This window comes from Carassius carassius, chromosome 25, assembly GCF_963082965.1.
Source record: "Carassius carassius chromosome 25, fCarCar2.1, whole genome shotgun sequence".
In the NCBI taxonomy this organism is placed as follows: domain Eukaryota; kingdom Metazoa; phylum Chordata; class Actinopteri; order Cypriniformes; family Cyprinidae; genus Carassius; species Carassius carassius.
Window position 1 is genome coordinate 19,104,652 of NC_081779.1, and position 121,896 is coordinate 19,226,547.

The 121,896-nt window shown below is 38.1% G+C and overlaps 3 protein-coding genes and 1 pseudogene across 7 annotated transcripts; 1 reads left to right on the plus strand and 3 right to left on the minus strand.

Moving 5' to 3' along the window:
* Window positions 1-28,620: 28,620 nt before the first annotated feature.
* LOC132104735 (protein LRATD2-like) lies at window positions 28,621-30,172 on the minus strand. Its single transcript, XM_059510287.1, has one exon. The coding sequence runs from the start codon at window positions 29,668-29,670 to the stop codon at window positions 28,864-28,866; it is 807 nt and encodes a 268-aa protein (XP_059366270.1). The 5' UTR covers window positions 29,671-30,172; the 3' UTR covers window positions 28,621-28,863.
* Window positions 30,173-31,943: 1,771 nt separating this feature from the next.
* On the minus strand, window positions 31,944-55,053 carry LOC132104338 (protein FAM91A1-like). Its single transcript, XM_059509749.1, has 24 exons — window positions 54,737-55,053; window positions 53,743-53,827; window positions 53,390-53,541; window positions 52,307-52,364; window positions 45,969-46,036; window positions 45,631-45,744; window positions 45,154-45,244; window positions 44,347-44,409; window positions 44,026-44,132; window positions 43,876-43,914; window positions 41,042-41,154; window positions 39,946-40,055; window positions 39,676-39,785; window positions 39,227-39,313; window positions 38,782-38,911; window positions 37,860-38,008; window positions 37,380-37,514; window positions 36,743-36,856; window positions 36,569-36,641; window positions 36,308-36,445; window positions 35,873-35,980; window positions 35,575-35,698; window positions 33,802-33,871; window positions 31,944-33,457 (listed from the first exon to the last, which is right to left on the minus strand). Exons 1-24 carry the CDS (start codon window positions 54,806-54,808, stop codon window positions 33,254-33,256), a joined length of 2,514 nt encoding a protein of 837 aa, XP_059365732.1. The 5' UTR covers window positions 54,809-55,053; the 3' UTR covers window positions 31,944-33,253.
* Window positions 55,054-64,382: 9,329 nt separating this feature from the next.
* Window positions 64,383-67,530, plus strand: LOC132104883 (kelch-like protein 38; annotated as a pseudogene).
* A 5,325-nt stretch (window positions 67,531-72,855) lies between these two features.
* On the minus strand, window positions 72,856-119,726 carry LOC132104339 (protein spire homolog 1-like). Of its 5 annotated transcripts, XM_059509750.1 has the most exons (19): window positions 119,217-119,726; window positions 115,428-115,459; window positions 92,829-93,062; window positions 89,707-89,832; window positions 84,782-84,853; window positions 84,493-84,657; window positions 83,854-83,940; window positions 83,580-83,709; window positions 81,131-81,172; window positions 79,117-79,164; window positions 78,438-78,607; window positions 78,239-78,332; window positions 78,001-78,143; window positions 76,894-76,911; window positions 76,100-76,237; window positions 75,859-75,929; window positions 75,735-75,762; window positions 75,206-75,360; window positions 72,856-74,122 (listed from the first exon to the last, which is right to left on the minus strand). In XM_059509750.1, the coding sequence occupies exons 1-19, from the start codon at window positions 119,527-119,529 to the stop codon at window positions 73,873-73,875; spliced, it is 2,316 nt and encodes a 771-aa protein (XP_059365733.1). In that variant the 5' UTR covers window positions 119,530-119,726; the 3' UTR covers window positions 72,856-73,872. The 5 variants fall into 5 exon arrangements, with proteins under 5 accessions (XP_059365733.1, XP_059365735.1, XP_059365734.1 ...); XM_059509752.1 differs by lacking the exon at window positions 81,131-81,172; XM_059509751.1 differs by lacking the exon at window positions 76,894-76,911 and having other exon boundaries at window positions 119,217-119,725.
* Between the last annotated feature and the right edge of the window lie 2,170 nt (window positions 119,727-121,896).

The window sequence follows — 121,896 nt, forward strand, 5'->3', positions numbered from 1 at the left end:
CACCATTTAAAAATTTTGTTTATAATATAGATACTTAATAAAAATATTAGACATACCTGTCTTTGAATCGTGGGTCTAAAAGAGTGGCAACTGCATACAAGGGCTCATTCTCAGTGGTTCTGAATCTTTTCTGGACAGCCTCAAGAAGGGTTGTTTTCATGGTTTTTATACCCGTGTCCCCCTCGTTCTCCCGAGCAAGCAGGCGTTTCAGCACTGTAACTGAGGGGATGACTTCAGCTGCAGAAGAGGTAGAGGAGCTAATCTGTCTGGTCAGTTCTTCAAATGGTGCCAGAACAATGATTATTTTCTCCAGTAAAGCCCACTGGTTAGCTGTAAGGGTCACTGGCAGGTCGTGGTCAGCTCCATATGCTGAAATTGACCGTTTCTGCTCCAGTAAACTCTCAACCATATAGTAGGTACTGTTCCACCTCGTTGCTATGTCTTGGTGCAGACGTTTGGTGGGCATTTGGAGATCTTTTTGAATATCTTCCAGGCGTGTAGTAGTCAGTGGCGAGTGTTTGAAATGCCCTACTAACTTCCTACCATTCGCCAGTGCATCACTCACACTTCTCTGTGACAGTAACCCTTCATGCACCACTAGCTGGAGAGTGTGGGCGAAGCATCCCAAACTCGGTACATCCATCTCGTCCATGGCTTTCTTCATGTTGCTAGCGTTGTCGCGCAAAACAACATGAACTTTGGACTTGGGGATTTTCCACTTTACTAGCATCCCCTCAATTGCTTTGGCAATTAATGTGCCAGTATGTGACCCTCGGAACTCGTTGGCGTGCAGCACCGCACTTCGAGGGGTAAATGTTGACTCTCTGTCCACCCAGTGTGATGTTAAACTTAGCAAAGACATGGGGCACACGTCGGAGCTCCAAATGTCCGTGGTAAAGCTGATTGCATGCACGTCTTTCAGCATACACGAAATGTGTTCCCTAACTGTCTCATATAATTTGGGTAGCGCAGTTTCTGAGATATATTTACGACCTGGCAAACAGTACCTTGGCTCCAAATGCTCAATTAAGCGGCGAAATCCCACATTTTCGACGACAGACAGGGGTTGGTCATCCAGGACAATAAACTCCAAAATTTTGTCTGTTATCTTTGTTGCTTTTTGGCTGTCTTTGGGGAATTTATCTCGTCGCTGGAAGGCAGCTTCCAGAGTTTGCTGCTGCAGTTCGTCCTTCTTTTTCCCCTTAGCTTTAAATTCGTCGTGCTCTTTAGCGTGACGCGTCTTCAAATGTTTAATTAAGTTGCTGGTGTTGAAATTTGCAACATTTGTGCCACCCCTCGAAATTGATTCCTTGCATATGTTGCATGTCGCCGTCTTACTGTTGGGAGCATCCACTGTAAAATACTGCCAAACCGCCGACATGATGCGCTAATGTTAGCTTCTTTTAAGGAGGTGTCACGTGATCAATTCTTCTTCGCCCCTCTAAAACAGCAGCTGCCGGTGGCTGCACGGCGCAACTGTTTTAAGAGCAGCGAAGAAGAACTGCGTTAGAGCTAACGGAGCTAACCAGTAAATAGATTCCTATTTCTAATAAATTGCGTGGTATCGGATCGGTGCCTGGACTCCAGTACTCGCCGATACCGATGCCAGCATTTTCGGCAGTATCGGACGCATTTCCGATACTGGTATCGGAATCGGAACAACTCTAGTTTTCTGGCCTTGACCCTTACACACAGAGATTGTTCCTAAATCTTTGGATGATATTATGCATTGTAGATGATGATAACTTCAAACTCTTTGCAATTTTTCTCTAAAAAAAACTCCTTTCTGATATTGCTCCACTATTTTATCGCCATAGCATTGGTTGAATTGGTGATCCTCTGCCCATCTTGACTTCTGAGAGACACTGCCACTCTGAGAGGCTCTTTTTATACCCAATTATGTTGTCAATTGACCTAATAAGTTGCAAATGGGTCCTCCAGTTGTTCTTTATATGTACATTTAACTTTTCCAGCATCTTATTGCTACCTGTCCTAACTTTTTTGGAATGTGTAGCTCTCATGAAGTCCAAAATGAGCCAATATTTGGCATGACATTTCAAAATGTCTCACTTTAAACATTTGATATGTTTTCTATATTGTTGTGGATAAAATATATGTTTATGAGATTTGTAAATTATTCCATTCCTTTTTTACTCACAATTTGTACTGTGTCCCAACTTTTTTGGATTTGGGTTTGTAAATTAAAAGTGAGAAAGTTCTTGAATGGAGGCCTTGTATGTTGTTGCCAAACAATTCCCTTTGTGCAGGTACATTTGTGAAAACTCTACAGCTGTCAAAAATCTATTTATTTTATCAATAGTAATATTGGTGTATGGATATTTAAAATATAAGATGTTTTGCATTTTTTACCTTCGCTAATTCATTTTAAATAATGCCTATTCAATGACTTTGGGTCAACCATTTCTGTCAGTAATGTTTGGGTTAAGATTACTGACAAGGTTTCTGTTCCAGCATTTGTTTAATGCATTCTGCTTGTAATCAAACTTGTGTCATTAGTGATCACAGAAAACATTTTTTAAAAGCTTTTTTTAAACCACATATTTTAAATATAGCCTATAATTTTGTAAGAAAAAAAGTCCAACCTTTTGTTTTTACATGCTTTAAACCCCCCACTCCCTGCTGTCATGTGGCAAATTCATTTCTAAACATGCAAGTGCTGCATGTCGTTTCCCAGTTAACATGAAATCATAAAAGCATTTAACAGAAGTATTTAATAATTTAAACTGCCTGTATGTGTGCAGTGTTTACATTTACATTTATGCATCTGGCAAATGCTTTCCTTCCAAAGCAATTTACAAAGGCCACAGGAGTGAGTCAGTGCATTGTTTTAATGATGTGAAATAAAAAGTTTTGTTACATCAGGGAGAATGCAAAACCTTAGATTAACTTCTCCACCCACTCAGAAGACCTCGCATTGCCTTTTTGTTGCTCATGTAAAATCTTTCAAAGGAACTAGAAGGACTTTTGCTTCAATTTTTTGTTGATATCATGCACTTACGTCCTAAAACTTGCAAAGTGCACAAGCCTACTCTATCGGTCCATTTAAGGTCTTTGGGGAGTTTTTTTTTTATTTTATGTTTGCTACCACATTCTTGTGGTTAATTACAAGGTGTAAGGTGGTTATGCACACCTCTCTCCACCCACCACCGAAACCATAAACTGTCATTCTGCTGCTGTGGATTGTGAACTAGAGTATGATGAAAGGCCATTTGCCCCATAAATGCATTAAAGAACATAATCGGAAACCATAGAATGTTTCATAAAGATGAACAAAACATTCAGAGGCTGCATTAAAAGCCATGACCTGTACAGATGTGCAACAGCATGAGATTCACATGTCAGCGGGTGAAGTAAAAGGAGGATAGTGGTAGCATGACCTCCTGGGCTACTTTAATTACAGTTCAGCCGTGTTGCTTTTCAGAGGCATAGACCATGGTTCTGATCATCTTCTTCTGATTATTAGACCTTTGTGAAGACTCTGTATGCTGTCAGGCTGTAATTATAAGAAGCTCAGATAGCTTTTTACATAGCAGTGCCTTACACAGAGTAGTTTCGGAGAATCTCCTGGCATAAGGGGGAAAAAAAAGAAAAAAAAAACATTGATGAGAACAGCACTAATTATTTTACTAAAGACAAAGAACATAAACATGTATTTATGAACATGAAAATAAACTTTTTTTACAGTAAGGTGCATTGATTATCAACATTAAAATTAATTTCAGTTACATGGAATGAATGTAAAATTGTGTTAAATGTCATGATGCAAGAGCATATTGCTTATAAACTGCACCATAAAAAGGACAGTGTGAAGTCTGTATGAAGAAATGGCATGAAATTGTGAGACGTATTAAAATTCACCAGCTCCAAAAATGCCAGAAATGAAAAGAAAATGTTTTTTGCTGAAAATGTACTCACCCTAAGGCCATCCAAAATGTAGATGAATTTGTTTCTTCATAGGAACATTTTAGTGAAATGTAGCATTACTGTATATCACTTACTCACCATTGGGTCCTCTGTAGTAGTGTCACCAGACTTAAAGTCCAAAACAGCTGATAAAACAGCAGATTACAATAATCCACGTCTCCAGTCCACCAGTTAAGATCTTGTGAAGTGAAAATCTGTGTGTTTTTAAGGAACAGATAGGTTTCAAACACAGTCTGTAATCTATAACAACCCTTCCTCCGTGAAAAAGCCATCCTCTGTTGTCTGCTTACATCAAAGTCCACCAACATAATTGTTTAGAACTGTTTTCACTTCTCTCCTGATTTCAGATAAGATGACCTTTTCACTAGTAAAAGCAATGTTATGGATAGAGGACTAATATTTTAGACAGGAGCAATTGTTTGGAATTATAAATCATCTTAATGATGGATTTATTAAAAACATGCAGCTTTTCAATTCACAAAACATTAATTCATGGACTGGAGTCATGTGGATTACTTGAGGATTATTCTGATAATTTGAACACCTCTTTGGTTCTCATTGATGGAGCCCATTTCACTGCAGAGAATCCACTGGTGAAAAAGTGATGTGATGCTAAGGTTCTCCAGATCTGTTCTGATGAAGAAACTAACTCATCTACATTTTTGCCTGAGGGTCAGTACATTTTCATCAAATTTTCATTTTAGGATTATCTATTTCTTTAAAGTAAGCTATATTAGAAGTATTCAATATTAATCATGCACTATATAAGTCTTCTGAAACCACGCGATAGCTTTATGAGAGAATCTAAAATATGCATACATGAAAGAGATGTGAGAGATGTGGCAGAGGGTAAGCTATTCAGTGAACGGCAACTTTTAATGGTTCCTCCAGTGAGTATAGACCACTTTTGATTTATATATATATATATATATATATATATATATATATATATATATATATATATATATATATATAAATAATTTTGGGAACTTGACAGCCCCTGGTCCCCATTCATATTGTATGACAAAGAACAGCTTAGACTTACTGCCACATATAGGTCATATGGGTTTAGAAATACTTGACGGTAAATAATTACAGGATCTTCATATTTGAGTGAACCATCTCTTTAAGTATTGTGGAAAATTGTTCAGAAGTGGACCGGTCTCATTGAGTTGAATAAAATTGAATAAAAGGAGCTGTCCAGAGAATGGGAGAGTGGGAACTTCTTTATGTGAGTCATCCTTTCAGCCAAAAGCAGCTATAAAAAAGGCTTAACACAAGCAAATATACAGCCATGACGCAATGATATAAGTAAATCTTATTTCATTTTTCTCAGTTTTGTAAAGAAATGTCTCCGAAATCATCCAAACTTATGGAATATGAGAGTTTCTGTTGTTAGTTGTTTGTTATTTATATATCTATAGACGATGACAATCATTTGAGCCAATACGATTACCCTCTTATGTCTCACAACACCTTTCAACTGGACTACAGAACGCAGCAGGTGTTCACTGATGTCCAACAGTGTCCGAAGCTCTGTATCCCATAATTCCCTTCACCTGTGTGGACTGAAGGTCTTTCACCCTCTGGGTGAACAGGAGGCTTCAAATAGCTGCTGCAGAACATTGAGTGGATCACGCTCATCTCTGTCTCTAAGTTGGCATAAACTGAGAGGTGCTTCATACTCCCCATCTCCTCAGAGAGATATGCTCTAAGGGCAAAGATTGATATGGACTTTAAATCCAGGTTTTGCTCTGGAAATAAAGTATGGGCATTATATTATATATACTTGCATATCTTTTTGTGTCACTTATCAGTCCAAATACTCTCAGCACTGCATGTCTACACTGATGCTAAAAGTGATACATCTTGAACAGATGCCTTCATCATCACTCCTGACAGTAATATAAAAACAGTCTGTTCTTTCAACAAAGCTAAAAGGCTTTTTGAAGACCCCCAGCATCGTTCTGTTTCTTTGGACAAGAGTGCTTTGCTAGTTGATATTAGACTTAATATTATATGTCAAGCTTCATGGATTCCCCCACACAAGTTTCTTTTGACACATTACTGGCCACATGGAGGAGGCTGGGATGTGAAATTAATGTTCCGCTCTGATAGCCCTGACCCTGAGCTTGCTGTATTGAGTGCTGCAAATATTGTTGTACATAAAATGCATCCGAGACAATCACCGCTGGACACCAGTAAGGCGCTGTGAATGAATCATTCAGGCAACCCATGGGAAAGTGAACAGGAGCAGTGATCGGATCAGTCAGGCATTACGTGCAGAACCAACAGCGAATGAAATCAAATTTGCAGAGGTATATCCGAGGAATGTATGATTCTGCATTTGGTGTTTGTCACAGTGGCTCCTGGAGTTATCATCATGTGGCAGCTTTGACTAGAGGTATACTAAAAGAGTCACCGACTACGCCACCCGGGGGCCTCTTTCCGGGAAAAATGCCCTTTGGTTAACTAAGGCTCAGAGGTTCGTTGATCAGAGTCAGATATCAGACATGGATGTGTAGAAAAATAGTACAAAGCTTTATTTTCTCCATAAAACCATATTAAATTTTATTCAATACAACACCAATAAACATAATCTAAACACAAAATGATACGGACGCTCACTTCAGAATGGGGCACTGGCTCGCTTTAGCAGAACGGATATAGCGATCATACGTGCCCACTCACTGCACACTCACTGCACCCCTCACGGTGACCACAGCATTCAGGCCAAAGAACCCACCACCACAATCAGGAAGAGACGCTTATTTCTCTGCCACTGGCTGCCCCATTTCTGAAGAGAGAGAAAAAAAGGAAAATAACACGAAACACACACACAATATTTAAAACATTAAACAAAGCAGCTGGCCGTTTAAGGCACAATTTTAAAAGAGTTCACCACAATCAGTTTGGCGCATCAGATTAAGGTGTCGCGTCCGGCCACCCTACAATATTGGGCGGACAGAAATGGGCAAAACAGCAAACACTGGTATAATGAGCACCTGCCCTCAGATTATCCACACAAGAAACATACTCATAAATAAGCGTGGTTACAGTGAATATGTCACACCAAATGAATATATGAATAACACATTCAGCAAACACAAATCAAAGGGAAAGGATATATAGCCCACAAACAGTGAACTCACAAAAAAACACACTCTAAAGACAACAAAATGTAAAGGAGCTGGTGACAGTTAAGTGGCGGTTCTAGTACTTGGGCGCCACTGGAGGTTTATGGCTCAATTTATTTACTCACACACCGTCAATAATGTACCGTGCCAACGGCCCACAGGCAGTCCACGGCCCAGCTGATGGAGCGCGCGCTGAACGTAAACAAAGGACGAGACGCGGGGTTAAGCAGCAGCGCGTCACACACGAGCTGAAACCAGTCAATGAAGCGCGCTCGCCAGTTCAATGAGCGAGACCCACTCGGAACAGCCCCGCCTCACGTAATAATCAGTGTGATTATCACGGTGAAGAGTCTGACGGGAGTCAGAAAAAGTAGCAAACACAATGCAAACCGCAGAAGGGAAACATCCACCCGGCGTTTTAGATGAACCCAGAGGAAACCCACTGTAACGTCTTGCGCACGTTGGCCCGCACCTGGTAGTGAGATTCACACGGCACCCAACCAGCTTGGTATTAAGCACTCATTAAAATGGCGACATCACACGGAGTTCCTCCGTCCAACCTTTAACAGATAAAATCATGTAATCCCTGTGAGACAACCCCACAAACGAGCCATGCTAGTATAGTCGCTGACAACAGCTCTTACCCTACAGCATTCACGAGTCCCGCCGGAAACACTGTGTCTCACTCTGATGACGCAGAGAGAGAGAGAACGCATGCACATAGCGACACCCCTATATACACAGAGAACGTAATTAAAGGGCACTCCCCCTTCATATGGAGTAACCCCAACAGACAGTAAACAGTACTGCTACAGTCTATCCCCCCCTTTGTCATCGTCGTCCCGACGGTGAAACATCTAAAGGATATTACCCCACAAGATCCTAATTCCAAGGCCTAAACAAGACAGCGACGGTATTAACACCACACACCGGAGGGTCCGGAATTCCCACCCCTCCGGGCCCTACCGTTCGCGGTAAGTGATGGACATTGGAATGTTGCCCCGCCCCTACTCGTCTTGTACGGCGTGGAGCCATCACAGAAAGATCAGATGGTCCTGTGGAAAAGGGCCTTAGCACAGGCACTGGACCTATGCTGGCCTCCGCTATAGGCACTACCTCTAAATCAGTCGGATGAGAAGCGGTGTCAAGTTCTTCTGCTGGAAGCATACTTACGGTGGTCCTTTCACAAACCATCGAAGGTGCCCTAGATGCAACATAGGCCATATCTCCATCTTCCAGTTCTACTTGGGCCTCCAAGGACACCGATGACTCAACTGGGCTCTCGGGAAGATCGACCAATGGGGTCTCGCTCTGGACTCGAGGTTTCAATGCGGAACGATGGACATTTCGAACCAGACTCCGATCGCTTACCGGGGCCACTGTATACACCGAACCGCCAGCCTGAGGGGCTCTGACTACCTGGTACACAGTGGAACTCCACAGATCATGGATCTTGTGGCGACCCCTGACCCCATAATCCCGCAGGTAGACCAACTGGCCCTCGCTCAATAGTAGTTCCTTCACCCGTTGATCATGTCCTGCCTTACGGCGGCCTGCCACAACCTGCAGCCGTTCTCGAGCCCCCTCCATGGCAACATTTAGCCGTGCCTGGTGCTCCTCCATCCACCTGTGTACTCGGCCTGCCACAGGTTCTTGTATCTGGCCGAGCAAGAAATCAATAGGCAGCCTTGGTTCTTGCCCAAACATTAAAAAATGAGGGGATTCACCAGTGGCCTGGTGGGGAGTGGTATTATAACAAAACAACACTTGCGCCAGGCATGATGCCCAGTCCCTTTTCCTCCCGGTAGGCAAGGTTCGCAGCAGATTGTGCAGGGTCCGATTAAACCTCTCACACTGGCCGTTACCGGCTGGATGGTAGGGACTAGTGCGAGACCGACCCACGTTGTAGAGGCTGCACAACTGCTGGATCAAGTGGGACTCAAAATTGCGGCCCTGGTCGGAATGAATCCGGCCAGGGACCCCAAACTTAAAAAACCACTCCTCCACCAGGACCCGGGCCACAGTCGTGGCCTGCTGATCCCAAGTAGGAATCGCCACGGTAAATTTGCTGAAAACGTCGGTCATTATTAATACATTCTCCTGCCCGGCTTGAGATGGCTCCAACATTGTAAAATCAATGGCAACTATTTCATTTGGGCGGGAGGCCAATAAGTGACCCATGTAGCTTCGGGCGACTGGTGCCACATCTTTGGCTTGCTGACACCGTTCGCACCGCTGAATCCAGCGGGCTACATCAGTGGACATACCCGGCCAGTAGCACCGCTGCCGTGCCAGTTCAAGGGTGCGCTCAACGCCCTGATGTCCATGATGCTGGTGTAATGACATTAGAACCTCTGACTGCAAAGTCTCGGGAACTACTAACTGAAGCACCACTTCCCCTCCATCAGGGCGAAAAGCCTTACGATACAATAGGCCCTCATGCTGTACTAACCGATCCCATTGGCGAAGGAGCAAGGTCAAAGGCTTAGGGAAAGATCTCCGCTCTTGTGGCCCTGGGCATTGCCCTTGCTTCCAGAACCTTAAGGCTTCCCCTATAACAGGGTCTGTCTCCTGTAAGGCCATAAGGTCAAGTGCTGAACGACTCGGCAAAACCTGAATTGCACTCAGCGTGGTAGCCTGCACTGGTTCCAAACTCACGGCTCGCCTCAACAGCTCCGGCACAACCGACCCCAATGAAATCACCACTGCCAATCATCTGACCCGCCGAAGGCAGCCGGGACAGTGCATCAGCATTCTGGTTTGTTCTGCCGGCCCGGTACTGAATTTCAAAGTCAAATGCGGCCAATTCAGCTGCCCACCTCTGCTCCGTAGCACCCAGCTTAGCTGTAGCCAAATGACTCAACGGGTTATTATCGGTACGAACAACGCACTTATGCCCTAACAGGTATTCTCTGTATTTTTCGGCCATGGCCCACTTAAGGGCCAGAAACTCAAGCCTCATGGAGCTATATGTGGCGGTGTTTCGCTCAGCCGGCCGAAGGCCACGGCTAGCATAGGCAACTGGTCTAACCCTCCCATTGACCTCCTGCGACAACACCGCTCCGAGCCCTGCATAGCTGGCGTCAACTTCCAGTATGAATGGCTGCGTAAAATCCGCATACGCCAAGACTGGTGCTGTCGTAAGTTTGCGTTTCAAGGTCTGAAATGCCTCCTCGCACTGTGAAGACCACGCGACTGCCAAGTCCTGACTATGCTTACCTGACTTACCTCGAGTTAATTCGGCCACGATTTTGTGTAATGGGGCCGCTAATTTAGCGAACCCCTCTACAAAACGCCTATAGTAGCCGACAAAACCCAGGAAAGTTCGCAACTCTGAAACTGTGCTAGGACAAGGCCACTGAGCTACGGCCTCAACCTTACTTGGGTCTGTCGCCACTCCCTGGGCCGAAATTACATGCCCCAAATATCTTACCTTCTCACGGAAAAACGCGCATTTCTCAAGCTTTACTTTAAGGCCTTTGGCTCTTAAGCGATCCAGCACCATCCTTAGTCTTTGCAGATGTTGTTGCACAGACGAAGAAAACACGATGATATCGTCAAGGTATAACATGACAGATTGATGCCGCTGGTCGCCAAAGAGCCGCTCCATTAAGCGTTGGAACGTGCTGGGTGCGTTGCACAACCCAAAGGGCATCCGATTCCATTCGAATAGCCCAAAGGGCGTGCAAAAGGCGGTCTTTGGACGATCGGATTCAGAGACAGGGACCTGGTTATACCCACTGGCCAGATCTAAAGTGGAAAACCAGTGGGCCCCTGCCAATGAATCCAGGGTTTCCTCAATACGAGGCAACGGAAACGCATCCTTACGCGTTTTGGAATTGAGCTGACGGTAGTCTACGCACATGCGCAGGCTACCGTCCTTCTTCCTCACCAAAACAACTGGAGAGGCATATGGGCTGCAACTCTCCCGAATTACCTGGGAATTGAGCAACTGGCTAATGTGGGTCTTTACCACCTCGTATTCTGAAGGCGGGATACGTCTATAACGCTGTCGGACCGGAACATCATCAGTCAAGGGGATTTCGTGGGAGAGAAGATTAGTACAACCCAAGTCCCCTTCATGTATTGAGAACACGTTTTGGTACTCATGAAGGAGAACCCTAACCTGCTCCTGTTCCTCGACCGATAACCCCCCCAAATCAACCGAATCTAATGATTCTAATATTACGGAGGCGTCGCAAGAAGCCACCCGAGCCGTCACCGATGAGACCTCTGTCAGACCACTGGGTAGACCCACCAAATGTACCTCCCCTAACTTTCCTATAACGGTAGTAGGATAAAGCACTACATCGATGGTGCCGACATTAACAACGGGGACCAAGACAGTGCCACCATTTACCTGCACTAGAGAGGGTGAGGCCAACAATCCCGCAGGCAAACCGGTCTCTAAAGGCTCGAACAGCACGGCTTTGCCCGCAAGGGAGGGTGAACATGTTGCAGTCACAAACTTCAAAGTGCCGCCTGGAATGCGACACACACTACGCCCTCTCACCTTAGCGTTACTACTGCGATCGGAAGCTCGAGTAACTTGTTGACAATCCTGAAAGGCCCGCGTAATTTTTGAATCCTGAGCCACAAACGGTAACTCAAATAAAGTGGATCCATGCCGGCCGAAAAGCTCCCGGTAGCAGCGACCGAGCACATTCATTCCCAAAATGCCCGGAGTGTCAGTGCCACCACCGGGGGGATCCCGAACCACCAGCACACCACAATCAGGGACTGCACTACCACACAATTCGATGTCTAATTCGAGGTACCCGATATATGGAATTTCAAGCCCGTTAGCTGCACGGAGCTGCAGCCAGTGACACGACCGCAAGCGATCCGGGCCCCATGGCTCAAACCTCAACCGGAAACAAGTTTCCGTGATGGTTGACACCATGGAACCAGTATCTATCAAACAGGATACCTGAACACCCCCCATATTAACAATAAGGTATGGACAAGAGGAAACTAAGTGGGATGTCGACTCGTTGCCATTAAAAACATTAGAGCCACGTGCGCTACCTACCGAACTATGGCTCTGAAGCCCGGTAGGAACTAGTTTTCCGAAGAGTTAGGGCCGGGCAATGGCCCTGGTTGACTGGACAAAGGAGCAACCAGCGGGCGCAACGGGGGGCGAGGGGGAAAACGTTCCCTGTCGCACTCTCGTGCAAAATGACCTGGTTGTTGACACCTTCTACAGATCAATTGGGTTGAATTTGACGCACGACCACGCGAAAAGGAATTTTGGTTACGGGTCATAGTTTGGGTGAGGAGATTTATCTGCTGTTGCTGCTGACGCAGCATATCTCGCAGCTCACCTAGTTCGGACGAATAACCTCCCCGAACCGGATTAGGACCTCCCCGAACCGGACCTCCTTGAACCTCAAACTGAAACCCACCTAGTAAGGGGACCGACTGAGTTCGACCCCTGGCACCACCTGGCATTCCCTCCCTTTCCCAACGGATTGCTTCCCCCCGAACCTCTAACAACGTTACAGTGGGCTGCCGTCTAATCAATTGTTTCAGTTCTCGACGAAGTGCATTATCAGACACACACTCGACAAATTGATCTCTCACAACAATGTCGGCGTTAGAAATAGCGTTTGGCGACTGGCTTTTCACTTTCTCAAAAAGACTCAACAAAGCCAGGGAGAACTCTAACAACGTTTCTCCCTCATGCTGCCGCCGTGAAAAGAATGTTTCTTGCAGTGTGATGTATGACTCTGCACAACCGTATACTTCACGCAACGCAGAAATAATTTTCTCTGGATCGCCTCTATCAGTACTTGACCGATATTTAATTTCGTCTCGGGCTTCCCCTTCAAGATGATCGTACAGGAAAAAGGCCTGCTCGACGGATGTCATGTTACGAATGCGCATGCACGCTCTGGCTTCCTCAACCCACTCGTCAATACAAATACCAGACCTGCCATTAAAATTTGCACAGCGTCTGTCTCTCGGAATGAACACAAATCGTTCAACCATGCCAGCACCCGCATCAGCTGACCGAGGTGTAGAAGGCCGCGCCGTGCTAGTAGAAGCTGCACCAGGATCGGGCTGCTCAGCAGTCGCCCTCTCCTGCTGCAGTCTCTCATTATCTGCCCTTAATTGGGCTACTAAATCCCTCATCTCTTGCAATTCGTTTTCCATGTGTGCTGAAAAGGATCCTCACCCAATCAAAACCTCACTGCACTGTCACCAACGTTCTGTAAAATAACAAAAACAAACAAAAACACACTTCCAAGTCTGAATCTGAACAACTGAATCAACCCTGCCGACTATACGCCAAATGTGGCAGCTTTGACTAGAGGTATACTAAAAGAGTCACCGACTACGCCACCCGGGGGCCTCTTTCCGGGAAAAATGCCCTTTGGTTAACTAAGGCTCAGAGGTTCGTTGATCAGAGTCAGATATCAGACATGGATGTGTAGAAAAATAGTACAAAGCTTTATTTTCTCCATAAAACCATATTAAATTTTATTCAATACAACACCAATAAACATAATCTAAACACAAAATGATACGGACGCTCACTTCAGAATGGGGCACTGGCTCGCTTTAGCAGAACGGATATAGCGATCATACGTGCCCACTCACTGCACACTCACTGCACCCCTCACGGTGACCACAGCATTCAGGCCAAAGAACCCACCACCACAATCAGGAAGAGACGCTTATTTCTCTGCCACTGGCTGCCCCATTTCTGAAGAGAGAGAAAAAAAGGAAAATAACACGAAACACACACACAATATTTAAAACATTAAACAAAGCAGCTGGCCGTTTAAGGCACAATTTTAAAAGAGTTCACCACAATCAGTTTGGCGCATCAGATTAAGGTGTCGCGTCCGGCCACCCTACAATATTGGGCGGACAGAAATGGGCAAAACAGCAAACACTGGTATAATGAGCACCTGCCCTCAGATTATCCACACAAGAAACATACTCATAAATAAGCGTGGTTACAGTGAATATGTCACACCAAATGAATATATGAATAACACATTCAGCAAACACAAATCAAAGGGAAAGGATATATAGCCCACAAACAGTGAACTCACAAAAAAACACACTCTAAAGACAACAAAATGTAAAGGAGCTGGTGACAGTTAAGTGGCGGTTCTAGTACTTGGGCGCCACTGGAGGTTTATGGCTCAATTTATTTACTCACACACCGTCAATAATGTACCGTGCCAACGGCCCACAGGCAGTCCACGGCCCAGCTGATGGAGCGCGCGCTGAACGTAAACAAAGGACGAGACGCGGGGTTAAGCAGCAGCGCGTCACACACGAGCTGAAACCAGTCAATGAAGCGCGCTCGCCAGTTCAATGAGCGAGACCCACTCGGAACAGCCCCGCCTCACGTAATAATCAGTGTGATTATCACGGTGAAGAGTCTGACGGGAGTCAGAAAAAGTAGCAAACACAATGCAAACCGCAGAAGGGAAACATCCACCCGGCGTTTTAGATGAACCCAGAGGAAACCCACTGTAACGTCTTGCGCACGTTGGCCCGCACCTGGTAGTGAGATTCACACGGCACCCAACCAGCTTGGTATTAAGCACTCATTAAAATGGCGACATCACACGGAGTTCCTCCGTCCAACCTTTAACAGATAAAATCATGTAATCCCTGTGAGACAACCCCACAAACGAGCCATGCTAGTATAGTCGCTGACAACAGCTCTTACCCTACAGCATTCACGAGTCCCGCCGGAAACACGGTGTCTCACTCTGATGACGCAGAGAGAGAGAGAACGCATGCACATAGCGACACCCCTATATACACAGAGAACGTAATTAAAGGGCACTCCCCCTTCATATGGAGTAACCCCAACAGACAGTAAACAGTACTGCTACAGTCACAATACAGTCTGCTAGTGGCTCTGGAGTTTCTCTCTTTGTATTCAGAGAGTAACATGACAGCTATCAAAACACGTTCAGACAGGATAAACAGTGAAAGTAGCTTGTACATTGTTTGATGTTAGGCATGATATTAAATAACTTGTTTGCTAATGGAAATGAAACGTTCCCAGAATGTATTTGGACACAAATTAAATAATTTAATAAATAATTTTAAAACAGCTAGTTCTATTGTTTTTATCGCTCTGCTTGTTTTTGCGCAGTAACTCTTTCTGAAGGTTACATCATTACCCTAGTAAAAGGTCTTTATGAGGATCTTTCATTTAAAAAGATTGATTATTTAAGACATGAAACAAGCGATTGTCATTGAACCATTCATTTACAAAACATTCAGGAAGGAAACATCACTATTGTCTATTGCTCTAGTTCAGTAGATTGGAAACATTCCACAGTGATGATTACTATAACATAAAGCTTTTAATAATAATTCTATGAGAATAGACCATTTGGAGATACTGTATAAAACATTTTTACTCCACTGCAGTTGTGTGTGCACATCGTGGCAGTGGAGAAAAACAGGTGAGAGAGATAAAAAATACCTTCTTGTGTCTTACTGTCAGACTCAGAATGTGTTTGGGAGGAGCACGTTCAGATTATAAACCAATTTAGCACAGGTGAGAATGTTCAGATAATTAACTCAATTAGCGTAAGTAGCCTATAAATACCCACAACAGTTTTTCTGGCATCCCTCCTGCACCCCAACTCTTCGCTCCTAACTATTCTTATCCAGCGTGTGGATATGGTGATCTCTTGGTTCAGGCTAAATTCTGAGCTCTGCGCCCACCCCTCGGACAGCACACCAATGTATTGTTTTGTTTAGTTTCATTATAAGTGTAAACTTGTGCATAGTGTATAGTTGTTTGACTTATTTATATGCTTGTATAGCTAGATTTTGTGTGCTTGTTGCTGACTAGGCAGTACACTGGTTCATAATACACAAAATCATTCAACAAATACTGGTATTTAACATCAATGACATGATTTAAAAAATACTAAATTATATGCACCACGAGATTTGTATGCCTTAAGCTTTTCTTTTGTATAGATGCTTTGTTTTTCCACAAGGTATACAAAGATGTCCAGGTAATTTTGGTTGGACCCCACAGACCTGACTTCTACAGGCAAACTCCTAAATTCCAAATTGGAGAAGACATTCACTGTAAAAAAAAAAAACAACAAAAAAATGATTTAAGATTGATTTTGACATTTCTTAAATATAGCATGAATGAATTTAGATTATTCAATTAAATTTTGTTTCATTTTTTACTTTAATAACAAATAAGTCGTTTTCATATTTTGCTAGTTTTTGAGCAAACCTATGTAAATAAAGTCAAGTCAACTAGAAAAATTTATTTGTTTCAAGTTGAGACCCTCTCGTTGTTGGTAAGAGTCCATATTGAAATATTGACTCATGTTTAAAGGAAAAATAGAAAAGTTCATTAATTCTGTTTCCTCACATTTATCAGCTGCCACTGTAGATTTTACTAAGTTCAATTAAATTGTTTTGTTTGAATTTAAGAAATTTATTTAGTTTAACCACTGGCTTTAAAAAAATTAAGTAAAAAAAAAAAAATTGTCAGTGTTGGCTCAGCCCACAAAACATGTCATGGCTTTTAACCACCAAAATGCTCTATAGGAAAGTCCACCCCACAGCTTTAAGCGAAATACAGTGTGCAACCCACTTATAATAAACAACCTTATTGTCTGTTGGTGTGAACACTAATATAGTTATCATTCTTGCTGTGATCGTGCCTTTAGAGAGGTTAATTTGTCTTTGTTTAGAACTATTTTCATTGGAGGAAAAAAAAGACAAAGTAACTGTCAATATTCTAGTCTAAATATAGGTTGATCAATGAAAACATTTACGTTTATTCAAACGTTATCAAACGTTTATTGAACTGTAGGCCTGTAAAAGCAATATCACACTGTGCTGTTGGTTTGAACGTTCAGCAGGACTGTGATTACCTGTGACTGAAGCACAGCTGTGCTGATATACAGACAAACTGCATTCATGTGAGATTGCTTAGGCTTAATTGAAAAACCAAATTTAAAATGACAGATGCACACTGGAAAAAGCTCTCTCACTGACTGAAATAGCCTAACATTTGATTCAAGCACTTATTTTAACAGTGTTGAAACATGCAGACACCATCATTTATGCTGCTCCTCCATTCATTCTGTTACTGAAGTGAGTGTGAAACAAGAGACTTAAGAAACAAGCTGTGGAGGGAGAATATGCTCCAATTTATTGGAACCATGTAATTAAATGCAAAGCAGATTACACCGTGAATTCAAACATCAGTGAAGGCCTGATTAGAGCCTGGAGTAAGTGACTTGATTGTTCAAAATGCCACCACTATATTTATTGGTTTAAGATCTATTACAGTGGCCATAGTTTTTGAGATTTTCAGTGGCTTACATTTAAATGTTGTGTTTTTTGGACCATGACAGTCCCTAGTCACTGGCAATTGCTTTTGAACAACGTGAGAGAAAATTAATGTGAATGATCACAGGATTTTGTTTTCTTTTTTATAAGTGCAGTATTATATTTGACCATTGTCTTGTTTTGAAGCTCTTGAAGCTCTTCTGTTTTTTTGTTCCAATAAGCAATCCTACAGTAGTTCTTGTTGTTTGAAAGTGCTGTGATTGTCTTCAGGTCTATCATATTTACCATTACTATGAATAGAAGATGATGCATAAAAAGCATCATACGGGATGCTGCTCCTCTTTCCCACACACATCTCCTGCATTTTATGCTTTGAAACCCATTTGGTGGCCTCCATCAGCCTTGTTTAAATGTACTCACATTCACAGTCCTCTGGAGTTGAGCAGAACAAGTTTACTACCAATTACCTTCCTCAAGTCATTTACTTTTCTGACATACAACATTTAACTCACTCACCATTGGGTCCTCTTAGCAGTATAGGTGTAGTATTATGAATGATGGAGGTTTGGGTTGGAGGAGCTTTTATGAGAAGTGAGAGAGTTGTAATGATATAAAGTCCTCCACAGCACTTACTGTATCTGCATGATGTAGACCTCAAGATGATCTCTTCTCTTAAATCTATTAATTTATAACCAATTCCTGTATCAACACTCAGAAAAAAACACTGATTATTCCCAACACATTTAAGCTCTCTCACAAAGACATTATTCTGTTGTTCAAAAGTACTCAACTGATCAGAAAGTATCGTGCAAAGGTAGGGATGTGCAAAAATACATATATTTTCTTAATCGACACATCAGTGATTTTCCTGAATGACTAACTGACAAAGAGATCTTCAGAAAGGTTTGCATAATCAAGGAGCTACAGTAAACAGTCTGTTTTGGAAGGAAAATCCCATTCATTTTGTCCATATAAACTGATTTTAAAACTATTGTGTGTAAACCTTTCAGACTGACCTGTTATGAGATCCAAGATTATGAATCAATGGAATATGCTTCTCTTGAAGACATTAGTCAGCGTTATTTCAACTTCCATTTTTAAAAACCACATTTAATAACCAAATCCCAGGTGATCAACTTTTTTCGCTATGCTACCAAGTCTGCATTTAATTGCAAAAACAGTAATACAGTGATATATTATGATTTAAAATATTATATATAATATATGTAATATTCTAAAATGGAATTTCTTCTTGTGATGGTAAAGCTGATGTTTCAACAAAATAACTTTACCCCTTCAGTGTCTCCTGATCCTTCCGAAATCATTTTAATATGCTGATTTGCTGCTCAAGAAACAAATCTTCTCATTATCAATGGTGAAAACAGTTTCATATAGCTTCATATAGTTCAAAAGAACTGCATTTATTTGAAATGGAAATCTTTTATAACATTAAATATGTCTCTACTGTCACTTTTAAAAAAGTTAATATGTTCTTGTAATGTAAAAGTATTGATTTCTTAAAAAATTGTAATGACCTCAAACTTTTGAACAAAAGTGTATGACTCTAGGCTTGTCATTTGTTTGACTTTTACAGACTTTAGCAGGGGCCGACTGGCCATCTGGCATATCGGGCATTTCCCAGGTGGGCCAACGCACTTTGGTTCTGAAACAATGTGATGGCCCATCATGCAGGGACAGTGGCTCATTGTTTGGTCTTCTGTATTGACAGAGTAAACCCAATCACAATGCGCCATAGACTGAGCAATGAAGTATCTTGCTCTGCCTCCACCTAAATAAATATTGCTTCACCCCTGGAAATATGTGGAAATATTACGAAGTCTGTAAAAAGGACGTTAACAGAGGCCAGAGATGGGACACGATAAAAATGGATTTAAAGAGGACAGAACAGATGCGTCACTGTATTGCAGCTGTTCCATAAGTGCCACCTGCTGTCAGAGAGTGAAACTGCATTATTATCATAATTTTTTTTGCTTTAAATCTTGTAAATGTACATCCAATTTAAATAAAAAAAAAAAGTATCATACTATATGTATGTAGCATCTTTGTTTGGATTGTGATTGTGATTAAAATGCAGTGTTTGCCTCTAATTTCAAATGGATACAGATATTTGTTTGTTTGTTTGTTTAGGGTCAGTTCAACCTTTAATAGAGCAACAGTTAGTTCATACACTCTTTCATTCTTGTCTCTAACTTAAAGAAAAAAAAGCAATCTGTATTCTAATCAACCAATTGGCAAAATCATGATCAATGCATCTCTAGTTTTTATAAATAGCCTCTAACAGTCATAGCTGACTGACTAGAGCAAGTCAAAGTGAAAGTGATGTGACATACAGCTCTGCATTTTACCCATCCAAAGTGCACACACACACCGTGAACACACACCCAGAGCAGTGGGCAGCCATTTATGCTGCGGCACCCAGGGAGCAGTTGGGGGTTCATTGCCTTGCTCAAGGACACCTCAGTCGTAGTATTGAGGGTGGAGAGAGAGCACTGTACATACACTCCCCCCACCTACAATTCCTGCCAGCTTGAGACTCTAACTTGCAACCTTTGGATTACAAGTCCAGATCTCTAACCATTAAACCATGACTTCCCACAAATGAGTATGCTGGTTCACTTAAACTGGTATCCACAGTAGGTATACACACAAATAAACACATGCATGTGCATGTGTGTATCTTGAACCACAGTGTATGGGTGCTGTCCGACTGGACTGATTCTGAATGATGGGCCGTTTGGCCTCAAAATGCAAGGGCTGATTTTTTTGTCCCAGTCCAGCCCTGGCCTTTATGTTCTAATGTCATGTGTCAGTGCATTTAAAAATTATTAAATTAAGTATGGCTAAACAATTTAATTAATATTTGAATAAGATATTCTGACATTATCTCCACACATTATCCTAATTTTAGACTGTTATCTACATCATGAAATATTTAATGAAGCCGATCACAGTGCTGACAAAGGCACCTGATATGACTGATATGCTAATGTCTTGTATTTTCAGACATGCCATACTTGTCACATAAAAGGGAAAAATTTACATTTATCAAATTAGAATAAGGCACTGCGTCTATCAGCACCACATGCGGTGACTTTCTGTTGTGCGCCCAGTGTTATGATGCTGCCCGGCATCACAATGAGGCCCTGGAATTTCCATCGCTTTGACTGAGCCAGCAGGTACTCAACGCTAAGAGAGATCCAAACACACCCTTGTTGAGGTTATTATAATACATATCCAGAATGAAAATAAAACTCATGGAGTCTGGTTGATTGATAGGTGTGTTTGGCATTTTTATGTCACCTATGCTTTTATTAATTATCACCAGCTTTAGAAGTAATTTAATCCTTTAAATTCAGTGTCATTGCACTGTTTAAACAGCAGTTTTAAAGGACAAACTCTAAAACCTTTAAAAGCTTTTTTGAACATATTGGCACTCTTTCATACATATACAATATAGGACCGAATTCAATCTACCTTCATAAAAAATGGATTGATGTGTTTTTTTGAGAAAGGGGAACAACAATATTTCATGAGTCCAGCAGTGGTTTCTATGTTCCTCTGTGATAGCTTTTATGTTGGCGATCAAATAGGGTTCTCTTCTTGAGAAATAAGATACATAATCAAACAGGCTTTCCTCTTTCTAGAATGTTCAAAGCAGAACACAGATAGTGGGTAAAAGTTAATTTTACTATATAGGCTGACAAAATTGCTTCATGACATTTTTGTCTTTCATGCGGAAAAACAATGGTAATTAAATAAAATATAAAATAAGCACTAAATTAACTAGTTTATATTCAGCCACATTTTTGCATTTTATTGTTATATATTTAAAAAATAACAACAACAACTAGAATAATAATAATTAAATACAAGATAACATAAACACTAAATTAACTAAAGTTCAAATTCAGCCACTTTATTTGCATTTTATAATAATTATAATTAAATAAAGTTTTTAAATGAATCTATTAGGTGAACGAATTGTTCTCATTCTCATCCAATGACTCCATCCACTGAACAAGAGGCAGCTGACAAATGTGCAGAAATTACTGATGACCTTACAGAATGTAATGTAGACATTACTGAAAGTTACTCATAAAGACAGTCATTTGTTTCTTAAAGAACCCATATTTTTGAATAAATTGTTGAGTGAACGATATAAATGACTCACTCATAAAGAGAGTCACTTGTCACCATTTTTGGGATGAATCAAAATCCACACCACTACTTAGATTCCGTCTAGAAACATTATATTTCCTACTGAAAAAGTTGCACAATTTCACAATATTCAGGAATGCCACTGACGGTGTGGGGTCTCTTCTAAAACAGTTGCTTAAAAAAGTGTTTCAATTCAACTTTGAGACAAAGTTGGAGAAGTCTGTCAGAGCTACTAACCATGATACAACAAGACCGTCATACCAAACTGAGAACAAGGGTAGCTTTCAGAGAAATGACCAAGAGGCAGGTTACAACCCCCAGAAGAGCTGCGGGTCTTTTATGGCAGAAATAGTAAAACAGCTATCAACACACACTACAGCACTTTGCAAATCACGGCTAAGAAAGACACTTCTGAGACCAAAACATGAATCATGCCTGGAGTTTGAGAATATTTGACACCTTTTAAAGAAAAAAATGTGAGCTGATTAAATTAAATCGCGCTCTTGGGCCAGAGAGTGAAGCACTGTATTTGGCACAAATAAATCACTGCACTTCAACAAATATTTATTTTGATTCATAAATTTGTTGGGGGGTTACAGATTGGAATTGATGAGGTGGTGAATACTTTGTCAAAACATTCTTGCACAAACTATCTTGCACGTCCCAAACATGTTTGGTTCATAAAATAAAACTCCAACCAAATATGACGCATGCTGAAACAGGCCTGAAACTACAGTATGCACTGCAGCTGCTTGCAACAGGAAGATTCATAAGTACAAGAAGTGAGAAAGCAAATTTACAGCAAGTAACTTCCTTCCTGCTTGTTATTGCAGTTTAAACGAAATCTGGTGTAGCCTTTCATATCTAGTGAAAGAGAAGCCTTTTATAGTGTGACTACTGCAGGTGTTAAAAAGATGGTTGAGGCTTAATATCAACCACTGAAATATTAGCATAATTTAAACATGGCTGAAAAAGGCATTTTGTAAAGCCCTGGGGATATCAGAGGTATATCATGAAAAGACACACTCTTAACTTGCATGGTAATTTGCAAGGAAACTGTGACTACATTTATAATATTAATTAAATGTTATTATGAAAGGCTACTGAACGCTTCAGACATTACAGCATAAATTGGATTTACATAATGAGTCAGGTATGAAGAGTATGATAATGAGATAATGAGAAGCAAGGGAAAGATTTTGCCGTGGTTAAATAAGCATGTTTGACAAACTTGATAAGCTATTTATGCACTGACAAATAGCTGCACAAGTTCACCTCAACCCAGGTCATCTGAAGCAAAGGTCTGCCAGAAATCATGCAGCTATGATAAGGACATAGGGTTTTTGTCACTGGTTAGAACATTTTAAAATTTACTTTCATTTCTAAAAATGTTAAAGATCTCGTTGAAACGTGAAAGTTCTCTCCAGTATCCATGGTCTATCATTATAATTGCATAGTCCAAACCAACAGAACTGTTTAATTAAGAGGTCGATGTGTGTTGCATAACACTGGAGGTTATCATGGGTTCCCTCAGGAATCTCTAATACTAAATCTATTCAGCATTTTTGTACAACAATCCAAAAACAGCTCTATGGCAGGAACTGCTAACTAGGCTATACACAGCTCAGCTGAAGAAACAGGGTACAGAGCAGGGTAGAGACACAAGAGCAGTGTCACTGAGGCAGATCAGATTCAAAACATCACTGACTAAGTGCTCATAAGGGGGCTGTTGTCTCAAGCTGGCTAGAGTGTTGGCTTTCCAGTGATTCACAAAGACTGTCTTGTAGCCTTTGTGGGCAACTATTACTCACTCACAGTATGACAGTTGTAATTACTTCCCTGTTTCCCAGCATCCCGTGTTTACTCAGAGTGACCCTGTGGCAGTGAGATTGGGCTCAAATCATAAAACACCCTTTCCTCCTGTAACAAAGCACGTCATATGTGGCATATCTCAAAGGCACGGCTCCTGTTCCGACAGATAAGTCACACTGAGTTTCTATGACATTGTGTTTTCGACCCTTCGGATTGTCCATGCATTTCAAGTCTGACCAGCTGATGTTTTTCCATGAGCAAAGTTTGAGGTCAGAGTCTAATATGGATGAAGCGTTTGCCTTGTGATCTCATGAATGAACGGCTATGAACAAATGCCAGTGGCATTTGTTAGGACCTTTATAATAGCGTCTCAAAGCAAAGATATAAATTACAACCCATGTGGCATTTTATGCCTTGGCCTGTTCTATATTTATTTAACCCATTGTTAGGAAACTGTTGTTATCAGCTTTTTTTCTACAGCCTCACATCATCAAATTCAGTTCACACACTGAGAGAAAACTGTATTGAAATTCACAAGTGGGAGGACAATTAGAGGGTAAGCCAACTTTGGTATTGCATTTGAAAGTCATGGAGAGTTAGCAGAGGCTCAGGATTAAAGCATTTGCTGAATTTTAAAACATAACGGCAAATGATTTCTATCAGATTTTTAAAACAAGCTCATATTTTTACCTGTAGCTTTCCAGCTCCAACATATTAAGTGACCTCTGGTAATAAAAAAAAAAACCTTTTCCTGAGTTCTTCATGATGGATTATTCCCGTCTCCTTAAACTCCCTTGCTAAAACTGTAGAAAGATCTACTGAATTCATTAAACCAAAACTTTTTCAATATAACCTAGGGTCACTTTGAGGCATCTACCCACTCATTAAACTTTGACCAGTGAGTCACTTTAAAGAGACTGTGATTGCAATGTAAAGTGATGAAACTATGAAGCCATGTGCATTTTAAGACCATTTTCATAGGTTTAATGTAAAATTATCAGTTCAAAACATATTAATTTGACTAGAAATACCAGAGACAGGAAATGTAAAGCATCATTTAGATATGAAACGGGCGCGAGTAAGAAGGTGGATACTAATATCTGAAATAAAATGAATGTTCAGTAACTTAAAGCAACTGTATCTACTGTACGTTTTCTTACCTGCAAGTATCAGTTTCAAAATCATTTTGATAGAACCCTGACTTCTAATAACGTGAATGTCTTCTGTTTCTTTCCCCTGCTTCATGCCAGACATCGGTTCTGAAAGTATGCACTTTAGTTAGCGGGTATGAAATTCCTCAGTGGCAGTATTAACATAAGGTGACATGCATCTGAAGCACGGAAGCCCCTGGCACATGCCACTGTCAGTGGCACATCTGGTGACACTTCTGGTTTTCACTGACATTTGTGACCTTTGTGTCACTTATGATGGATTGTGTCAGTGTCACTGACGTCACCGTATGTTGCAGCACCTCCAGTGACAGCGTAGCATACTTTTTACAAAATATTTAAATATTTTAATTATGTTGTTAATGTCAGGTACACTGACACAATCCATCGGCACATGTCACAAGTGTCAGTGCCACTCTCCAATGACAAAACTCAGTGAAAACCGGAATATGGCACTTGCTTCCATACATCAGATGCCATGTCACTTAATGTTAAAACTGCTTATTTTAATACTCTCAAAATTCAGCAAAAAACTGTGAATTGCTTTATGGTAACAACAAATGCTGTCATGCAGATGTACAGTGATCCACTGTAATCACGACAATGAATTTCACTCACGTAACTGCCGGAGGCTCACGAAAATACACAAAACTACATACAGATGCACCGATAGAGAATATATCTGCTGATATAATCAAAATTGAGATTTAACTTTTCAAGAAATATCTTTTTTAGGCTTAAAATCATAGTTAGGTGCTTCTACACCCTTGTTAATCAGCTATCATTTCCCACTGATTTTAGGAATAAATTCTGGGTAAGGTAAGGTTTAGGGGTAGGGATTGGGTTAAGTCTATATTTTTGGATCAGAAAATGTTGATCCAGGAACATGTCTTACTTGGCAAAATCACGGTGACCCGATACCAATAGACGATTATTCTGAATCAATAACCATGACGATTATTTAGAATGATATTTGCTGATACCGATACCTGATAGTTTGCTTTTGTTAAAGAAAAATATCTCTCCTAATCGATGCTGTGCATAATTACACTCAAATAAAAATGTAAATGTCTATTTACAACTCATTTGCACAGTCTTCATAAATACCTGTCTTCATGCCAGATGTATTCAAACATACATATGTTATTGTAAAGCTCCTCTTTGGTGTTGTTTTATAGCTAACTAATGAACTGTGAACAACAAATCTTAAGTGACATTCAGTTCACAATCTTTATTATTGACATCTTTCTGCGGTTGAAACACTGATTGAGCGATTACATTAGAGATGATACATTTTGGTAAGTGTGGAGGGCTTTTTTTCTGTATTATTTGCTTCACTGTACTAGAGTGTTCTTTAGACTGTCTCAGTTTGCTTCAGTATGCTTGAGTTTACGATGAGCTGAGAGATAACAGGAAATCTGTTTGATGTGTGTGTGTGTGTGTGTGTGTGTGTGTGTGTGTGTGTGTGTGTGTGTGTGTGTGTGTGTGTGTGTGTGTGTGTGTGTGTGTGTGTGTGTGCAGGACAAGTGTGAGACAGAGATGTTATTTTAGTTTCTTAGATGTCCTGGCTACTTAGAAATTGATTTTGGGATGGGACGAGCGTTACAAATAATGTTTGGTGTAGAGAAAAACTGCAGATCTGACAACCATGGCTTGAACTACGTGATTCATAGGGTCAAACATAATGTCGCTATTTTTAACTGTGAATGTTATCATGTTCATTTTGACAGAACTAACTTCAACAGAGAGATTTTCTTAACACACAGATTGAGTCTGACACGTTTTTCCACCGCTTTTTGATTGACAGTATATTATTGGCCCTTATCATGGACTGATTTTGAACAGCAGGCCGATGGCCATTGCCCAATAGTGAAATAAATTGCTTTTTTCGGCCAATAGCGATTTTTGGCCAATCGGTGAATCTCTACGAAATGCACCATACTGACCCCATTGAAGAGACGTGACGTCAGATATGTTCTCAGAGCATAATTGTATAGCCTAATGATAAAGCAAGAATAACTGAGAGAGAGGGTAAACAGATAGATTCAGTCACTGTTTACTTGTAATTGCATGTCTGCCAAAACATTTAGAAAGCAAGGTTCACATATGATGATTTATTTTGCAACTCATAGAGAGCCTGATTATACATTATAGAGAACAGCTTACAACTTGAGAGACAATCTATCTGAAAAAAATAGCACTCAACTTAAAATATTTAATAAATGAGTGTGAAATTATTTTGATTTCCAACAGAAGGAAAATTAACATAGTTTGTCATCATGTGATGTCAAATACCAACATACTGATAAATCTCATGAAGCCCCAAAATTAAGAAAAAAAAAAGATTTTTGCTAAAAGTAGCTAAATGAAGCCTACATTTGTCCATTGAGATGTTTTGCATTGTACCATTATTTTAAAGACAATTCAGCAAGTTTTACCACCCAGTTTTCATTACCATAATTCAGCCCGCTTACTTCTAAGCTACTGTTTCCATTATTTTCAATGTATTTTATTATATTGAAATAAATATAATTAAAGGTGGTAATACTAGCCTACTCTGATATATATATATTCACCACATTACTATGAGTCTGTATATTTTTGCATTACAGAAATGGTAATTGTGCTTAATTTTTGTGTGAAAAGAACTCATCACAATAAGTTACAATGCAAAACATCTTTACCAATAAACCGGTCGTGTGCTATAAAATGTCAATATGGACACTACAGCTGATCCATTTAACCATTACTATATTCACAATGCAGCTAGTCTAGAGCAACGGTTCCCAAACTTTTAGCAGCATGCACCCCTTTCTAGTGTTTGACACATAAAACACCCCCACCACCTTGCTCCAGTTAAAACACATTTTTAACTGATATAACTAAATGCAAACAGGGCTTTACAATGTAAAGCAAATACAAATGTTTTGCTCACCAGCCACTGTGGCAAGTGGTTTTCCAAAATTACTCAGCATTTTCACTGGCCACAGTTTTGTTATTGGGAAATTACATTTTATATGATTAAAGTTACTGCATACAAAAGTTTATATATTTTTTTTTTTTTGCCTTATATAAAGGGTATTTTTCCCTAACCTTATTAAATGCAAGTGTCGTCATTCATATCAAATTCTTACATTTTATAATTTCACTTAATATGATAAGACACTACAGGGCTGTTACCAAACAAATGAAATCAGTATTAACAAAAACGATCTTTCCACTGCAGAAGAAACAGAAGCAGCTGAACTGGCATTTAGATGCATTTATGCGGACAGTTTAAAGAGGCTGAAATACAGCGTGGATGCATTTACACTGCAAAATTACAACAGCATAAATAATATTATGAGCTTGGTGTTTTAAATCAGCTAGTTTATATATATATATATATATATATATATATATATATATGTGTGTGTGTATGTATGTTTAGAAGTATGAAATGTTAGAAAAAATGCAAAGATAAGCTACTTTTAAATATGAAAGGAAACAGCCATGTAAGTGATTGTTAATGAGTGGGTCATTGAGTCATTCATTCAGATGATTCGTTCAGATGGCTGATTTATTCAAGAATGAAGTAAGTGCCTCTCTTTATGAATGGACCACTGAATCATTGACTCAAATTATTAATTCAAAAACCCTGAATCATTCATTAAGACTGGAATACACTACACACGTTTTGCCCCGATTTTCTTCATATTTAAAAGTTTTTCGTTTTTTTTTTTTTTCAGTGAGATGGATGGTACCAATGTCTGCACAAAGATCATCAAAATCGTTCTCAAGCACCCAAATTTGGGAGCCGCTGGCCTAAAGTAGGCTATTTTGTTTTTATAAAGACGTTTTATAAAATGTAAAATATTAAGGACACGTTTATTGCTGAAACGTTTATATATATATATATATATATATATATATATATATATATATATATATAGGCTATATATAAATTATTATAATATATATATTTTTTTTTTGTTAAAAGAAAATGACAGAACTGGGACACATTCTGATTGATCAACTCTATGAAACAAGCTCTTCTACTATTTATTAATTAAATTCATTAAGTGACATCCTTCCGCTAAAAGATATAGTCCCTGACATGACAGAACATGGACCTAATAGTGATATGATGAAGAGCTTGTTTCATAGAGTTGATCAATCAGAATGTGTCCCAGTTCTGTCATTTTCTTTTAACAAAAAAAAAAAATATATAGTAATAATTTATTTTAATTTTGAAATTAAATGTTCTGGACGGGTTTCGCGAGAGTCACACATTATGCCGGGATACATTTCTCTCCGCTACCTGTTGCACGTCAGTGACCGTTCGCTTCACTTCCGTTATTGCTCAAATGATGCGCCAACTCCTGTAAAACTGCCGCTTTACCGATCTGATCGTTTCTCCTCTTTTCCATGATCAAATCCTCCAAGCTCTGAAACTCCAGCACATGAAACTGTTTGTCAGGCAAGAAGAGCTTTAATCTGTACGGCTGTTTTCCTATCCGTATCTCCCCTCCCATCTTAAACTCCCGTTTACCGAATTTGCACCAGGCGGAGAAACACTCCGAATTTCTCCAACTTAGCTCTCTGTCTTTGGCCCCCACCTGCTCCATCGCGTTCTGCACCACCATGTCAGGACTGAGGGGTTTGTATTTGTACAGCTCGTTTACGACCCTGCCCCTTCTGCCCTGACTAGCATCGGTCAGAAAACTGTTCTTGACCTCCGCCCGGTGCAGGTGCACCACCTGGAAGTCCCCCACGTACACAGCCCAGTGCGGGTACTGCCCGGCGGACACGAACTCCAGCACGTCCCCGGGCTTACATTTGTTCAATAAATTCTCCGGGCTGAACGTCTCCAGTTCCGTAGTGTTGCTACTTCTCTCATAAATGCACTCGTCTCGGTGGTAAACCGCGCAGTCCAGCTCGTAGTGCTTCTCTTCCTCCTTCTGCTCCGATCCATCGACATGCTGAGGATGATTATCGTCCAGTTCGTCGTCGTCGGTGGCGAAAATGTAGGAGACCCCGATCCGCGGGCCGTCTTCCTCCGTGTCGAGCCCGTTAGGGTCGGTCGTGGGAACTTCGGCGTAACTTAGGTGTGACAGTTTGTCAACCTGGTTGCCCATATATGCCAGTTCAGCAGCGGACAGATGGAGTGAAATTAGCTCCACCTGTTACGAGCAGAGAGAGATGGACATCTGGAAGTAGATTCACTGCGATGCTCAGTCTGCGCTGATAGTTGTTTACTAAAGCAACCGCTTGCATCACAGTTACAGACCAAAACAAAGCACTTTACATAAGAAGAGTTGTTATTGTTTGAGATAAGTAAGAGGTCACATCCAGTTTGTATATCCAATGATTCGTGTTGCTGCTCCAGGCGGTTAGTTAGCTAGTTACTAGTCTATATCACACCCGATGTTTCCAAGCAGAAAGTTCTTCAAAGCTTCTCTGACTTACTGATGGTAGGAATAAAATGTTGCTCCGTTATCCGAACACGACAACCCCGTTATTTGCGTGCTTATAGAAACGTAAAGCGCTTTTTTTCCCTCAAATTGTTCTCTGTTTTGAACTGCACCTGCTGCATGTTGCTTGGGTCCATCAGATATTATGAAAACTCACACAGACAGAGCTAAAGAAACCACAGCCACACTTACACACATGCTCCCTCATTTAAAGAGACATCGCTGGAAAAGCGCAGCACAAAATAAAGCAGCTTAGACAGACATCATCGGTAATTATTAATATGATAAAGTAGCTCACTCACGGCTGTCCTGTTAACAGACTGCAACGCTGCTCTGTCAGTCATATAGACTAAGAAGACCCAACGGAACTATAACCTAACTTCTGCATATAACTTATGCATTAATATTATTAATAATATTAATGATTACATATAAAGTACATTTTATTTACGAACAGGGTTGTCGCTATTATTTTTCCCTGATAAATCCCTTAATAGTAAACCGTAATATTTTAACAATCATGTCATTTGTGTTTTCTAACTTGGAATCGGAACAAGCCTTGCGAGATTGGCCAATCAATCACAGTCTAACTGGACAAACAGGTTTGCAAAATAGTCTGAATGCAGTTCATTCACTCGTACAATGAACAGTAGTTTCTCCAAATAGTAACGAAAAAAATAGTAGGCTTACACTAAAATATTTCAGAAGACCAAAAACAAAAAGTGCTGGATGTTCACCTACAGTCCATTGTGAGAAACATTACTTTAGAATGTCTTCTACTATTTGTCAGCAAATAAGTAAATCCAAAAAAGTTATTGTGACTTTCTATCTTCAAAATTCAGTTCTAATATTTCACAATGTTTAAATAAAAAAAAATAAAATAAAAAATTCATAATTGTGAAAATTGTAAAAGGTTGATCATGCTGGAATGGACTCGCATTCAGAAAGATTTTTGTTTAGTCACGCACAGCTCGAGCATTTAAAGACAGACAACATAACTCCAGAGCTTGATGTAAGCAAAGCATTTCAATCTTTTGGTCTGGATGCTAATGTAGTTATAGTTATCAATCTTGGTGGGAATTCATTGAGTGTACATTGTAAATGGCTCTGTGCTGTATTTAAAGTCAATTTATATCCATAACAGTTTCACAAAAGAGTATCAAAATATGGCGACACATTTTTGATGGTGGGGGGGGTGTTCACAAATGAGCTCTATCAATTTAATAATTCAGAATAAGAATTTATTAAGTCTTTTTAAACTGTAAAAAAAAACTATTGAACCTTTTTCCCAAAAAGTGACAAATTACATAAAGATATAGTTAATTACATAATACCAGTTTTGTTTTTCTGCATGCACTGCTTAAAAACATGAAACACTGAAAAGACAGAGAGAATGAAGTAAAAGGTTATAATCATTTCATACAAGTCTGTAGTGTAAAAGTTTCATAGGCTGCAGCACATCTACAATAAAAATAGATAGGGTAGCCACCCGCTGTCAAATTTCCTCCCATACACACATTTCTTGAAATATTGAGAGTTTCTGACTATAGTACTGACCTAGTTTTAAAGAGCAAGCCTCCAGATAAAACCAGTTTTAATTAAGCTCCAAGAAGATTAATTATAAAATTAATGACAAAAGTCTAACCACTACATACACCGGCCTCGCACATATTGTAGGATGGAAAATAAAGAACATATCAAAAATTTTTGTTGATAGGCATCATCAGATGTTTTCTTTTTTTTCTCTTTTCTTCTCCCGGCTTGTGCTTTTCCTATGATGCCATGCCCCATTTCAGGGCCTCACTGCCCCCTGGTGACACCCTAAATTTGAGTTGCTATAGTAATTAGTCATCGGGACCCATCCTGTCTGAAGCCAAGCTTCAACAATCTGAAGTTAACAGCTTTTTAAATGACAAACTGCATGCTAACACTGGTAATGGGTGTTTCTGTAACATATTTATTAGTACTTTCATATAGTTTTTACATATTCATTTGTTATGACATATATTTTGGTAAATGGAATTGCGTGTGGGGAAAATGTAACTTCTGTACCCATTTAATTACAAGAGCATGTTCACAGTCCCATCAAGTACACTAACAACAGACAGTTCTTAAAATGCAGGGTGACTTTATAAAACTATCGGTTATTTTATTTCTCTAACACTGTGACTGGGTCAGGCACGGAGCCGGTGTTGTTTTGGGTCGTATCGAAAGGAATGGAAAGGGGAAATAAAGAACAGCGCACAATACACACAACGACTCTACACACTCATCATGCAGCACCGAGATCTCTAATCGGTCTTCATATACCACTACCATAGGTTTGATTGGGAAAACACTGGCAGCACCCTCAGTAAAGGCGGAAGGGAAAAAGTCAGCCCACTGAGGGGGATTTTAATGCTGTATTACTGCATATTCGCACAATAAACTCTAAACCTATACTGATATTCAACACATTTAGGTACTGATGGATGACTGATGACCTTGCTGTCACTGCTTGAAGGTTTTTGGACTAAAGTAGATAGTTTGTTCAAGTGGAAAAATGTTCAAACTGGCCTAGTGGAATAAACGCATTTGGTGATACAGTAGTCTAATGGGCACAAAGCAAACAAGGCAGCCAAAAAAAATAAAATAATGGTAAAAATCTACATAAAACAAGTTGGTCTTTGGTCTCAGTGAAGCAGAAACACTCCTCTGCTAAGCAGAATTGAGACAGACAAGTTTTCCAGCTGGAATACGACTTAACCGAATAAACTGTAATCAAGTTCCAACAAAGGTCTCGATTTCCAAAAAAAAAAAGAAGAAACCTGAATGTCATCCACAGGCTTTGTGCAAAACGTAAACCTCAACTTCATGTTTTCAAACCCTGCTGATTCAGTCAAGTAGTTTTTGAGATTCTGTGCAGTGATATCATGCATAAGTCACAAAACATGATCATACGAGTAGGGCAAATTCATCCATCTCCAGGATTGGTCCTATGTTATCCAAGCAAAGTCTATATACACATTAAAAGGTCAATATAGGATAATTTGTAAATAGATTTTCTATTTTGTAGTTGGGTGAATGGGACGTGTGATTGAACCCATCAGGACTTTTAGAGTTACTCTGGATGCTCGCATCCAAACGTGACGGGAGGCGGCAGCAGCAGCACTTGATGGCTGTGTGTGATTGAGTGCCACAGGTAACATGGTTACTCATGACATAAAAGATCAGAAGTGAGTGGAGTATGGTGTGGATCTGAACAGGGTTATTTTGAGGGAGGTGTTTTATGTGGGCTGATCTTCTGTGGGGCACAGATATGCAGGGAGGGCGGCGCTCGGCCGCTCCATTCCTTCAGCTCGCCGTCCTTGAAGAACAGGTTGATTGCAGGTAGGGGGACGCCAGACTCTGCTGGGGGCTGACTCAGGGGACCCCAGACCCCACTGTCAGGGTCCGCGGGCTGTTTTCCATCCTGTGAGGGATGGTGAAAAATAGTCAACACGTATAAAAAACATCAGAGAGTGAAAAAATACCAGGGGTCTGAGACTTCTTGCCCAAATTTTATAGAGATTGCACTCTCATAGAACAATTTCTAGCTGATGATGGGGAACATTTAACAAAGAAAAAATTATATTCACTATAGAAATTTCCATGACTTTATAAGATTCCATTAAGTTCCTTTAGGAAATTGCAATTTTAAAGCTTGCTGATACTTCTTGGTTTTCCATGAATGTGTAATACATAAGACATTAGCACTGCTACTATGAACTAAATCAACATTACATTAGGAACAATTTAAAATTGGGGAAGATGTACCTGGAATGAATGAACAAAACTGAGAAGTTTTAATGACAGTTTTCGACTGGAATGTAGTAACTCTTGAAGACTGCAAAAGAAAAAGAGTGTGTTTTTATTATTTAGTATAGTTACATATATACTGTAATTAAGGCTGTCAAAACGAACATGATTAAATATGCGTAATGCAGCTTAAATATGCTACATTTTTCTTAATACTGTTAATGCATTTATTCAGTACGTCATTATGCAGGCAGACATTAAACAGAGGCTAGTCTTAGACTTTCACAGAGATGGGTGTGATTTCTCACACAGCCTATTTTAGTGTTATCTGTCACTGTAGTAGGGAAGATAATATTAAAAAAAAATTGCTAGCAATGATAATTAAATGTGCCAAAGGTGAAATATTTTTGTTCTGGAATACACATACAGAATTGGTTTCCTGTGTGTATGATTATTTATATATACAGTACAGGCCAAAAGTTTGGACACACCTTCTCATTCAAAGAGTTTTCTTTGTTTTCATGACTATGAAAATTGTAGAGTCACACTGAAGGCATCAAGGGCTATTTGACCAAGAAGGAGAGTGATGGGGTGCTGCGCCAGATGACCTGGCCTCCACAGTCACCGGACCTGAACCCAATCAAGATGGTTTAGGGGTGAGCTGGACCGCAGACAGAAGGCAAAAGGGCCAACAAGTGCTAAGCATCTCTCGGGGAACTCCTTCAAGACTGTTGGAAGACCATTTCAGGTGACTACCTCTTGAAGCTCATCAAGAGAATGCCAAGAGTGTGCAAAGCAGTAATCAAAGCAAAAGGTGGCTACTTTGAAGAACCTAGAATATGACATATTTTCAGTTGTTTCACACTTTTTTGTTATGTATATAATTCCATATATAATTCCACATGTGTTAATTCATAGTTTTGATGCCTTCAGTGTGAATCTACAATTTTCATAGTCATGAAAATAAAGAAAACTCTTTGAATGAGAAGGTGTGTCCAAACTTTTGGTCTGTACCAAACGGCTGACTCCACTGTGTGACCCTGTCTCTGTCTCTCTCTCTCTCTCTCTCTCTCTCTCTCTCTCTCTCTCTCTCTCTCTCTCTCTCAAACACTCACACACACAAGCAACGCGCAAAAGTCCACATTTGAACAGTCAATAGCAAATACTTAAACTAAAAAAAAAACATACTTATAATAGCTGATTTAGATGCGCCAGATTGTCATAACAAAGTCAGAATTACCTCCTCTCCTAGGTTCATGAAACAGTCATCCATAAAATGCTTTGCTGTTCTGTTGTAACTAATCTTAAATATTCCTAAATGCATCTACTTTCTGAAGGCCAAATAAAGAGCTTTTGCTTTCGCCTAGAAACACACAGCATCTCCCTGACATGACATGACATTTGGGTGGCATTATGCAAATATTTCCACGTAGACATGTGGGGGCGTGTTTGAACGAGCCGTTTTTGGGGGGCATGGCAGAGTCTTAATGGATTTGAGATTTTACAGATCTTCTTCATGCACCAAGAGCTTGTAACACTCCAAAGAGAAAGGAAAAATGTAAATTGCATCATATGAGCACTTTAATATATATAGTGTACAGAGGACAGGAAATTATGGGATAAAGAGGTGAGATTGCAAGAATAATGGGCTGGATTCAAATTTGCTTTGCTAGAAATGTTTGCTATGGTGCACATCGATGCTCAATATGCCAGCATATGTCTGCAAACACAGTATTTTTAACATTCTTATGCAAAGCAAAAAAGGGACATTTCTGATTTTCAGGTTGTCACCTGTCTTTGCTGCAGAGTTTGTGGGAGACGATCTTCTCACACACTTTGTGGTTTAACTCGGAGCTAAAAAGAGGCATCCCAAAGCAAAGCTCCAGAGGAACCCATTCATCCTCATTGGACGACCCTGTGAACAAACAAGATTTTCTGAGCACCTCATACTGACTCAGTCACATAACCAGATTGATTAGCAGCACTCACTAGTACTTTCAGCTTGGTCTAACACATTTCTAGCATGTTTAAATCTATTCCGCATGTTTTCTCCCTCAAAAACATCTGCTCTCAGTCAAAGAACACCTACCTTCTGTTCCCGGTTTCTTGCTGCCGTCTCCGTTATTCTCCTCCGTAACCAGCTCAAAAGATTCATTGCTTTCGTTGGGATCAAGCCCTCTGCCAAGCTCAGGGTCTCCTGTGAGGAAAGCACAGAGAGTGAATCTCATTGTTCCTTTGAGACCCTGAAGGTAGCGTTCAGGTTTTCACTCTGATAAGTGATTCAATCAAACATGTGGACTGCAATTAAAACATTAATTGAATTAGAGAACTGCTCTATTGAAACACGCTGGTGAGAGCTTGAACCGACTGCTCTCATTCTAATCTAATTGCAGCACTTATAGTGGCTAATACAGCCAAGATATAGCATGGAGTGGTAATGATCAGTATAGGCGCCGTCCTTATCAGGCCTTTTGGAGATTGGTTAAATGGACAGTGTGGATTGAGAAGAGGCTCTTAGCCACACCGTCGGTGTCACTGGGTCGTCTGCGATGTCTGTTGTTGTGGTTCAGCATGGTGATGTAGCCACACTGGTGCTCCAGATCCACTTTGTCCCGCAGGATCTTAAGGGCTTTGTGCGCACACATATTGGAATATGAGAACTCTGGGAGAGGCAACACAAATCAGAGAGTCCAGTTAGAACTAATGGGTCTTTCAGAGTGCTAAACACATCTACAGTGACCCTAAAAAACCCCGGGCTGATATACATATAGAACTATGACTTTACCTGCTTTAAGGTCTTCGTCATCAAATGGGAAGGGGACATAGACAGTCTCACCATGCCCATGCATTCCATGACCCTGAAAAGAGTGAGAGATTTTGGTAAATGTTTTGATAAAATTAGATTTGAGAACGTGTTAGATATGAGAACTCTTGGTTGTTCAGGGTCTCCCTCCATTACCTGAATGAGCACAGCAGAGTGGGTGAGGGCATCATTCAACATTGTTAGCACGTTGGATGTCGGGGCAACCCCGGGGTCATGACCCCATGATGTAATAAGCAGTCGGTCATAGGCCTGAATAACATATGGGATGATTATGTAAGCACTAAGCATTATTTGTAACTTTTGTTAATTTATGCAGAATTGTATTTCTATAAAAATATGCTTATAATGCATAAACTACATTTCAGAATTTTGAGGATGGTAAGTGTTTTTTTTTTGGGGGGGGGGTACTTTTATTCAGTAAAGATTTTAGCAACAGTGACAAGAAATACAATTATAAGGATGCTTGGAAAAAAAAGGTTAAGCACACAACTTTTGAATGGTAGTGTAATTTATATGTACTATTTCTTATAATTTAGTCTTTTTTATTTATTTTATTAATGTATGGGTAGGGCGAGAAAAATTACAGAAAAATTCAAACAGATTTAAAAAAAGAATTCAATATTTAATTTCAAGAAAATAGATGTATTTAAATATTTAAAGGAATATTTTTAACGTAATTAAAAATTGTATTAAAGAACAGATTTACAGAAAGAATTAAAGCACAATAAAATACAAACACAAATGAAATAAACATTTGAATGCTGAGATCAACCTGGAAGATTTCTGGCAGCTTCCGGAGCCTGGAGCCCTTGGACAGCAGTAGTGAAGGAGGGCCTTGACCAGTGACAGAGTACAGGTATAGTTTGAACCAGATGGAGCTCACCTCAGGAATGGCTGGACCAATGTGCTGGAAGAGACACATCAGACATATAATATAAAGCTACTCTAATAAACATGGCCAGCTTCCAACCAAACCTCCTAGTGACAAAACATGTAATGCAAAATGTGAAGTTATTCTAAATGCACACCATAATTTCTCCTTCTGGCCAAATGCTGACCTTATTTGTAAAAGACGTGTAGTTAGTGGATGCAACTTTTATAAAAAAGCCCTGAGGCAAAGAAAGACCTATTTAGCTTGAACGCTACTCTCAAGAGAACAATGATCTGACTGCTCACTGAGCGAGCACAGTTTCGTAAGTCCCAGCGATCATATATCCCTCTCTACGGGTCTGACTACAGTCTCCTGGGCTACCTGAGGTGTGCAGCTGCTGATTGGCCGGATCTCGTTGCTGAGAGGCGCCATGGAAACTAGCAGTTTGTAGTTCTTGTTCAACACACGGCTGCAGGTGGCAGGGTCCAATCCCAGCAGGCTTTCACAGCGGAGGAGGTCCAGAGGCAGGCCTGATGAGAAACACAAACCAGGACATGTGTCTACATGTAATTGAAGGAAAATTTGATTTAATAAAGATCACAGTGATACAGTTTAAATAAGGAAACTGATAGTGATGTGTATTACCCATTAGAATTGTTTCCACAAAAAATGAAGCAGCAAAAAAAGTGTTTTCAACACTGATAATAATAATTATGTTTCTTGAGTGGCAAATCAGCACATTAGAATGATTTTTGAAGGCTTATGTGACAAGATTAGAGTAAATATGCTGGAAATGTAGCTTTAGGTCACAGGAATAAATTGCATTTTTAAATATATTAAAATAAACTTCTTTCAAACATATTTAAAATTCCCTAATCATTCAAAAACTTTTGGCAATCTTTGTAATTTTTTATTATGTATTATTATATTTCACATGCTCAAAATAGTATATTTGCTTTTAATCTGAAATTACTAAATTATTTAACTAATTATTATTATTATTTTTAATGAATTTGAATTAAAATTAAGAAAGAGAAACCATTATAAACAAATTCAAAAACTAACAGAGTAAAGAATTATGGCAGAAATTTATGACATCCTTTTCGCATTGTTAAAAAGGCATACATGAACATTTTTAAATGTAGATGCAATGATGCAATTAAATTGTTGAACAGATTCACTGAGAAGGATTCAAAACTGATTCATAGAAATACAACTAATTGGTCAACAACAATATAATATTTAATAAGTAAGTTGATCTCCCACGTCTAGTATTGAAAAGCCCTCAGATACTGACACATACCTATATTTGGTACATCAGGGCCCTGATCAGGCGTGAGATCTTTGTTGTAGCGCAGAAAGAGTATTGTGTTCCTGAGGGTCAGCGCATGGTCAAAATATCTCTGAGCCTCTCCTTCAGCAGTGCTCTCAACCTTATAACATAAAAGCATCCTTATCAAGCTCAACACACAAAGACAGTCATTATGTCTGTGAATGAAAGAACATGTGCAAACAAGAAAAGAATAACTAAAGGTTGGAGAGATTATTAAGGGAGAAATGCAATAGTCTTTATGCTTTTGTGTGCACAAGAGATGTGAGAGCAGTGCTCAAAGTGAAAAATGTGTGTGTGTTATATAATCAGCCCCTGGCGGTGGCCCCTTTCTATTTCGATACAAGCACAGAAACGGAGATTGTCTGTCCACTGTGTGTCCCACAGCTTCTTTTGTGTCCTATAATAAGGGTATTACCTTCTCCAGTTCCATGAGAAAACTGTCCAGGGTCTCATCAGACAACTTCCCAACTTCAAACATAGTCACGGCGTGGCTCTTCAAGTTCTGAGATGAAAAAACAGCACATTAAATTCCAATACTTATAGATGTTATATGATGAGATCATATGAAGACAATCTTGGACAATCCTCCTCTATGTTCACTAAATCAGTAGTTCTCAACTAGTTTAGCTTCAGGGTACATATTTTGGGTTGCATTTAAACAATTTAGTTTTTACTATTTAAAACCGCAGACTTGGCAACCCTGTCTGTAACCTGTTTTCAGTCATAACCCACCAACTGTGAACCACTCCACTAAATATTATCAAGCAACTTTAAAATAAAAAAATTAAATAAGCCACATGCAGTGTATCAAATATGTGTTAGCTGTAAAGCAGAAATACTTAGATCTATGAATGAGACACTAACAGGGGACAGATTGCCCATCATGAGGAAGGCAGTGAGGGTGGAGTCAAACAGGAAAGCGATCCTCTTAGTCGGGGCGGCTGGAATACTTAGACTGCTCACACTTGCGGTGTCTGGAGGACAGGGAAAATCATAAAGTCAATTTAATTCACATTATTATGGTTTATGTACTGACTGGAGCCAGACTAATGTCACACTAGAGTAGAGTGAGTTAGTGTCTAATGGACGAGTGGAAAGATGTTTCTGACTTAATGAAAGCTGTTGTGCTCTCACCCTGGTCCTCCAGGCTGGTGGTGTCTGTATCAGTGGCTGAGGAACCTGCCTCCATCACTGGACTGCCACCCTCCCATGACAGCAGCATCTTCTGAGGGTCCATAGTGCCTCTGGCAAGTGTAAGAAAACACCAAGGTATAAAACACATGAAACACCCGACTAAAGAGACATTCACACAAACAGCAACTGCTGATTTGTTTTACAGGCTATACATTCCCATTCTGATAAGGGCTGCATATCGACATTGATTTCCTGATTATATTTGATTCTCAATCACAAGCTCTCAATTCCATTTTGATTTCAATTTGTTAGGGAATCATTTGGGAATATTGAAGTTACAATGTCAACAGCTACTTAATCGCCTAACATGAATTTTGACTAGCTCTACAGGTTCTCTTTTTTTCCTTTCACATTTCCAAATATTTTAGCCATTACAGATTGTTATAATAGATACAAAGATAATATGCCGCATTGGTATAGAGAAGGAGATTATATGATTTTTCCAGAATTTGAATGTCACTAAAACACAAAAAAAAAAATTCAAAGGTTTTCCTTTATGGGAAATTAATAAAGAATAATGCATAATAATTATAATAATACATTTTTTTATTAAAGGATTCATTCATTTGAATTATTACATTATCAAAAAATGGTTAACTTTTACTAAAATTAAAGAATTATCATGTTTAGCATGATATAAATAAATAAATAAATAAATAGCTAGGTGAACAGATGTGGGGTACTGCATGTGTTAGGTGTAAACAATCATCCATCACTAACCTGGCAACATCTGCTAGACGTGAGGTGGCACTTATTATATTATTTTATGGCAGACATGCTCATGCATCAACTACAAATGGTAAATGCCAATTAAAATGCCAATCCTAGGATTTTAAGAATCAATATTCAGTTCATTGGAAGTCGTATTTATGATCAGAATATGATATGGTATGATACCAATAACACAGATAAAATCTCTTTCTGTGTGAACAGCACAGAGTTTGAAATTTCTAGAACAGTAAGAGTTTTGTTTGTTTTTCAGACGTGAGCCAGAAGTAAAAGCCTATTCATCAGTGTCAGGTAGGCTTTCTCATACTTGAGTCTATTGACCGAAGGGGCACTCTTCCATGAGGGGTGCATCTGGTCCGGGCTGATCACCTGACCCTTTTTGATAGCGAACCCCAGGCGACAATACATGGACACCGCATTCTGGAAGACAACAGAGAAAAGTCCAATATTCTTTCAGCATTCATACACAATCCAGTGATGATTATTAACTACTATAATAGCATGTTAACACCATTAATTTACGAGGAATTCTTCCAGTCTCTGAATTATGTTTGGAAAGCATTCACACATATCTTCATCTATAATCCATAGCAATATCGAAAACAGCTTTATAATAATAAACATCATCACAGCATCAATGCCAAAACACAATTTCTGCCTGCCCTTTTCACCTGACAACAAGAAACATAAAATCTGTTGCATCTGTTGCATTCTGCAGCTAGGCCAATCAAGCTAAGGTTATGAATACACATTCCCTTAGTTTTAGTAGTAGTAGTAGTAGTAGCCCTTTATTGTCACTAGTCACAAGTACCAGCAAAATTAGCCATCAACCCGTCCATACATACACAACATACATACAATGGGGTAGACAGAACAGGAAGACAGGGAATTGAGGAAGAAATACAGCATAACATTAGGAAAGTGAGGAGAGAAAAAAAAACAACACCCATACTATGCTCCTTTTGGGAGTACAGTATGGGAACATGAAAAAACACCTCAGCAACAAAAGCACATACACCATAAACACACGACTTTGTAACTGGGGACGGAAATTGGGGGGGTCGAGGTAATCCAGTGCAGGCAGCAGTCGTCCTACCCTGCAGCTAGAAAGCGCTGGTCATGGACCCGCTTGACAGACTGGCAGTACAAAGCGGCGAAGGCGAGGGATGGGGGTTGGGGAGGTGAGTGCAGATCTGTATATGTGTAAGAGTTTGTGTATTTGTAGGCCTGGAGAGTTGCGATTCTCTCTAGATGCCTCAGTCCGCAGATTATACAGCGTCACAGCAAGTAGCCATGGAGCCTTGGTCAGGTCCTAGACAGAGTCAACAACAATCAGCAGGTGTCTTGTGGGAAACGGGTTGAGGAACGCAGAGCGTCTCGTTGCCATGCTTTCCAAGGGGAAAATTTGTTATCCAGCCAAGGCCAAGCTGGGAGTGGAGCCGAAAGAAGATAAGATACCAGTTGTTTTGGTCTAGTAGCCGCATTCCAATTTAATGGTCACTATGATTGTCTTTTTTGGTCCCCAAATCCTCCAATTTCCTTTCCAAAGCCGTGAGCTTCACCGTGATGTTATCCATATTGCAGTTAATAGTCTCAGTCTCAATGCTGACCACTCTGCCCACTGCTTCAATCATGACAGGCAGCCTTGTGAGGCTTTGGACAGCTGTTCCCGTCTTCTGAATTTTCCGATAACCCAGGGCAAATCCAATCTGCAGAAGACCTGTTATCATGGTTCCGAATAGGTAGATGTCTTCAATGTCCTCCACGGAAAGAGCCACACGACCCGTCAATTCGCCCACGCGTCCATCGTGTAGCCAGCTGCAAACGTTCCGGCAGGGCAGTCAGGTTCCCCCGAACCCAAGCTCCTCGTTGAGAAGATGGTGTCAATTGCGTTGAGAGACCAATTTATCAAATCCATGTTTCAGTTTAGGAAAGCAGTGCAGAGAGAGTCTCTCAAAGTAGACGAGACAAGAGACATGCGAAGCAGGCAAGGCAGGGGAGGAGAGGAAAGAAATGCGACCGCCTCCGTTGAGAGCTGAAGTATTAGTTTCCAAAGGTTATTCTGTACATGGCTATAAGCTCGACTCAGAATGGTTCTAGGTGAGGTGGAACAGAAAAGAAAATTGCGGTACTGTCACATATGAAGATAAAACTGTTAGCTCTTGAGAAAGATTGAATGGTACTGCAGAAAGGAGGTCAGGATTTGGGCTCCATACAGCCTGATACTATATTCCCTCATTGTACTATAAATGATAAAAAATATGTGAATACTGTATAAAAATTTGAATATCACTGCACAGTATTTTATATATGTGTTGATTAGAATTCTCACAGTTTACATATACATACATTATATATATATATATATATATATATATATATATATATATATATATATATCATAAACTATTCTTACATAAACTGACATACTGTTTGGCTTTATTAAAGATTTACAAAAAATTAGGAAATAAAAAGAGAAAAAAATTATTCACGTTTCATAAACAAGGACAGATATTAAAGCTTTTTCAATGAAGCTCTCTGTCTTCAGGCACATCCCTATCAAAAGGCACTATGGCTGTCACACATAAAAACTGACGTCAATGGCTCTATTCAAATATACTCTGTCATCATCATTCACTAAATGAATAAGTTTTCACTAATAGGATGACTGCAGGAAACATTTCATTCTGTTTGTCTTAGCAAAATGTCAAAGAGATAATGAAAATTAATACTACCTATCTTGTGTAAAGATAAATTCATTGGTAAAGATCGTGTCCTTTGAGTCACGTCAGTGTTGGCTTTTCTAATAAGGAGTTATGGATTTTCATGATGGATCTCATGAATAAGCTTGCTTTCCACTCTGTCAGATACTGAAATGGGGCTAAACAGCTACAAAGCAAATGTGTGAACACAATGGTTCAGTCCTCATTCACCTCAGTCTGCTTTAAACATTCAAAGAAGGACTCATTTCACACCCCATCAAAAAGCCAAAGGATTTGGAAAATTGCCTTTGCGGCGGCGGTAATTCCAGAACCGGTGCATCCTGGATTCACCGCCCTCTCAGTCAGCTATAAAGGCATCATTTCATATCAAACATTCCATGTAAATGGCCTTCCATTTTCATCCCTGCATGACACATACCTTCACCAGGCCCAAGTCGATCTCCAGTACATTAGCCAGCTGAAATGACAAACAGAAAAGTGGTATGACAGTCTCAAAGACAAGCAGAGTCACTGAAAAGAAACGAGACAGCATTTCAAGTGCACTGCAAAGTGAAAACTGAATATGCACCTCTGACACATTAGTCTGCTCATCGATGGACACAAAGATTTTGTAGAGTAGCGTTTCGAAATAATCACCCTGGACTCTGTTCATGACAAACCCCTCAAGCGGCGGCACTGAAAATAAAAACCAAGAAGAGGTTGTGTGTGTGTGAGCGTTGTACCCTAAATGTCTGCTATTCTACCAAATGGATTTGTGATCATCCTATCATATCTTTTTAATCAATGATTCTTCCAGCCACTATTATGTACATTCTGTGGCAATGGAAGAGCAAAATCCTTTTCCAAAGAGGTTATAAATAAAGCCTATTTGATAAACTGCAGTGCATACCTGATATACAGCTGTCATCTGATATGGGCACATCAAGATATATATAACCCCGGTTGTACAAACCTGAAAAAATTGAGAAGATAAATAGATAGAGAGTTCTTGTACTGAATGTACCACCTATAAAAGCACAGGGCTTCAGACTATGACTACCGGTAAATGGTGGCTTTTTCCAACCTCTTTTCTAGCATGTGCGACTTACATTTTTGTTAGAGGTCATACTGGTCTGACTTCAAAACCACTTTTGGACTGTGCTGCCATTATCTGCTGTGCATGTGAAACCAATCATCTGCACAGGCCAAGAGACAGCTCTGCGCAGACCAGTACAGACTAGATGTTACCATAGTGACTATTACAGGTTGGCTGAAATCTTACAAATTTTAGTAAATGTTATTATGTTTTTATTATTTTTATTATTATTATGTTATTAATATAACTATTTAATAAGTGGGGTTAAGGAATATAACTTTTACTATTTTATTTATTATTTATTATTATTATTATTAACTACGGTAGTTATAGTCTCACTGTCAAAATATTTAAAGTCTATCAAAATTAAGCCTATATAAAAAGTATCAATTAAATTAATTAATTAAATTAAATTCACAATTGTTAATGTTTTTGTTGCTCTTTCTGAAAGCCTGCTATCAGTATGTTCCACCATATACGGTCCTGAAATAGGATGACAATTAATTCTTCATTCCATCATAACATTAATGCTAAAATATGAGTACACTGTATTCATGCATAGAGCATGACATTATTTCAAGTGGTTTACTTAAAGACTGAAACTGTGTCAGTGACACTCACTCAAAACCACGTTGAACTCCATCGATCCAGCCACCTGAGGTCCAGAATCTATCATCTTATCAATGGCGGTCTTCTCCGACACAGAGCAGGCCTGAAATCAACCCAGCACAAAAGCACTAAAGGTCAGAGATATTTCAGTACAGTTACAAACCTTCAAATGAAAAACTAGAAGAGAATGTTGTCCTTTGACCGTTTCATGCAGGGAATATGAAGGAAAATGTAGCTGTTGAGAATAATTTGTTAGGTTTTTATGTTTTGTGCATCTTTTTATATTTAAAAATTGCGTAACTGTTAATGGTGTGTTGGAAAACACAGTTGCATCATAAAAGAAGTATTAAAATGGTTAATGTATTTTTATTCTCACTAACTACATTTCTTTAAAATAATATTACCGTATTTCCTTTTTTCCATTTCCAAAAGCCTAATGCAATTTTGTGAAAGAGAGTAAAGAAACATTGTTAAATTAATCTGCCTTACCCTGATGTCATCCTCGGTGATATATCCAGTCTGTACCACCCACCAGGGCTCTACTGTGATCTCCACAGGTTTTGCTGGCAGGAGATCCCGAGCCGTTTTCCTCCGGAAGAATTTCTAACCACAGACAGATGTTGCTTAGGCAACAGTGTGAGGTTATCACCATGTGTACAAAGCATTGCTCTCTATGGATTACATCTTTCATCTTCAAATGGAGCAATGAAACCATACAGATTTGAGAACCATCTACTGAACATCATGTTGAAATCCCAGAAGAGCTTTCATGGAAGTTAACCACAACATCCTAATTGATCTACAGCGTAAAACCAAGAGCGACTTACTTTGGAAGATCTGCACTGGTTCATTAGGTCAATGTACTGGTTCCTGCCAATCCCAAGCAGCCTCAGACCTGAAAGGTCAACAGTTAGATCAATTAACATGCTTATGGATGCCAAACTACCAAATACTTAATGTGTGGACACTAGGGATGCACCGAATATTCGGCCACCGAAAATTTTCGGCCGAAAATGGCCAAAAAGTGCATTTTCGGTTTTCGGCCGAAACACTTTTATTACCGAAACAACACGGCCGAAATGTTATGATGACGCAAACAGAAACCGCGACCTGCACGTGCACCTGCATAGCGCAGACCACGAGCTCCCCGCGTCATTCACTTCACACCAGTGGGTCTTAATAGAGAACATTCTCTCTATTCTTATTCCTTTATTCGCAGCACTAAAGCGTCTCCTAACAAAGAGATTGAGACGGACCACGAAGTGAAAACAAAGAAAAGTACAGTCTTATAGAGTCTGTTAGCACACGTCTCACTGAGATCTTTTCGGATCCTCCGCACTTCATCGCGAATGTGCTTGATCCGCGTTATAAAGACCATTACTTGGACGCGGAAATATGGCAGAGCACACGAGAAATGCTCCAGGCCGCGCTGGATGCGGAGAACCCGCGTGGAGACGGAGAAGCGCCAAGCGCAGGAGACTGAGATCAGAGCGCAAAAAAAAAGACTCGTCTCTGCATATATAATACACACACATATACATATACATGCATAATATCAGATTGTAGCCATATTTCTGCTAGATTTTTTGCTAGATTTCTGCTTTAATTTGATAAAAATGTTTATTTATGCCCTGGCCCTATTTAAATACACTCTCTCAAATATTTCTCAAATGTCAGGCAGATGACAAGCTCAACTGCTCAACAGCTAGATGGTTATCTGTCTGAAGTCCCCATCCCCAGAAGTGATAACAGTCTTGCCTACTGGAGAAGTAATGCACTTTCTAGTACTACAGAGAAAAATTTCAAATGCTCTTCACCTAAATGCACTTTTTATGAGAGAACAGTTAATTTTAAAACCTTTCTGCAGGCCAGTAGGCCTGTACATTATTATTTAATATACAGATGAGTGGGATTAAATTTTAGTTTGAATTTTATTTTATACTGTGCATTGTTGCAATGTGCTTAATAAATATTTGCATAATTTGTAATTATGCATTTTTATGTTTTTTTATAATTTATGTAATTGTAATTATCTTTGAAACTTTAATATTAATTTATGCAATTGCAATGTTTTAATTTTAGTAAAGTTAGTACACGGTCATAGCAATAAATGCAATGGTACTAATAATTGGGATAATTTCTTTCGGTGTTTCGGTTTCGGTTTTCGGCCTTGGTTTTCTTTTTTTCGGTTTTCGGTTTCGGCCAAGAATTTTCATTTCGGTGCATCCCTAGTTATACTGGGACATATAGACCATTTCAGTGAACGCTCTTTGCTCACTTTCTGCATATAATTTAAACCCAGTTTGATTAACCATTTTGTTTTCATGCTGCTAAGACCACTAATGTGAAGTGCTGATTTTCTTATGAGTAAAAAGCAACAAAATTGGTTCTTAGCTTGTTGGTAGCCAGAACATGACACGTCCATGTGTCTATTGCACATAAACATAAATAATCACTATTACAATATCAAGATTAATAAATTACAAATATTTTTGGTCATAATATTATAGCCCTACCCTACCCATATGAATTTATACAATTATTTATATTAATTTTTTTCATGGTTTATGTTGCTGAAATTTTTTCACATCTATCTACACTCCATATTGACAAAGCAAAAACCAGGTTTGTAACAACGTTGCAAATTCATTAAAAATAAAAAACTTAAATGATTAGATTGCATAAGTATTCATACCCTTTTCTGTGACAAATTTAGCTTGAAGATGTTACTACACTTTGAGTGGAGTTAGCTATGGCAAATTCATTATAATGGATGTGATTTGGAGGCATTTACAAAGCATTTAAAAGTTTCATGACAGATGCAGCTTCTGTTCCATCTTTGATGTAATAAGTTAAACTAATAAAAATTTGATTGGTAACAGTCTATCTGATTGATTGAAGTATTTGACACAAAAGACAACACAAATACATATGTTAATAATAAAAAATGCCCTTTTTGAAAGGTAAAAAATATTGGAAAAGTTTGTTTCAGAACCAGGTTTATACCCAGTAAAACTGTTTTAAAACAACATGTTGGTATTGACTGTAAAAAAGCTTAATTCTGCACACTTGCTTACAAATATAGCTCCACATTTTAACGTCACCATTTTTTTGTAATTTATTGTAATCACAAATTGTCCTTACTTTGTAATCATTATAATCACAGCATGTAAGACTCTATGAAATCTGCTTAATTTTTACCCAAATTCTGTTGTATTTTTCTAGTTTCTGTTTTAATTGTTATATTAACTGGTATTAATCAAATAGCATGTCTAATTAATTGAAATCATGAAATATTTAACAGCAATTTATTAAAAGTTTAAAGTGCCCCTATTATGCCATTTCCAATATTGCCTTTCATGCAGTGTGTAGTAAAGAAGTAAAGCTGAAAGTGCACGATAAATAAAATTATTGTCTACCAAAATAAAGAATCGACTCTCTACAGTCTAAACGAGTCGTTAGTAAATGAATCCCACTTCCATGATGGCTACACGTCACAGGATAATACATTTGCATAATGTTGGCCAGCCGCGTAAACAACTTTAACCCGCCCACAAACACGTCATTCTACTGACGATTGCTTCTCTAATCTCGAGGAGTTCAACGCGGTATTCTGCTGTTGGAAAATGGAACCGAATTCTGTTTATTTGGATCAGCCACTCCATTGAATCACAACCTGTTAGTATGATAAATATTAAATGTTTATATTTTCTATAGAGCATTTAAAATACAGAACTATTGAAATAGGCGTATTGTTTTCCACACCGCTGTATGTTGGTGATATTAAATGCATATTTTGAGAAAACTAAAGTGTTTTTTGACATGCATGTAATCCTATTGTAGGATATTACCAAAATAATATTAGGAACTGTAAAAATGGCATAATAGGGGCACTTTAACAAAAAATACATTTTTAAGGTCCTATGAAATTTTTTTTTTCTCAAATTCAGTTTTATTTTTATCACATTTTGTTTTCCATTAAATTTCTTGAAAAGCGTCTGCTAAATGCATAAATTTAAAATAAACTTTTTAATTTTCGATTTTTCGGCTAAATAAATTCTGGTAAATAATGTTTCTGGTGAATATTCCTTAAAAAATAATGGTTTAATAATAATTGTATCAGTAGCAGTAGTGCTATTATTACATTAAGTAAAATATTTCTGTCACAGTTTCTTCAAGTTACACCAAACTTTTATTTTGACAGTCTGCTGTGAAGACCTTTAAGTTTCTGTCTGTATATGATATGATATGATATGATATGATATGATATGATATGATATGATATGATATGATATGATATGATATGATTTGAAGTGAGCAGTTCCAGAGATTATGTTTATGTCTTCATGTGCTCATATATTGAGGCTGAAATCATAGGGACATTATTTTGACAGTCAGCTCTGAAAATAAATTACGCTTAATTGTAATGTGGAAATATGCATTTCCTGTAAAGCTGATTTGAAACAATATGTATTGGGAAAAATGGTGTAAAATAAATGTGAATAAATAATAAATAAATAAAAATGGAATTTTGAGCAGAATCATTATTTAAACTTAAAATTCAATGTGGCTTACATGCGTTTTCGACTACCTCTGAATTGTTTGATGATCACAAAACATTTTGGACCCAGTTTACACCTCTACTGAGTGCTGACTGCATATGCTTGTAATTGGTAGGACATAATGGTGTTTGGGGGAACTTCAGTGACTTTAATATATTCCTTTATGCACCAGATCCTGCCTTCCTGGGGCCTCAGCAGCCCGTCCCTCTCCATGCATAAAGGCACAGGGGTCTGGGATCATTAGAGAAGGCCAGGCCTGACTGCGGCGAGCCAGGCATGATGCCAAAGGCCGTGGGGTGAGCTGTGAAGAGCAGGAGTGCATCCTCACTTCAGACAAAGAGATTAGAGCAAGAGACCCATGCATAGCCTGCTGGCTACCTTCTGTCGACCCAACCCAAAGACCAAATTCTGTGAGATCTCTGAGCATGCAGACCCAGCTATTATGGGCCAATAACAAATTATTTATTTCATAAGAGTTTAATGATGTGCTATTATGTCAATTATTTTGTACACAGATGCTGTGGGGTACAAATATGTGTAGGACTGTACAGCCTTCTACACAATTTGCTTTAATATGTGCCTGCAATTCACATAAGACTGTTGATATCAACTCCCATAAGATACAACAGCACATTTCTTTCAGCTGAATAATGAAAAGACAAATGGGTAAATGTAAGGGGTTCATAAAATGCAATTATACTCTAAAATTCTGTATTTTTTTTTCCACTAAATAATATATGACTGTTTGTATTGTTTTCAGGTGCCTGTACACTATTATTATTTCTCCTTTGTGGTGACTTAAACAAATGAATAATCCAACTAGAAATACAAAATACATTATGTCACTCTGTCTATTTACACAGTATTTTATACTTGAACCACACAATATTGCTTTCAGTGCTTTGAAGGTTTTTTTCAGATATATTTGTATATTAAACAGTATTCTATTCAAAAACAATATTAAGCTATATTAACAAATGCTGTAAAAAAATTTTTTAGTTCATGACGTCTCATGGATTAACTAATGTTAAGAAATATATTTTTTTATATATTATTTCAATAATCATTATTTAGTAAATGCATTATTATACCTTTGAGCAGCATTAAACAGTACAAGTATCTTTTTGTGGTGTATATATGTCTAATTTGCAGTGTAAAGACAGCGCTCCCATATTTCTTCTGAAGAATTAGCAAGGTTTATTCATTAAAATATTTACATTCACTATTATTTAGAGTAATTCTGAGCCAATTCATTCTGGGTGGGCAATGCACAGTAGAGATGCGCGGTTGGCGGTTACAGCCGCAGACAAACCGCGGATCGGGCGGATGACGTGTCGAAAAATAATATTTTAATTAAATTCGGGCGGGTGGCGGGCTGTTGAATCAATCAAATTAAAAAGATATGTATACATTGTAAAATATTGTTATCTGACTATACCTACATCCAAAAAAATCGAGCACACTTTCAAATAGTCAAATTTTCATCAGACAGTAATATGGCTAGTCGATTCTATGCAGATCGACTGCTTGTTATTATCAGAGATGGCAACGCCGGCAAAGGAGGTACGTGACAAACTCAAAAAATGAGAATTAAAAACAAAGGAAATAGAAGATCAGAAAAAGTCTATTGGGGCATAGACTTGTCATACAGGCAATTTAGCCTGGTCAGACTTTATGTTCGTTCAAAGAGGGATGGCATATTTATTTTTCTAATTTAATTTTGTGGGGGTGACTGAGCCTATATAAGGCTTAGCTACGATATGCCGTTTTTTATTTATTTTTTTCAACTGTTTGCCAAAACATGCGACTATAGCCTATGCCTACATTAAGATATTTATTTTAATCATTTTTTACTGCCTGTTGTTTCTTTTGGCATATAAAATAGGCATTGTCTGATAGAGATATCAATAAAGGTTCATCTGTGTCGCAGAACTGGTGTTGTTTCCGATTTCTACAAGCTCAATAACATCCACAGCAAATAATAATAATAATAAATAAATAAATAATAGTCAAAAAACTGTGCCCATTAATTAGATGTGCAAGGCAAGCAAGTAAGTTTTAAGGGTTGTTATGGACAACTACAAATGTGAACATTATTAGCCTATAATGTAAATGACTTTACTTCGAGCTTTGTATCTATTTGCCAAAAAATAAAGTGAAATAGGCATTTAGTAGGCTATAGCAGCATGTTGAAATGATGTGCCAAAATGCGTTTTCTATTAGGCTACAATGAAAATATTGTACAGTACAGTGCGTTTAATTTAGGCTATTTATTTATTTTTGTCCCTGTGCGCCAATTGGAGACGGAGTTCACTGCTGATATTCTGAGAGCGTTCTAGTCTCGCGGCTGTCATCAGCAGCGCCTTGCATCGCCCAATCAGTGGATGGCGGGCGGGTGCGGTTTTGAAAATTGGTCAAAAACGTTGGTGCGGATGGATGGCGGACGGATGATGAGTTTTGTGATGCGGTTGCGGATGAAATAATAGCCCATCCGCGCATCTCTAATGCACAGCCGTCTCTAGTGGCTTATGGTCTCGTTATTGTACATGAGCAGCCAGTAACAAATAATGATTCCCAGCTCTGACAGAGAGAGAACAACTTACAGTCAGCAGCAGTGAAGTTGGGCAGGGAATCATAACTCTTCTCACTGTTCATGATGTCCTGAATGAAGGGGAAAGAGACTGGGTCATGCACTTCAAATGTAGTCCAATGAAACAATATTTTGACCTAAGAGTTATGATTCTGTCATCATTTACTCTTCCTCATGCCTTTCAAAACCCATATGACCTTCTTTCCTCGATGGAAAACAAAAAGAAATGTTTACAGCAGAATGTCCAAGCTGCTTTTTTCCACTGAATGGCACTGAATGATGACCATGGCTGATTTTTTTTTGTTGCATAAAACAATCAAAAAGCATCAAGAGACTTAATAATAAAGCTATTTAGATTACTCGTCTGATGCTTTATTGTGTTTTTAATATTTTATGGACAGCCTGGTAAAACACGTTTGGAATAACATGAGAGTGAGTAAATAATAATTGGGGAACTCTCCCTTTACATGATCTCAGAACATCCAAATATATATTACAAAATTTACTATGATTACTATGAATGCTGGTAAATGAATTTGCTTAAGTGACACCAGAAGTCACATGGATAGAAAGCAGACACTGTTGCTTTACAATAAAATATGATAAGCTAACACTCTGCATAAGTAATATACAGTAATCCTCATAAGCTCAAACAAAACACTTCCATCTAGATTACCTGTCTGAAGCATTACCGGAATGCAGAACTTAATGAGCATTAACAAAAGCAAAAATAACCTTGTAAACAGTTAATACTTCTCTATCGCCTCTATCATTAAAGGATGAAAAACACTTGCAAACTAGAACAGTAAAACACTGAACGCTTGGATGCCAGCCCATGTCTACCATATGCTGTGACTGTTTTCACAGTGTAGACAACATCATTTGGTAGTTTGAGGAAATTTAATTAGTAAATAATTAAGAGACGTGGGTGTGTTGCTTATATAGGCAATGCATGATTGAGTTAAGCATCATTTGCTGAGCCGTTACTTCATATTCTCCCCATTACTCTCTCTACACTATTAAAAGCTGCAAAAAAAAAATTAAAAAGAAAAAGCTGTTATGGTAAATGTTATTCAAATAGTTGACTTGACCGAACCTCCATGATGCTGATGTAGTAGGAGAAGGGTGTGACCCGCAGACCCTTGACCATGATGTCAGACAGGTGGTAGGGGTAGAGCATCAGATGCTCCCGGCTGTATTTCAACAGCTCTTCATAATACTTGCGTTCGTCCTTCTTCACATGCCTGACTGTTAGAGAAGAGGTTTTGACAGTGTTGTGGGACACTAAATCAGGGCAACAATGCTCATTATTTTAGTGTAATTACATCTGCTGACAGAAGCTACAATGGGCTTGTTGGTCCAGAGTGGAGTGAGAAACACAAATGGTTTGGAACAATGTCAGAATGAAAAATAGGATTTACGAAAGTGAAAAGCAATAGATTTTCTTACCTAGGTTATTGCGGAAGCGAAGCTGGTTTCGGATACTGTACAGAAGAACCTGCTTTTCATATTCACGCTGCGAGTTTCCCAGACTCTATGAATAAAGCAAAACACTGCTAAATCATTTCTTACAGAAATGAAGGAGCAAAAAATACATTTAATTCCTATGGATTTAGTTAAACAATGCACAATGCAATTTAAACACATAATGTTTGGCATTATGAGAATGTGAATTTGTTTAAACGATTTTAATGTAAAAGAAAAATCACATCAAGAGTCAAAAGTAATTTCCATAAAATTTTTTGTATACAATTGTACTAAATATTTACAAAGCCACAATTGTTGTACATCCCAATATTCTTATTGTGTTAACATTTGTCTAATTTGTTCCCCTTTTAACCCTTTGATGCATTCTATTCTATTTTATATTGCATATATTTCCATTTTTTATTAAAAAATCTAATAAATCAATTAATCCTAAATATTAATAAATCAACAATAATAAATTAACTATTACATAATATTATCCAATAAAAACTAAACATTATTTAAATATTATTGTTTAGTGTACTGTTGTAATGTATATATTATTTCAAAGCATTAAGAAACATTAAGATATTTTATTCCCACAAGCTTTAATAATTCACAAAGCAGAGGGTTACTGTCTCCAAAGGCATTTTAAAACAAACATCTGAAACTAAATTGACACTTTTTTATGATTAGCCTTTTATACCTATTGATGTGCAGCTATTATGCAGAGAAGTCTGATAACAGTAATGAAACTACAATAATGATGATGTGTGTGTGTTTGTGTGTGTGTGTGTGTGTGTGTGTGTGTGTGTGTGTGTGTGTGTGTGTGTGTGTGTGTGTGTGTGTGTGTGTTTACGGATAACTGAATGAATGAGATGACTGACAGTATATCTGCTGATGCTGTGAATTATTCTGCAGGTAGTGCAGGCAGTGATGGGAAGTCATGTCAGATGGTGTTTGTGTGTTACTGTACCTGTTTGACATTGGCTGGGAGTTTGTTCCACGGGTAATTCTGCCTGATGTGAAATTCTACGTCCGTGTTCATTGCTGGACTCGAGCTCCACGTCTATTCTAACAGATACTCACGGGCTTTTGGGTAAGTCCGAGATGACTATACCCTCCCGGTACTTATTTAGTAATAAGACACCGTCAGGCAATTAAATGTCTCCTTTATGAATGTTATTTTAGCCTTGACAGTGAATGTCCACTTCCTTGTATATTTACGCCAGCCTTCGTCACGCTTCTGGGTATGTACGTCACTTCCGCTCAGCGCGTGACGAAAGAGGATTAGTCTGAATGGTCTGAACTGAACCATAGACTGAACAGTAGTAATGGGAAGTCCGAATCATTTTCTCGTATCGGTTCTTTTAAACGGCTCGTTTCAATGAACAAGTTCGGAAAAACTGATTCAGCGGTTCTTTGCCTGATGGTTTTAATGTCGTTTAAGATTTAGCGCATAGCCTTTCCCGTCTTTTTAGATGTATTCTACGGAATCATAAAAAAAGATCCGACTCAAAATGAACAATTTATTCACGAATTGCTGCAGAACAAAACGCATTGCATTCATTTGTAGTAAGGCGGGTGTAAACAAAAGAAACCGTTATAACGTAAAATGAAACTCATATGCTAAATCTTTGCCCACATCTTATTATAAACCTATCATTAATTTTTTTTATGCAAATATCTTCGGTTTGTGTTAAGAAAAATGCATTAACCACACCTATGGTAGGAAAGCAGTGCAGCAGGCAAAGAAAACAGATGTGTGCATCAAAGGGAAGAGGTGACATTACAAAAGATGAGGCTCCCTTGCTGACAAATCAGACTCCATGCATTCTATGACTGTCATAAAATCTGCCCTGATGCATCTTGGTTTTTTCTATCTCTCTCCAGCTATCTATACATGACAGTAATTCATAGTTTCCCAGAATGTAGCTGATGGGTGAGCGTGATTTCACCAAGTAGGCTACAACATGTTCCTGGATCAACGTCATTGTTGATCCTTGTTGATCCTGGAACAACATTCCAATCAACCAATCAGAATTGAGATATAACTTTTCAGGAAATATCTGTTTTAGGCTTACAATCAGGGTTAGGTGCTTCTACACCCTTGTTAATCAGCTATCATTTCACACTGATTTTAGGAATAAAATATGGGTAGGGTTAGGTTTAGGGGTAGGGATTGGGTTAAGTCTATATTTTTGGACAATAATGTTGATCCAGGATCATCAGTAGATGTTGATCCCGGAACATGTCTTACTTGGCAAAATCAAGGCGACCGTAGCTGATGATAGGCAGTGTTGGGAGTTGTCGATCGCGAGTTACGTAATCAGATTACTTTTTTCAAGTAACTAGTAAAGTAACGCATTAGTTTTTAATTTACAATAGTATATCTGAGTTACTTTTTCAAATAAGTAATGCAAGTTACTTTTTTTCCAATTAATTGATTGACAGCTCTCCTGTCCCCATGTTGAGAGAAATGTTACTGTAATTCTAAATTAAATATGAATATGCATTAATTCATCTCACTCACTCAAAAATAAAACACAGATTCAGTATTCCTCAAAATGAATAAAAATAATGCAACTCAGAACATGACACAAACTTGCAGTAATTAAATGTTAAACAACACAAATATCCTTTATGTATTCAATCCCATTCTATAAACCAATGTCTTTGGTTCTGAGCTTCGATGATCCAGTTCAACCATACAAAAAATTTCTCTAGACAAACATTTGTGTGTCTTTTTTTATTGTTGAAGAAGAGTGTTGAATTTATTTTCTTCTGCATTCTACTGTACGGACATAAATTTATCTTCAGCCTGAGGCATTTTAATTTCACTTTTGGTGTGAAAAGGCTATACTGTATTTGCCAAAAATAGAACTTTTCAATTTAAAAAACAAACAAGCAAGCCCTGTCCAGATTTTAAAAGTACTGCGAAAGTAACCTAACGCATTACTTTAAATAAAAAGAATCTAAGTAACGTAATTAGTTTCTTTTTTATGGAGTAACGCAATATTGTAATGCATGACTTTGAAAAGTAACTTTTCCCAACACTGATGATAGGGCTATAAGGGGTAGCCCATTTGCACCAGTATCTAGTGTTCCCTTTCGATACTACACTCGTACTGTGTCGTAAGCCGTTAGGCTGAGACGCTATGGGGAGAAGTCCTTTTTCTCAGATTTCCGAAGCCTTTCTCAATCACACAGTGAAACTGCAGGATCATTGGTTCATAGAAACAAACCAATGGCGGTGCGGCGGTGCCACTCAAGCCTATGGTGGTCGAGCCCGCTCACCATATCCTATATAAGCGGCCATCTCACCCTGGCAAACTGATTAATTTTCCTTCTGCCCACCTGCTGCCATTGGATGGAAGTCTAAGGTGACCCTCCCTTCCAAACCATGAGCCCCAACAACGCTCGCGCTTTGCTAAGCGCTACCCACTGTCGAGGCAGCAGGGACCCCAGCCCAGGATAGTGCTGGACCCGGCACCTCAGAAGTCAGCCTGATGCACTGGTCAGGAAGAGGGGGAGACTAAGTCCTGCTGCGGCTGGACCACCCTCAAAATTGCCTCGTCTCACCTTCCTGTCACCCTGTTCTGTTTCGGGTGCCCAAAGCGATGTGTTTGTTGCCTGCACAGGGCCCAACAAAGCACCCTGGCAGCACGCCACCATTCTAGTGGATTCAATAAAACACAAACATACTCAAAGATAGAGCAAATTTCCTCTTCCACTATTTGCGAGCACCACAGTTCCTTACTCTTTGGAGGAGCCAACCATAGCTCTCAGACCTGTCACTAGTGGAGCCATGGCCGATCCCTTTGAGACAGGACCTCCTTTCTCAAGTGAACAGAATGATATGGCACTCCAGACCCCGAGCTGTGGGCTCTCCATGTATGGCATCTTAACGGGAGTTGGTGGACCTCCAAAAGAGCATCATGAATACCATATTACAGGCTAGAGCTCCATCGACAAGGCACCTCTATAGCCTTAAATGGTCGGTTTTCATCGCCTGGTGCACACCCAGGGGTGAAGATCCATTTACTTGTGACATATCTCAGATATTGTCTTTCCTCCAAGACTTACTGGATAGGGGCCGTACTCCCTCTACCCTTAAAGTCTATGTTTCGGCTATCGCAGCCTCTCATGCTCTTATAGCCTATAGTCTGTGGGTAAAAACAACCTGGTTGTTCATTTTCTGAAGGGGTCCAGAAGGCTGAACCCTCCTCGCCCCTTCACGATCCCCACATGGGACCTATCCACCCTTCGAACCGCTTCAGACTGCCTACTTGCATTCTCTGTTGCTGAAAACCGCTCAGCTAGTGGTGCTAGCAAGTAGGAGACTTACAGGTGCTCTCCGTGAGTCACTCCTGTCTTGAGTTCAGGCCTGTCGACTCCAAGGTCATCCTGAAGCCAAGGCACAGGTATGTCCCGAAGGTTCTCTCCACTCCATACAGAGACCAAATTGTTGTTCTTTCCATGCTTCCTCCTTCTCAGGATGATCAGGAGTTGAACTTACTCTGCCCTGTCAGGGCTTTAAGAGCCTACATTGATGTTCCGCCTCTTTTCGTCAGTCGGAACAGCTCTTTGTGTGCTTCAGAGGCTGCACTAAAGGTCATTCAGTCTCGAAGCTAAGGCTATCCAGATGGATAGTGGACGCGATAGCTCTCGCTTACTCATCCTCTGGGCTCCAATGTCCGATAGGAGTTAGAGCACACACCATAAGGGGCATGGCCTCCTCATGGGTGTGGTCTAGTGGCGTGTCTATTGAAGAAATTTGTGCGGCGCCCAGCTGGGCCTCGCCGTCCACATTTGTCAGGTTCTACAACCTGGATATTCCTGCGCTATAACCACCATCATGGTCGGTTTTTGCTTGTTGTCCAGCCTAGGACCCCGACTGCGTCCGGGTCCCTGGGTTAGCTTTGTCCCCTACACGATCTCAGGCCCCTTGGTGCCTGAACTGTAGAAGGTCAACAAGTTGACTTAGAACTTGATTTAAAGAACAAAATATTGAAAACTTTATAAAAATTCTTCAAAAAGCTTTACAAAACACTTAAAAAATATCCAATATTCTACAAGAACCACAAGAATGAGGGTTTTAAATACATTGACAACAGCCATTTAATAAGATCTAATAAACAAGAGCCAATGAAGAACCACCAGGATACGTCAAAATAAAATTGTAATTTCAATATAAAAAATATGAACCTAAACATGTTACACAAAATCAAGATAAAGAACTAAATGCTAAAAATACTGAATGGTGAATGTGAAACTAAAGTGGTAGGTAAATAGCAGCCTGCTTTGGTCTTTTCCTTATTTTCACAAGCAAGTGGCAAACCAAGGTACATTAAACCAGGCCTAACAGTTCAGCTGTTACTTACCATACTCAGTCATCAGCACTGCTTTTACCAGCTTCCTAGGTTACACAAGACTGCCAAGGGCTGTGCACAAGCCCTTGACCCCTTCCTATGTCCTCCAAATAAGCCGGTTCTGTCACTGCCAAAGTAAACACACAAAATGCATGGTGCTCGGCCTACCGGTGTGGGAACAAACAAGGGGAGGGTCACATGTGAGCACAAGGTGACAGCAGCTCTCCAGATTAACTGGAATGTATACAGCAAACTCATGACAATCCTCATGACAAACTTGAGACCACATCTCTTTCTCCATGTCACGTTTGACTGTGTTGTCTTTGAGAAAGAAATCGGGGAGAAATGTATTTGCATTTATTTTATAAATTCTGTCTGATTTGGTTCAGACTCATTGGAACTTGAGTGTATAAAGCAAACAGGTGAGTTCAAGAGCTACTTTAAAAATATAAGGAATATTAAATTAATGAAAGTATTTATTGTTCAGATTGTGAATTCTATTGTACAGATTGTGAATTCTTCTTATAGGTCCTGAATTGCCTGGGTATTGCAATGCAGGTCCTTAATACAAAAACCTGATTCCAAAAATGTTGGGACACTGTACAAATTATGGATAAAAACAGAATGCAATGATGTGGAAGTTTCAAATTTCAATATTTTATTCAGAATACAACATAGATGAAAATGTATCATTTTAAGGGGAAAATAAGTTGATTTTTAATTTCATGGCATCAACAACACATCTCAAAAAAGTTGGGACAAGGCCATGTTTACCACTGTGTGGCATCCCCTCTTCTTTTTATAACAGTCTGCAAACGTCTGGGGACTGAGGAGACAAGTTGCTCAAGTTTAGGAATAGGAATGTTGTCCCATTCTTGTCTAATACAGGCTTAGTTGCTCAACTGTCTTAGGTCTTCTTTGTCACATCTTCCTCTTTATGATGTGCCAAATGTTTTCTATGGGTGAAAGATCTGGACTGCAGGGTGGCCATTTCAGTGAGAAGGGTATTCCTGCACAACCGGAGGCTGCAGTTTCAGGACCGCAACTCTTGGACCGCAGCTTTAGGACCCTAGTTTTTTTGTGACAGCGTATGTATTCATAGACAGTAAAAGACCGTACTGGATCAACACCAATTAAAGATGGACGACGTGGACAGCAATCAGACGGTGAGTACCGATATTTAATTACGTTTTATTTTATAACGTTTAAACGGTGCGAAGTTTACATAGTGAGAACTGCTAACTATGAATTAATAACTAATTCCCACCAAATTAAGAATTTGTGAGCTAGTTTTATTAATTACTAAGATGTTAATTCGTGGCCATGATTTCATAAATCCTTGTTGAGTTTTAATGACGACGTATTATAAGTGAATCTAGCCTGCACATTAATTAAACTTATCAGATGAAAAGAGCATGGTTTTTGTAAGGTTTGTAAGATTTACCTGCAACTTAATGTATTAGTGTGAATACTGGCTTAAAGGTGCTATAATAAAATAAAACATTTTTTGTCACATCCAGCAAACATCTAGTCACTATCCGCTAGCTGCTTGTCCCCTGAACACACTATAAAAAAATGGGGTCTCTCTAGACACCACAGGCTCCACAAACAACAAGAAAAACAAACTGGGCTCACCTGCACCACAAAACATAACAAACTGTTCCAGCCAATAACCGACAAGAAAGATTTGGGGGTGGGGTTTGGGGGGTTAGTGCACGGATGAGGAGGAGGGAGGGTCTAGCTAGCCTCCGTTTTGTTTGACAACAATTTGAATGTCAACAAGAAGTTAGGACTCCTGGCATCGCTTAGAGCACCTTTAATAGTCGTTGTTTTACCATATTTATGTATAAAATATCTTTCATAATTAAACTGCACTGACTGCCTAGTTGCAGTATGTGTTAGCCTGTTGTTTTGCCATTGTTTTGCAATGATGAATGAGGCATTTGGCAATTTTAATAGCTTGTTACAATTTGGCCTAGTCTGCAGGTCTACTCCACATACAGTCCATTGATATCATGTGTTAGTTTCTGTCATGTTCTGACTGGCCAATATGAAGTGATTTTATGGATTTGGTTAGGCTCATTGTAGGACAGATGATTAAAAAAGGCACTAGGGATGTTGGTGATCCTCTGCCCATCTTGACTTATGAGAGACACTGCCACTCTGAGAGGCTCTTTTTATACCCAATCATGTTGCCAATTGACCTAATTGGTCCTCCAGCTGTTCCTCATATGTACATTTAACATTTCCAGCCTCTTATTGCTACCTGTCCCAACTTTTTTGGAATGTGTAGCTCTCATGAAATCCAAAATGAGCCAATATTTGGCATGACATTTCAAAATGTCTCACTTTCAACATTTGATATGTTATCTATATTCTATTGTGAATAAAATATACGTTTATTAGATTTGTAAATTATTCCATTCCATTTTTATTCAGAATTTGTACAGTGATCCAACTTTTTTGGAATCGGGTTTGTAGTCATATGCAAATATGACTACAAATATTATATTACATGTTATGATCTAGCATAATGACAGGGTCAAGATTATAGTAAAATTGCCATTTATTGAGTTTTTTTTATGGCAAGTCCCACTTTACTGTCATTTTCACAGCTGTATTGGCAACAGAGTAGAAGCTGTTGACGCTGTCTTTTTTAAACAAGTGACATTGAAATATGATATAGGTATATTAGGGGTGCAACAATAAGCAAAAATCACGGTTCGGTACGTACCTCGGTTTTAAAGTCACGGTTCGGTTCATTTTCGGTACAGTAAGGGAAAGAAATGCAAACATTAAACTGCAGGTTGTTTATTACTATAAACTTTTTTTTAACAATTTGTTTACAATTGTTTACAATACAATTTTAATAAAGTATATATAAAATAAAAAAAGAATAAGAAATAAAATACTGCTGCAAATTTCTCCACTAAATAAAATACTCTCAGTCTCAAACCAATATCATATAATAAAATATAATGAAAAATATAAATAAATAACTATGATTACAGTGCAGCATTACCAATCCCAGCTTGTAGGCCTGCTCATATTTTAAAAATATATATAACTTTTCCAAAGTGTAAAGTGCAGCATCAAGAGTTAAATTTTTTAGACCTGCTCAGATTTCGTTATTGCGTTGGACCGATCGGAATTAAGAGCAAAGGTCTGTTTAAATGCCGATGGGAGCTGCGTTTGAGTTACAATCATTTTTTTCCTAGTTGTAGTGATGTTCACACTCGCGTGATGCCTTTTGAAAACCTTAGGCCGGTGACACACTGGCATATTGCACCTGTCAAACATAGTCTATTTTGCCGTCAATACTGTTGACGGTATCCTTTATCAGTAGGCTTTATATTAATGCTCAACATGAAGTACACAAGCCCCGCCCCCCTGGGCGGGGCCCTGGGACTCACGAAGTGCCCTTGGTCAAACCCGCCCCCGGGGCGGGACACGAGGAGGGCCGGGTGGACAGGACCTAGGGAGAGGGACAGGGCGAGAGAGAGAGGGGGGAGAGAGAAGGAGAGAGAGAGTTAGTAGCTGGGGGTGCGCCGACCCCTGGGCACGCCACCATGTGGTCCTCCGCCACTCGGCCGTCTTTTTGGGAAGCCGAGCGATGAACTGCTCCAGCACCACCAGATCGACGACATGCTCCACGTCGCTTCCCTCGGCTAGTAGCCACTTGCGGCAGGAGGCCCGGAGCTGTTGGGCCATCGCGAAGGGCCGACCGGCCTCGCCCAAGTCCAGGGACCGGAAGCGCTGGCGATGTTGCTCTGGCGATCGGCCTACCTGCTGGATGATGGCCCTCTTCAGGTCGTTGAAGACCAGGAGGTTCGCCACCGGAAGTTGTTGGGCGGCCACCTGGGCCTCGCCGGAGAGCAGGGGAATGAGGCACACCGTCCACTGCTCGCGGGGCCACCCGCAGGCCTCCGCCGATTTCTCGAACAGTTCCAGGAAGGCCTCCGGATCGTCCTGGGCCCCCATCTTGTGCAGTGGCAGGTGGAAGGGGGTCAAGTGGCAGGTGGAAGGCGATCAATCCAGCTCCGGAACCTCTCGCGGTCCTCCTGCTGGGCCTGAACGATGGCCTGGAATCGTCTCTCCTGATCGGTCCTCAGGTCCAGCAGGGCCTGGTGTTGTTCGCGGTGTAGGACCGCGAGGGAAGCGATAACGTCCGCAAGCGGCATGGAGGACGGGCTTTGCATGGCGGCAGCGGCGGTCCTACTTCCTTCCCGGGTTTCGGCACCAGTGTAGTAAGTTCGTGTGGGCAAGGAAGAGGACAAAGGGGTCGGCAGGACTGCTGACGTATTTATTAAACAGAAAATAACTTAAACTTTGCAAACACCAAATGGTGACTTCTATTCTGACACGCTGTCACAGCACTTTCGATTTACTCCTTCCGGTTTCGTTTCCGACTTCGCATCAGCAGTCCGTCTCTCTCTCACTTGCTTCCGTCTCCCCTGGCGTTTTATACTCTCTCCACGCCAATTACTGGAACAAGAAACAGGTGATGATAATTTCTGCCCAAACCACTCACTTACCGCTCGTCTCCTGATTCTCTCTCCCGCTGCAGACTTCGCTAAACCACGCCCCCCCTGCCACAGAAACACGAAAATGTACCTATGTTTCCGCACACAAAATATTGCATTCAGTCATTCGGAACACACATGCACCGTACCGAAAGCCCTGTACCGAAACGGTCCGGTACGAAAACACGTACCGTTACACCCCTAAGGTATATCTTTTTTCTTTGGGGAATACTTTCAGCCTTGTTGGGGTGTCTCAGAATGGCGTTTAATAATAAGAAAAAAACAATTAGCATCCTAAAATAGACATCAGACAGGCCCATGTGATCTGGAGTGAAATAAAATCAGTAGCTGTCTCTGGGGTGATTAGACGACTTAGCATTGATAATAGCTCAATGAAATGTCCTCGTCTAAATAGTTAGGCTGTCAAATGCAAACCTACTGAGGGGATCAGAAACATCTGACAAGTGTTACAACAGTGTTGATAAACTTAGTTTTGATAGGAAAATGTATCTGAGCACTGCACATGGATGCATTAAAATTACACTGGACACAACATTGTGGCCTTGTGCTAAACATCAGGGGTGATAAAGTAGGAGAGAGGGGGACGAGGAAAAGGAGGAAAGGTTGTGCGGTGGCCATGACAACAGCAAACCGTAACTTCTAACTCACCATGACTGAACTGTAATATTTATTTGCTATTAAACTCTGAATGGTTTCCCTTGGCAGCATGGCTAGTAAATCAACAGAGATCTTTCCGTTCAAGGACCAAGAGCTCCCTGCTCACCTCCTGTTTCATTTGAACATACTTAGACAACAGCAGATCTTCACCGATGTGATCTTGTGCACCGAAGACAAGGAGATCCCGTGCCACAGGAATGTCTTGGTTTCTAGCAGCCCGTACTTATAAGCCATGTTCTGCAGCGACTTCCGGAAGAGCAGCCAGGCTAGAGTGGACCTGAAAGGGATCACATCAGAAGTCATCGAATGTGTTGTGGATTACATCAATACTGGTCCCATCACCATCACAATGGAGCTGGTGCTGCCCCTGGGGCAGGCAACCTCCATTCTTCCAGTTTATCGCCAATGATCCACTCGTCCAGTCGTCTACACTGTGTACTGAGATCATCGAGTCTGTGCGATGTCTGATGTTTACCGAAAGCGCCAAATGCACTCAAGAGCTGAATCCTCTTTGGACCACACCACGTTGCTACACGTACTGGGACACTCTGGTGGTGGTTGGAGGCTGCAAGAACTATGAACAGACATCTCGAGAGGCGCTTCTCTACGAAGAATGGACACAGCGCTGGCAGTGGCTTACCAAACCACCTCTGCAACTCTACAAGGCGGCGTATGTCTGTATTCACAGCATTCTGTATATGGTTGGTGGCCTTAGCCTTAGTCTGATATCTGGAGACAGTGCAGTTAGCGCCATAGTTTATACTCTCTCATTGAAGACCAACCAGTGGAGGACCGCTGAGCCAATGCTGGAACCACGTTACACCGATTAGTGAGTCTCCTACCTTCACTTCATCTTTGCGCTTGGTGGAACAGGGCCGGATAAGCTGATCTCAAATACTGTGGAGTGTTACAAAAGAGTCTTAAATCAATGGGAGGCCATGGCGCCGATGCCCACAGCAGTCCTAGGATTTGTGTGTTTGGAGGCGAGGATCCCTTGCTCCAGTGAGACTAATACAGGTAACAAAAGTCATTTAGGGAATATAATCTGTGCCGTTCAAGGGATGATCCCACATGAAAAATGCTTTTTGTCTCCCTGAGGTATATCACATCCCCCGCAACTTGTGGTCTACACTGGAAACCAGGACAGTGAAGAATGTCTGTGCACCTGCTGCTGTGATAGAAGACAATATTTATATTGTTGGAGATGGGTAAAATTGTAAGAAAAAGCATGGAAAATCTTATATCTGAATATCAGATTTTTAAAACTATGGTTCATTGGTTCTTCAAAAGAAGAAAGCAATTGTTGAGTGGGTGAATAAAAAAATTCCATGATTTTTAGTTGTTTTGTCTTATTTTAAATAATTTTAAGTTATCTTGAGGATACCTTGGAGGGTTGGTAAGTCTCCCTACACTCTTAAAAATAAAGGTGCTTCAAAAGGTACTTCCAGCAATGCCATCGAAGAACCATTTTTGGTTCCACAAAGTACCATTCAGTCAAAGGTTCTTTAAAGAACCATCTCTTTACTACCTTTTTATAACCTTAATTCATCACAAATAACCTTTTGTGAAACAGAAATGTTCTTCAGATGTTAAAGGTTCTTTATGGAACCATTTAGAAAAAAAGGTTCTTCTATGGCATCACATTTCTAAATGTCATGAACAAATTAACATCCATCCATCCATCCATCTTCTACCGCTTATCCGGGGCCGGGTCGCGGGGGCAGCAGTCTAAGCAGAGAACCCCAGACTTCCCTCTCCCTAGACACTTCCTCCAGCTCTTCTGGGGGGACACCGAGGCGTTCCCAGGCCAGCCGGGAGACATAGTCTCTCCAGCGTGTCCTAGGTCTCCCCCGGGGTCTCCTCCCAGTGGGATGTGCCCGGAACACCTTCCCGGGAAGGCGTCCAGGAGGCATCCGGAACAGATGCCCGAGCCACCTCAACTGACCCCTCTCGATGTGGAGGAGCAGCGGCTCTACTCTGAGCTCCTCCCGGGTGACTGAGCTTCTCACCCTATCTCTAAGGGATCGCCCAGCCACCCTGCGGAGAAAGCACATTTCGGCCGCCTGTATCCGGGATCTTGTCCTTTCGGTCATGACCCAAAGCTCATGACCATAGGTGAGAGTAGGAACGTAGATTGACCGGTAAATCGAGAGCTTCGCCTTGCGGCTCAGCTCTTTCTTCACCACGACAGACCGGTACATCGACCGCATTACTGCAGAAGCTGCACCGATCCGTCTGTCAATCTCCCGTTCCATCCTTCCCTCAATCGTGAACAAGACCCCAAGATACTTAAACTCCTCCACTTGAGGCAGGAACTCTCCACCAACCTGAAGTGGGCAAGACACCCTTTTCCGACTGAGGACCATGGCCTCGGATTTGGAGGTGCTGATTCTCATCCCAGCCGCTTCACACTCGGCTGCAAACCGTCCCAGTGCATGCTGAAGGTCCTGGCCTGATGAGGCCAACACGACAACATCATCCGCAAAGAGCAGAGACGAAATCGTGTTGTCACCAAACCTGACCCCCTCCGGCCCCTGGCTGCGCCTAGAAATTCTGTCCATAAAAATCATGAACAGAACCGGCGACAAAGGGCAGCCCTGCCGGAGTCCAACACGCACCGGGAACAAGTCTGACTTACAGCTGGCCATACGAACCAAGATTTCAAGATTAAAGTCAAGATTAATCAATAGAGCAGCATTCATTAAATGTTTAGATTAAATTTAATGACATCTACAGTCAAGAGGAAAATCTTGCCCCTTGTTAGGAACACACAACAATCCAACCATGAAACGTTCTGCATCATTTGATGAGATGATACATTAATTAAACGGCTTTATATTTTAAGGATACACAAGAAGAGTGACTGCCTATGACACCAAAGCTAATAAGTTTGTGAAGTGCTCCAACATAAAGGAGAGAAGGATGCACCATGCAGCCACAGTCATTTATAACAAACACTATATGTGATCCGAGGATGTTTCCTCAACAATCATGATGTCAACGAAGACTCAGACTGCTTTGAGTGCTACAACCCTTAAAAAGAAGTGTGGTTTTCTAAAGGATTGTTACCGTACAAACGCTTTGATCATGGTTCACTATCATTGATCTGCATCTCCAACCGCCCCAACCAACCATGACTGTTTAGAGAGTGCAACACCTCTGCTAGGGTGTCCCAATTGCTCCTCTGCTCATTAAGGGAAATAAGAAATATGGGACCACAGCTGAGACTGGAAACCATCTAAGGAAGGTTGTATTCACTTGTGGGTTGAGTACATATCAGCTGTGGCTTTGCTGGTATGCTGGTACTCGCCAGCATCTGTGCCATATTAAATCAAAAGAGATTTGAGCTGGCAATTGCAAGTGTCACAGTGTACCTGCTATGCACAGCTGTCCCTACTCCCTACAGAGCTGTGACCCAAAAATCTTCAGGCAGATGTTTCTCATCATGATCTCCATCTCTCAGAATGGCTTGAGCAGCCAACTTTTTGGTCAATAGTGCCTTGTTAGCATGAATTTAATTCAAGGAGATATCACCTTTTTTTTTTTTTAGCAAGACTGTTTGATGAAATAATTGGTGAAGTGAAGAGAACATTACCTGAGAGCTGTGTGTGGTCAGTTCTATGTAATTAATGAACGCCAAAAATGAACCTATGAATCATGAAATGGTTGATGTGCATGCTAAAAATATGTGGACAAGCATATAGCCATGTAATCTGCTGAGATGAACATTTTCTGTATGGGGCCCTTTTCTGTTCCAGGATGACAATGGACCCATTTTGGGGTTTGGAACATGGAAATTAACTAGGGGTAAACAAAATAACAACAACATCAACTACAGCAGTGGTTTTTAGCCTTTCTGACTCCAAGGTCCCCCTTTGCTGTTGTTTGCTGCTTTTGAAAACCCTCCTATCTTAGCTGAGAAGATTTGCATATTTGAATTAAGTTTATGAAACTAAAAATAAATTTAAAATACTTATTGGAGGCCCCCTGGATGTTTGCATAGGTTCATGAAATGCATGAAACAGTGCAACCTCTGGCAAAAGGTTTAAAAAAACTAATATTTTGCGAAAACTGAAAACATAATTTGGAGCACAGTGTATGCAAAAACACAGTAAATTAATAAATTGTGGTGTCCACATACGTTTGGCCATGCATGTATTTTATTTCTTTTTTTGATTTGATGATAAAAACGACATCATGACTTCTGAAAGAACAGGAAGTGCTTGTTAGCAATGATTTATGTTTGTCACATTATGTGATCTCAGAGCGCTAAGATTTGAAGAGGCTGTCTTGAACGCAAACTCCATTATCAGGAAAAAAAAAGGACTTAAAGAGCGTTGACATCACTTAAGATACAAAGGACCAGTGGACAGAGATTCAGTCAAGATGTCCATTTCCTCCTAGTATTTAATGCTGCTTAGAAATGGTTTACTTTGTAACTGATGACCTTCTCTTTGATGATTAAAACAAAAATGAGATCGATAAGACAACTCTGTTTTTCTGTTGAATTTGACTACTGAATAAAATAAATATTGAAGGGTTTCTAGGCTATTCATTCCTAAAACTGATAGATTCAGCTTAGCTTTCACTGCACTATATCATTTACAGGACACAACCAGAAGTAAACAACTACATACTAAGCATAACAAAGCATAGCCCCAAGCTTTTAAGATACAAAGTACACCCCTCAAGCTTAGATAGCCCTTGACAGCTGTTGTCATGGGACCCACCAATCAGACTGCAGGACAGGCTTGTTGTGTCATCATCATTTAAATATACTGTCCTCTCATGGACTCAAACCCATTATGACCATTACAGCTGAAACTCAGCGTCAGAGTCAACATGATCTACTTAGGCCTTATGAAACAAGTCTTTAGAAGTTGATTGATAAGATGGTGATGTTTTCTGACTTGCTAGAAAAATTCAAAGTAAAATATTAAGACTTTCAGTACTTATGTAACTTTGAACATAGTACAAAATTGTTGTGCAATTGTAGTGAGCCAATGATTCAGTCACCCATTCATAAAGATTGCTTCGTTCCTAAATGAATCAGCCTTGTGAACGAATCGACTGAATAAATGATTCAATGACAAAGACAGTTTCATTTTTAAAGTACAATTTGAGTAAATTAGACTCATATTTTATATTCAAAACTTTATGTTTAAAACATTAATCTCGTAACAATGTTATTATGAATTTAAATGCATTCATGCCACCTCTGAGCTTTGTTAAACAGCCTATTCCTTAAAGGGTTAGTTCACCCAAAAATGAAAATTATGTCATTAAAGACTCACCCTCATGTCGTTCCAAACCTGTAAGATCCGTTTATCTTCTGAACACAGTTTAAGATATTTTAGATTTAGTCCGAGAGCTTTCTGTCCCTCCAAAAATAACAAAAATTACAACTTTATTCAGCATTGTCTTCTCCTCCGCGTTCAGGACACTGCAGTGGCGCTGATGATGTATGACGCTGCTGACATGTTATCTTTGTTATTGTGACCCGGAAGACAAGACAATGCTGAGAAAAGTCGTAATTTTTGACCAAAATGTATTTTCGATGCTTCTACAAATTCGAACTGACCCTCTGATGTCACATGGACTACTCTGATGATGTTTTTCTTACCTTTCTGGACATGGACAGTATACGTACACACAGTTTCAATGGAGGGACTAAGAGCTCTCGGATTAAATCTAAAATATTTTAAACTGTGTTCCAAAGATAAATGGAGGTCTCACGGGTTTGGAACGACATGAGGGTGAGTCATTAATTACATAATTTTAATATTTGGGTGAACTGACCCTTTAATGCCACATTTGTGTTCTTCTTTGCGGCCTCTGTAGTGCAAAGATTAATTGTTGATGCTGATTTCATTTGACTGGTAACTTATTCTTCCTGAATGTGTCTTATTATTTTTATTGAATTTATTGTTTCATTAAATCTTGTAAAAAAGTTTAATGATATAAAAGATGCTATACAGTAATTTTGAAAAAATTGCATTACAGAGGTTTAAAAAAATGCACATAACTTTAAGGAGTCAAATATTGCCTCATAATGGGAATGTTTATATCTGTCATTGATCAGATGGTGCTTCTAAATTGACTGTGTTCCTAATTTAATTTTTTTTTTTTAATTAGGAGCACTAATTCTCCTAAAAAGAAACATAGGCCTAAACGAATGTAATGTTACCTTTTACAAACTAATTGCAAATGTTTATGGAAAGTGTAAACTATTAAATATAATCTATAATTTACTAAATACATTTTGTACGAAAATGTCCCCTTTTTTAGTTACTAAAACTATTTTTAGTAACATTACAGAGCGATTGTGTATATATACAGTTGCAATCAAAATTATTCAACCCCCTTGACCTGCAAGACATTTTGCTGCGGAGAACAACATTTTATGAAATTAATTCAACAAAGACATCAGTAAAGTATTAGAGAAAGTTTGCTAATACAGTTTTGAGTGATTCTGAGAATGGAACATTGATGAATCATAATAAAACTCAAATTGGCTCTAAACATTCATGTTCAAAATTATTCAACCCCCTTTGTGCAGAATCTTTTATTCTTTAAAATCACCAATAAACGCTGTCTGTAAGTGTTTAGAAGCTTCTGTCACCTCTTTACTACAGTCTTGGCCCATTCCTCGCCTGAAAGAGCTTTCAGATCACTGATAATCTTTGGTTTTCACATTGCCACTGCTTTCTTTAAATTCAACCAGTTCAACCAATTCAACCATTCTACTTTGGGATGTCTGTCCTGCAGGAAGGTCCATTGAGCTTCAGTCTTTGCACCAAAGGCATCACAATTCTTGTCAAAATGGCCTGATACTTCAAAAAATCCATGATGTCTTTCATACAGTCATGATTTCCACTTCCTTCTAAAGTAAATAAACCCCATGACAGGACTGATCCACCTCCAAGTTTGAAGATGGAGATGGTGTTCTTCTGCTTATTAGCTTTGCCTTTTTTACAGCAGACATACCGCTGATCCATGGGTCCAAAAAGTTCCAGTTTGGTCACATCACTCCATAAAACATTCCTCCAGAGCTCCACAGGTCTACACAAATGAATTTTATCAAGTTCAAGTCTGCCTTTTGTTCTTCTTGATCAAGAGTGGTATTTTGCAAGATGTCTCAACATGAAGGCCATACTTGTCTAGTGTTCTTCTTACACACAGCATTGAAATGTTTTTCCTCCTTTCATTTGGGTCATCACACATCACATTTTTGCTACTCAACTTCAACACATGCATGGGCTAACTGTATGTGTAACAGCTCCAGCTAATTTTGTTTTTAATAGTTTCTAAATGCTTAATTGTGTTTTGAGACTGTTTTATTCCCCATCATGCAAATAAGTCATGGTCATGCTTTAAAAACAGCAATGTTGAATAGGGGTTGAATAATTATGACTTAGCAGTATTATTAAAAAATCTTATAACTCAAAAATATTACATTATACATAGACAATATCACTTTTAATATGCCAGTGAACTGTTATAGATGCAATTTTTTATTTTATCCTGGATCTTCAGAAAAGCTTATTTTTGTAAAGTACTGCAGTCTCTGAGGGGTTGAGTAATTTGGATTGCAACTTTACCTGTTTAAGTCAGCTGATGAAAGTGATGTTTTTCTGCCCTCTAGTGGAGAATTGCAGTTCTGTCTCTTCCCCTGTAGTTTGGGGTCAAGAAATCACTGCTATTTAGATGGAGCCAAATGTCAAAATCATAAAGGGGGTTCTGATGTTTAAACCCAAACATTCAAAGACCCGAGAAACCCTACAGCGGCCCTCGGGCTAGACGACATATTGAATTTAACGCAGATGAAGACGAGGTTATGAAGGATAGACTACAGTATACGATCTTTACCATGATACACACTGTAAAAGTCCTACGTAGATCACGTATTTTTCTTCCATATGGTTCCACTGAGGTATTTAATTGCAGATTTAATACATCCTAATACTGTATCTTCATCATATGAGATAATGTAGGCACATTATTCTTCACTGACATATCAATGCAAGTCTGATGATGAATGTGTAATAAATATCAAATGCAATTTCAAATACGCAAATGCAATGCTTTATTTATTGACAATTTGATTCTTATTAAAAAAAAATCATGCAAATCAATCATTCTTTAGAGGAAGGCATTACAGTCAGTTTTGCACAAAACAAAAGAACAAGTCAACAGGCCTGTATTCAATTGCAGTGCATGTCTACTTATAAGTGTATTTTTTAATGGAATTTTTAAAGGACAAACAGAAACAATCCTTCCAAAAACTGTGACATGATTTCAGTAACTTAAAATTAAGTCTCCTGGGGTGTTTCATTGCACAAAACAGCTAATAATATATTATAACTTAATTTACAATGTTATTAAGACAGCAAAATAAATGCATCTGAAAAATAACAAAATATTTGTAGATGTTGAGTGAAGGTTCGAAATGAACAGGAAAAGAAAGCAACATTTGACACTGAAAAATAAAATAATCATTATTAATAATATAAATCAATCACTTTATCACAATAGAACGTATTTTAATAGTAAGAGGATCAGATGAGATTCGGATATACAGCATGTACATAAACATATCCTACAAAAGTCACACTCCACTTTGAGCCAGTAAATATTATTGACTATGTACATCAGGTCCAAAACACATATTGCTCAGATAATGGAGATTTGTTTGGCACAGCCGATCACTCCTTTAAGAAATACTACAGCTTTCAGCATCCGCTCTTAAAAAAAACACTTCTTGACCCTCATTCTTTGACTAAAATTTAAAAAAACACTGCCATCAGACAGGAAAAATATTTATAGTATATCTTTAAGTACTTTCTGTAAATATCTAAATGCATTTGTTTGGACCATGTCACATTTACAGCAGCATTATCTTTTAACAAACAATAAGAAAACCATTTGGTAGGACTTGATCTTGAATTATTGTGGAGGCTGATTAAATCTACAGTCTCTTGATCTTTCAGCAATCGACTAGTACTTCCTAAACGGGGAAAATAAGTCCATTTGGATGCTTATTTACATCTAGAACAGTTAGGCTGATCATTCAGCAACTATTTACATACAATTGAGCTCCATTTTACTATACTGAAAAATGTACATTCAGGCCTTTCAGTGATCAAAGCAGCCTAGCGATTTCTTTTTCACGCTATCATTTCATTAATTTCATTCAGTGTCAACACAAGATTCATTTGAGAAAAGCTGGTCAAAGTAAGTTTAAAGTGTGTTAAACTACATTCCAAAGCTTTAATCACAGAAGAAAACTTTTCCTGAGAAGGCTGGCGCTTAAGGACTCATGCTGGAAGAGGAACGGCTTTATTCCTTCACCTCTGGCACTTTTTAAATGGAAAAGAAGAGGTACTGAAGGTACGTTACAAAGGTAACAAAAGAGGCCGTATTTTTTATATGTAACATAAGCTGATTAACATCTGGCATGTTCGCGACAGGTGAGAACAGTATAAGTGAGAACGCTTTATTAAGACGGAGCACACGTGACTGTTCCAAAACATAGGGTCCTAAACCTCTTTGATAGTCCTTTCTGAGGGTTTGTAGTTGGAAGAACTGGTGTTGGACGTGTAGACGGAGTGGGTCCTGCGGTGCAGCCGGGCACGTTTGGTGGACTGATTATGCCTGCTGTTGCTGATGATGTCGTTGATGAACTTCCTGCAGTCCACGCAGACCTCCATGGTGCTCCAGTCCTCTGTGAACTGCTCCGGCAGCTCCAGCTCGTCTTTGGACGATGAGCGCTCACCATGCTTTGATGATCTGAGACGAATCAGGACGAGAAATAATCTTACTGGCAGCCCTTACAATGCTAGAGATCAAGAGTTCCAACGTTTTGTTTTTTTTGTCAGATGAACCCTATAAACGTAAAATATTTCCTTGAAGTACCCCGTGAGATTTTAAGTTAATATCTCAATAATTTAAAGACACAATTACATGTTTACGGTTCTCTGATGCAAGTGAAGTAAAAACAAGTCATGCAAATAAAACTCTTTTTAGTAAGGCTTTTATTTGACTGTTTTTTTCTTTGTAATGTTTTTTATTAAGGGCTCCATGACTTGGCCAAAATATTATATTCTGATTATTTTGTCATATATCACATTTTGATATGATAAAGATTTACTTTGTAGCTGAACTTTAAAGTGACCTCAATCATCTTTTTAGTCTACATTCTATTTGTGTGTTTTAGGTCCCCAATTCAATTTATTAATAATAATAATAATAATAATAATAATAGTTATGTATTATTATTAGTTTTATCTCTAATTAAGGTTTTAAGGTCTAAGGTAATAATAGTTAACTTAAACCATAATAAAATGTGGATGTTATATAATATGTTATAGCAACATCTCTCATTTTCATTTTGTTTAATCTGATGTACTAAAATAGCTAATAACTAAAAATAAATATAAAACAAATTCTATATAAATATAAAACAAATTATATATATATATATAGATATAAATAAATATAAATATAAAACAAATTATATATATATATATATATATATATATATATATATATATATATATATATATATATAGCTATAGTATCTCGATACTAAAATAACACTTCATAACATTTTGGCAAAATACTGGTCAAATGCTGTAGACTTCTATCCACAATAATGTTGAAAATGATGTGAATATGAAAATAAAATGAGCCTTAGCGAATGCTATATTCTCAAAACAGTTCCATTTGTTTATTTTAATGTTAATGTTCATGCTTCTTTTAATGTTGCATTTAATTAAGTATTAGCTTTTTATCGATTCACAAACCCCCTACAACTCCCTTAAGAACCCTTGTACAAATGATACATACTCCCTGATCACTTGTGAAGCTCACCTGGACATGGTGCGCTGAAGGCTGTGGCGTTTGTGGCTGGATGTGGTGGAGGTCTTCTCTGTGGCGGCTGACGCTGCAGACTCCTTTTTGGGCAGAATGCTGGGGCCCAGAGAGGAGATGGGCAGGCTGGCATGAGGCTTGGAGGGCAACTTCATCTGAGATGAGAGGATGTGCGGTCATTAGCAAAATGAAAAATGCACACCATTGTTCAGTTTGGGGTCAGTCAGATTTGTTTTTAAAGAAATGAACACTTTTATTAAGCAAGGCATTCAAAAGTCACAATGTTTAAATGTTGCAGCACGATTGTTTTCAACAGTAATAATAATAGGAAACGTTTCTTGAGCATCACATCAGCAAATTAGAATGATTTCTGAAGGATCATGTGACACTGAAGACTGGAGCAATGATGCTGACAATTCAGCTTTGCATCACATAAGTACATTGCATTTTAAAACATATTAAAAGACAAAACATTTTTGTTTAAATCAATGCAGCCTTGGTGAGAATAAGGTAAAGATGCTACATTTACCTTCTTACAGCACTGTGAACAAACAGGCCTGTGAGAAGAAAAGAAAAGAAAAGAAAAAGAAAAAATATGATTCCACTGCACATCACTACTTCATTTTAAGCCTGAAATGAAAATCTCCACCCACCTCTTACAGAACTGGCAGGTGTAGGACCAGGTGAAGAGCGAGAACTTCTTCGTCCGACATGAGAAGCAAAGCTGAGAGGAGGAGACACACAATGAAACACCTAGCATGTTCAAAACCTAGTGAGCAGTCTACTTAGTATTTATAGGCATCCTGTGCTTCAAACAAGATGACAAATTCAAAAGATAAGCTTGTGATGTGACATTTAGAGTGGGCAGATTGTAAAAGAGAAGAGTACATTTACCTTTCCTTTCTTTAGCGCATTATAGACGTCTTTATATTGCTGGAACTTTTCCAGCTCTGCTTTGACAAGAACCTGTCTGATATGCATCACCTCCTCTACGGTCAATGTCAGGCACTCGACGGGGTAGCAGAACTCCTCCTGAAACCAACATATCACTTTCACAAACATCCTGAAGCACAAACTGCATATTTAAACATGCCATGCGAGAATGAGGGATGGAAAAATCATAATCAAGATGCAGCACTGGCAATGGAAACAGAGCTGAACATTTATAATTCATTAATGTGGAAAGTTAAACTCTCTGTTTATCTTGTTATGTAAGTTTCACCTCTATAGGTCAAGCTTTGCATGCAAAATTTGCATATAAGGATGAGTGGAAATCTAAATGCTCTGTGCTAAAACAATGCATAATTTTTATATAATCATATACAATTATATTTGACCTGCTGTCTCTGCATTATCCCATTCTTGACCCCTCTTATCAAAATCTTACTTCTCTAAATCTAACATTATCTGAATGATGCACTAACTTGTGCATCATTCAAAAAGAAGAAAGTTTGTTGAGCGAAGTTGTTTTTCCATTCAATCATAAAATCATCTTGATGACAGGTAACTGAAGTGATTTAAGTGTGGGGAATTTCCTTCAGCATGCAACATTGTGCAACATGCACACATGAAGCAGACTCCCTGCAGGAAGACTAACGAAGCCAGTGCAGACTAAATAGTGATGAAATGACTCCTCCAACATAATGTACATCTGTGGGCATGAGAATGCGGAATATGGTGTGCTTTACCTTGTTGTCCGAAGACAGCTTCAGTGTAAGGCAGGAAAGGAAAGCAGAGTGGTTACAGCTCTCTATCTATACTGCAATAAAACTACAGTATCACTCACTATCTAGAAGCGTTTAACAATCATTTTCCTGTAAGTGCTCTGTGATTATCAATTTTACAACCATTCAAAGACCTCAGAGGTTTTGCAATCAATAATGATCAGTTACTTTCCTTTTAGGCAGGACCAAACAGCATGGCTAAATTTGTACGTAGTAAATCTATCAAGGCTGCCAAATTAAAAAAAAATAAAATAAAAATTTAGTTACATTTGAGTTACAAAAGTTTGGAAGTTTTGATGTTTGTGAAAGAAGTTTAATATGTTCACCAAAGCTGCATTTATTTTCTCAATAAAAATACAAAAATATTGCAAAATATTATTAGAAAGTAAGTGTTTTCTATTTAAATGGATAATAGCTCCTTCACATTTTTGTGGAAACCATGATGCATGGATTCTTTGATAAAAAAAAAAACAGCATTTATCTGAAATAGTAATGTTTTACATTTAACATTATGTCCTTGCTGTCATTTTGATCAATTTAATGCATTCTTACTGAATAAAATGTCTTTAAAAAAATCGTACTGACTTCAGACTTTTGAACGGTAGCGTAGCCCTTTGAAACTTGTGTGAGGATGGGACAGAATCGGAGTCATTATTTACTGAAAATCTTTTATTTCTGGCACGTATATCGTCAACGTTGCAGCTTTTAATGTGTGAATGAGAATGACATGAGAACCAGGGCAGTCCGTGCCCCCTTGGAAAACATCCAGCCCCCCTGTGCTGCTGTATGGCAAAGATTAGCCTTTAATTGGGCTTCTGAATTGAAAATGAAAGCACAAGTTCTCCTTTATTTGTCTTTCTCCTCACTCGAGACCTGCAATGCTGCAGCACTAGACAGAATCTTGAGAATCTAATTATACTTTCACAAGACCCGGGACAGTTAAGTGTGACCACAGCCTGCAGCCAACTGACTGCTCGACACTAAATTACTCTCATTTACTGTCCTGGGAACAAGGAAAAACAACTTTGTAGGCAGAAGCATGGAGCTAAAGGAAGGGTTTGTAGCAGTTACCAGAGATTTGGAGTTCTGGCGAGACGGAGGCAGGAAAGGCCGAACACTGGTGGGAGCTTCTTTCTCTATGGTGTGCCTCCTCTGTGGAGCGAAGCGTTTGTCAGGTTGAGGGGTGGAAGAAATGGGCAGGAACTGTGGGGGAGCTGGGAAAAAACAAAAATTGAGACGAAGAATCAGTGACAGGTTTTTTGTTTGGACTGTGAATAAAAAGTTCTGTATATTTCATGACGGTTCTTACTCTTTTTGCCCATGACGGACTCTGGAGACGTGTCCTCAACCAGCGATGTGGATACACTGGAGCTGCTGCCGGACTTCATAGTGTTTTGTTCCTCCTAAAGTAGGAAAAAGAGACTGTTCACAATCATACTTCACCTGAAAGTCTCGTCTAACATTTTGATGGGGTTTTTGCCAATACAGAAGATATCAAACCCACTCACATCAGAGTCGGAGCTGTCGAGCTCGGCCAGCGTAGGCGCTTTGAGCAGCCTCTTTCTCTGGGACAGCGGCTGACCTCCAGCTACACCGTTTACGGGGCTCCGAGCTAGAGACGTGCCATTGGCAAGGGATAGTGTGCTGACGGCCAACTTTCGGTGTCCGTCAGGGATGTCTGTGTGTGGGATAGACATTATGAACATAATCAGACACCAATCAAGACAGCATAGGCTTACACTGCACTGAACTACAAATAGTTTTACAAGCCTACGGATCTTGATAACCGACTGTTTGCATTGTCAGTTTGGAACTGATGAAATTGGATCTCTTTGTTCAAAACAGTTAATAAAAGTGTAAAGTGAGGACAGAAACTAGAGGTTTTGTAGATCATGGCCTCTCTCTATGGCACATTCACGGATATACTATGTGAAAGAAAAGGCTCACTCACTTGTTTTTAAGTGACTACATAGCAAATGCCACTTAGTTCACTATTAGGGAAAATCATTGAATTCGGACACAATCCATTTCTTAGACTAATCCACATTCAGAAATGAATTCTGTTCACCCACGCAGTTTGTCTCTGATTCATAAACGAGCTCTCAGAACCCAGGCATTTCTCTCACACTGGGCTCAGAGGCGTGAGAGAGTGATGTGAAAGTCATGCTTGCATCAGGAAAACTTTACCTGAGCTTCGGAACAAGTCTTGTGGGGTGCTCATACTTTTGCCTGCGCCTAGAAAGGAACATATTCTTCAATATGATCCCAAAAGCACAAAACAGGCCTTTCTATATGTGACATTCAGACAGTAAGCCAATATACAAGTTTAAACTACACTTAGGTAAACCAGTCAGCAGCTCTGTGACATCAGCACACAGAAGCACAAGCGCGGTGTAGCCACAACAGAAGCAGCGGCCACACTGGACAGAGGACTTGTGGGATATGGAAGAGATGGAGATATGAACAGTGTGGTATAGCAGCAGGAGGTATAATAGACGAAAGTCCAATGCACGCAGCCATATTGGAGGTTAGCAGCAACTATTTTACATTAAAAACCACAAATCTTTGTGTATGGCTTATTTAATAAAACCCAATTGAAAGGGAAGGAAATACAGTCTGCTTTAATGGGCTTTATTCATTAAACACTGACTGGTTAAATCTGCATTGCTTCTCATCTGAATAAAAGCTGAGCTTGCTATCTGTTATGTCAACAGAAATTACCAACTCTCATTAGAGATGAATTGCTTTAAGTTGTTGCAATTTGCTGTCAGTGTGAACAACCCTAAAACAAATGGTTTTAAATCTTGGTTAAAACTTTGGTTTTTGCTTTCTAGGGCATTTCTCCTTGTTCATATTTATACATTCATAGTGGGTGAAAAAAGACTCAATAAATTCAATAAATTAAAGGGTAAACATGTATGTTTAAACTGACACATTCATTTCAGTGCAACAATTTTGTTTTGTGATCGATAGCAAGATTGATAGAGATTGACAGCCAGGTAAAAAATAATATAACTTATTAAACAGCCTATATATGTCTATGTAAGCCAAATTAAATTAAATTAAATTACAATAAGAATCAGGGTATGAGATATTAAGAAGTCCATAATCCATCTTACTCTCTACCATTCACAGACCATATGATTATCCAAGTAAATCTTGACAACCATCACCAACTGTATTATTGATGGATACAAACATGGAAGAGAATCTATTATTTAATGGATTTGACTGAAAGCCACTACTTGCTGAAAAGCTTATAAAAACCTTAATTTAATATCTTGACCTGGAATTAATTTGTTTGAATGTGGCTTACTTTAACAGAAACCTAGGCATATCTAAAAATGGAATATCTGATAATATAGCTGGATTTTTATGGGAAAGTTATCCTGAAACTTGAATACAATACACAACTTTCAAAATCTGAGCATATGTGAAATCTGAATATTTTTATATTTTAATTCTTCATTTTATTTTGTTATGTCCTTTAGTCATTTATTAGCATGATTTATTTTCATATTTTATTTGGCATTCATTTGTTCTTATTTCGGTTTTAGTCATTTTAGTATTTCTATCTAAATTTCAAATTTTCATTTATATTGTTTTGCTTACGTTTTTAGCTCAAAATTTAATATTTTATTAATTTTTTATTCTGTGATTTTTCCTTTTCTTTCTTAGTTCTTTTAAAATGTATATTAATTTGTCTCTCTTATCTGACGCCCTCTGTTCAGTTCATGGATTTCCATCCTAAATAGCTGATGATCTGAATCAGGTGCATTAAATAAGGAAGACATACAAAATGTGCCGAGCAATTGTACCCCAGAACTGGAATTGAGAATCACTGTACTAGACGATTTACTCTAAATCTGTCATTACTGAAAGTCCGAAATCTCTACTGTTGACTCATCCAGGGTTTAAATCTGGGCAAATTTTGTGTACCATGTTACAACCTTAACTAAACAAGTAATTGTTTCAAACAATTCAATCCACAGACTTGCAATCTTGATGATATAAGAGGGAATATAAGAGGCACTGCCTTGTCCCCATCCTGCTATAAGCACTATCAGGTTCAATGCCACAACCCCACCAGCAGAGGAGCGTGACATGAGGGTAGGAGCGACTACAGGGGTCTGGCACAAACACAGAAGCCACAGGGTCAGTGAGCTGACAGGGGTGAAGCCACAGTGAGTGAACTCTTTACCTGATGAGTCAAAACTGACAGACATGCTAAGAGGACGCATTACTGTGAGAAAGAGGCAGAGGTTATGAATGAAGAGAGAGGGAGGAGAAGATAAATAAAGCCATGGGTTAAAACAAGGCATTTCATGTAAATGCATTTGATGTCAGATATAAAGAATGCTGTTCTGTAACTCCATTAATAAAGAGAAACACAATTCAACAACTAAGCAGCCAAACAACAAGTAATTTCCTTTTAGGATCAAGAAAGAATAAATGCTGTTTTTGTAATTTCTAAGTCAAACTAACAGAACTATATTACAACACTGAGGACTGATGAAGCTTTCTGACAACATATAATGTATATCACATTCACAACGAATGAAATACAATCAACTTTTTTTTTTTTTACTACTTTAGGATCAAGAATGAAAAAAATTATGATTTATTTCACAGGTTTGTATCAAGCACTGCTTTAATAGACCCAGTAAAAATTTTATAAAACACTGAAGAAAATCCAACTACTCACGTAACACATACAATACATATTTATGATAAGCTCCTTTAAGTTTTAAAGGTTTATAGACTGTTAGTCTCACGTAGCCAGACCTTAAGACTGCTGGCAGCAGAGGCTCTGGGAACCTGGGCCACTTTGAATGGCTAAGGACCGCTCAAGAGACCATATGACTGACAGGTAAAACAACCAATCACATTTCATTTTGTGCCGCCTCATGTTTAGTGGCGTGGAAATGTCGGCACAATAATAGTGTGTAAAACTCTTGGATGTATTTTAAGTCTATGCCACAAACTTTATATATCTCATATTTGAAAATTCAGTGTTAAGTTGATCCTGATAAGGGCTCATTGTCACAGCTGTAAACAAGACAGCTGTTTTCTTTCATGAGGGGGTTTGGAAGGGTTTCCAAGCAGAACGTTTCCTGGGAAATCCTGTAAATTCAACCAATCCAATGACGACTTCAAAGAGTTTCCAATGTTGTGTGCTAAATAGATATGCATCAGATGTTCGGCTAACGGCCCGTGGGCATGACGTCTGAGGCTGAGACCAACTGACTGTACACACTGAACTCTGTATCTTAAGGCAGCTGGAGAAAACAACAGACTCTTTTCACCACACGACCTGAGAATACATACATGCAAACCTTAAGCTTTATTAAGGCGGCTGTAACCGACTCAAATCTGGGACTTTTATCCAACATGGATTATTCTTATATCACAATCACCAGATTTGTGCTTGTGTAACTATATAATCATTAACACATACACCCTAGAGGTCTTTATGTGCATGTGCACCTTCAACTTAAAACCTCACAATCTTTATCTATTGAATCCTTCAGCAAAATACCACCATGAGACCAAGGGCCCTATTTTAACGATTTAAATTCAAAGTGTAAAGCACACGGTGCAGGTGCACTCAGGGAGTGTCCAAATCCAATTTTGACGGAAAAACAGTTTGTGCGCCCGGGCGCATGGTCTAATGCAATCCTTTAATTTTTTATATTTGCCATGTTTGTGTGCTGCTGTGCGTCCCTGTGTTTGATAAACAGCATGTACGCTCTTTAAATAACAAAGAAAAAACATTGCGCCAGACTTGCGCTAGACCAGGTTAAAGCTGGTCTATGGTGCAGTCTATTTTCAGCTCCTTAAAATAGCATTGCGCCAGCAATGCACCTGAACACACCTCTTTTTTAGACCAGCACGCCCATGGGCACAAAAATTTGCACAAATTCATTTGCTAATAAAACGACGTGCCGCTGGATGGGAAAATGCAAACGGCACCAGACTGAAACTAGCAAACACACTTGCGCTGCGCTGCGCTGTGCGTCGCATTGCGCCGGGTGTATGATAGGTCCCCAAATCTCAGGGCAAATCCACTATTTAGAATATGTACCCTTTCTATAACGATGCAAATGAAAATGGTTGATATGCAGTACAAGATTCAAATGCAATGTAACAATATGGATCAATAAGTTTTTAAAAACATACAGTATCAATCCAAGGTGAGAGATCAGAGATTTACAGCTGTAAATAAAATGTGCGGTGCAGAGTTAGAGACACAGGGCTGTACTATAGACGCTGTTAGAGAACAAATGGTTGAGTGTAGCACAAGCAGCCATGCATGAGAATGACACACTGTCACACATCTGCACTGCTGTCTGACATGACATCTCTGTCACAATGACACATACTCACCTCCTTCCATATGACTGATATACTTGATATATATAGGTTAACTAACACAACATGAAGCTGGCTTTGAGTGTAAATGCAATGCTATTTAAAAGAAACAATGTATCCTGGATATGTAGAGAATGCATTTGGAAAATTTGACTGGTAGTGTATATACTGTATACTACCAGACCGATAAAAATATATATTTTGATAATGTTAATGATGTGCTTGAAATAATAAGACTCTGTGTGATTATGAAAGCAAGCATGTGAAAATGTACTCACCGAGTCGACTTCTGCGGATCATATCAGGTGAGACAGGCCTGAGCTTTCTCTCCGACCGGATCTCTTCCAGGATACGCTCATGAAGGCTGGGAGGTGTTGGAGGATGAGGCTTGAGCTTACGAGCAGAAACCTTAAATCACATGCAAACACGCGCATACACAAAGATTAATAGGTTGGTGTTAATAGGTGACACTTGTGCTAATAGATTCATGTCATATACTTCAGTTCACACATGACCATAAGTGAGCGTATTTGTGCATGCTCTCATGCTCACAGGATTCAGTGGAGGTCTGGAGCGAATGAAGTCCAGAATGATCTCGTGTGCACTCTTCTTTAACCTCGGAGGAATGTCACCACTGACCTACAGCAGAAAGAAGGCACAGCAAGGGTCAAATCTTAGATATGCTTCCAGTGAACTAAAACCTAAAGTCTGTGTAATTTGAAAGAATGCACAGGACACATTTCAAACGTGTGTCCTGTCTAAAGAATGCATCAAAAAAAATCAAGACAGCTATGATCTATTATTTAATTCTATGCATCAATGACTGGAGGCAAACGTGTGTTAGGTGAACCTATCATGTAAGGTGTTGACTCTGACGTGAAAGCTCTGCATCCCTATATGTCTATTTCTAAACAGCAACCTCATGACATCTTGATATACTGACTTCAGTGTTATGTACTTGATCCAGTTCAACCCTATAAAACATTTTCTATCCTGCAGCTTCAGAAATAAGCTTGCTTGATTTCAGATAGGCAAAGTAAACACTTTTGTGGTGAATGATCTCTGTAACAAACAATAATAAATGTGAATTGCAATGTGCAGCTGTAATGTTTGTAGCAAGGAATCAAGGATAAATTTATCTGAATAGATTCTGATGCAATTTGGGATTAATTTTTACAAGTGCACACTCACCGTGACTTTGCGAAGTTTATAGCGCTTGGAGCGGATGTCGTCCATGAGCATCTCATAAGGTGTGAGCTGGAACTCGATGGGTAGAAGGTTATACTGACGCTCCTGGACCTTCTTCAGCTTCACACCGTGTCTCAGGTCCCTCATCACCTGCACCCAAAACCGTGCCTGTGGAAAATATACACAGCATGTGGTGTATGTCATATGACCATCCTAAAACCAACACACACTCTGAGCAGTGCATAATCTAAAAGTATCCTGGGGAGCAATGAGCTTGTCTAATTGTCCTAACCCAGTCAGCGTTCTGCAGCTCATTCAGGTCTTTGGTGGGCTCTTCTGTTTCTTTTCCCATTTTCCGCAAAACCTGAAAAAAAAAAAAATGTATATTACTTTTTTTTTTTTTCCCCAAATGCAGATATCCACTAAAAATATTTCAGAAACTGTATTCAGCATTTCTTTGGTGTTGGATATGGAGAATGACATAGACTGTCCTCAGTCTGGGTTCAAATAAGAAAAAGTCAATGTCACTTTAACCACTAAAGGTCTGGCTTGTTTGTAAATCGATTCCTTCTCATGTGACGTACAGTCCCAGCTAGCTTGCCAATATTAAGCAGAGATCAATATGCAGCTAATGCAGTCTTTAACTACTTTTACTAGTCTGCACTACATCCACACCCACTGATCCACTAGCAAAAGTTCATTTCCACACATGGGTTGAAGTCGGGACAATGGCATATACGTAACATTTTGCGGTAATGGTTTTCCCCTTCACGGGCTAACTAACAAACTACAAAATGTGTTCTATTCAGTAAATGTCAGCCGATAATACTGTATAGTCTCTTATTAGTTTTGAGTTGTTTGACATTCATGACAAAATAAATTAGATTTACCATCACAGGACATTGTGTACACAAATTGTGTATGATTAAATTAGGATTTTTTTTCAAGCATTGCCTTAGAATTATGTAAACCAGGTTTATGGTCAGAACAATGAATTATTATTTTGCTGCCACCTGGATTGCTTATTAAATTTCTTTGGTAAGCTTGCAGTCTCCCTCAGAAGAACTCAGAGTAAAGTAAAGGCATGTGTCCCCTCTGGGGTTTACCCTGCCCTGATGAAAATTTAGCAGGAATGAACAGAAACTCACATAGCTTATATTATCTGAGCAGAGAGTCTGATTTCTTAAAGCAAATATAACTGTGCAGCATCGCAAAACACAAGCCAAAAAGGAATATTTTGTTTATGCATAAGAAAGAAAATACAGGCACAGAGGGGAAAAAAACTGTAGACTCTGAATCATCAGAGCGAGACTATTCTGTCATTCTGGCCAAGAACCACACGACTGATTCTGCTTTTTTCTTTTTCTGCCCCTTTCCACTCACTCTCTACACTCCCTTCCTCTAAAGCAGGGGGTGATTCCTTAAGTAATATGTAATTCACAAGTAATATGCACTTCGCTAATGTTATTTCACACTTTTGATGACGCTTTAATACTAAAATGTGAAAATTTGTATTTATTTTGAATGTGCAGGTGTGCGCACAAAATTCTGGTTCAGGACTGAATTGTTCAGGATTCGACATGTGACCTCCACCCAGTGCCACTCAGTGCTGCTGGATCAGGTCTCCTTTATGAAAGAAGGAGGAGCTGCACTATAGAAAGCAGGTTAATTCAAACTAATGCCTCAGAGAAAGAACACATTCAGTGGGATACAGCTTATATTACATGGTGTTCACAACATGCCACTTGATTACATGTTACAGTTTAAACATCCACACTCTGTACTAAACTAGGCCAATGTAACTGGTGTGAATTATTCATTGATGTGTTTCTTTTATATATATTTTTTTTCTTTCATTTATTGTCTATATTGTTAATATATAAGTATTCTCTCTACTTTTATATTTAGTTAATGAACATCACAAAATTTTGTTCAGATCGTTGTTCATAAGACGACATAACAGTAAAATAGCAGAACTTTTTCTTTGGGTGTTTGTTGGGGAGGGAGCGTCATCAGTGGAACACCTCTGGGTTTTCCCTCGTGCGATCTGTAATAGCCTCAGTCAACCTGTGCGCGAGGCTCACGAGCACACGCAATGTTGCTTCTCTCCGTGATTATTACTGGTATGGTGATGTTTATTGTCTAAAAGCATAACTATCGCTTAATAAGTGTGATATGAGTGCATTTCATGATCTGAGTGTGTTAGTAGTGATGAGGTGTGTAGCAAAACGATTTTATGAAATTCATCATAGTGCTAACTGATTCATATTTTGCATTCATGCTTAGTTATATGAGAGAAAGAGAGAAGCTGATGTTCCATTGGTCCACTGATGACCTCTATTCGTTACAGGTATGTTTGTAATTAGTTCTGTTTAGTGAAATAATAGAGATCTGGTTTACTGTCAATGTGTACTGTATGAAGAGGATCATGAGGGGAATGAATCAGATTCATTGATTCACGTGTGAAGCACGTGGTGCGGCCTGCTCATGGTATGTTGTTAAATGCATGTTATGCTTTTCTTTTGGATTTATGTGTATAAATAGTATTATAATTGATATCTGTTTCATCATAGCATGTTATAACATAAATATTTGTAGTAATGCATATTATTATACACTCTAGTATACAATTAATGTACTTTACACTATTGTAGTGTACTAATAACAGAATTGATGTGATGTATCACAAGGAAGATTATGAAAGTATGGTATCAGATTTATTATTTTATTTACATGTTTTATTTATTTTTGTTTAAGTTTTGTAATAGCCTCAGTCAACCTGTGCGCGAGGCTCACGAGCACACGCAATGTTGCTTCTCTCCATGATTATTACTGTTATATGAGAGAAAGAGAGAAGCTGATGTTCCATTGGTCCACTGATGACCTCTATTCGTTACAGATTAAAAAGAAAACTTTGGATCTCATTGTTGAGTGGTGGTGTAGTCTTTTGAGGTGCGAGAGTCCATTCCAGACTTGCTACACCAACAAGGCCGATCATAGAGCATTTCCCCTTAAAAACTGCTTTTTATAAACCTTGTCAAGTTTAGGCTTACATAGCTCAAGACAATAAGAGCGTTCTCAAATTTCCTATGAATTCTGAACAGGGGCAGTTTTTTTTTAGTAGTAATAAAATAAAATGCACACTGTAATACATATTAGTGTTGTCAAAAGACCCGTTCAAACCCGGTTCTGGATGCATACAGCGCTATGATTTCCGCGAAGCAGAAAACGCGGACGGAATCTCAAAATCCAGTCATGAAAATGAAACTTACATTTTAATATGGACAGTCATGGAATTTGTCAAAGTTAGCATAAATAAATCAAATCAAATCTCCATATGGACCAGTATCTGTAAATGTTAAGCCGCAAAAGTTGGTTGAAATCTGCATCCTGCATGTTCTGCGTGCATGTCTCTGTGTGAATGAATGAATGGTTTGTTTACTACATAGACTAAAGCGCATGATGCTTGCAATAATGAGGACATACATCACCAGAACTGTTCTGAGTCACTTCACAAGCATTTTACCGTTACATTTGAGTAAAACCAGTGTCAATTTAAAGGTATTCACGGAAAACCGTCAAAACAGCCTCTATGTGAATACATTTTACTCAGGGCGAGTAAATTATGTCTATTGTTAGCCATTGGCTAATAAATTCTTAGATTTTACTCGCCAATGTGTGTGTGTGTTCGAGGCTATTATAAGATTGGCGCGGATATATTTTCACTCGCTGAACACTGACTGAGTGCTTCAGAGTTCTCTCTCCATCAAGCGATCTGTACTTTTCAATTCATCTCAATGGACGCACAGTACACCTGTATTTGCCTCTTTTACTGTCTATGGTATTTGCCGAACTGTAAACTCTGTGTGAAGGAGCACGACTCGCCGTCGCTTTGCTGATAGCTCTGTTTCTCACACATGCAAAGAGAGAGAGCGAGAGTCTTACCACGCTGAATCGACATGCTACATGTAAACTATATTCTTTGTTGTCTTCTCCAGTCAAAATAATGGAGTTCATATAGAATTATTCATATTCATTTTCGAACAAGCAGAAGACATACCGGTTTCTCCGGTAGTGGGCGGAGCTAATGCGCAAATGTCAATTTCATTGGCTGGCGCTGATCTAGTACCATCCCTGTTTTGATTTCAGCAAATCAGTTCGACCGAACGCAGACAACGTGATTAATATTCATGAACCCAGCAGCTCATCAATCCATAGTGCATTGTACTGTATATTGCTAGTATGGTAGTAGAATTAGTAGTATTATTATCTTTTAATAATAATTATTATGATCTATTACTTTTTTTTTTTTACAGAAACCCTCAATGAACAAAAACATCTTAAGCATCACCACCAGTCTTAAGTTCAGATAAATGACAAATATGCATTCATTACAAATACATTTTTACATAAAGGCATTGTGCTAGAAATATTACTATTATTTTGTAAAATGTATGTGATACTGCTACTACTGTTAATTAAAAATTAATCACACAATATGTCTTCCATGTTTTAATTTTAATAGCAAATCCCCTTTATTTACCAAAAAATAAAATGTGTTTAAATTTCATAAATTAAAAGACAAATTAAATTTGGGTGAAACTTGTTTACTGTTTTTCATAATTATATTACTTGTAGAAGAACTTTAAACACAATTGTAAATAAGTATAAAGAATGGCATTGGTTTTATTTTTAGTGATAAAAAGTTTTTTTTTTTTAATTAGCATATTTTTGTGTTTTGCTTTGGTACCGAAATTGGTACCGAGAACCGTGGATTTTCACTGGTATCGGTACCGAATACTGAAATTTTGGTACCGTGACAACACTAATACATATACAGAATATACATAATACATTAATTTCAAAAACAAATAATACAATTAAAAAATATTTAATAAAATCTCACAGATTTGTAAAAAAGAAATAAAAAAATATAAATTATAAAAAAACAGTTTGGCACGTAACCAATTGGTATGCTTATAATGCTTTCAGTAAATATAAAGATAATAAATAAATAAATATAATGCTAATAAAACATATATTGTGCATTTATACATTTAAATATATATACATATATGTGTGTGTGTGTGTGTGTGTGTGTGTGTGTGTGTGTGTGTGTGTGTGTGTGTGTGTGTGTGTTTCTAAAATGCAGTTTCATGGTTGGAACAAACACTACTGGCACATGAACAGATACGAGAGTCACATGGGGGTCATTACCTCTTTGGCACTCTTGATCTTCTCCAGGAAGGTGCGTAGCTCCTTGGTCTCTGCGTACAGGGCTCGACACACGGCCTGGTAGTGGTTGGGCGCATCTGAAGGGCTGGGGAGGTGAGACGTGCACAACTGGAGAGGAGAAACAGTGAAACGTACATCACAGCATTAGAGGCTAAATGCTTGTTACCAGAACTTTTTTGACCTAAAATATTTACTTGGTGATGACAACTCTTGAAAACATTAAAAAATTTTGGTGAACTACCTCTTTATTTATTACATCTATATTTTTTAATTGTTTATTTCATTTTATCATCACTATTTCAAGCATTTTATTGGTTTCAAGCATTGATTGGTTTCATTGAAAAAAAATATCTATTTGTTTAAATTTGACATTTTTAAGATTTAATTAATAATTACCTTTTTATCACCTCACAAACCCAAGTTTAGGAAACTCGGCATAAGACCACCGCTTTTTTTTTGTTTGGACTACCATCATATGACCATATTTTATGGTCCCTTTGTTTAAAACCAGACAAAGAATCAGAGAGGATTTTTTTATTTTATTTGTTTCCCATTTGAACGTTGCTGTAAGTACACTGCACAGAGAAATGCTCTAATGCTCTAAAACATTGCTTTGGCCCATTCATGAGCAAAATTGGTTACAGTACGACTACAAACCGTTAGTAACTGTTCTGTTTGTCAAGAGGTCTCTTTCCTAAAGTAGCTGACCGTGTTTCAGAGGACAGAAGTGCATTTAAAGGGTTAGTTCACCCAAAAATGAAAATGATGTCATTAATGACTCATTAATTAATCATGTCGTTCCAAACCTGTAAGACCTCTCCGTTCATTGTCTTCTCTTCCGGGTCTGTTGTGAGCGAGTTCACGACGCTGCTCACGTGTTTTCTGGTGCGCCCAATAACAAAGATAACACGTCAGCAGCGACACTGCAGTGTTGTGAACGCACTCACAACAGACCCGGAAGAGCAGACAATGCTGAATAAAGTCGTAATTTCTGTTATTTTTCGACCAGAAAGGAATATTCAATGCTTCAAAAAATTGTAACTGACCCTCTGATGTCACATGGACTACTTTGATGATGTTTTTCTTACCTTTCTAACCATGGACAGTATACCATACATACATTTTCAATGGAGGGACAGAAAGCTCTCGGACTAAATCTAAAATATCTTAAACTGTGTTCCGAAGATAAACTGAGGTCTTACGGGTTTGGAACGACATGAGGGTGAGTCATTAATGACTTAATTTTCATTTTTGGGTGAAGTAACCCTTTAAGGTCAATGCAGGTCTCGTCCAACTCTGTCTGATGAGTTAATCCTTGCATCTTCTAAACAGACTTTAAGAAAATCATCTTCCGAATATGTCTAACAAGTTAACCCTGGCGTTTCACATTATGTTTTGGCACATAGCAGAGCTTGCATGCCTGGCAGGTCAAAAACACAGGCCCATTTAAAGTTCTGTGTCTCAGGTATAATAGTTTGAGCATGACACGTATTTTAAAATGCACAATTAAGCTGACCAAATACAACTCTAACCGGCTCAATGACATTTTCCCTACACCTTCTCTTTGAGTTCTGCCCTCTTCAGGAATGTCTTACACAGCAGAGAATCTCCGTCTACGTGACATGTTTTGCTGAGGAATCATGCTTAATGAGAATATTGTCTACGACAAGGGAAAGTGAATACAAATTGTAAAAAATCCTGCTAGACCTGACAGGGGAGAGATAAGAGGCTAAAACAGGCAAAAATGTAAATTATTTAAAGAGGATGTGGCAGAGGAAGTTAAAGAAACACTCCAGGAAGCCTTTTTACTTTCCCATTCCAAACGAATGGGCTGAATAATCTTCTGTTCTCTTCCTCTTTATTTCTGTCAATCTTTCGCTGTCTAAATAAAGAATTTAAAAGATTTCATCAGGTTCAGCTCGGGGAAATCTAATGTCACGGTTCATTTCTGCACTCGACCTCATCATTAAAGTAGGAGACTATAAGGAAGGCATGAAAGGACAGACATTATCTAACGAGTCCAGAAAGGGCCCTGCAGAATTGTTTTTTAACAGTTTCCATGGGTATTTTCATATTTTCAAAAGGTATTCCTTATTACGATGCTAATTCATACTAAAGCTAGTATCTGTCTGGTCTTAGTCTGGCCATAATCTTTCTTTCCACAGTTAGTATAGAGCTTCTCCATTAGCGTACTGATAAATATGACTGTAATTTAAAATAACTGCTGCTGCTAAGTGTCTGAAGGCCTTTATGGAGTCTCAGGGTAATGTGCTACTGGAGAGGACCTGAGGGAGCAGCATAATGAATACCAGCTGAGAGACTAACTCTCAGTAAATAACACTCACACCGATCTTAAGAGAGAGCAGATACACCCAACTCAGGATCTGTGAGGAAGATCTTGCTTCACAAGATCCACAGTTTTTCAATATTCATACTAAATATATTCATATATTAAAATTCAATATGAATTCATAAATATATTACTTAATATGTATGTGCATTAATTATTAATAAACTAATTGCATTTAATAAAATTATGTTTTAACATTTAATAAGAGGTTCAATTATTGGTAACTTTTGATTAATAAAACTAGCATCTGTGCATTGTATACCATAGATTGCAATATGCATGTAATAAATAAATAATTAAATAGACATATTTTTTTATTTAAAAATAAAAATGACTTTATTGAACTTAATTCAATAAAATAAAAATTATTTTCAAAGTTTATATAAAGTGTTGCTAAAAATAGCATTTGTACATTGTATCTCATACATTTTAAAATTATACATTAAAATTATTTAAAAAAAAGATCATCAATATTTAAATTATTATTGATGCAAATTAAAAATGTATAAATTAACTATTTAATTAATCAGATGATGACAGATATTAATATATTATTATATTATTAGATATTGTTATATTAAATTGCCAGAGGATGGCAAATAGAAATAAATTCAATAAAGACATTTTTAAACAATTTTAAAACAATTTAAAAGGCTTTTGGTATATTTTGAAACCACCAATGCCAATAATAACAAAATTATTGATAATGACAATTATTGGTCTAGCCGATGTATAGCGCTCTATCAATACTCACAGAAATGATGTCACGGTAGCCACGAATGTTGGAGACTTCTGTGGGTTCTTCCTCTCCCTCATCCTCTTCCTCCGTTGCCTCATATCCCTCATCAGAACAGTCTGTTTCGGTGTCTGCCATGTTGGTCATGAGGTCGATGAGCTGCTCCAGAGGAGGGCTGAGCTCTCTCTCCTCATGCTCTTTCAGGCCGTAATCCAAAGCCTTGTAGATCATTATACCCAGAGACTCTATGATCTGTAACACACACAATCACATTCATTAAACAAGACTAGATGAACATACAGTCATGACATCAGAAGCAACACATGCTATGAAATTAAAGGGATAGTTCACCCAAAAATGAAAATTTGATGTTTAGCTGCTTACCCCCAGGGCATCCAAGATGTGCAGTCGTGGCCAAAAGTTTTGAGAATTACATAAATATTAGTTTTCAAAAAGTTTGCTGCTAAACTGCTTTTAGATCTTTGTTTCAGTTGTTTCTGTGATGTACGTTTCAAAGGCTTTTATCGACAATTACATGACATTAATGCAAAGAGTCAGTGTTTGCAGTGTTGGCCCTTCTTTTTCAGGACCTCTGCAATTCAACTGGGCATGCTCTCAATCAACTTCTGGGCCAAATCCTGACTGATAGCAACCCATTCTTTCATAATCACTTCTTGGAGTTTGTCAGAATTAGTGGGTTCTGTTTGTCCACCCGCCTCTTGAGGATTGACCACAAGTTCTCAATGGGATTAAGATCTGGGGAGTTTCCAGGCCATGTCCCTGATGTTTTTTTTGGAGAGAAGTGGCTTCTTTCTGCCCTTCTTGACACCAGGACATCTTCCAAAAGTCTTGGCCTCACTGTGCGTGCAGATGCGCTCACACCTGCCTGCTGCCATTCCTGAGCAAGCTCTGCACTGGTGGCACTCCAATCCCGCAGCTGAATCCTCTTTAGGAGACGATCCTGGCGCTTGCTGGACTTTCTTGGACGCCCTGAAGCCTTCTTTAAAAGAATTTAACCTCTTTCCTTGAAGTTCTTGATGATCCTATAAATTGTTGATTTAGGTGCAATCTTAGTAGCCACAATATCCTTGCCTGTGAAGTCATTTTTATGCAACGCAATGATGGCTGCACGCGTTTCTTTGCAGGTCACCATGGTTAACAATGGAAGAACAATGATTTCAAGCATCACCCTCCTTTTAACATGTCAAGTCTGCCATTCTAACCCAATCAGCCTGACATAATGATCTCCAGCCTTGTGCTCGTCAACATTCTCACCTGAGTTAAGGCCTAAAAAAAAAAAGTTTGGTTCCGGTTGGTTGTCAGTTGAGGTCATTGGTCGGTAGGGATTTATTTATTTATTTATTTTTCTCCAGTGGCAGTTTTACACACACACACACACACACACACACGCGCTGATTTTAAATGTGTGTACCGGTACTTTTACGACAGTGATTCTGTATTCCCGTTTTAAAGTCTGTTGTTGCCATAGACACGCAAAACGCACACACACACACAAAAAAAGCCTTCGCGGGAGTTTGACAGGCGATCTCATAGTAGATTAACATGGAGGATTTGAACTTGAAAAACGGAGTGTACAGACATCTTTTTGTAGTCAAACAACATTCTTTGTTATGTTCATTTATGTGGTTTATTTGATTTTGATGCTATAAATTAACTAGAAGCAAGAGACGATCAGTTAGTTTTAACTGATGATCTAACTTACAGCGATCTGTTCGACACATTCAAGAGCCACAAAACGGTATTTATTGTTTACATTTCTTTAAAAAATGACCACATTTGAAAGGTGAAATAACCAAATGAGACTTTGTTTCATATTAAAAGTAAGCTGGTAATGTTAATGTCCTGTCTGTCAGCATGTTGTCAGTGCCCTCTCTGTTCCGCGATATATTGTTTACTCCCCCCTCCCCCCGTGTTTCTCTTAATGTTACGATTTCCAAACCTTAAGTTATAGCTCACTTTAGGAATTGACAGTTAAAGGGTTTTGATGCTATACTTAATGGTTTTTAACGGATTACTTAAGTGTAAAACAGCATTTAAAGGAAACTGTAATTTAATTAACGATGTGTGAAAGACCGTTCTTCCCCAGTCTCATAAAATAAATTTGGGTCGCACATAAATTGACAGGGTCGGTCGGAAACCGGAACCAAACAAATTTTTTTTTAGGCCTAACAAGACGATTACTGAAATGATCTCAGCAGGTCCTTTAATGACAGCAATGAAATGCAGTGAAAAGGTTTTTTTGGGATTAAGTTAATTTTCATGGCAAAGAAGGACTATGCAATTCATCTGATCATTCTTCATAAAATTCTGGAGTATATGCAAATTGCTATTATAAAAACTTAAGCAGCAACTTTTCCAATTTCCAATATTTATGTAATTCTCAAAAATTTGGCCACGACTGTAGGTGACTTTGTTGCTTCAGTAGAACACAAATGAAGATTCTTAACTCAAACCGTTGCAGTCTATCAGTCTTATAATTTAAGTGAATGGAAATCACGGCTTTGAGAGTCAAAAAAACATACACAAAACTAAATTAAACCCTGCGACTTGTGATGATACATTGATGTGTAAAGAGATTAAACGATCATTCTGTGCAAGAACCTGAACAGTATTTATATTATTTTTTACCTCTGGTTGACCGAAATGTCCGAACTGTCCTGAATGCGTTCTCAACAGCCAGTGCGTGACGTGTCTTCTTCTTCATCTTGCTTTAAGGCGGATCGCAGGCTTATAAATGCATTACTACCACCTATCTCTCAAATGAAATAAACTCAATTAGGAGTGTCAATGGTCCACTTGAGAGATAGGTGGTGGTCTATAGGTAGCTGAAGAAGAAGACGCGAACATGTTTAGAACAGTTCAGACATTGCGTGTAATCAGAGGTAAAAAAAACCTTATAAATACTGTTCAGCTTCTTGCACAAACCAATCGTTTCGTGTCTTTACACATCAATGTATCGTCACGAGCCACAGGGTTTAATTTGGTTTTGTTTGTGTATGTTTTTTTCACTCTCAAAGCCGTGATTTCCATTCACTTATATTATAAGACTGACAGACTGCAATGGTTGGAGTTAAAAATCTTGGTTTGTGTTCTATTGAAGAAACAAAGTCACCTACATCTTGGATGCCCTGGGGGTGGGGGTAAGCAGATAAACATAACATTTCCATTTTTGGGTGAACTATCCCTTTAACCTCTATTTAACAACCTATATCATGACCACTGATAAAAGGCATTAGCGACTAGCTCAAAAGAAAGAGAGAGTCAACAACCTCTTGGATAAGCCTCATTACAGTCTTATGACTCTCAGAGGCCTGCATGCTTTAACGGAGGAGGAATTCAGATGTTCAGATTTGACAAACGCTGGATATTCGACTCAAACTGGACTTGAAAATAAGTTTTATAATATATTTTATAATATAAACATATTCAAGTCAAGTCACATTTAATCATTTAGCACTTAAAACAATTCAGGCTGTTTCAAAGCAGCTTCACAGTAATACACAAGAAAATAACAGTATTTATGTTACAAAGTTCTACAGTTAGGAAACAAATACAAATTTAACTTTAAAGCAGTTCTAAAAAACAACAGAATCAGTATTGAGCTCAATTTAGTTTCATGTGGATTCAGTTTAGTTAACTGTGAACGTCACTAAATTCAGTAGTTATAAAGCTAACTAAATTCAACTATGAAAGCAGCTCTTCAGAAGATAATAGCATCAATATTCAGCTCAAATCAGTTTAATGTTGATTCAGTTTAGTTCAATAAGTGAAAAATTGTGAAACAAGCTTAATTCAGCTATAAGCAGCTCTACAGAAGGCAATGGAGACATCAGCTTGAGTCACTTTAGCGTTGATTCATTTTAGTTCATTAACAGTGTCGATGTTGCAGAGTTCATCAATTACTGTTAATTTAACTATCTACATTACTATTTATTTATTTATTAACAATAAAAAAATATTGCAACACATTATAGGCTATGCAACTTTTTTCTAAAAATAGCAGCAATATTTAATTTGTGGCCTCAGTGTCAGTGAAAACGAGTGTTTTCCAGATAAATATGAACCCATGCAGTATCCCAACATTACCCACCGCGTGCCTGACTGCTTCTGTGAACAAAGATGCCCTCTGTTATCATATGAGCCATCAAGGAGCTGATTGACTGGCCTAGTGTGGTTTTGTACCAGTTCAATTCTGGCAGAGTAAATTCAGAGAGCAGGAGCGGATGTACTCGTTAAAATCGGCCCGGGAATCATCTCAGCATGTGCTCAAATCAGGAGACCCGACAGCCAATGAGCGATCAATTAAACCTTACTAATACAATTGAGCTGCTAGAACAGTTCATGCGGAGCAAATGACATTATGCAATTACTGAAAGAATGGTAAACTAACTATTTCATTTATTTCATGCAAATAGAAGGCCTGATCATTTCCAAAACGAGATCAAATAAGGAGGTAAACAGATAATCTATATACAATTTTGTCCTCAACCCTTTGTCAATAAACTACAACCAGACTCAAACATAGTACAGAGAGTTAATTATGTTTGTAAAGGAGGTTATACCAAACGTCTTATCAGCGAGAAGATAAAAAACAGTGTAATTATTGTTATGTAAGTGAGTGCTCAAACAAAAGAGGCTCCGCTACTGCATCGTGACTCAAACATTTCACCACCTCCACCGAACACATCTCTGTTTCAATATTGACACTTTTACTAGTGTGGATCTGCAGTAGTTCATACCTCGCTAATAACATGCTGTGTTCCAGACTTTAATCCTTGTCACGAGGAAAACAAATATTATAAGTGTCCTGCTCTTATGCAATCTAATCCTCTGTGTAATACACTATACTAGAGCTCATACCAGCAAGACTAGCCTGCTTGGGATTTAAAACACAAAAAGGGCCCTGAACAGTGTGTAGAAGGTTTCACTCATTACCAGCAGACTTGTTTTTCAGCGTTTAATAACACTTAGCTACTAGGAGTGCGCAATATGAACAAAATCTCATATGAGTAATTTATATCTCCATAATGTTATAAATAGGGATTTATCTACAGTATATTACAATTCTGGCCAATGTGGATTAGAAGATAATTATAAAGGATCAATAAATGGTCAATATCAAAATGCTATACCATTTAATAAAAAATGCATCACAACATTATAATGTACAGTGTTAAATAAATGTTAATTTTGAGATTTGCTTAAAAACACATTTAACAGTGTTTTTAAATTATATGTTACATTTTAAAGATTAAGTAAGCAATAGATAATGGAGAAGGCAATCAAAATGATAAAATATAGGCAGTGTTATTTGATTAGATTTTTGTTAATATTTTGAATTATTTTTATATATCTTTTTCACTTTATTTTACATCATGACATTTTTATTAGCTTTTGTTTTTTTCCTTTTTTAAAATATTTTTTATTTATTTATATATTTCAGTTAACATTTATTATATTTCATTTCAAGTAACGAAAATGTTTTTTATGGTCCTAGGTTTTGGAATTCTTGAATAGAGTAAACGAACATGCAAAATTAAATTTCAATAATATTCTTTAACAACATTAAATAATCTAACATTGTCTGATATGGATCAATTAAAAAAAAAAAAAAGATTATAAAATTTTTTCTTTTCCAGGTGTGGTCAACATTAACAACGCATCAAACATCCACCTCAGTTACACATCTGGGAGAGGCAGAACTTTTACATAACATGAGGATGCCAAAAAGGAGAAGTCAGGAGGACGAGAATGCTGTATGATGATGCAGATGCAGCGAGAGCTCATCGAGCGGCTTGTCATCTGTTAAATAATGAAAATGTTGTTTGGCACACGTCAGTAACTAACAGCCCCAAAGCTACATGGACCTGTTTGGCCTTTGTAGTGCTACCCATGCTAAAAATGCAACAGTATTTAATTTATTGAATATAAATATATATATATATATATATATATATTTATATATTATTTAAAGTACAGAATCAATTTTGTATTTTTTTTGGGCAAATTTACAAAAGCTGAGGTTCTTTTTCCTGCAGTATTGGTTGTCTGAGGTACTTTACGTTTACACGCACGCGATTCAGAGGAAGTGGAGGGTGTGACTTTAAGAACATGGAGTTCCTGCAGACGTCCTAAAACTCTCTTCAGTTTTCACTCCTGGGTTGTGACTCAGAAGGAATGAGATTGAGAGAGAGCAGTGATGCTGGAGGACGGGTTACAGGAGAGGAAGCAAGAATCACGACACACTAACACATACAGAGCTAAATCCAGTCAGAAGCACATGACTTCAGCTAGACATGCATGATACAATTTGTGTGCTGATCAGCTCTAAATCATCATTGTCTATCTTCGGATGGCGGAGACAATGTGTTTTATTGGTCAATATGTATATCAAATATAAAACAAAGCCTCAAATCATAGTGATATTTCATTTCCCTCAGTATATGTTGACACTAATGATGCCTTGCCTTCCTCTCTCTCTCTCTCTCTCTCTCTCTCTCTCTGTGTCTCTGTCTCTCACTATACAAAACAATGAAGACACAGGCTAGTGTTTCGCTCAGCCCAGTTCACATGACATCACTGTTGTGAGGCACATCCCTGGTTTGTTAAGCTTTCCTCAAGACCTGATTAGAGAATGAATGACTTTCAGAACCCTAAAAATGTTGTTGTTCTTGAATTTGTTGTACATCCATAATTGCGACTTTCTTTTAAATAATTGACATATCATTGGCTAGTTTTGTGAATTGCCCCTTCTCAATAATTATAAATAGTTAAATTAATAAATTAATAGTTAAGTTAATAGTTACATTTTGAAAAATAATTTTAATAATTTAATAATTAATAATTTTTATAATTTAAGGTAATAATAATAAACATGGTGACTTATTTTGCATAAGTATGTATATACATACAAATGTTCTTTAGTTTATTATTTATTCATTTTATTATAATAATATTTATTTTTACAAATATTATAAAAATATTCATCATTTATAATAATAATAACAATAATTTATAAACTATGCACAGTACATTATTTATATAATTATTTGATATTATAATTAACAAATAATTTTGTCAATTTGTCTATTATAATATAATAATAATAATTATATAACATTAATATATATATAACATTTATTATAATTTAATAGCATAAACAATGTGTGTATATTTAATTATGTTAGCAAATTATAATAAAAGTAACTATTATTATTATTTTTATAACAAATAATAAAACATTATATTCTAGATTTATAGAATTATAAATTATCATTATATTATATTATAGATTTATAGAATTATCAACTTATCTTATTTGTTTTCCTTCCAATATATTCTATTCTCTGTATATACCAGAACTAGTAGCTAGTGAACCTATTAGATTAAAGTGATTCTGGCTCATTGATTACAAAACTGATGACTTTGAAGAGCAAAAGCTGTTAATGCATGTCCATCTATTTCAGACAGTTATTTACTTCTCCACACAGATTTTCAGTCTCATTTCAGAATAAATCAAGACACCTACATCCTGACACTAACAAGAGCAGTCTGTTCGTCAGACACGGCTCTGTTTCCTCTATTGAGTTAGCATGCCAGTGCCTTTAAAACGATGTGGGCAGCAGTCAGCTGTCTGCTGAAGCATCGGCATGTGGCTCACTGCACAAACACACACACACACACAAGCACATGATGCATGAATGAATGTGTGCACACCCGCATACATAAGAGGCAATGAAGAGGCCGTCATTTCCAGGATATTCCAAGACTTTTTTCTGAATCATTCCAGAAACATTATTAAGAGGACATCCTCCATGGCAGACCTGAAGCATAATCAATAGCACAGCCTGCACTGAGGCTAACAACATTATGCATAAGTTAGGGTAGGTTGTTATTTATTTATAGACGACTGACCCTGTTAAGATGAACCATTTAAGACACAGTGCAGATGAGACATGATGAGACAGGCTCTTCATCACTGTTCATTCACACCACTTTTGTCTATTCACCTGGGGTTACTGCGCTGATCGTCCGAGAGCACACTGGGAACTTGGGAAGAAATTAACATCAAAACACAAGATGAAATATCTTATGAAGACCAAGATGGAAGCCATTCATTAGTTGACACCTCAGACTCCTGCTATTGATTAAGATGATAAATAGCATACAAACATGCTATCCTTGATGTTTCTGATTGCTTTGCATTATTGTTGTCAAAAATATATATTTATATATACATTTCTTGATTATTACAAAGAGGGGCATTTGTAAATCTTTCGTCAGAAACATCCGACAAAATAAGAGAGTTTGTCTTTGGTAAGTCAAACTAAAATAATATACTTATTATGTAATATTAATCTACTATATAGTGCACTGTTGTTGTTATTATTATATAAAATAGTATTTTTGATAATTAAATAATAGTAGTAATAATAAAGAGGGTGACTTATTTTGCATATACACATTTGAATATAAATTTATTTAGCATTTATGTATTTCTCACAGTTGTAAGAAAAAAGCAAAAACGTAAGTAAACAAAATGTAATAATACATATTATAATATGTTTTATTATTATTTTTATTATTATTATATAATCCAACTAAGAGCTATTAGGCCAGAGGAATCTCAGACAGCAGAGTTTCAGTTGTAACGAAACTACTTTGACCATTAGATATTGGTCCTTAATGTTGTGGCAATTTTTCTCTGTGATATCAAAACATGTATTACAATTTTTTATTTTCAAGGTATTGTAACAAAAGTTCAACAGTTCTGTGTTATGACAAACTCTACTTAAAGGGATAGTTCACCCAAATAAAAAATATTGTCATCATTTACTCACCCTCAAGTTCCCTCAAGCATAAAAAATAAAGAAAAAATACTATGAAAGTCAATGGCTACCAGAAGCTGTTTGGCTACCATCATTCTTCAAAATATCTTCTTTTGAATTCAGCAGAAGAAAGAAATTCATACAGGTTTGGAACAACATGAGCGTGAGTAAATGATGAAAGATTTTTTCATATTTCAGTGAACTATTCTTTTAACATGGCAGATGTTCTCTTCTTCTTTCTTGCCCTAAAAAATGGGCCAATCAGTCTGCGAGAACGAATATTCATAAACCTCCCAAAAGACTTTCCAAACCATTCAAAAGTGTTTTCATAGCAACATTCCATTAATAGTTATTCATTGACCATTTCCAGCAGTACTAAGGATAAACTTTATAGACTGGTAAATCTAGGCTCATTTCATCTCATCCAAGATGATCTAAGCAAATATTCCCATCTGAACAGTTGAATCTGTGCAGTTGGTTTGACTCTCTCTGTAAGAGGAGACAGAGGTCAGTGATGGTGGAAGGAAAGAATCATTCATGTGGAACTGAACTGAAATATCTTCTTCTTACACATATATAACATTGCAGCTCAATGACAAAGAATATGAACACACCTGGTTTGACCTCCCACCTCAACTAGTTAAACTGAGTTTGGAGAGATATTTCATCCAACTCAATATGTCCAAATTCTTATTATGGTCGTTTTCCATTCCCTCAAGCTCTATCCGCCTCTCACGCTACATGAAACAATGAAGACACAAGGTACTGTTCTTGGAGCGCTTCTCACATGACATCACTGCTCCAAGGCAAAGTTTCTTCACCATTTTCCCAGCATCATATGGAGATGAGCCACTGGAGATGATCAGAACAATGCCATTCTTCTCTATTTTAGACGGATGCATCATGTTGAGTTTTTGAGAAAAAACTAAGGGAAGGATATCTGACCATGTATGTGAAGCGCATGCTCCAAGACCGCAGACGCCCAGGGGTCCCAACCACACCTTGATAAACTTACAGTACATAGCTGCTTCAAAATCACATGAATCAAACTAGTTATGGGGGAATGACGGATGTGCCCAAGGGTCTTGTGGTCTTTTGTTCCAGCAATGAATAAACTATATGAACACCAACCAAATGTGGGAACTTCTCAAATAGTGGCAGGTAATTTAGTTTTTCCCATTCCCATTCATTTGACGGGCGACCTTGCTTTGCACATATACTAAGATATTTTTTTCATGTTTAATCATCACATTTGAAATATTTTTAAAACCTATTTCTGTATATATCTATATTTTTTAATGGAGCTACTGTATTTAAGTAATAAAAAAAAAAACTAACATGCAATTTGATGCAGATGAGGCCAAAAAGTAAAAAGATATGTATATGTATTATAAGATATTCAGATATGTAAATCAATGAGATTTTCCAAAACAGCACAGCAGACTATTTACATAAATAACAGTTGTCACTATATCCCTCAATGAAAATTCTTAGTAAGACGATATTTAAAAGCTTAGTTTAATGCTCAAAACTAGTTGTCATTGCACGTTTAACTGATAATCATATTTTAACATGACTTTTCTAAAAATGATGGATAATCAAGTAAACCTAAGATGCTTCGGTCTAGTAAGTGTTCATCTGCAAGTTATTCATACGTTTATTTTTTTTTTAATCAGTAAACTTTCAATCAGATGCCATGAAGGCATGAAGTGGATTGTGAACATCAGGCTTTTCAGCAAAGTTTTGATTATGTTGATCATTTAGAGGCCATTGATATTTTCACATCCAATATGATAAAGTAGGCTTTATAGGGTTAAACATTGTGCAACTAGCTGGGATTTGTGCTTACTGATGACCTGAAAAAAAAGAGTTGATTTAATGTCAGCTTTGCCATACTTGGTTAAGGCTAACGCTAACTTTGGATGGTGGTGTGTGAGGGAAATTCTAATTTTCATGATCTTTCAGGGGATTTTCGTGATTAAAATGCAGTGGTTGCCTCTAATTTCAAATGCCTACAGATATTTTGGTTTAAGCCCAGTTTGCTTGTTATAGAACAAATAACCAATGAATAAATTTGCTTAAAAAAATAAAGAAAGACAATCAGGAACCAATAGGCCATCAGAATCAGCCAATTAGCTAGTTAAAGAAAAATCTGAATCTGAATCGGCCATGATCGGTGCATCACTATTTAAAATACTAAATTAAATTACCTTAAATTGGAAGCACAATCTGGGGTGTCTTTTAATGTCAGTTCTTCGATGGGTAGATCTAGTCTTTCATAAAGACAGAGGTCAGGGATCTTGGGCTTAAAAAGGTTGGTGACCACTGCTGTATAAAAACACAAACTAGATTCAAGGGGCATGTAAGGCCTGTTTCCCAGGAACATTTGGATCCTGAAGTACAGAGATCCACTAAACTGGCACAGAGATGACCCACTGACAGCAAAAGAATGGAGTACAAAAAACAGCATGAGAAAGTGAATGAAAGAGAAAGTGAATGGTTACATAATGATCTGGGCTACATCCAGAGCCCAACAGCAAGCTGGACATTTGCTTCCCTCAGACGAACACGGTGACTCACTGTCCCGTACAGAGACTGATGGAGGACGACTTCTGCTACTGTTCTAATGTAGGAAAGATCGTATCTCTCTCTCTGACATCACACAAGCATCTAAGGTGGAAAAGCATGTGCTTTACTTTTTTATAAACTTCCATTTTTTACAATTTTCTTGCACATGTAGCTTCAAAAATAATTGCTAAAAGTGATTAAAAAAAATCATTAAAAAAATCATTTAAATCATTAAAAAAATATGTATTTTTTAAAAATAATCACAATATGCACTTCTGTTCAAAGGTTTGAAGACAGTAAGATATTTTTGTTTTGAATCTTTAACAAAATATATCATTGTTTCCAACATTTTAAGCAGTAACCTGTTTTCAAAATTGACAGTGATGAGAAAAGCAAATCAATATTAGAATGATTTCTAAAGGATCATGTGACACTGAAGACTGGAGGAATGATGCTGAAAATATATTTTAAAGTATACTCAAAAAGAGACAGACTTCTTTCAAAAAAGACTTCTTTCAAAAACTTTCGAACCTTACCCAGCACAAACTTTTTCAATAGTTATGTAGCTGCTGCTCTCATCAAGATATTAAGAACGAGAGAGAGCACTGAAGAAAGAGCAAGTAAAGAGGTCCGATCCAGTTTGAGGGGGCCGGAGACAATGTTTCATTTGAAACCTAAAACCATTAGTCTCACTCTGCTGGACACGGCCCTTGAAGTCCTCTGGGAAAGGATGTGGTGAATTTATGAGGTTGACTCATGGCCAAACCAGCATAAATTTCATCAACATATCTCAGACAACACCAATCAGCAGTTTGGTCAACCTCTCAGTGGAGCAACAGGTTAGGGATGTGCAAACATATTGGTGGATTGCCAAACCATTCCAGATATGTTTCTTAAAGAAATTGAACAGTGTTTGTTTAATTTGAGTAATTTGCATCTTACACAATCTTAAAGGTTCTGCAAGGACAAGATTATGACTGATTAACCAAACAATGACAAATCAGTTCTTGGTTCACAAATCATAGATATGCAGGACATGAAGCATTTCTTTCACATTGGATGGAATCATAATAAAGGACGTCAAAACTGATTCAATCTTATTATAGACTGGCCTTCACACATCTTATATCTCACACACTCAAGTGATCTTCCTCAGCTGACTACAAACACACAAAGCATGGCCTTATGCAAATATGTAGGGCTGCCATAGTTATGAAACTTTGTCTGAAAGGTAATTGCAATGATTTAGTTGTTTTGTTTGCATCAGTTATAGTGCATGCTTAAATATATGCAAGTGCGTAACACTGACTTAGGAAACGTAAACAAAATGTATGATAATAATTTCAAATGATACTATAATAATAAATAGAATATTTTTATTGCATCATGTAAAATGCAAATTAAATATCGCATTTAATTTTTTTACTATGACAACACTTTAAAATAAATAATTTGATTTAAATAATGATAAACAATATTTGTATTATCATCATCACTATACAGTAATACAGTAAATAATTTCTTCACTTTCACATGGCTTAAATTTAATGTAATAAACATTTTCATTTAGTACAATATTAGTCAATTTCACATGTACTAACAAAGAAACAGCAATTGAAACAAATTAAACATGCATATTTTGAAATAGAAAAACTCTGAAATTGTGTTTTCTTGTTTTACTTACAACTTCAAAAAATATTAAGTATCAAAAAAGTATAAAAATGCTTTAATATTAACTTATAAATATAAATAAACTGTTCCTTTAAATAATCACAATCAAATAATAACAGATCAGGTTATTATGTAATAATCATGACCGACCTAAATATATTGGTCAAGATTATGTCTGGCTATAGAGATCATCAGAGACTTCATGTCTTGTTCTAAAACTGTACAAACCACAAAGAATCTTCCAGAAGGCACAAGACATCATAAGAAAACAACTTGTTTTTTTAGGCTTGCTACATGGCTAAAAAGTAATGGTTGTGCGTAAATTGGCACCAAATGCGAATGGGAAAATTAACATTGTGCGTCAAGGCTGTGTGTGACCAGGCCAAAGTACTCACACATTCCACCTCATCCTTACACACAGACACACTCACACACCGTCAGCTGAGGAAGGAAAGTTATGCAGCGAGGTGAAAGAAACACGCTTTGTGCAGTAATAACAAAAACCTCCAGGGATCTTAAACCACGAGGGCATCAAGCTCACAGTAAAAAAAAAAACACGTTCTCCAATCATACACACAGAAAAAAAAGAGAAAGAGAAAGCGAAAGCTAAATGAGGGGTATTTCAGAGATGGATTATTGAAAAAGATCAGTCAATGAAAGCCAGGGGAAGTTATATTGGGAATTTACAGGGGCTTTGACAGGTGTTTTACAGACCTTCAGCATTCGTACCCCTTATCCAAAGCTGGTCTAACAGCTCCCTCTCCCTTGAGACCAGAATCACAGACAGGTACTACCACAGGTAATTTATCTTACAGAAACTCTCATTAAGAGGTCTGATTAGGGGTGGGCGATATCGCGATATTTAAAATATATCGAGATATTTTTAAACACGATATGGATTTTGGCATATCGTATATATCGATATATTGTTTATATTTAATTCTGATTCCGCCACTTTGCTTGTTGGCCTTCTCTGTGCTGTGCTCGCCCCCGCTCGTCGCCCCCCGCCTCCTTGCTTTTGTCCCCTCTCCCCTCGCGTGTAGAGAACTAGTCTAAAAAAAAGTCTCAAAAAAAAAGGACAACTGGCTCCATTTTATGGAGATACTTCGGTTTTCAGACATCGGGCGAACAGCAGGCAGATGTCTACTGTATGGCCCAATGATTTCCACGATGCAGAAAACGTGGAGGGAATCATAAAAACGGAATTTACAGTTTAACACGGAATGGCACCGAATTTGTCAGATTTTGAATGAATTAATCAAACGTAGGTCATTGCACTTACATCAAATCGCGATATGGACTAATATCTGCAAATATTAAGCCGTAAAGGACTATTTAAATATGAATCCTGCGTGTCTGTGTTAATGAATGGAGCAGAAGCGCGTCTTCATTCATTAAACACACGGAAGCGCGCGTGACGCTCGCGGTGATTTCAGCTTCTGTCATCTCACTAAATCAGGACGTAAACACATGAAGAACATCTCCAGAACTGCTCTGAGAGTCACTTCATGAGCATCTGACCGTTTGATTTGAGTAAAACTAGCGGGCATATATCACATCATAGACTGTAGTATCACATACACAGAACTGTAACGATTCGTCAAAATAAAAGTATTTGCCAGAAATCTATTACTATTGTTCAGCAGAATGTACATAGCCCACTACTACTACTATTAAAAAGAAACGAACAATTTTTAAAGGAATAATCACACAACATTTCTTCCATGTTTTATTTTTAATAGTAAATCCCCTTTGTTTACCAAAAAATAAAGTTTGCTTAATTTTAAATAATTCATAGATAAATTAAATGAATGTTTTATGCCTTCATTTGATAACCAGAAAAATGTAAATACACAGAATTTCTGAAGGGAAAAAACATTTCACATAAGGCTATTGTAAGAATTTGTGTAGAATTTTTAAATAATAATTAAGTTGTTTTTATGCATTTAAATAATTACACATACACAAAAAAACATATGGTGAAGAAAAAATAAAACGTTTCATAGGGCCCTAAACATGTAATATTTGGCATATTTGTTTTTGCAGTAGTTCTAGGGGGGTTATTTTTCCTGTAATGATATCGAGATATATATCGTATATCGAGATACAGCAAAATATATCGAGATATATTTTTTGCTCCATATCGCCCAGCCTTAGGTCTGATAATCCCACTTTAGCCACTGAACGGGATCTTGGGCCTAATCCTCTTTGGTGATCCTTACGAATTTTCAATAAACTGCCAAGATGCCTCTGGGTCACAATCGACTGTGTCTTTCATCCTCCAGAGCTTGAAGGTTATAAAATCGTTAATGTCAGTTGGCAATTGCACATCAGTGATTATGGAAGCTCTCGGAAACTCACAAATTTCTCAGTCCATGCTTTCAGCTGTTTTTAGCTGAAGGTCCCTGGTGAGAAGCCAAGGCATTAGAGTCCTGCACGGGTTCGGGTACCCGCAAATTTGGCTGAAACGGGTGAAAAATATACAACTGTGTCGGATACGGGTGCGGGTCGGGTCGGACACAGGGGAAACACGGGTCTAAACACGGGTTCAAAACAGTCACGTGCAAACGTAAATATAGGCCTACGTTCCACTTTTAAAAAATCACAACCGCGCGAATGACTGCATGAGTCATTAGTTAACAGACGTAAAAGATCAGCCAGCTGTTTTTTTTACGTTGTTTTTGTTTTCCGTATATATATATATATATATATATATACACAGAATCTGAATTAAAATGTGTTTGATTTATTTCAAAATTTGTGTCATAAAATCATCTCGCGCATACAGCTCAACTATACCGCGATCATTATAAAGGTGTTTAAACAACAATACACTTCCACTTGCATGTATTTGACAATCGGAATATCAGATATTTCATTCCATAGCTAACACATTTGTGAATATGGGCCTAATCTAGGCTATCCAGGGTTGTTGTTGTTGTTTTTTTTTTTTAATTGCATCTGAAAATGACTTTGTGCAGCTCATTCACATGTGCGCTCTGGCGCAGATCCGCCTCTCGCGATGCTCAGCTGTGGACGATTTAAAAATGGGTGCGTTCGATTTGAAGCACAACCTCAGACGTTGGTATGATTTGCTCTTTTGTTGTTCTGTTTTCTTTCAGGATCAAAAATACAACAAATGAAAGCGTTTATCTGTATTTCCGACTGATGAGAACTATGCATATACATTCATAAATCAGTCAATTTTGTATTTTAATATGATATATTTTATTCTAATGTGATCAGTGACTCAAGCACTGATGGACCAAAGAGCACGTATTTCGACATTTGCAGTAAAAACGTAAAATATGAATTCTCAGAAAATGCATTTAATACCAATATATTGAAACGTTTATATTCTCCATTAATAAAGGAGTCCAGACATTGGAAAAACGTCAGTCCACATGCGTTTTATATTTAATATGAGGGAAATAGACATGCATGCATGCGTGACACAATAAATATTTAACTTTTAGGTAGCAAAATATTTTTTTGTAATTCTGTCAATTACACTAAGGTAATTACATTGTCTGCTATATATTTGCTTCTTATTTATTAAATACGGGCAATTGATTGATAAAACATTGATCAAAATTAAGATAAAATGTATAAAAAACGAATATCTTTTAAAAAAGAGTTTTCCATAAATAACTTCTGTATGACCTGGCAATAAAATTAGTAAAAAGTGTGTCTAATGTGATTGGCTTAACTGATTTGATTTCGGGTGCGGGTCGGGTGTCGGTTCTATTTTAAGCGGGTCGGGTCGGGTCGGGTGCGAATTTTAATTAGTGCAGCTGTCGGAAAACGGGTCGGATGCGATTTAAAGCACTGCAGGTACGGGCGGGTGCGGATTTACAAAATCGGACCCGTGCAGCTCTCTGCAAGGCATCTAAATGTGATCACTATTCTCCTATTTATAATGTATTTGAATCCTGCCAGTAGTACCAAGTTAATGGGAAAACTGGGTCAGCTCGTCACATTCTGTCTGGTTGAACTGCCAAAGGCCAGAGTGAGCCGGATGAAGCCCAACAGAGAGCACTTCCCCAATCAATAGCATTTTGGAGATGGATTGATATGATTCTGCATTGACAATAAATGCATAACTGTTAACTGATCACAAATAACAGATTGTCTGTAAACTAAAAAATGTTGCATAACGTCCAGTCTACCAAGAAGTCTTCATCTGGTTGGTTTTTGAAGGCAGCACAAATGTGATCTTTAGTCAAAAGTATAATGAAAATCTTTAATAACATAATGACTAAGATGTTTGTAAGACCACATGACATTTTAGAGTCATTCAATTGAAACTTTTTTCTTTTTTTTTTTATCTTTTTCTGTATCTTGGACATTTGCATTTGTCATAGACTCTTCTACTAAGAAATAAGTGTTGCAGTAATAAAAAAATCACTTGGTTACCTCTTAAGCTCACTTGAATCTGTTGTATATTATTAGGTGGAACATTATGATGCTTTAGGAGGCCTGTCTTTAGTCACTGACTCACTGGGCAGTTAGGCGGCCTTTGGTTTGGCCTGTCTGTGGCGAGCAGCAGTTTGCTTGTACTTCATTCAGTGTAGAGGCAACGCTTAAATGAGGCCGAGCTCTTAAACATGCATACTGCAACATCACATGATTGCTCTACGAGAGGTGCAGTCATGCAGAACAGAGCACACACATACACACACACACACACACACCCTGTCTCATTACTGCCCTCAGACAGGGTAGGCTTTATGAAGAGGAAGACGCCTTAGCCCAAAGCCCTGATCTCACTGAGTGTACACATGAAACACTATGTACAAATGAAGATTCTGCCATCATTTACTTAACCTCGTGTTGTTCCAAACCTGTATGACTTTCTTTTCCTGTTGAGAAAAAGGAGATATTTCGAAAACTGTGCTAGTAGCTCTTTTCCATGCCATTACAAGGAAGAAGGCCTGACGTTTTAAAGCTTCAAAAACAGAAGTGGAAACAATTGTCCTGAAGCTATAAAAAAATTAATTATGTGATAAACCCAGGAACCAATTGTTAACAACTAATTCAGAATTGGGTCTTACTAATCTACAAACCTGATTCCAAAAAAGTTGAGACACTGTACAAATTGTTAATAAGTACAGAATGCACTGATGTGGAAGTTTCAAATTTCAATATTTTATTCAAAATACAACATAGATGGAATATCAAATGGTCATCATTTTAAGGGAAAAATAAGTTGATTTTTAATTTCATGGCATCAACAAATCTCAAAAAAGTTGGGACAAGGCCATGTTTACCACTGTGTGGCAGGGACGTGCACAGACATTTTGAGGGGCAGGGGCTCAAGTGAAATAAAGGGCACTTCTCATAATTAGGTTTTTTTTTTTTTTTTTTTAAACAAAAAAGTATATATATATATATATATTAATGCAACTCTGACTTCCTTTTAAAAAAATAATTTAAAAAGTTAATTTTATCTTCCTCAAACTCACACAATTGTTTCATTTTCAAAAGATGTCTACAAAATAATCAGTTCACAGAAACCATGGTCTCCTTAGTATTCACTAGGTTTATAGAGCAGCAAAGGAAACCATTCCACAATGTGCATGTTTTGAAAACATTTTCTATGTTACTAGTTTCAAGTATATATGAAGAGTTCAGATGCAAAAGCCTCTAAGTGCCATCTGAAATTTTCTTATGAGCTTTTTTTTTCAAGCTCGTATTTAAGTTCAGTAATTTAACTTAAATGACAATAAATAGGTAATTTTCATTGCCAGTAATGTGAAATAAGTGAACATAAACATACAAGCTTGATAAAAATGATCATTATTGAAGGAAATTTCAGATGGCACTTAGAGGATTTTTCATCTGAACTCTTCACATTTAGAATAACCTAAATAACTGCATCAAACAGAGGGGCGTGTTTTACTAATAATTTGTTTATTTTTGCACAAGGCACTACATCGTTTTAATTATTTTGGTGTTATCAGAATACATAACACTTTAAAATTAAACTTACCAAAATAATTGAGTAAAAATTCAATAAAAGCCAATGTCATGTATGTATTTGTGGTGGTATGGAATACTATTTTAGTTTATGCACTATTTTATGCAAATTAGGCGTCAACTAGTTAAAATGCGCACATTTGCATCTAATTGACAGGGAAATGCAGGTAAATAGGATAAACAAAATAACTAAAGCATATCACCTGGTGGTGATATATGCTTATTTTATTAACTTATTTTATTACATGGCTTGGCTGAATTCCAATGTAGAATGCGGTCTGTTATAACCAACAGACCGCTGTGCGGAGTATAACAGACCGTTGCCATGAAAAACAGAGCGTTGCTATGGACTCACAGGATTCTAACCGTAGAGACGGAGCGGACTATTTTCTTTAGCGGAAGCAATACAATCGAGTTTAACAATCGGGGGAGAGGGAGAGGGAGCGCTTCAGAACTCCTGACCTGATATTTAGATACTATATTTCAATAAATATATTTGTTTGACAGGGAAGCTGTGTGCAAACAGAAATATATATTATTTTTCAAAAAAAAAAAAAAAGCATCCCAGAAAAAAGGGCACTTTCTCTCCAGGAATAAAAAGGGCAGGTGCTCAAGCCCCCTTTCATGTCTATGTGTGCACGTGCCTGCTGTGTGGCATCTCCTCTTCTTTTTATAACAGTCTGCAAACGTCTGGGGACTGAGGAGACAAGTTTTAGGAATAGGAATGTTGTCCCATTCTTGTCTAATACAGGCTTCTAGTTGCTTGACTGTCTTAGGTCTTCTTTGTCGCATCTTCCTCTTTATGATGCGCCAAATGTTTTCTATGGGTGAAAGATCTGGACTGCAGGCTGGCCATTTCAGTATCATCCTTCTACACAGCCATGATGTTGTAATTGATGCAGTATGTGGTCTGGCATTGTCATGTTGGACAATACAAGGTTCTCCCTGAAAGAGACGACATCTGGATGGGAGCATATGTTGTTCTAGAACTTGGATATACCTTTCAGCATTGATGGTGCCTTTCCAGATGTGTGAGCTGCCCATGCCACACGCACTCATGCAACCCCATACCATCAGAGATGCAGGCTTCTGAACTGAGCGCTGATAACAACTTGGGTTGTCCTTGTCCTCTTTAGTCCAGATGACATGGCGTCCCAGTTTTCAAAAAGTTCTGACCACAGAACAGTTTTCCACTTTGCCACTGTCCATTTTAAATTAGCCTTGGCCCAGAGAAACCGCCTGTGCTTCTGGATCATGTTTAGATATGGCTTCTTTTTTGACCTACAGAGATTTAGCCGGCAATGGTGAATGTCACGGTGGATTGTGTTCACCGACAATGTTTTCTGGAAGTATTCCTGAGCCCATGTTGTGATTTCAATTAGAGTAGCATTCCTGTATGTGATTCAGTGCCATCTAAGGGCCCGAAGATCACGGGCATCCAGTATGGTTTTCTGGCCTTGACCCTTACGCACAGAGATTGTTCCAGATTCTCTGAATCTTTGGATGATATTATGCACTGTAGATGATGATAACTTCAAATTCTTTGCAATTTTTCTCTGAGAAACTCCTTTCTGATATTGCTCCACTATTTTTCGCCGAGGCATTGAGGAAATTGGTGATCCTCTGCCCATCTTGACTTCTGAGAGACACTGCCACTCTGAGAGGCTCTTTTTATACCCAATCATGTTCCCAATTGACCTAATAAGTTGCAAATTGGTCCTCCAGCTGTTCCTTATATGTACATTTAACTTTTCCAGCCTCTTATTGCTACCTGTCCTAACTTTTTTGGAATATGTAGCTCTCATGAAATCCAAAATGAGCCAATATTTGGCATGACATTTCAAAATGTCTCACTTTCAACATTTGATATATTTACATTTACATTTCTTCATTTAGCAGATGCTTTTATCCAAAGCGACTTACAAATGAGGACAGTGGATATGTTATCTATTGTGAATAAAATATAAGTTATATTATAATATAACTTAATATTATTCCATTCCTTTTTTACTCACAATTTGTACAGTGTCCCAACTTTTTTGGAATCGGGTTTGTATTTTAGTTTTATTTATATACCATTACAGTATTTATTATTATTTTTTCAAATAAGCTTTTAAATATATATATATTTTATGTTTTTATTCTAATTTAGGTCATTTTGTTTTTATTCATATCTTTTTTTTATTACTGTATTAGTAAAGGAGGCATTTTTTATTTTCATCAATTAATAAAAATTATTTTTAAAATTTTTAGTTAACAATAACAACAGTGGTTCAAAGTTTTGATTCAAATGAATCATTCATTAGAACCCATCACTGCTACTGTTTTCCATTAATAGGGCTGATTTCAAGATTTTTAGTATTTTGGTCTGGACCATACACAACGCTATCATTTGATTTCAAGCTGAAATGGAATATGGACCTTTTTATGAAACTTTCACGCCACTTTTGAGTCTATTTTTCCTCATGGCAACTGCATGGAAAAGAGTGACCAACACATTATTCAAAATGTCTTCTTTTGTGTTCTTCATAAGAAGGAAAGACACACAATTTTGAAAAACATGAACTGAATTTCTCAGGATGAACATGACTGAATTTTCATTATGGCTGCTTTGAATCACACACACATCAGCAAGCATCAGACATAATTCAACTTAAAGAAGATTCAGTTTTGGAAAGTTGTCAAAAAGGTCATGAATGTCTAAAAAAATAGATTATCTTTATTATGTATCCACCTGATTGAAGAAGAGATCGTGTCTGTGTGCCGAATAGGCAGAGCCCTGCTGTTCTCCTCTTTGATTATGCTTTCAGTCACTGTCACGAGTCTACAACTACTGCTCTGTTGATAATCTCGTTCAGAGAAGGCTCCGAATGCATGCACGCACAGTCGCGCATGAGTCTATGTATAGGCGCTTCCTTGCAAGTGTGCATCCCTCCTGTGGACCCATCTGTTACCACTAAGGCATTTTAAAATCTATCATATTTAGCCAAAAGATTCAATATTTTTAGCAAAGACGCAAAGTCCTATATGTACAGTACTCTCTTGTTTACTGAATCAAAAGGCAGTGAATATGTCTTGTTCTGTTCGAGTTGGACAGCAGGAGATCTCTTGGTGCTGGAAAGCTTGGGAAAACTATTTTCAAATGGATTACAGCAAAGCTCTGGCTACTTCCCAAAGTGGCAGGGAGCATTAGAGACCAAAACACTCAATCTTTGAGGCAGGCTGAGATCCACATGGTTGTCACACCAACAAAAAACAAACAGCTAATGAATACCATCAAGACAATGAGGTTGCCATCGATGCAGACACTCCTGAAAACCACTCACTCTGACCAAAATGGCAAGTACATACACCATGGACACAGACAGCAGCATGGAGTCAGCAAAAAAGTAAAAAACAATGCACCTAGAAACCTTCAGAAACCATACAGAGAAGAAAACTAGCTTTTTCCTCAGGATGTTTAGTCAAGCTGATGCCCGTTACCAAATATAGCAACAGAATCACTCAAAAGTCAAAAACCAGTCAGGCGCTTCAACAAAAGATGACTCACCTCTATTGATGAACTGGGCGGGATGAGTTTATCTGTAATGGGGAGGAGAAAAACGAAAGAGAAACAAATCAGATATGCATTATCATGCTCAAAGTTTTTCAATCACATATCTCAAAATATTCATAACATTTCATATATGTTACAATTTTATGTTCATCAACGAATTTGACAATAGGATATAATGTAGAGCTAGATTATTCAAATCCTGGATAGTTGCTAAATCCTATTGGTGGTTAGGTGGTTGCTAACACATTGCTAAGGCGTTCTGGACGGTTGTTAGTGTGCTGCTATTGGGATCGTTGGACTGAAGTTCTTCTGGATGGTTGCTATACTGTATAGTGCAACAGGACTATTTCAGCAGCCTTGGTTCCAGAAGTATTTTTCCTATTTATTTTTCCCACAGGAATTAAAAAAGGGAGTATTTTAAGAGTTATAAGCCATAAACCAAACCAACAAGCTATGAGGTGAATCAAACCATTAAAAACTTTGATATGAAGCAAAAATATATTTAAAAATCAGAAGAAAAGACAAAGGTACAAGACTGCATTTAATGGCTTTAATGAAGGAAAGAACTTCAAAAAGTACTGTGACGACATAATCAAATTAAAAACGATGCTGGAATACTCTATAAAACTACTGATGCTGATTATGTATTTAGAAGTAATATATATTTTGTGTTTATTGCCAAATATGCATATATACGCACATTTTTAAGTAGTTTGAGTGTAGGATGTAACCGACTGTTACTTCATTTGCAGTGATTCATAGATTCATATTTGTTCATTTTGATTCTGTGATTATGATTTATTTCCTAAGAAATTAAACATGATTATAAAAAAATGAATATAAAACAGTTAGTTGAAAAAAATGCAGGCTGATGGCTTCAACAGAAGCATTATCCAACCTCACAGATCACAGTGGGCCTGTCAAAAGTACCAATCTTGGTACCAGTCGTTACTGAAATTGATTTTTTTTTTTTTTTTTTAAGCGCTCGCTCTGTGAAGAGCGTGAAGTGTTCATCATATCTGTTGAGCACGTGAACACAATGGCCTATCAGAGGTGTTTGAGAATCCGCATAACTTTTTTTAGATTCAGTACCGACATCAGTACTTTTGACAACACTACTGTCTTTAATTGTTTATAAGTTATAAAATTTAAAAAAATCAATTTATCTATGGAGAAAATTTAAAAAAAATTTACTTCCAAAACCTGACTTTGTACTGTTAGAACACTTGGTTGCTGTGGTGTTCTGGATGGTGGCTAATGCATTTCTATGCGGTTCATAGGATGTTCTGAATGGGTTTATAAGTTTATATAAGTCAAAAGAGCCAAAATAATCTCCAAATACGGGATCACTCTGGTTCATCTTTTAAATGCAAGTCTATAGATTTTTTGTTTGTCTTTCATTCCAACCAAAAATCTGAAAACTAAATAGCACAGCTTAACACGCCCCATGGTTTGAAGTTACATTTATTTCCGAAAGCACAAATGATGCAGAGCGAGATGTGCACTAAAGCTTAATACATATGATTATGTTATAATATGAGAGATGCGGACTTTAGCAAGCACCGTTAATTAACAGCATTTTTCAAGAGAAGTGTGTAGTATGTGTTACAGCCATGAATACATTTCATTTAAGGGGAATTGACCGTGACAACCCCTCCCCCATTTCTATATTACACAGAGAGACCCAGGGGTTCACCTCAGACTACCTTCACATGAAATATTTAACTCGGATCTATAAGAGGCAGACAGAGAGGCAATCTGTGGCCATTGAGCCTGAGATACACAACATCTACACAGGGGTTAGAATAATAATGTCAGTCTTTTAGCCCTTCCTTCAGTGACACTGCAGGTATAATGTTACAGTGTTAAAAGAAAATACTTCTCTGGGATTGGCTGAGAAGAAGAGTTCAGTGCTGCCACTAATGAATGAACCCAGTGTCATTGCAACGGCCACTCAACAACTAATGCGCAAATATAACTGAAAATGTGCAAAGAAGTCAGAAACTGAATCCTCCTACAGTCTAACATACACCATCTGGACCCGAAAGACGTGTTTTTGAAGAGGTTCTTTTGTCTTTCAGTGCAAGACAGATACCAATTATATTGTTGTATGAAAACAAGTAATGTAATATTATCTTCCTATAAAGAAGAAAGGAGATCATTGGAAACAATTCATCCTTTACATTGTGACCTTGTTGTTATCATGAAAACCCATTCACAAGGGTGTTTGACTCGATAGGAAAGAAACCAAAATTGGGACAAAAATGAAAAGGTCCAAACCCATGCTTCTAAAAATCTCTCTGCATTTATTTATTTTAAAAATATTTCTATTTCTGAGTGGAGCCAGACAATTAATTTAAAATCAATTTAAATGAATTATTTAATTTATATTAATTAATCATTGTTAATGGAAAACACTAGCAACAACATCTGTGACAAATATGCTATATATTCTGATGCTTTCGATGCAATCACAACACCTTGTAAAAACAGAAAGAGGAAGCATTATCTATCTAAGATTAATCTATATCTCTCTCTTCTCAGGAGCTTTAGAGCTAACATACACTTTAATATTTCAGTTTTCTTGTTGGAAATTAGAATTCATGCTTTTTCCATGTTTATGTTGTAGCAACTATAAATCTCTCTATAACATAAAAGGAGTAAAGCATTGCCTAAAGCTTGGAGGCAGATTTATTTACACATCACATCTCTAACAGACTCTCAAATGGTTTTATTCAGTTATTCAGTTCAGTTTGATGGAAGGATTCAGACATTCATCCCAATAATTATAACTAGCAGTCAGATTGACTCCCAAAGGAGAAACCGAGATGGAAGCCAAACCCAAAAGCCTCAGGCTAAGGAACCCACATGAGATAATAGTGATATTTAATTTTACTAGTTCTGTCTGAGAAATCCCTCTCTCTCTAAATTAATTAATTTTTTGAAATGATGATGATTTTGAAAAATAATAATAATAATAATAATCAAATATAAAAAAAACAGTTAAGATCTATATTCAAAGCCCCAAGCTATTTGTTCAAGTAAAATACATTATTTTAACTGGTAATCTGATGGCATATTTTAATTTAGAATGGTTTCATATTATTAATTTAGAACATTGCACTAAATATGACTGGATGTAGAGAATAACATCAGATATTTAGATACGTTCAATGTTCTATATGAATCATACTTGGTATTTTCGTAATAGTGCATTCTGAACAATACATAATCATGTCTAAATGTTGAATAAATATGGTAAGTAGGCTATGCATGATATCACACGAGTACCAGACCAAAGAACAGGTCCCTTTTCTCGCCTTCAAGACTGAAGGTGCTTATCTGATGAATCCATCACATGGCCCCATTGTTTACAGTGACACGATGGTCGCCACGATTTAACCGGTTTTACGGAGAGGAAATGGTTGGTGTTGCAATGAATTATGATTTTAAAAAATCATGAGAAATTAGAAAAACAAAGCGCGCATATATAATATATATATATATATATATATATATATATATATATATATATATATATATATATATATATATATATATATATATATATATATTCTTGGGGGGAAAAAATACCTAAAATAATCGGCGTGTAACGTTAGGCACATTCCTATCTTTCTAAAAATGGCCTCCATTAATCATAATTTCGCTTATATTTACGTGTCAGTTGTAAATAACGCGTCTCAATGCCGTTGGTGTTCACCTGTCCTCATGGTGCGCCATTTACTGCGCATTTCCTTGGACTTAAGTAAACATTATGGTTACCTGTGCTGCTCTGTTGATATAATTGAACAGTCCCGTCTTTCCGGATCCTCACATCTCCAGGACCCGCAATCCGTCCAGGTGGACTCCCACCCGTCTCTTTCCGTCTCTGTTTTTGGGTTAACCACCTGCAACACTGATAACACACGGCCCAGGCTTGCTCCTCATTGATCGGTTGACTGTACAGAGTTAAAATCTCTTCCAAACATAAATCATCTTCCCCGTCCGTACAATCCATACTGATGTCTTCGGGTTTCGCCCCATCTCCGGGATCCTGGAGAACAGACGGCGAGATTAACATTCCTCCGTCAGTCATTCTTCTTCTCCAGGCTTCCCGAGAGCAAGAGAGGCTGTGTTGGGGTTATAAAGAGACAGCAAAGGTCTGTTTATGTTAGGTCTGTCATCTAGAAGCACGGCGCGCGCGTCGCTACTTAGTACTTCTGTTCTGAGCTCGAGCTGCTGTTGCTGCTGTGTGCTGTTCGGCTCTGAGGCGCTCATAAGACTTTTCCGCATGGTCTCAGAGTCAGTCATGTCCTCAATCAGTCCTGTGACAATATAAACTATTAGAGGAGATCTTAATAATCATATATGGCGACTTTTTCCACATTTTATAATAATGTAAGAAGTAAGAACTTTAGAAATTAGCCTAAACGCGTAGCCTTTTAGAAATGGTGTTTTTAAAAAAAGGTTAACACAGAAATATATATATATATATATAAAGGGGTCATATGATGCGATTTAAAAAATTTTTCTCTTTGCAAGCTCTTGGTGCATAAAGAAGATCTGTAAAGTTGCAAAGACTAAAGTCTCAAATCCAAAGAGATCTTTAAGTTAAGACATGTCCACACCCCCCTAAAACTGCTCTTCAAACACGCCTCCCTTCATCTCTATGTCACTATGTGGGAAGATTTGCATAACGCAGCCCAAATATTCACAAAGAAAGAAGGCGTACCTTTTTTTTCTCGTTGTAGTATTGTTGTTCCCGCCTCTGCCATGTCGTATAGATGTGTGTTTCACTTTAAAAGCAAAACTACTTTGTTTGGCCTTCCAAAAGAGGGCACAGCAAAAAATCATGTTTATATCACGTTTAAAATTGGTTTTATGTTTATGTCTTGTCGCTCTGTATGGACAGGGTATCACAATATGTTAAGGGGCATAACATTTCCATTACAGGCTTGAGGAATTCAGGCGAGAAGGCGAGGCATAGAGGAGAAACAGTAATGTACAGTATGTGGAAAATAATGTGTTTTGACCCTAAAACCACATAAACACATTTCATTACACCACATACACAAAATAATGTTCTTTTTATCAGCATCATATGACCCCTTTAAATCTTGATCTACATTTGTATGAAAATGTTTAATTTAAATCTAACTCTGAAATGTAAATAATAACCTGTTAAATGTAAAACTATTTGGTGTGCAAATTATGGTTGGTGCCGGGTCAAATGGTCTGTGCTGTAGGCTATATATTAACATTTAGTTTTAGATTGCCCAGTTAAAGCTGATTCATAATTAGGCTACTTGCACCCCTTTCTCTATGAGAAGTTGTTAATTTAAAACTGCAAACTAAATTGTGGATTTAATGTAGGGGAGACACTCATTTATTAAAAATGAGTGAGAGTTATTGTAATTGAAATGTTAAAAACAACAAAAAGATTTGCAGGATCTTTGAGCTAGTAAAGTAAAATAGGCATGTCTGGTTTAAAATTTGATTTGGATATATATAACCAAACAGGTAAAATCTTAAACAGCAGGTTCTTTCGTTTAAGTTCATATACAGTATAATATCTATATAAGCTTTTCTCTGTATGTCAAAAAACTAAGACTTCACAGCTCATTTCTAGAGCAACAAATTCAGAGACATAAATCCACCCAATTTCTTTTAGTTATCTATTTATTTGACTGGACATGGACAATACAGAATAGTGTCACATTTCATGCAGCAGATGCTTTACACGTAAAAATTTGCAGCCTCTTTTGAGTATGAAGGTGACTACACAATGTATCAGATATGATTTTGAGTACACTGTGTTTATGCATTTCTATATTTGGTATTTTACAACTTACTTTTCCTACGTTTTCGTGAAATGAGGGTGATAAGGGATGACATAATGATTATTTGGAACAGATTAGTTTAAATCTAATTCATGTACAAAAATAATGTTACATCCTTGCCCGTTATTGGGCGAGAGGAAACAATAGTGCTCTTTGTACTTGACATTAATTTACATAGTTTTGGGATAAGTTAAACATTTCTATAATAAACAGAGGTATTTTAAACAATGTCTATTCTTTGCCTATACTCTGTGTCTATTTTGTGATGCAAAACCCTGCACAGGTAATGTCACGTACGTTGATACAAGAAATGAGGAGAGATCCAATTGCAGGTATGGTGTTTATTTGAGGGCAAATACAAAGGGGTAAACAGTCCAGGCAGGGTCAAAACAACAAGAAAACAGAACAGAACACATGGCAAGGGCAAGACTACGGATTGTATCAAACACTAGACATACAACAAGGACTCCGTGACAAAGACTCAGACAGACCAGGTATAAATACACAAAAGGATAATGGGAAAACAGGAGACAGGTGGGGAACAAATCAATTAACTAAACAAGGAGGAAGGTGACCAAATAAGGAGACATGAAGTGATAATCAGATAGACACTGTGGAAAAGG

Excerpts from the sequence above, each read along its gene's own strand:
- LOC132104339 (XM_059509750.1), bottom strand. The coding sequence starts at position 119,529 with ATGACTGACGGAGGAATGTTAATCTCGCCGTCTGTTCTCCAGGATCCC. Across the intron at positions 83,710-83,853 it reads CCAGACCTCCACTGAATCCT|GTTTCTGCTCGTAAGCTCAA; the intron begins GTGAGCATGAGA and ends ATGTGATTTAAG. Across the intron at positions 75,930-76,099 it reads ATGCGCTAAAGAAAGGAAAG|CTTTGCTTCTCATGTCGGAC; the intron begins GTAAATGTACTC and ends TCCTCCTCTCAG.
- LOC132104735 (XM_059510287.1), bottom strand. The coding sequence starts at position 29,670 with ATGGGCAACCAGGTTGACAAACTGTCACACCTAAGTTACGCCGAAGTT.
- LOC132104338 (XM_059509749.1), bottom strand. The coding sequence starts at position 54,808 with ATGAACACGGACGTAGAATTTCACATCAGGCAGAATTACCCGTGGAAC. Across the intron at positions 44,410-45,153 it reads GGAGTTCAACGTGGTTTTGA|GTTTGTACAACCGGGGTTAT; the intron begins GTGAGTGTCACT and ends CAATTTTTTCAG. Across the intron at positions 35,699-35,872 it reads CAAGAAACCGGGAACAGAAG|GGTCGTCCAATGAGGATGAA; the intron begins GTAGGTGTTCTT and ends GTTTGTTCACAG.